This window comes from Balearica regulorum, chromosome 1, assembly GCF_011004875.1.
Source record: "Balearica regulorum gibbericeps isolate bBalReg1 chromosome 1, bBalReg1.pri, whole genome shotgun sequence".
Classification (NCBI taxonomy): Eukaryota; Metazoa; Chordata; class Aves; order Gruiformes; family Gruidae; genus Balearica; species Balearica regulorum.
The window spans coordinates 63,325,304-63,469,482 of NC_046184.1; the positions used below are offsets into that span (position 1 = coordinate 63,325,304).

Below are 144,179 nucleotides of genomic sequence, written 5' to 3' on the forward strand. Positions count from 1 at the left end.
CCATCATGTCCTTGGCCAGAATGGAGACCTTTCTTCTTGCCCTCACTCTTTTGTTTCTCCCGGAGCTTTCACACATGTAGACATTTCCATTCATGCTTCACTCTTACCAGTCTTTGCATTTCTGTGGCAAATAACGAAAATATCATGAGGTGGTTAAAAAACCGTAATAGATATAGTAGCCCTTTGTTCCATACCAAAGGTCTGGGCCTGAAAGCACATCTCTGTGGCTGAGAATTTCACTGGTATTTTGTTCATTTTTTCTCTTCTGTGCTGGGAAGCTGGAATGCCGAAACATCTGCATCCTCCTGTGATCGCACGCACACTGTCTGAGTTTCTGCAATGAAAACATAATAGTATGGATCTGGCAGCCCATATCATACATCTTGTTCAGATGCCAATAACAGCTGTAGCTGAATATTAGATATTATTAAGAAGAAGATGTAAAATAAGGCTGTGAAATAGCATATGTTGGCTGGTAGCAAATGTATTCCTGATGCTTGAAAGCATGAGATTTGGCACAGGAGTTAAACGCTTTGATAAAACTATTGCAGCATTGCTGCCAGCTCAGTGTATGTATTTCAAAACAGAAGGACTTTGGGAACCCTCACGAGAGAGATAGAAGAAAACATCCCGGTGTCTTCACTGGCCTTCACCAATGCCAACACACTTGAGTATTAAAGGTTAACATATACACTCCTAGTCAAGAGCACATAGCTATCGTAGCTCAGGTTCACTGGCCAACAGAAACTGTAGCACTAAGATGGATAGTCCTCATTGTTTTCATGGTGATGGCACCTGAATTGGCATCATCTGGCCTAAGGGAGCTGGTGGCTGAAGCACCTGGGCACTGCTCATGGCTTTGCAGGGGATGGCAAAGGTGCCTTACTTGGGCCCTGGTGCTGCAGGACCTGCACCCCAAAATTGTCAGCTAAAGTCTTCCCGGTGTTGGAATAGGGAGATCTCCCCAGCACCCTCCCTCCATCTCCCTAGGGTTGTCCCCACAAGAAAGGGTGGGCAAGCACCATCACCCATGCTGGGCAGCCCCTGTGGAAGACGTGTAGGTGCCACGGGACCAGCACAGGTCAGCACTGGGACACCCCGCCTGCAGCACCTACTTCTGAGGGGCGGAGGCAGATGGAGAGGGACCCGCCTGTGCCTAGCAAGGAGGAAACCTGACTCCTGGGAGCTGGATCCCAAACCCACAGCACGGCCAACACTGTACGAAGAAAACAACAGAAGGAAAAAAACAGTCAGCAAAGAGGAAAGGTCTGCTCCTCCGTGCCTGAGACACTGCAGAGGTAAGAAAGCTTCACTCAAAAAAAAAAAAAAAAAAAAAAAGAAAAAATATTTAATCAAGCCTTGGCTTAATAGTGGGAACATTTGATCATTTGTATGTCACGTGCAGAAGTTCTCTGACTTTATTGACAGAATTTGCAGCTGCTCTCATGCGCAGCATTGCATATTGGGTGCCCTTTGTGGCCTCACAGCCCTCTCGTGTGGCGTCCTTCCGCCGGGTCCCAGTAGTGGTTTCACTGCACTCCTGGTTGCTCCCTTTGGGTGGAGGCTCGCTATTTTCCCTGCCAGCAGCAGCTTTGTCACTGGTGTTCTTTTGGCTCACATAATTGGCATTTGGTATTTTCAGTGGAATTTACAAATAGTGGGAAACTTGTGACTTGCCTAAGAGGCATGATAGACACTAGCTACTCCATCAAGGCAAACAGGGCTGCACAGGTTTGGGATGAGCAAACCGTGGGTTCACTAGGAACCGTTAGAAGGTTTACTGAAGGGTTGCATCTAAATCTCTGTCTTTTGGACATAAATGCTGGAGCAGACCGTACAGTGCCAGGGCCTTACCTGAAGAGTGGCTTCTTGTCTGCTCATGGATGAGTGAATTTTGCTCCAGCTGCCCCAAAACCTGGGCAGAGGGGGATGCAGGTGCCTGCACAGATTTCTGGTGTTATTTGAGATGCTAAAGCAGGTATCCCACCTGCTCGCCCGCTCCTATTTGAAAGCAGTGTGGGTCTGCCATAGATGCTATCCGCCATCCTGATGCCTCTGGGGATGTCTTGGCTACTGTGGGGTGTCAGAGGTCTCACTGCACCCTTCTGCTTGAACACCTGAGCCTCTCTAGGGGTCCTGCACAGCAACTCCAGGGACCAGGCTTTTCTCCCCTTTCCTGGAAGAGCTGCAGCGCTTCCCAGAATGGTGGCACATAGCCCAGAGCAGGTGAGCACCAGTGAAACACTCCTGCACCTCTAAGCAAAAATTAGCAGAGTATCCCAGCATCAGGATGGGTGGGCAAGGGTCCAGGGCTTGATCCTTGTCCTGAGCATGCCCCAGCCTGGGCTGCCAGTACCCTGGGCTATGCCCACCACAGGCTTCAGAAGAGGGTGGCTGTTTAACCAGACACAGGCATGATCCAGCAGCTTAGGGCAGAATGTGTTTGCAGGTCCCTAATCATAAAGGAACAATAAAGGAGAAAAAACAGGTCCCCAGAGTTTATTATTGCAAAGCCCTTTACGATTCAGCCACACGGTAAAGCTTTACCTCTTCTCATGGGTTCTTCCAAGCACCATTTGCTCTTGAGCTGGTTCCACTTGGACATGGTCCCTAGCTGGTGGCCAGCATGGTCAGCTGGTGGCACCGTGTGCTGCTGACAGCTATTGCTGCCCTGGAGGACACTGCTGAGAGACAGTCGTAAGCAATATCCTATGTGTCCTCTTGGATGCCAGATTGTAATGATCCGTAACAGCAAGGTCAGTGTATGTGACCCAACCGACTAATCTGCCATTAGCCCTTAATGACCTCCTTATAACTGCACTTCAGAATAATGCTTTTAAGGTATCCAGCCTGGGAGTACTGTAATGCCGTGCTTTCCATGTTTGTGCTGCCCTCTGTCTCAGCTGGGATTTTGTATCTTTCGTTAGATGCTCTGGGTGATTAATTCCCTCAATCTCTCACCCTACTGCAGCCTTCCCGATCACTGCTGGGTGACTGTTAATGCTGCCTGGGCCAAGTCCAGCACCCCTGAAGGGAGGTAATCAAAGAGAGGGCATTGTCAAATTGAAGATGTGTTGAGCCCCCCACCCCAGTGTCTGAGCGTGCACTCAGCAGGAAAGCTTGTGGGTTAAAGCAAGTGGTGTGCTTAATCCCTGCCCTGGGATTAAGATGAGTTTTTCTGACCGGGAAAAGCAGCTGTGATCAGGCCAAGGGATCTAGCATTGGAAACCAGAAACACTGGGGGAAAAAAGCCAGCTGTCCCCTGCTGCAATCCAGAACGCATGGCTGCGTTTCTTGCTGACCTGAGAGGCTGGGGATTAGCACGGTGGGGGGTGAGCAGAGGATCAGGTTTGCAGCGGGAAGCACCATGCTGGCAAGGTGGAGGCTGGGTGAGGAGGAGTTCGGTGTCTGCCTCTCGCTAGCCGTGCCATCCCAGGGCAGCCAGGGTTAGGGGAGCAGGCTGGGCCAGGAAGGAACATCTCCCAGCAGCTGCCTGAAACAAACCCATGTCTCAGCATATCTGAATGTTTCCACTCCAGCGTGGGATACTGCTTTTGCTGATTTATTGTTCATATGGCTTTGTGACTGTCCAGAGGTTTAATAGTTAAATCCCAGCCTTAGCTGACAGTGACGGTGAACCCCAGCAAGAGCTGAAATGGCCACTGCACCGAAAGAGGCAGAAAATCCTATTGGCTTGGAGGAAATCCACGTGGAGAGACAAGAACCCCCAAAAGGTGGGTTTGTATTGGCAAGACTAGTAATTTGGGTCCTCTTTTAGCCAGGGCAGAGGGAGGGTCCCCAGTCCTGGCACTCCAGGTGCCTAAAACCTCTGTACATGGAACCACAAGCACCAGCTTCATACTGCTCCTCTCCCATCACAGCTACCAGACTGGTGGCTGCTACATATGGTGGTGGGATGAGCTGGCTGGCTTGGTTTTTCTCAGGCCTCTGCTTTGTGTAAACATTTATACCTATATTTCAATGATTCTTTCATTTGGGATAATTTATTTTTGAAAAGAAATGTGTATTCTGTTTCAAAAGCATTTAAAGTGAAAGAAAATGTAGAAAAGCATGAAACAAAAAGTTCTGCATCTAAAAAAAAAAAAAAAGAAAAGGAATTTTCTCCTGCAATTCTGCAGTAAGTTCTGTTCCATTTCAGAGGTAATGTTGACAGGTTTGAGATTACTTAGTTGGGAGATAAATGGCCTGACAGAAAAATTTATGCAGCTATGACTTTACTTAAATAAGAGCTTAAAAGTATACATACACTGAAAGCTTTCTGCCAGGTCTGTTTATAAGGCCATCGCAGCTCTGATCTTGAGATGCTTTGTTTGCTCCTGAAATGGGGGCAGAAGTCAGGAAGAAAGGTTTTAGAGATGAAACTGAGCACAGAGTCCCTGGTTGTGCTCATCTTGCAGGGCTCGGACCTGGAGCAGTCCCCAGCTCACACCACCCATGCTGGGAGCAGGGCCGTACCCCAGGGGTGCAGAGGGACTGAGCCTCACGGCAGTTTGGGCAGGGGAAGAGAGTAGACCATTGCCCAGACACTGTCCCAGCCATGGGTTTCTGAAGCAGCTGAGGTAACTCAGTACAAGGCTGTCCTTCCCCCATGCCCAGCCTGCCCTTCCCTGCTGGCTGCTGTTTCAGCAACCCCCTGACATGCCCGGCCACCAGTGTGCCCAGTGGCTGGTCAGAGGGTGCACAACTGGTAGGTGTTTCCAGCCTTTTTCCTGGTGAGGTCCCACAGTAGCATGAAAAATGCTGACATTTCATAAAGAGGTACAGTTTGACTGCTGACTTGTTTTTTTTGTATCTATCTGTCTTTCCCTTGGGTGTTCAGGGCAGAAGACATTTACAGTGGAAGAAGCTGTGGAAACCATTGGGTTTGGGAAGTTCCACATCGTGCTTTTCCTGATCATGGGCAGCACTGGGGTAGGTGTCTGCAGCCACCTGCACTGGCCTGAAAAACGCTCTTCTCATTTTCCTTATTACCACACAATAACAACCACAAGCACCATGGGCACATATTGCAGCCCATTTTTTTCACACGTACCTTCTCAAGCACAATTTCTGCTGTTGTCATCTTTGGTCAAAATCAATATTGGCCACAATTGATATCAGACCTATTTCAGGGCAAAGCTGAGCAGGTTGGCCCAGAGCATCCTGGCCTGGCCCCTGCCCTGGAGCACCGTCCCACTGGGCAGCACTGATGGGGCACGTCTTCAGTAGTGCCTGAGGGTTAGACTCAGCCTCCCCACTTCATTTTCCACACCATTCCCAGGGAACCCAAACCCTGTGCAATCTGGCTTGGGTGGACTACCCTCCTCTGACCCTTGGCTACCTGAAAAACTTCCTAACTGCCAGGATCTTGTGTTAATGGTGTATCTGGTTTGGGAACTGGGGCAAAAGCCTGAGGCCAGGCTGGGGTAAAGATGGGATAGGGGCATATCCATGAGGATCACTGCAGCTGAGGTGTAAAAGCCTCTAGCTATGTGTAAATGATAGGCTCATTTCTTAACTGAAGCCAGCTGCTGGGGCAAACAGGCAATGAAGCAATGAAGTTTTTAATCAAAAACAGTTTTAAGAGGTCATCTTTGTGTTAAATGCCCAAATTCACAGCAGGGTACCTAACCAAGCAGCTTGGTTTCCAAGATAGTTGAAGACCTTCCACTATCACAGCTGGGTAAGAGTCTCCTCTGCAAAGGATGAGTCTTTGCAGTGTTCCTAGGTACACAGTGTGCTTAGCTACCTGCTTTCTAGCTGCACCTTTCTCCCCTCCTCTCCCTGTTTCCACGTGCTCACATCTTCCAGTTCAGGCACAGGGCTCAGACCACTATGGAGGCACCATGGCTTCACAGGCCTGTTTTGACATGGTGAGACTACTGTGACTGCAGGCTTGGTAGGACTGAGGGACTTTCCCTCATGGGCTCCTCATGGCTTCCCTTCTTGCTAATGTGCACACTTGTTCCCAAAGGTGGCTGAAGCCATGGAGATCATGCTAATAGCTGTTGTGTCCCCTCTCATCCGATGTGAGTGGCAGCTTCAAGACTGGCAGGTGGCTTTAGTGACAACGGTGAGTGACTTGTGTTCCCCCCACCCAGATCATCCACAGTGTGGTCACTGTCAGGGGCACCGCCACAGGCTTTGTAAAGCGCATTTCCCAGTGGACCAAATAAATTCCTAGGGCCTCCTTGCAGGAACAGGAACAGTACCACAACTGTAGAAAACCAGATGTGAGCTGACGTGAACACACGTCTGTGCCTGGAGCTGTAATGTCAAAACAAGCCCCCACTTCCATAATCCTATTTTGAAGTCCTTGTCATCCAACCCTCAGCTTTGCGGGTTGAAGCAGTGAGTGCCTACATGGAGGAAGTCAACCCCTGAAAGCCACCTTGCTCACAGCTCTGGGCACTGCAGTTCATCCTGCTGCTCGGAAAGCATTCAACTCACCCACAGTTCGAAGAGCAGAGCTGCCTGGTGCTGCTGGCAATGAGGCCTCCACAGCGGTGTTTCAATTCCCCTTAGATGGTGTTTTTTGGCTACATGATCTTCAGCATAGTGCTCGGGCTCCTGGCTGACAGGTATGGCCGCTGGAAGGTGAGTGAGTGATGGGGGCTGCATGTCCTTTTCCTGAGCCCCGTGAGAGCCATGCACTTGGCTGAGCACATGGTTTGATGACCCTAATTTTGCCCCTTTCGCAGATTCTGCTTCTCTCATTCCTCTGGGCAGCCTATTTCTCCCTGCTGACCTCGTTTGCCCCATCCTACATCTGGTTCGTGTTCCTGCGGGCCATGGTAGGCGGTGGCGTGTCGGGCCATGCGCAAGGGTAAGGCCCACGCTTCGCGCCTCGTGACACGGGCAGCGGCAAGCCAGCCTTCACAGGGGGGTTAGTGGAGGCACCCATGGACCCGAGGGGGTGCGTTCCCAGGTTTACTGCCAGAAAGGCCCTTCAGCTCGTTTTGGCTGACCCTGGCAGAGTGCCCGGTTTCCCTGCACCATGACCTGGAGGAGACGGAGGGGAAGGGGCCTCCACAGGGGCTGGAAGTGGGAAGGGGAGCAAATTCCCACATCGCCTTAAAACAAAATGCGGTTCTGTAATTTCACTGAATCCCTGTCGATCAACCTAAATTGTAGTTCCCAAGGACTTCCAAGGCCAGGAATAGAGGGGGCAGCTGGTTTACATTAAGCCAGTGACAGAGGGATTATTAAGCACATATATTATAAAAACAATTAGACAGGTAACAGATGAGCAAAGGCTGCTTCCTCATAAAAAAGTCACAACAATTCTGCTTAAGTAGCAAATTCTTCTTGAACTGATGTAAAACGTTCCCACTTAAATGAAACTTTTTGCCCTGTTGGGGCGGGAAGGGGGATGTGGAGGGGGAGAGCAGAAATTCACAATATTAACAATCACTTCACTAGGAGCCTGGCAAATTAAATTCTTTCTTTCGACTCTCAGGGAAACAAATGCAACATTTCAGCATCTCCCATATTTCCTCGAAGCCAGGTTGCTGCCCAGGCAGGAAAGCCCAAAGCTGATTGCGTTGACCCAAGAGCACTTGGCTGAAGCGAAGGATGGGAGGGAGATAGGTGCCATCGGGAGGAGAAGGCACCATGCACTGGGGTTGTGCATCAGCTGAACTCCCAGGCCTGCCTCCCTTGCAGGAGGGCCCCCGGTCCCCGGCCTGGGGGAAATTGCACATTTTATAAGACACTTCAATAGCCGAGACAGAAGGAGCCCACGTGGGTCTCTTCCCCACGCCTCTCTCTTTCCAGCCAAGGAAACACAACTCACACCAGTGAGCTTGAGAGATGCCAGTGGCAGGTGCTCCCCTACGGGCTAGCCAACCATTTGATAAAAAGTGGAGTGGGTTGTTTTCTTAATTTAATGACAAAAAAATTCACTAAAAATTGTCCATTTCTGCAAACATACTCTGTACTTGTCCTGACACCTCAAGCACCCTGCAGGACCTCCCCGTAGGGTTTCCTAGTGCACAGACCGTAGTGTTTGCCTGCCTACAGGACACAGCCTATAGCCATGGCCTGGAGGGGATTCATGCTGTGCATCTCCCTTGCATATAACTTCGTGCCTGCCTGAGTGAAAGGCATATTGAGCAGGGATCCCCCATCTCTGGGAGCTCAGTGACTCTGTCTACAGGAAGCAATGTCCAGCACTGACTGAGCTGAACTGCTATTTGATTAGTATAGAAATTCTTTTTATTGCTGTATTTCTGTATTTTTTTCCCTTTTTCACTAGGCTTATCATAAAGACGGAATTTTTGCCCACCAAATACCGTGGATACATGTTGCCCTTATCTCAGGTAAGAAACTTTATTGTTTCTTCTAGCCCAGAGTCCCAGGAGATATGCCCTGCTGCTCTTTGGAAGCCAGGTCTCCAGCACGTCAGCCTTTCTCCCAGGGTATTTGCACTTGTCTGGGTCCGAGGGAGTGCCTGCTGCCTCCTGCACCCCAGAGCATGCCGTCCGCGTTACTAAACATGTACACAGGCAGCTGCCTGCAGAAGAGGCAGTATCTTCTCAAATGACTGGAAGCTGCAAACATTGTGTGGGGACTTTGAGTGATGGCTGGCATCTAGCCTCTCTGTTGCCCTATCAAAAACCGCGCTGCTTGCTCTAATGGGGCTGGTGACAATAAGCTGTCCGTCAGGCACCGCCGGCACCACCGGCCCCCTCCGGGCCTGGGCTCATCCCTGCCTCTCTTTGGACCCCCTGTGGCTAACAAGTGGTTAATGAGGTGATTCCCAGATGAGGTCCTAATCTGTGCCTCTCCTTATCCCTGCTCAGGGACGGTACGGGGCTTTGCACAGGACAGGGCTACCATAGATAGTCCCACATCTGGCCTGAGATGTGCTGGGCAAAGACCACAGCAAGCGTGATTGAGGTTGTTGCTTAGTCCAGATGTCTGCAGTGGGCACTTGCTGCATGTGCAAATGATCTGCGGAGGCCTCATTGAGCGAATTCATCTGGCTGTTGAACCAAAAGTGTTTGTATACAGTCTTGGTGGCAGGGATAATTTGCTTTTCATTACTGCCTGTTTGATCCCAAGACTTCATTACCAAAGTGTCATCAGAAGCAGAAAGGTTTATAAAAAAGGACAGTCTTGTTTATAAAAAAGAACAATCTTGTATTTCTCTCCAGAAATTTGTTATTTCTGCCTACAGATCACTCATGAATTTGCTGTGGCATTTATGTATTTGTTTGTGCTTTGTGTTGGCCGAGCTCCCTTGGGTGGTGCCCTGGAAAGGGATGCATCTCCTCATGGCAACAAGTGAACTTCAGGGAGGAATGTACTTGCAGATTGGGGGGGAGCAGATTCTCTGTTGGTATATCTTGGCATTGAGTCTATTGGAGACCCACCAACTTCCAGCAGTGGAAATCTGTCCTGTTTTTGTCTTTGGTGCTTGTAAATCTGCTGCTTCCCCACAGAGATTTAGACAAGAGGAAAATTCACGGGCATGAATGTTAGCAGAGAAGCAACTGAAGGGACAAAAGCAGTGGCTTTAAGTACAATGGTAGCCACAGCAAGTTATCTGTTTTCATCTGGAGCTAGTTAAGACTATCTTCAGCTACCCCTCCCCAAATCCTTGTCTGTCTTTCCCTCTTTCCTTCAACCCAAGCTCAGCTTCTCAGAGAGCCGTAGAATGACTCTGAACCGCAGTGCTCCCCAGCGCAGACCCCCACCTATCTGTAAGACCAGACCAGAAGGGAGGAAAATAAACAAATCTTCCCATGTGTTTGTGTTTTAACCCCTTCCTTTCCCTCGGAAAGGTGTTTTGGTTGGCAGGTTCCTTGTTAATCATTGGCCTGGCATCAGTGGTGAACCCAACCATTGGCTGGCGGTGGCTGATCAGAATTGCCTCCATCCCTGGCATGCTTCTCATTCTGGTGTTCAAGGTAGGAACACAAGGCCTCTGCTCCCCATCGCACCACCGACCTGGCGTCTCCCCAGGCACCAAGAGACACTGCCTTCTACCCCATGCAGCCCTGGGTTTGTCCTTTCCCCACCACAGCCCTCTCATCTGGAGTCTTGGGAAGGTCCTGATGGCCTGTGGAGGTGGCTCCAGACTACCTGCTGGGGACCATGTCACTCTGAAGGAGATGGCTTGGCTTTGCCTTGCTTTGCAAAGCCTCTGGCTTTGCTGCCCTGCTGCAGCCCTCCAGCACCCCAGGCTCCAGTGTCCAGACTGCCAGGGGTACCCAGAGACTGTGGTGGTAGGCCAGGCATCAAAAGGAAGACAGGCTAGACAGGATGTGCAAAAAATCACAGTATGTTCAGTCTAGTGCTGATCGCAGCACGTCCTCTTCAGTCTTTACATTTGCCAGGGCTGAGGAAAGAAGCCTCACTAGTGTTCACACAGCAAATGGGTGTCAGGGTCAATCGCAGCTTCCCCAGGTCTACTCATGTTTCAGAAATATCAGCCTTGGACATGAGGACCATCTTATTTGTGGGGAGTGACGTGGAAAATCCCTACTTGCAGTGCTCATGGGCACTGCAGTGCTAAGCTGTGGCTGGTGCAAGTCATGCAGATGTGAGATCCCTTTCTGCAGCTGAACGAATGCACAAGTCCATCCGGGGTGATACCTGGGCAGTCAAACACAAGATTGTTGTTACCATCGACTCATATATCTTTGATGTTTGGTTCCCCTGATTATTTTTGCCTGTAAAAATGGGAAGCAAAAGTTTTTAGTCCAGAAGAAAAAAAGACATGGGCAACATACATACCTTTAAAAAAGGAGTCTTTCATTTCTATTTCAGTGATACACATGTAATTATTTATAATTTAATAGAGCCATAATTTAATAAAAAGGTATTTTATTTTGTGGAGATCACCAGGTATGGGTGAACACTGCAAATGCTAGCAATGAGTGAGTTTGTTCCTAAATTTTAGCAATGTCTTCCTTTTTCTTAATGGCCATGTTGAGTCTTCTGAGATTTTTCACCAGGATGTGCCTTATCCCAGTTTAGAATTTCGATTAATTAAGGGTTGTTTTTTGTTAGACCTGTGTCTTTGGCTTCCCCCTCTCATGCATGCTTGCCACAGACAGCTCAGTAACAGACCCCTGAGGGCCAGTCCAAGAAATGGGTTTGCTGGGCAGGGTCAGCCCCCCACCATAGGGTATGGGGAGCTGGGACATGTAGGGGTGCCCCAGGGCATGGCTGGTGAGGAGGACAGGCAAAAGGCGGCTCCAGCTCAGGCGGTGCCCCATGCTGACCTGGCCGGGCTCCTGGGCACGATGGGAAGCTGTGGGTAGGGTTGTGTGGATGGAGGCATGCTGAAGGGCTTTCTGACACTGCTCTGCTTTCAGTTCATCCCGGAGTCGGCGCGCTACAACATCTCCATGGGAAACATGGCGGCTGCCCTGGCCACGCTGCAGAGGATAGCCAAGATGAACAGGGCAGTGATGCCTGAGGGGGTGCTGAGGGAGCCTGCCAAGGTAAGCTGAGCCCGTGGCACTGCCCGGCCCCTCCATCCTGGGCAGAACTGCCAACATCTGGGGTTCGGGGAGGGAGCAGGACCGCCAAGCACGTCTTGCTCTGCCTCTCTCCCCCTCTTGCCTGTTTTCTTTCCAAACAACTATTGAAAGTGATGATGAAGATGTATTTTGTCTTTTGGAGAGACTGTAATCTTAGCCTTCAAAGTGGAATTGAGTTTTCTGCTTTTATTTGCATTCTTTGTATTCGCTCAGAAAAATATTGTGCTGAGAAAAGATTTGCTTCCTTTACCACAAAAAGGGGTCCTGGCAAAGTGCTTTCTTCCTTAATGCCCATCTATCCCCCAGGGGTGTCCCCTGTGCTGTGAGACTTGGGACGTGCCCCTCGGGGTCCCTCTTGGGGCTGTGGCCAGTCAGGCTGCAAGGGTCCACGCCATGAGGTCAACCCACCGCTCCCAGAGGCTTCTCCCAGCCCCCGGCCAGGCTTGTCCGCTGGGTCCCAGCACCCCAGGTCCCCGGGTGTGGAGCCATGGACCAGCAGAAGAGGGTCAAACCAGGAGAGGTCATTTCTGAGCTACTGCTCTTGGCACCTGTAAGCAGCTAAGCAGCTCAGGAATTGATCACTACTGGACTGAAATGTCCAAAAGCATGTGTGGGTGTTGTAGGTGGGGCAGGAGAGGAGCTGGGGGCCAGCCTGCCCCCTCCCCTTCTCCAGGCTGCTCTCCCTTACTCCCAGTCCGGACCCTGCTGACTGCAGGGTGGGAAGACTTAGGTGGCTCCTTTGACCCTCAAGAGAGGAAAATTGAACAAAACTATTATCCAGGGCCTCAAAATTATTATCTGGCTCTTTTAAGTTATTTTCCTGGACTTCTTTGCTGCTTATTCAATTCCACAGGCGCCCAGCATTGTCCTTAGCAATTCATGCAAGATGGTGCTATTGTATTGGAATTAATTAGGATTAAAGCTTCCCTGTGGTTTAATTGAATTTATGTAATGGACCTGCATTGGCTGTGGGAAGGGTTTTTGTTAGTTGTGCACCCTCTCAGGCTTAACCAATGATGAAAATAAAAATAAAGGCAGCCCAAACCGACCCTGTGAACTCATCTCCCCTCAGCGGTGGGATACTGTGGCAGCTGCTGGCTCTTGGGGAGCAGCAAGGCAGGCAGGCTCCCCCCGTCGCAGTGCCTGCTTGTCTCTCTGCTCACTGGCATTCCAGGCCTCCCGGCAAGATGCACGTGGCCACAACCTTGTGCCAAACTTGATGCTGGGCCCCTCTCCCCAGCAAGTGGGGCAACAGGAGCTGCCAGCAGCCCTGTCCTCCTGTGGGCATCCTTTGGGAAGAGCAGCTTTCCTCTCTGGAGGGCTGAAGGGGGAGCGGCCTGGGGAGAGGGCGGGGGCTTGGGGTGCCATCTGCTGCCACAGAACACTTGCCCCTGTATAAAAGATGCCTTTTAAAAATTTCTATCAAATAATTTGCAGGAAAGGAGAGGAAGATTCAAGGACCTCATCCACCCCAAATACCTCAGAACCACTTTGCAGATATGGATCATATGGTAAAAAAAGTCTGGGTGGTTTGGTGTGGGTTTTGGTTGTTTCTTTTTTTTTTTTTTTTCTTCTTTCTCTTGCTTATCAGCTCATTCTCTCAGTTGAACACGTGCAGGGAGCAGAAGTCTCCCATTGACCCCGCCGTTACACGGCACCACTTCTGCCTCAGGAGACGGCTGCAGCTTCTTGGCAGCTGGAGGGGGAGTATGTGGGAATGGGTCACCGTAGGCTTGTGCTGATCTCAGACCGTGCCTCAGACACCCTGTGTCAGTCGGTGTTAACACAGGCAGAAGGCTGTGCATCCACGATGGTGCAGGGTGCCATGAGTCCTTCCTCTGGGCAGGGTGGCTCAGGGTAGGTGAGGTGGGAGCCAGGCGAGAGCCGTGGGAGAGAGCCCACGCCTGCCCGCAGCGTGCGCCAGCAACGTGCCCACAGCTCCACTTCCCTTCTTGGTGTAAACTTGTTCTTCCCGAGAGGAGGACAAATGCACCACCTTTGCATACCAGCCAATGTACCGGTGAATTAGGGCTGCAACAGAAATTCATTAACTATTACCAGTGCCACTGGCGAGAGAAAATTAAGATTGAAGAGACGGGTTTCATATGTAATGTTCCCGGTAGCTGTATGCAAGGGTAATATATGTTTCATTGACTTTGCTGTCTGAAATGAAAATGTATAAATAATGTGTCTATGGGAATTCATTGACTCAAAATGTTGCTGTCAGGCCTTGAAATTTTTTATGTGGGTTTTGGTTTTTTTCCCCTCAACTTGTACAAGTGTTATGAAATATCTTTTTTGTTTTTTAAATCCTGCTTTCTCTTCGCATTCCCCCAGGAGTCGCTGGCATGTTCTGGGGTTGCATTCCCACCCCCCTGTGCCCCGAGCATCCCCCGCCTCCCCAGGCAGCTCGGTTCCTAGCCCAGATTCTGCTGCTCGTTTCTGAAACTGCTGGGGGGGGGGGGGGGGCAGGGGGGAGAAAAAAGTGAAAATTATTTGTCAGCCTGTTTACGTTTAGGCATATGCTGAAATGACTTGATAATGACACAGCCAGGCTGCCATCACCAATGCTGTTTTTGACAGTGATCTGGGGTGCGAAGTGAGCCTCTCCAGCCAGTCCGTGAAAACTCCTCTTGTAAATCCCTGGGCAGAAAGCAAAGAGCTAAAAAAAACCTGGACAGTTCCTTCATGTGAGCTGCAAGCATCGGGGCCTGATGTTGGGACTCCCTGGTCCCCTGGGAAGAGGTGGTTTGGAAACTTCTCCACTTACAGCCCTCTGTGAGGAAAGGGACCGAAGGGCCACGCTCTCCCCAGCATGACCGCAGCAGGTCACCTGCTGCAGAGCAAGAACCAGCACTAAAGCACAAGCAAAAAGACGAGCTATGAACTGAAGTGGCATCCTCGAAGGAAGAGCAATGCATGGACCTGGGTGGTAGTGGTGTGCCATGTGTGGGGTGACCAGTGACCTGGTGGGCACCCGAGTCACTGCTGGGCTCAGGCTAAGGGTGTCCATTGAACAGCGTGGCAGAGCTGGTGCACTCAGCAGGGGTCCCAGGACACCCAAAACCTGCTGCATTTCAGTTTCCTCACCTTCCCTGTCGTTGCCGCCACTCAGTGCAGTGTTTCCCCTACAGGCTTGGCATAGCTTTCGCTTATTACGGTGTCATCTTGGCCAGTGCCGAGTTACTGGAGAGGGACCTGGTCTGTGGCTCTGCAGCACCCGTGCAAGACTCCAGCGATGACTCCGAGGAGAGCCGCAGCCCCTGCCACTGCCACTTGTTCGGGCCCGCCGCCTACCAGACCATGATCATCAGCACAGTCGGAGAGATCGCACGTAACCTCCGCTCCTTCCCTTCTCACAGCCAGCTAATACTTGCCGCAAAGCTTTTAGCTTTGCGCACACTTAAGTGATGTGCCAGGGGTCAAAATGTCCTCTGTGGTGCTGGCAAGTGCCAGGCACAAGCTCTTCAAATGAAGGTCTGGGACACAGGCCATGAGCTGGTGGCAAGGGGCAAGGAAGGGCATTGCTCCCCAGGTGAATAATTCAACTTCAGCACTGGTCCTTCCAATAGCAGAGCCAAAGACCTTCTTTGCAGTTAGTACATACTGAGAGCCTTGGCTAAATTCCAGGGGAAATTGCTCCTAACTTACCAGAACTGAGCCTAGCTTCCCAAATTCCTAGACATGTAGTTTTTGGAGTCATAAATAAGCAAAGATTGCAAATAGTGGGATTGATGTAACTGAATGCACCACATAAGTGCCATACTTTCAAAGAGACGGTGGCCTCAGGAGCAGGTCCTGTGTGAGCACCACAGTATAGGACAGCTAAGTGCCCAGGGCATCTGCAGCAAACCAAAATGCTTCCTCACTCCTGACTGGGAGCACTGGGGGGATAGCAGGGTGGCCCAAAGGCACCCACATGGCGAGAGAGAACCCGGCACTGTGTGTGGGTCAAGTATTGTAACACCTCTGAGAGACGAATGTTTTTGCTGGTTCATGTCTCAGCAACGAGGTACAAAGCAACCAGGTGTTGGATCCTGCAGGTGTAGCCGGGCTGGGACCAGTCCAGTGATGTGCTCAGGTGCCTGCTTGGCTCCCAGCTCGGCTCCCAGCTCATGGGGGGACTCAGCGGGGCACAGTCTGGGCCCCAGAGTGGCTGAGCTGTGGCCAGAGGGAGCAAAAGCACCCAGGCCTGTGGTGCTCACCCAGTGGGTGCCTTCCTTGCCTGTGCTACGCATGGCTCAGGACCAGTGCTGCTGTCCTACCGTAGCAGAGCACGGTAATTTCAGAGGAAGGACAAACAAAACAGAGAGGGCAAATTACAGGGTTTGGGTATAGGAAGAGAATGATAGGATTTGTGCATTTGGTAGGTGCTGGGGATGCAGAGAGGCATTTTTGAGGCACACTGCATAAAGTCTATAAAGACAAACAACAGTTAGGTCATCTAACATTTTACAGTTTTCCTTTGTGTCTCCAGTAAATCCTTTGAACATTCTTGGCATCAATTTCCTCGGAAGACGCCTGAGCCTGTGTATCACCATGGGATGTACGGCGCTATTCTTTCTTCTCCTTAACATCTGCACCTCGAGGTAGTCTTGCTCAGCATGTGGGTGTTGTTGGGGGTGTGTGCAATGCTGCGGGCAGAGGGCAGTATCTGTGGTAATCTCAGGTCACCAGTAATTCTTCTACGTCTGAAAAAAACCCTCTGACCAGTTCCCTGCACTGCCCAGGAAAGCTGTGGCAGCAGATACTGTAATGCAGGGATGTGCAGAGCAACTCACTTGTATCACTGAGCCCACACAGCTTCCCCTAAGCATGCAACTAGCTGCTTTCTACTGCAGTCTGGAAAATTAAAAATTATGTGAAGAACATCCACCAGAAAGAAGTCACATTATTCTTTCAGTCTCTTCCCCCTCCCCTCCCTTCATTTTTGGCAATGCTACATATGGTCTCCTCTAACTTGTAGAGTTGGGCACCTCAAAAGGAGCTCAAGCATCAAGGAAAGGCTGCCATGAATGTGTAATTATCAGGTTGATTTGTGAGGATGTGTAAGAAAGACACCTCTGAAGCTGGCAGAGCTTAATGGTTACCAAAAACCAGGATGGCTTCAAGTTGAAGTTTCCTCTAAAGTAGCTGACAGGTGAACACCCCTGCTGCCTGCCCCCTGGGCCACTGGCCCTGGATGTTGGCTGAAATACTTGGGAGCTGGAGAGGGAAGCTGCAAATAGTCGTTAAGCAAAATGAGCCCCTGTCAGGAAGCTTACAGTCATTTGCTAAGGCACTGGCCTCTGTGCTGCTATTATTGTTATTTTTTCAGTTTTCCCTGAAACTGAGCCTGGTCATCATATTTGCTTGCAACAGTTTCACAGAGAAACCAAAAGCAAGGGCCGGGCTGGAAGACTTGACCGTAATGCTGAAGGCGCCAGCTGAGCTACTACTGCTCTGTTCAGATCATTCCCTCCAGCCTCTAACACTGGCCTAAAGGAAACATGCAATAGCCTGTTGTCAAACATGCCTAAAGAAAGATTATATTTGTCAGCAATCAACCTTTCCTTACGCTTTCCCCTATATTAAGCTGGTACAAGCCTTAGCACAGACCATAGATTAGGTTGCATCTCTGCTGATCACTGTTCAGTGATACTCTTTGCTCCACACGGCTTTCTCTCCAGTGCAGGCATGACTGGGTTTCTCTTCATGCTGCGTGCCTTGGTTTCAGCGAACTTCAACACCATCTACATTTACACAGCAGAGGTGAGTCCTTCTGAAAGTACATTAATCTGCCCTGGGACATGAAAGCCCATTTGGCCATACCCAGCAAAGCTGCTGTATTTATTGACTAGGTAGAGCCACCTTTCTTGAACTAAGTACCTCTGGCTTCCTTGCCACCCGAGATCAGAGAAGAAATGAGATAACTAGTTGGAAGTGACAAGAGCACGTGGAAGAGGAATGCCCTACTGAGCCACATGTTGGTCAGCTACTACAAAACACTATTTTTGAAGATGTTGAGTACCACCGTCTTCCAAAATCCACAATCTTTTCCCTCCCCAACTCCTGCAAAGTTAGAAAATAGGCTATCATGGAAAGAAACCTTTGTGAGCACTTAGGGAATGATGTAGTATATGAGGTAGTATATACATATTTTCTCATTTAATAGAAATTCTTGTGTTCTGTCTGCAAATAGTTTTAGTCCTTTGGAGACCTTGTCCTCCACACAACTTTGGAGCCATGAGTTCTGTGGGTTAAGTATGCATTGTTGGGGTTTTTTTTCTGTGGGTTTTGGTTTGGTTTTTTTTTTTTTTTTAACAATTGTGTGGAGTTAAATGTATTGCCATCCAGATTGAGTAAAAGCAAACAGCAGCAGCTCCCCCTCGGTTGACCTGATATTTCTTTTAATAGCACACTATATTTAAGCATGCACCAGGCTTGATTAAATACTAACCTTTTAATACTCCTGAATTGTGTGCTCTTGATGACCATTGCTGAAACAGCCATATCACAAATCAATACTACTCACAATTTCATCACTGATCAAAACCAAACTTGGAAACCCGCTTTCCAGCCACATGCCTAGACTCTTCTCAAATTACCTTACCTCCGTTGGCTTGGCACAGTAAAGTATTTAAAGAAAGGCTTGCATGGAGTATGTTTGCTAAAATCTATTGATATTAACAGGTCTTAACTAAAGTTAAGCAAAATACATGCTTAAGTGCTTTATTGGCACAGGTGTTTGGGAGATGTGAAAAAGAAAATACACAAACCACATTCTTCTGAGCCTGGAGGTTTCTTATTGGGATCTGTTTTTCTTTTTCCTCCTTCTAAACGAAAGCCCTGTTGATACAAATAAATAGGCACTGTTGAAGGCTGCAGACAATATCCTTTCCTCCTGCTTTCCAGATACAGGGCCTGGCAATGTAAATCGAATTCTTCCTTTAGCACCCAGCCTATCTGCTGTGATTTTGATGTGAGCTGCCCAGCACAGCTGGGAGAAAGGTGGTGGTGGTAGCAAACAGCAGGAGCATCGCATTGATTGACTTGCCCTAAAACTTTACCTGGGGCAAAAAATGGCAGATTTGTAATGAGACCCAAAGAAGTCTTTATTTCTTTTCATATCTTATCCCACTAGCTGCCCTTGATAATGTAATGAGTCTAAGAAAAAAATAAAAATAAAAAAAATAAGCACACATATCACAGATCATTGTTGCACTAATCGGATTTCTCTCTGGCCTGTTTTAGGTTTATCCCACCACAATGCGAGCCCTGGGGATGGGAACAAGTGGGTCATTGTGCCGTGTTGGAGCTATGGTGGCCCCATTTATATCACAAGTAAGAGCGCACCTGATAACGTTGGCAAACATTCTGCTGATCATTGCTATCAAATATACAGAGAGATGCCCCTGAAGTTCACAAAAAAAAAAAAAAAAAAAAATTATTCAATTTCCCCCACCCTCACTCATTAGTTTTTTATCTAATGTTTATACAGAGTACTTATGTGGTCTTTGCCAGATGCAGATCTGCAAAAATCTCTTCCCGCTTGCTAGTATTTGTTCCTTTCTGAACGCTCTTAGATTCACAAGACATTGTTCTTTTATTCCCCAAGTCTCTGAGGTGTTTGTGACCCTTTGTCCACTCTTTAATTCCTAATGAACTGCCAGTCCCCCGTGCCACTGAGCTGATGTTTGAACTGTTCTGCCTGCAGGTCCTTATGAGTGCTTCTTTCATCGGGGCCCTGTGTCTCTTCTCATCTGTGTGCGTCGTGTGTGCAATCTCTGCGTTCACACTGCCCATCGAGACCAAGGGCAGGGCGCTGCAGGTCTGTATTACCACTCTAGGACCTCCTCTGTATCCAAATGCTATTTAGAAACTAGTAGGTTATGACTCGGCCAGAATCTAAACCAAACTCTCCTGAGGGTTCATAAGCCAAAATGAAGCCCGACAGGCAAGCACAGGAACTCCTGTTGCAGCAGCTTAAAGCACTGTCACCCCAGTTGCCTAAAGCTCCGTTCTCATAAAAGAACAAACCAGAAATGCCCGCCCTAGCCCCAGCTCCCTCGTGCCAGCACGTTAGCTTCAGCTAGTACGAACCCTTCTTTGCTATTATCTCCAGTCCTGACTTGAAGCTGCTGCTTCACAGGCACGTATTCTGGCCTGCCTCTGCTGCAGGGAGAGAGGATAGCAGATAAATACACCACCTTAAACTACTAAAGCCATTTCTTCATCTGGTCGAAGTCAAAAGCCCCAACTGCACCAGGCCCTTAGCTAAGCCCTCGTGGCTAGTGTTTCCTATAAAGCAATTTGCCACAACACTAAGCACAAATATTAAGGGGGAAAGTTTAAATTCAGCCTCCCATGCGCAAGTCACATTAGTGTAATCGCATCCTGCAATTCAATGATTCAGCTTCACCAGCATGGAAATTTCCACGTCACGCATCCAGCACACCCACATCACACTGCCTGTTATTCTGCAGTTTTACCTATATAAACCAGAAGACCATGGGCTAAATAATCCACATTCTTTAGCAGCCTAGAGCAAGACAGATGTTTGATCAAACCGTTTTATGTGGGCTTCCAAACCAGACTTTAAAAAAGCATATATACAAACACACACATATTACATATATATACACACGCTCTTAACAAACTTAACTTCATTGGGTCACATCTTCTAAGGTCTCCCCAAGGTGCACAGGACAGACAACCTTAGGGTTTTCAGAAAAGCAACACATTAATCATTGCCTGCTTCTTTAAGTGCTTGTCTTTTAGAAATGCTTGTTGGCTTTTTTAATGCCACTTAAAATATCTGTATGATATTGTGTAAACGACTGGGGGGAAAAATTAATCAAACTTTAAGTAAGGAAGTGGTCAAAGCAACTTATTCTTCCCTTGTGGGAAATTCAATCCCATGCACAGAGGCCAGAGAGGCACTTAGGACTTCAAATGGTTGGATTTACAATAATTACTAAGGAAAACACTTCATTAAAACTGCTTTAGACGTAAAGGAAAGCTTTGATTCAGCTACAGTTGGACTACCTTTGGTTAACAGTGGTCGAAGATAAATGGGAGTGTAATGATTCCTTAATGGGATCCCCTCTTTTCCTGGGGTCTTAACTCAAAAGCATTATTATCCTCCTTGCTACAAATAAGACTCACAAGCTCCAACTGCTGGCCTCTACATGCACATGTCAAAAGGACGGAAAAATAAAAGTCTGCAGAACTAGTTGTGTACTCAGAGAAGCCACCACTAGATCTTAAATTCACCTTGCTAATTCTTACCTCATGGTCATTTCCGAGATTACATTTGTGTACGTAGTCATTCGGGGCTTGCTGAATCATGACTGTTGAACATATTGTCCGAGGGCCTCACACAGTCCGGTCATCCAATCCACACAAGAATTTAAATACATGATGTACAAGCTCTTTTACTATGGCAATATTTAGTCCTAAGACTCCAGGCAATAGACGTGTTCCTTAAAACTAGGTCTAAATAAACCAACTAAATAAAAAATACGTAAGTAACTTTTTGTGAAATGTAGAGAGTGACATTTAAAAAGCCTATCTACTCTTGTTTCAGTTTATTAGGACAGCATCAGTCCACTCTCAAAGCAGTCGTGGCGATTGCCTATCAATCAGAGGCGAGACCTTTAGGATGTATCCAAAGGCATATTATTTTTCTCTGTATCCATTTCTGTTGGTTTTCCTGTGCATTTTATTAATTTTATGTATTATTTTTTCTTTCCCCTTTTTAGCAAGTAAAATGAAAGCAAGTGTTTGATGTTGGATTGGATAGGAAAGGAAAATAAAGCCCTTGGAATCTGTCATTTCCTGTGAGCTGCATTTGATGTTGATTGCTTCTCCATGCCATTTCCATTATAAAAAATTGCAACTGAACAGTGTAAGAGCTATGATTTGTATAGGCAAATGGCAAATTTCTCAAGGACATTCCCTTGCTTATGATTTCAATAAAAAGATGCTTTCTACCTGTCCCGTGAAGCGAGATGGAGACTCTTTACTACTAGTGCTATTAGTAATGCCATTCCACACACCAAACAAACAAACAGAAAAACAGCAAAAAAAACCCCACAAAAAATGGAAAACAGCCACCATTCAGTGGACTGAGGCAAAGCGGGGGAAAATACACAAAGTAGATACGGTCTTTGCCATAGCAGCTTGAAAGAATACGGTACTTTTCCTTAAAAGCAAAATAGCATAATCTACATTAACGTAGTTAAATTTAACATCTCTAACCTCATTGCAGTGGCAATTTGTGAATTCTTAGGGTGACATTGAAGACCACAAAATTAAAGTTGAGTCAGATATTTCCAGTGGGTTATTTAAACAGAGACATTTTCAAACAGCTTACAGCAGATAGATAAGTAACTGCACTGCAGGAGTACATCTACGCTCCTCTCCCCAGTATTTTCCAGTGGGAGAACAACTTGAGTGTGAAGCTATATAGGTGTTTAACTTCACTTCTAAATGCACTCAGCCTTCTAATAAATCTGTGCTTGCAACATCCCTCCGGAATGAAATGGGTGACCTGGTTACCCAGGATATGGCGAACGCTGGTGTACTCAATGACAACTTTGCCTCTGTCTTCACTAGCAAATCCTTGATCCCACTGCCCAGGCCACAGAAGGCCGGTCAGTCTCACGACCGTGCCTGGCAAGATAATACAGCAGACCCTCCTGGAGACTATGCTCAGGCACATGGAAAACAAGGAGGTGATTGCTGACAGCCAACACGGCTTCACTAGGGGCAAATTGTGCCTGACAAACTTGGTAGCCTTCTATGATGGGGTTACAGCGTCCGTGGATAAGGGAAGGGCAACTGATATCATCTACCTGGACTTGTGCAAGGCATTTGACACTGTCCCATGTGACATCCTTGTCTCTAAATTGGAGAGACATGGATTTGATGGATGGACCACTCAGTGGATAAGGAATTGGCTGGATGGTCACACTCAAAGAGTTGTGGTCAACGGCTCAATGTCCAAGTGGAAAACGGTGACGAGTGGCGTTCCTCAGGGGTCAGTACTGGGACCAGCACTGTTTAACATCTTTGTCAGCGACACGGACAGTGGGATCGAGTGCACCCTCAGCAAGTTTGCCAATGACACCAAGCTGCGTGGTGTGGTCGACACGCTGGAGGGGATTGCCATCCAGAGGGACCTTGACAGGCTGGAGAGCTGGGCCCATGCAAACCACATGAAGTTCAACAAGGCCAAGTGCAAGGTCCTGCACATGGGTTGGCGCAATCCCAAGCACGACTATAGGCTTGGTGAGGAATGGATTGAAAGCAGCCCCGAGGAGAAGGACTTGGGGGTATTGATTCATGAGAAGCTCAACATGAGCCGGCAGTGTGCGCTTGCAGCCCAGAAAGCCAACCGTGCCCTGGGCTGCATGAAAAGAGGTGTGACCAGTAGGTCAAGGGAGGTGATCCTGCCCCTCTACTCGGCTCTTATGAGACCCCACCTGGAGTACTGCATCCAGCTCTGGGGGCCCCAGGACAGGAGAGACAACGAGCTGTTGGAGCGAGTCCAAAGCAGGACCACGAAGCTGACTGGAGGGATGGAGCACCTCTTGTATGAGGACAGGCTGGGAGAGCTGGGATTGTTCAGCCTGGAGAAAAGGCGGCTCCGGGGAGATCTAATTGCGGCTTACCAGTACCTGAAGGGGGCCCACAGGAAAGATGGTGAGGGACTGTTTATCAGGGAGTGTAGTGACAGGACAAGGGGTAATGGGTTCAAGCTGAAAGAGGGTCGATTTAGATTAGATGTTAGAAAGAAATTCTTTACTGTTAGAGTGGTGAGGAATTGGTATTGAGGTTGTGGAGGCCCCCTCCCTGGAAGCGTTTAAGACCAGGCTGGATGGGGCTTTGGGCAATGTGGTCTAGTGGAGGCTGTCCCTGCCCGTAGCAGGGGGGTTGGAACTAGATGATCTTTGAGGTCCCTTCCAACCCAAACCATTCTATGATTCTATGATTCTAACTTACAGTCCAGAGGAACACACAGCACCTTCCTCTGGAAGGACTGTTATGCTTGGTGACAAGGTATCTAGGACTTCTAGGCATTGCTAGATCTGTAAGACTTCAAATGTTGCAATGGCAGTGCCTCTTATTTCTTAGGTGTGTGCCGCTCTCGTGTGCACTGATCACATCTGTTTTGTTAGAACGGTCTCTCTCACCATCTTGTTCTGCTCCTTTGCCTCTCTCCCTTTTTTTCTGGTACTCTGGGATGGTAAAACTCCTGCTACAAGCAACTCTCTTCAGGTAATTAAAAAAAAAAAAGAAAAATAAATAAGTGGTTACTGTGATTACTCTGGGCAGCTTAAAAACCAACTAAATCATGATGGCCTTTCAAAAACTATGTCAAAGGCCAGCTGCAAACACAATGCAATGAATGTAGTAGACGCTTCAAAAGAACAAGTGTGCAGTGCCATCCTATGACAAAGGCAGGTGGGTAGCATCTCATCTGGTGAGGAGCAAAAAAAGGCCTTTTTCTGATTGCATATGTATGTAGCAGGGAGACACAAGCAGCCCTTGTATCTTGTCTCTTCAATCATCTATCCACAGCAGTACTACATAGCAAGTCAAAAGCAGGCTTGTGTACACTCAGATTTCTTCGCAATTCCATCTGCAAAATCCTGGCACGATCAGAGCTCAATTAATCCAAAAGACTGCCTGCTCTCCTGAAAACTCAGTTTCCATTTAAGATGACATAAACGAAGAGTATAAACCAATAGCTGGAGCAACCATAAACAAGTACTTCTCTAACTCTGCAATCTCTGAGGGCAGAAACAACCATCTATATTGTTGTCAATGCTTTTGGAAAGTAGACAGAACAGAAAAAGGTAATTTCTCCTCACCTTCTGGTGATTTAAAAGGGACAAAGGGTTAAAGAGTAGTATCTTTTTCTCCGCCTCTTCAAATGTGTGTACTTCCAAGTGAATAACCGTGCTGGCTGCATTCTGACAACATATTTAGAAATTTGGAAAAACAACAAGAGACTGTGGACAGAAAGGATGCTTTTTTTCCCCTCTCCAAACATACACAAAGACTGACTGATAGTTGAAAGAAAACATTTTTCCCCTCGAGACTTTGCCATCAACTCCATTAAACAGAGGTACATCAAACTTGAGACACCTGTTAAACAAAATATTACAGGAATACCATTGCTTCTTGCTGGTGGTGAGAAAAATGGTGCAAAACAAAGTATTCTGTCCTTTACTTCCTCAGTTAAAAACTCTCAAATTCCTTTTTTTTTTTTTTTAAAATACGCTCTCCCTTACATTTTAAAATTGCCAATAACTTCTTTGGGGGCAACTACGCTTTCATTGTACCAGTCAGTATTGCAGGACAATAATATTACACCATCTGTTTTCATGGCTTGTGTTAAATACAGTACAAAGAAATCAAATTATGGCCAGCCACATGCCTTTGGTAAAATTAAGTCTGGTGAGATCACATTTCCTTCAAACTCAGAAAGCCACATGTTGAAGGCATATAATGATTTAAAGTTCAATTCTATACAAACTTCTTTTCTTCCTCGAAGTAAAGTTTAACAGCTGTAACCCCACACAAATGCCAATTTCTGTGCTGCTCCAGAAGTACGATAAAAGTTTGGAACTTCAGAGCAGCTCTCCACATGCCTTGATCTCCATTAGGTTTGTGTTTCAGACAAGGGGTAGAAAGTCTAGTAAATATTCACAAACCTACAAGTCAAAGCAGTCATGATTCTTCCCCTTTTCACAATTATCAGTGATAAATATTCTTAGTTTTTAAAAAACGTTCTGTAGTAACACATGCGGCTCATTTAAGCAACTGACGGTCTTCTCCTTTGAGGCGTTTTTTCTGGGGCTGTACAAAGTCATCATCTGAGTCATCAGTATGTTCTGGATTATTTTTTTCACTCTGGCAGTTGGGTTGTACAGGGAACTTTCTCTCAGGATAAAGGTTCCTTAGAAGTTCTTCAAAGTACTCTTCAAGTTTCATGCCGGCATCAGCCACTTCTGAATCAGGCTGTTGGGTGAATTAACAACATCAACGCATCACGAAATAGCTTTATACTTAGATCACATTAGTTTTAAATGCTCTTACAAAGTACAACATGTGGAACACAGGATCCCAAAGAGCACAAGCCTACAAAACAGAGGGCGAGGGCAGATTTTTTTGGCCAACACCCCCAATGATTTTTTTCTCTGATGGATTATCACAAAAGCCAATTGCAAAAGCCATACTGCCTGGGTTCTGAAAGCTATATAAAGAGATTCTAAAAACTCTTAAATCTTGATCAAACAACAAAAAAACCCCCAAACAAACCACAAAAAACCCAAACAAAAAACCCCACCAAAAAACCCCGAAACAAACCCCAAAGTTGGGTTATGCTGTGAAATATATAGGTAAGCCTTCAGGGTGTTGAAGTGTTTTGGAACAACTGCTTGAAATGCTAGAATTTCTCTAGCTTACAGACCTTTTTTAATTATTCTGAAATTATTACTAGGATAGATGATGACTGTAACCTAAGATTAGGCAGTCCTAAAGTCACTCATAGCCACCACAGCTGATCAGTTTCCTGAAGTGGAGGTCACCATGGCAGAAGTATTCCCAGCTATTGAGGATGACTGGATGAGAACCCCATTGAGGCCACTTAGAGAAATCTTTATTCCCGGTGGAATTCCCGCTCATTTTGTGGTCCTGCATCTCTTTTTCACCACGTGTTCCCTTATGTGCAGTGAGGGATAACAATAATCACTCATCATGCAATAAGAAATCATAAGGGTGAGTACAGAGTTTCCCTGAATGAAAATCCCACTGAATTTAAGATTTGAGGCAAGGAGGATTAAACCCATTTTTAAATCAAATGCCCATCATTAACTTCTATGAAAAACAATTGCCCTGTTCTTTACCTGTGTCCTGCCATTCAGCCAGCGTGTTTGTTACAATCCTCTTTCCTTCTATGGAAGGTTCTACACTGCACAGCCATCTAACACCACAGTAGTTTCAAGCATGATCTACGTTTTCACTGCGGTCTCATCATCAAAGTTTGTTTAATACAGTAAATTCTTGTGTTGTAAGTTCTACCCCCACTACAGTTTTCCTGAAAGCAACTAAGCCTACAAAACCAGATAAACGTATCTACTTTTCTAACCTCATTAAATTCAGCACAGTTTTGGAAAATCAGTCTGAAATCAGCCACAAAATCTTCCGGCTTTGTGTAGAATGAATTGGTCACTTCAAGTCTTTTCTTGATGGTTGACAAGTCCATAGGCTTTTTGATTATTTTGTAGTAATCAGGAACCTAAGTGGAAAATAATTTTTTTTACTGAATGCAGCTATGTTCATTACTTATTTTATAAACCTTTAGCTCTGAGGGAGGGGGCAAGATTTAGTCTCATCTTCAACATAAAATTCTAAGATAGAAAATTGTACTTTTAACATATATGCAGACAGTTTCTGGAATAACAGTGAACTGGAAAGCTAGTTTTGCTGGCTAAAATGTACTCCTCTCAATGCCTATTTTAAAATAAAAGAAAAACAAATAAAAAACTAACCTACATTGACTACATACCATAGAGCAAACAATTTGGACATTATTTTTTGATGTAGTGAAATGAGCCAACTATTAAAGTTTCACTCTCAAAACCACCATATAACAACTTTGGCAACTCACCCAGAGACGGTACACGGGTTGCTTAAAACAAATTTTGGTCATGAAATATGTCCTTGGAAATGGTGGAAAATTTCAGAGATATCAATGATTTTGGCACCTTAAACTGTAGTTGTAAGATTAAGATTTATTCTTTCTTTAGAAAGAACTAGAAATTAGAAAACAAGATATGAAATGCAATCATAATATTTTTATCGTTTTTCCTAACTAGATTCATATTTTAAGAGAAATGCTATAATACCTGAATTTAGTAATACATGACCATCATATGATTAATCAATTAATCTCGTGTCCTGTCTTATTATTAAACTCTGTGGAATGTTCTTCAAAAGAAGAATTCTTATTCAAATGAAATAAAAAGGGTACATAGGAGCATATTACTTATTGATGAATTCTTTTCCCATTGACTTGTCCTGAAGAAGTAAAAACAATGTACTTTTCACCTGATCACACTGGTAACTCTTCCATGTATCCTTGGACTCCTAATGCACCCCGGTATTATTTACTGTGTTAAAATAAATTTCAAGCTAATAATAAAAAATTCAGTTTCATGTTAGTACTATGGAGCACTTTAATTCTCAAAAACCAAGTAATTTTTTTTAAAAAAACAAACATAACTGAATTCACCTTTTTAGTGATATCACTCAGCATTGTGAAATCAGCAGTGTCAAAACTTAATTTTTGTGTCTATTATTGGAGAATTAAGTAAAATCAGTTCTTGGGGAATTTTACTAGCAAATCCCCTTCAAATCCAATGCTTCAACTTTTAATTCCCCTTCAGACAGTTTTAATAAAGTTAAACACATTTAATACACTCAAGGGCTTGGAAATTTGCCTTCTGATAATGTACCATGCATGATGGGACATAAAAACGCCATAAGAAACGTTCCAATTATGCTACTAAAATAAAATGGAAACAAGTGAAGTACATACAGTGGGAGGAACTGGATCTTGAAAAGCAAGACTCATTTCATGACAGTAGAGGTATAGCAGCAGTCTTTCACACTTCTGCGTCAAGAAAAGTAGAGAGCCAAGTAATTAGAGACTCCTACGTGATTTGTTCTAAAATAACAAACTACAGAAAATACCAAACAGATGCTGAGTACTCCCCCAGCCCCTAAGCAGGGAAGTGAGCACACAAACTGTATGTGGAAGCAAGATTAACTGTCATAGCTGGTGGCCTACAGAATTCCTTCTCTGCAACAGATACATCATTATCAACTCTCAAATGCATGCTATGAAATCTCATACAGTTACTAACAGTGTTATTCAGCATTTTCAAGCCCAGTAGACATTCCAGGGAATAAAAAAAGCATGCGTGGCTCTTGGTGCTTTACAAATACTCAGAGATAGCAGTAATATTTTTCCTGATCTGGGAATAACTGCTCTGTAACTTCAAAGCCTACAGTGCTTTTTGTTAGCAGCAGGAAGGAGTATCTTTTCTTTGTGTATCCAAATACATTAAACTGGATCTTGAGCCTTGAAAGAGATTCTAAGAACAGTTTCGTGTGATTTTCTGCTTGCTGATCCTTTGTCAGAATATTTGCAGGTCTTATAACATACATTTTTGTAACTTACATTTAAAGCAAAATACAGAGCTAGTTTTTTTTTCATTTTAGGTAGCAGCGCATGTAAATAATGGTTATACAGGTAGATTAAGACACCAAATAAAATACTAATTTCAGTGTATTTACACAAGTTGCCAACTGAAACCAAGTAAAACACTGCTGAAAGTTTCCAATACAGCTCAAAATTGCTTAAAAAAAGTTTTAAATAATAATAAAACAACTACAAAGCAATAAGAAAAATTTAAAAAAGGGAAAACACCCTCCCCAAACCCCCAAGAATCCAAAAGATTCTGTCAAGCAGTTCAACTGTCTGCTCAAAGGCACAATTTTTTTTCTTTTAACTCTGAGGTTCAAGGAAAAAAACAAAAATTGGAAATCCACTGCTTGCTTTGTAGCTTTTCCACCAGAACATTCAAAAGCTGCAAAACAGATAGCAGTTATTCCCAGAGACTAGTGTTAATGTCTGCAATATCAGTATTGCATATCTGTATATCTTCATTATGAAAGAACCACCTTAATTTTTAAAAATGATGTTGACAAAGTGCTTTAAAGACTAAAACTATCAGTTGATAATGTCAATCTATGCCAAATTTGGAACGCACAGAGAAAAAATTCTCCATGCAAGGTCACTGTGTACGAGAGCTCTGTTAGAAACAGCACTTGGTAATTCCTAGAACACAGTCCCATTTCAGAGCACCAGATCACAACCACTCCTCAGACATTCAGAATGTGTTTTTCAGCATGTTTACATGAAGGTTGCAATGATCTCAGAGCTTATGTAAAAGTTAGTTCTCCTTTTTTGCCATCACTTTTAAAAAGATGCATACATTTCAGAATACAAGCAGCAGCAAGACAGTACTTATTTTATCCTTACCCTACGGTCTATTGGCGCCAAACCCACGGTGTCTTCCAATTTTCTTTTTTCAGAGCCTTGAGCGGGTTTATCACAGTCATATTCAACTTCTGGCTTGGACAAATCTCGACAGAATGTACAAATCCACTCTCCACTAAAAATGACAGACAGACATTGACCTCAGTGATGTAGCACACTCTTGACAAAAGGCTTTCCACAAATTTCTGGATAAGTTCCTCATATGTGGGGTGGTTTTTTTCTGCATTGTGTGTTGGGTTTTTGTTGTTTTTTAAACGCTACAAAAAGTGGAGGCTGCTGGCAAAAATGCTTTATTAGAACTTTGTTTCCTTTTTAATGGTACTGGTGTCATTAAAGGTGTCTTAACAGGAAAATGGTTTGTCATAATAGACAAATGGTGTCTACCTTTGTTAGTACTGCAATTTTTCACTTGAGCTCATAGGATTTAAGCAAAGTACTATTAAAAGTTGTTTCCTAACTGCAGAGAGCCGGAATTAATCGTATAGGCCTAACAGAAGGAAAAGTGTTGGTGTTATATGGCAAGAACTATACATTCTCTCTACAAGCTTGATCTACAACATATTACCACTCTATATAGATTACCCTAGACAAGATTTTTTTGAAAACTGGAAATTCTTTACTCCCTAAAACTTTCGGATGTTCCCAAATTTCTCAGTTAGTCTACCAAAATCCTATAGATTTAAACAACAGCATAAGATTATGACAAAATTAGTTCTTGCAAGCTATGATCACTGATTTGCTAATAGAATTTGTGAACCTCGAGGTTTTGAAAAATGTATGAAGAGTCTATGTTCTTAATATAGTTCTCCACAAATGAAGAAACTTGCATGCTTGCAAATAACCACAAGAGGGCTGAATTGTACTTCTTATAAGGTAGGCAGAATTCAGCAATAACCAGTTATGAGATCTAACTGCATGTATTTACTCAGAGGTATGTTGTAATAATATCTTTGTAAATAGGAATTAGTTTCTGCAACACCTTTTAGTTCATTTCAATAGTAAGGCATATTTTCCAAGTTAAAAAAAAAATCTTGAGTGTTTTTTAGAGTAATCCAAAGATAACCACCATCTGTTAGTTGAGCATACAGCAGTAAATAATGAGCATTTTCCTTCAAAGGCACTTTTACCTTCTACTGTCTTAACTTGACCAAGTTATTTATATGACAGTGTCACCTCTGTGCCTGGACTAGCATCAGAGAAATGATGTGGTAGATACACAAAAATAGATACAGGCCATGATCTAAAGATCTTATGATACAAGTAAACAGGAAACATATGAAAGATGGAGGAATGATGCATTTAAATATCCAAGAATCAGGAATAGTGTGGTGGGTTGGAGTGAAGGAAAAAAGATGCAGTGACCCTGTGGATCTATAGGGGAAATTGTTCTATCCACCTGAAGCAAGAACAAAAAGCAATCATGAAAGTAGTAGACTGACACTGCTGACATAATAATAAAGGCATTATTTTGTTTGTTTGAAGGAACTAATGCTAAGAGACCCAAGTTTGTTCAGCAGACTGTTACAGCTGCAAAAAAAAACCCCAGACCAAAACAAAACCAAAACACAAAGAGGAAAACAAAAACCTGATACATCTGAAGCCAGGAGAAAAAATAAGCTAACCGTGGTTCTGAAGTCCAGGAACACAGTACGCTTGTGTTAATAAGCACCTTTACAAATTTGAACACTTGTCAGAAAAGTAGGTTTTGCCTCCCTTGCCCCTGGACATCATCATCTCAGTTTCCACAGAATGATCCAGTAAAAAAAAAAAGAAATTTTAAAGACTTGTTCCTGACCTTTAATTTTAATAGAAACAGAGCCTTGTGAATACATAGTTATCTACCTGCTTAAAGATGATTTTTTTCCTTGTCAGAAAGACACAAACGTTTATTAGTTTAAGTGCTTACTGTAATTTTACTGGGTTTTGCTCATGGCACAAAGCTGTAACATAGTATCACTTTGTTTAAAAAAACAAAAAACAAACTGTAATTTGAAGTTTCAAGAGGTAAAACAAACATTTTTAGGTGACATTTCTAGTGATATTTTAAAAAATAGATATGAACAAGCATACTTCTGCAAGCAGAGTAGCACAGAGATGATCAATGTACTAAACTAAGTTGCTATCCAAATGTTTTACACCAGCAAACTATGCTGATATTTAGTAAGAAAACCTAGTATTTATAAAAGCATTAAACAATGAACGTGTTATGACAGATGTTTTTATCCTTTAATACTAATAAGCTTATTGCATAGCATTTCCAAACTGGAACATTGCAAAATGCCATTTATTTTAATCAAAGACACTAATTCCAGAAGCAAATGCCAGTAATGCTTATGACAACAACCTACTTAAGACTGTATTTTTAAACTCAAGAAATTGAGGAGTTGTTTTGTAACAGTCAATCAAGAAAGCCTATTGCTTGTTTCAGTGTTGAACAAGATGTGACAAAGATGTCAATCACTACATCCCATGCTTGGAGTGTAGCCATGTTTAGCACTATAGTAAATAATATATTTAACGCTATATTAGCTTAGATTAAGTTTTTTTTATTATTATTAAAGAAGTGTAAATCTTTTATGTCATCCCTAAAACATTTTATGACAGACTGGTAATCTGTGGCCCAATTTTAATAACAGATGCCCTGGATATAAGTGATCTTGCTTAATTGTCAAATAAGTGAAGAGTTCTATTATTGTGGCTGCAAATCTGTAAAGTTAAACTGGAGGTTCAACACAAATTCAAATGTTTGCCAATTAATAAAACCTCTGGATTCAAGACTTCAAAGATGACACTGCTTCCTTCGAGGCTGAAACTTCTTGTACTGGGTTTCACAATACAAAGCTTAAGTCAATGCAAGTTTAGACGGAATTGAAGCGGTGATAATTACCTTGGAAAGCTCACCAATGTAGGGACATGACAAGAAAGATGGAATACTTTGGGACACTTCTCACAGCAAAGGAGCTCCCCTCCATTTTGACATACAGCACACCAATCTTCATTGGGATCATCCTCTTTTCTGCCCTCCCCGATGTGGGATGGGCCTATCCATCCTGTCTTCCCACCGGATGCGTTCTCCTGCAGCATCCCCGGCTGATCGTCTGTGCTGTCCGGTGCATCTGTTCTTAAGACAGCTTCATCAGAAGTGGAATTATGATTGCTATCTAACAGCAATGAAGTAAGTATGCTTCTTGAAAAGGTGGCCTGTAAGAAGAAACAAAGGAAGCCAGATTATAATATTTTTGTGAATTTACATGACTCTAACAACAAATAAACTGACCAGAATAACAAATTCATATGCAAGCAGACACACACCTTGCAACGTGCATGCAAAAATTACTATCATCTTATAGTGTCAGGCAACTAGATACAAGAAATTAGCCTGAAAAGCTATTTACTGCTCCACTAATAAAAACCTAATTTCTGATGCCCCAAAAGCCTAGCAACCTTATTTGTGTATATTAGTGCACTGTGATTAGAAACACTTCCTAGCGCCACATGAAAATTTGATGTTTGCAAGCTATTTCCTGCCTTCCCAGGTTTTCAATGGATAAAAGCAGTCTGATAGCACCAGTTAATTAATTGAATTGGCAGCAGAGCTAGTCTGATTTTGAGTATCACCTCTTCCTTTTATTTAGCATTTTAGTTTTCCCCTGAAAAAGTCCCCAACAGAACATTAGTAAATTATTTCATTCCCCATAAATGCACAATACCCTCCAGTAAAGAGAAAGGAGATCTTTATAACTGTTAATATTACATTCCGAGGCCGGGATTCCTCATCCGTTTCTTGCTTCACTATAACAATTGGGAAATCAAAGTTCTCATTTGGTGCACTTGACTCCTGTTTAATTCTGATCGGCTCCAACATAACAACCGGGACTTTGTGTGTTGAATCAGCTCCTGGTGGCCTGCTGGAGGAGCCAGAACTGTAAATGACACAAAAAGGTAGGAAAAAAAGGAAATTAAGAGTCAGAACTGGATGCTTTTTATACACTGATGCTTTCTGAGACCTCAAGATGCTAATCCATTTTGCTTCTTTGAATCCCAAGGACTACAGTATTACTTCTATAGAATACAACATCCAAGTTTATTTAATTTCATGTATATTGAAAAGGCATTACAAAAAGGGAAAATTTTAATGGCGTAGTTCCAGAACTAGAGAATTACTCATGGTTTTACTTCCCATTAGTGCAAGATTTGCAAATAATCTGTTTCTTTTAGGTCATACACAAAAAAGAACTCCCACGGCACGTTAACCCACTTTGGAGGAGATGCAGCTGTATTTTGGGGAAGGCCAGTGTTTCTCCAGAGCTGAACTGATCATTCTAAACCACACAAGTGAATAAGCCAGATAAAACACACATTTACATTATCTGTGAAGAGTTTCTTACAGCCTAGGAGCTTTACCAAAACTGGTCCCTACTTTTAGAACTAGATCTGTCTTTTTTCATTTGTTTATAGTTATAATAGGATGAGAATGGACAAACTCAAGCATTACCAGCTTATTATTGTTTTTAATAATAATGAGGAATTTTAATTCTAACAAAATTAAATCAAGCAGCAGCAGCTAGAATCACATTTTTTAAACACAAGTAAAAGACTCTTCAAACATTTAAACATTTCACAAGCATCCTTCACAGAATTTACCACGCAAATGGAAGAGAAAAGTATTCTATATTAAAAAGCATCTGCATTTCCAATTCAAGTAGGATGAATGTCATCCGATTTTTCTCTGCATGAAAAATTAATCTCATGTCAGATGTATGCTCTAATTTACTGGAACACATTAATGGGTCTGCACTCTTCAAACAACATTGTGTAAATCTATTTGTTCATTAATATTCCATCACTAAAGAATAAAAACATTTGTGTAGACTCTCAGTAGATATCTAGCGCTCACTTAACTAACTGTATTATGGCAGAAAAAATTCTCAACAATCCTCTTTGTAACATCAGTTCCTTACATCTAAACTCATTTATAGTTTCACGAGGACTTTTAATATGCAACTTTTTCCTTTAGCTGATTTTTCTGAATTTAAAACCTAATTTAGAATTGGCATTCTTCTAATACTGCCAACCTTGCCATCATTTACAGAGTTAATACATTTTTAGATGTGCTATTAATACATTTCAAACTAAATTACTACTTTTAGAATGTAAAGAGTGCAGTAATAACTATCAGGCCTGGCCTGTTAACAGAGAAGGTGAGGCAAATTAACTTCTATATGTATTAATGTGAGAAGAGACTGAGGCATGTTCTATGGAGTTGGAAGTTACATTTTCTTCTTTCCTACTCTTTCCTTACCTCTCCCTGCTCCCAACACTGGAGGCACTGGGTGAACGAATTGGAGGCTGTATGTTTGTCACACTGACTCCTCCTAGGACAGAAGAATCAGATTAGAAAAAAACACAAGTCTGCGCCGAGTCTGAGATGCAGCTCAGAGAAGCACACAGGTTTTGGGGGAAAATTCTCCTACACTGTCATTTATTTAACCCACATCTCATTTAATACAAATTCATGAGAGGGTAAGAAGCATGGGATAATAGAAAGAAGAACTAAAAAGGGGCCCATTGCATGTAAGCATGCTGATGGGTCAGTACCTTTTTGCCTGGCTGACAGCTCCACTTGATCACTGCAGTTTGTTTTGTCTTACCTTATGTGCTGGTTTTGAGTGGGGTGGAGTTAATTTTTTCCATAGTAGCTAGCATGAGGCTATGTTTTGCACTTGTGCTGAAAACAGTGTAGATAATTCAGAGATGTTTTTGTTATTACTGAGCAGTGCTTACACAGAGCCAAGGCCATTTCTGCTTCTCACACCACCCCACCAGTGAGCAGGCTGGGGGTGCACAAGAAGTTGTGTGCAAGGGACAGCTGACCCCAAGTGACCAAAGGGATATTCCATACCATATGATGTCATGCTCAGCATATAAAGCTGGGGGCAGAAGGAGGAAGGAGGCAGCAGTGTTCAGAGTGATGGCGTTTGTCTTCCAAAGTAACCATTATGTGTAACGGAGCCCTACTTTCCCGGAGATGGCCGAACACCTGCCGGCCAATGGGAAGTGGTGAATGAATTCCTCGTCTTGCTTTACTTGTGTGCGCGGCTTTTGCTTTACCTATTAAACTGTCTTTATCTCAAGCCACGAGTTTTCTCACTTTTACCTTCCCAATTCTCTCTCCCATCCTGCTGGGGGGTAGTGAGTGAACAGCTGTGTGGTGCTTAGTTGCCAGCTGGGGTTAAACCACAACAGCCCTTTTTGGCACAAAATGTAGGGCTCAAAGGGTTTGAGATAATGACAGATTTGATTGGAATGTGCTAGATCAAATTTATAGCTGTTATTGCTGTTTAGGTAGTAACTGGCAGGCTCCTGTGCTTGCCATGGGGTTTGCTTGCCTTACTGTATAGTAGAGTCCAGTGCTCGTTAGCATCTGCTTTTTGCTTTTGCTGCTCATTGTGCTGTGCTGCGCCTACGAACATTTTGATAACAGCAATGACAATGCGCCTGGGCTAGCAGATGGCCAGGGCATCGCTCCTGTACTGGACAGGCTGGAACTCCTGTGTGCACTCAAGTCGAAGAGACTGTGACCTGTGGATGAATCCACACCAAAGCAGGTACATCTCGAAGCACCTGTGGCTGTGGTTATGTCCATCCTGCAACAGGTATAGTTCTGAAGGGAACGTGGCCCAAGGGTAAGTCCACACTGGAGAAGGTACACCTCGAAGCATCTGTGGCCGTGCATGAGGTGATGCTGGAGCACCTCAAAGCACTGGCCATGGATAAGCCCATGACAGAGCAGGTACTGCCCTGGAGGGACTGCAACCATGGGTAAGGCCATGTTGGAGCAGGTTCATTCCTGAAGGGACTGTGGCTCTGAGTAAGGCCACGCTGGAGCAGACACATCTCAAAGCAACTGTGGCTGTGGATAAGTGTATGCTGCAGCAAATATACCCCTGGAGAGACTGTGGCTCATAGATAAGGCTCCACTTGGAGCAGGTACACCTCTAAGGGACTGCAGTCTGCAGATAACGTCAAGCCATAGCAGGGGAGGAGCTCATTGCAACGTTAAACCCTATAACGTGTCCCAAAGGGATCAGGGGTGGAGATTGTAATGGAAATACCGTTAACCCATGATTTGAGATGCATGTTATGGGAATTACTGTAGCAGGAATCACCTGAACCAATGGAGGACAAGCCTTACAAGAAGCAGTGCGAATGCAGCAGTTGACCTGACCTGAGCTGGCTTTGGTGCCCAGAAACTCCACGCAACAGACTACCTCTCCTGTTCTGAATGACCACCATAACAGATGGAGCCCAAAGTCATGGGCTAAATGAACTCAACAGACATTTTGTGGGCATTTTATGGACACTTTACAAGACTGGTCCATAGACCAAGGGAATGATATCTGTGTATTATATCAAAGGATGAAAACGGGAGTGGTGGTTAATAAGGATGTATTGGATAGTGTAGGACCTGAGCATGACATAAATGGTATGGAATAAGGAGTGGAGAATGTGCTGGTTTTGACTGGGAATAGAGTTAATTTTTCCATAGTAACTAGTAGGGGGCTATGTTTTGGATTTGTGCTGGAAACCGTGTTGATAATACAGAGATGTTTTTGTTACTGCTGACCACTACTTACACAGAGTCAAGGGCTTTTCTGCTTCTCACACTACCCCGATGCAAAGTGGTATATTAATTCCTTGTTTTGCTTTGTTTGTGTGCGTGGCTTTTGCTTTACTTATTAAACTGTCTTTATCTCAGCCCACGAGTTTTCTCTTTTACCTTTCCCATTCTCTCCTCCGTCCCACCATGGGGGCAGTGAGCAAGTGGCTGCATGGTGCTTAGTTGCCAGCTGGAGTTAAACCACAACACCTTATTAAATTCTAGCGGATCTCCGAGGAGATCTTCTAGGAAACTTTAAGCTGGCGAGTAGGAAGAGGTCTGGGGGCCAGATATGAAAGAGACCAAAGGTCTGGGGACCAGATAGCCAAAAGACTTGTGAAGCACATTTTTGTTGAGCATTGGTCCTGAGAAACCAGAGTGGGCTGTCCGTGCTGTCTGCGAATGCATTATCGACGCATCTCAGCTGATCTGCCCAAGTGCGTAAATGCCACACGAGTGCATGACCATTGCACCAGTGCTTATTGGGAATTCACGCTCACATAGACTCACTACAGGTCAGATCAGGAAATGGGAGTAAGAAGCAGTGGCTGATTGCCACCAGGCATGGTGACAGGAATCCCCTGGGTCCTCCAAGTCCACCACATTTAGCTATCCATAACAATAACTTCTCTGGTCAGCCTGTGTCAGTGCTGCACTACCCTTCCAGTGGAAAAGATTTCTAATATCCAGATTGAACTTCCCAACTCACCATTTGTAACCACTGTCTCCTGTTACATTGTATCTTGCTTTTTCAAATACTTGTCTCCCACCACAGCTTTAGGTTTTAATTTGATGTACCTCTAAGAGCGCCACTTTTCTATGGATTTCTATCCAATTTACTAACATCTGCTATGTTTTTCCCTCCCTGTTTTTAAGATCTCAACACTTACTTTTGTTCAACAATCATTTTGTACAATGATAAAATATTGTCTCAACTTTACCTCCTACTAGGGTTTCTACATCTTTGCCTTCATTTTCATATTTCTCATCTTTGATATAAAATAGAAGTACCTAATTCTAGTATCAGTGTTATCATTGTCAGCTTAGATTTTTCCATTACACCACTTAAAACAGAAAATTGCACCACATTCCAATTACCTGAAAGGCCTGGTGATGGTGATGGCACCGATGAATTTGGTGACTGCACAGTTCTGTTTGTAGGGGGTTTTGGCTGATTCTGCTCCGTAGTGCCATCCTTCCTTACAACATTATCCAGTGTGATGTTTCCTGAACAATCAATCTAAAGGTGGGGAAGAGAGGGGAAGCAGTTACAGTGTGTGCATGTGTGACACATGCACATACTGCCATACTGTTATTTTGAAGGTGAAGATCAAAATGCACTTCACCTAACTTCAGCCATCCAAAAAGTGAGGTGGTTACTTTAAAACAGGTCATCTTGCTTTCTCTAAAAAGAACAGAAATTGCCAAATCCAGACAGTGCTTCATTTTAAGATCAGATGATACTATAAGTGCCAATTTTTCTCCATCAGCTACAAAGAAGGCTTACATCAGACAGGTAGCTTTCACACGTTGAAGTATGAGATGAATTTTTATCTCCACACCTTTTGAAATGCTGTTATATCCTCTAAAAAAAGATAACACGAACTTGTAGATATCTGAAATCTACATTAATTCACTAGTGTTTAGCAGTACTGGAAGAACCTCAAGGGACACTCAATTCCATCTGTCCCACATACCTTCTAGGTGGGAGCCATTGAGCTGGTTTTGGCTGGGATCAAGTTAATTTTCTTCATAGTAGCTGGTATGGGGCTGTTTTGGATTTGTGCTGAAAACAGTGTTGATAATACAGAGATGCTTTGGTTATTACTAAGCAGTGCTTACACAGAGTCAAGGACTCGCATGCCACCCCACCAGTGAGTAGGCTGGGGGTGCACAAGAAGTTGGGAGGGGACACGGCTGGGACAGCTGACCCCAACTGACCAAAGGCATATTCCATACCATATGACATCATGCTCAGCATACAAAGCTGGGGGAAGGAGAAGGAAAGGGGGGGACATTTAGAGCGATAGCGTTTGCCTTCCCAAGTAACTGTTATGTGTGACGGAGCCCTGCTTTCCTGGGGATGGCTGAACCCCTGCCTGCTGATGGAAAGGGGTGAATAAATTCCTTGTTTTGCTTTGCTTGTGTGTGTGGCTTTTAGTTTACCTATTAAACTGTCTTTATCTCAACCCATGAGTTTTCTCACTTTCACTCTTCTGATTCTCTACCCAATTCCACTGAGAGGGAATGAGTGAGCGGCTGCCTGATGCTTAGCTGCTGGCTGGGGCAAAACCATGACAGCCGTGCATATTGACTCAAAATGCAAACAGCAAACCAACACTTGTTTTTTCCACCCACAGCCCAGGCCAGACAACTGAACTCTGTTTTAAGGGCTCCCAATTTACCATTCTGACTTTCTGTAAAAATTACACATTCTGGTTTGATAGAGAAATGACCTTTTGAAATGTTAGTTTTTCTGCTATACTTAAGATCACATTTGATAAGAAAATAGGTCACCTTGGTATCAGTTTTCTCAATCATCCAAACTCTTCACAAATCCACTTGTATCAACTACATTGACCACTGAAATTTCTATTTATAAGCTAGACTTAATCGAAGTGGACGCAGAAGCCTCTGCTAAGTCAGCATATTACATGGGTCATGTATCTTAATAGCATAAACTTAACCATATACAAGTAGAAGAGTTCATAATAATACTGTGCACAAAAATCAGTATGCTAAAAAGTCTCTCAGACTCAGTAGTTTTATTATCGTGTTGTGTAGTTCACCTTTCAAGCCTGACAGATACTGTGATTCTGTACTCTGTGTACTCTATTTAAAATAACACTTTTATCTGAGAGTTTATTGGTGAGAACAACAGACAGGTGGGAGAAACGGAGTAATAGCAAGTTATGACTAGAAAACCATGACATTTCAGATATCTACAAGTCTTTGGCCTCAAAAATAGCCTCAGCAGTTATTTGAAAGAATAAAGTCATCTGACTAAAACTCAATAGCTCTAATGTGGCCCTCTGACAAACACGTACCTATCAGAAGAAACTATGAAAGAAACGTTTAGAAGCTTAAGAAAAGATGATCTTATAAAGCTCCTTCTATCACCTGCTCACAGGCATGTTAGAGGATATATGAATAAAAGAAGTACCAAAAGGAAAAGATATAAGGAATATATTCAGTATAGCAACAATTAATACCTACCTAAGATAGCCCTTTCAATGAGTTAAAAATATTTTTTTAAAAATGTTAAAAATTTACCAGAAATACCATCAGCAAAGCAGTGCTATCTATGGACACTGGTAAATGAAAGCTAAGGTAAGCTAACCCATTTTTTGTTAGTAACACTGGGGGGGCGGGGGGGGGAATATGCAGCATCCAAATAAACAAGTCCAATTACAATTACAACCCACAACATTATTTTTCTTAGTTGTCCTAACAGCTGTCTCCCAGAACAGTTATGAACATTGCCAGCAACACATAGGCAATTCTGCATTGTTGTTTTCTGCAACTGTCTCATTTTGACAAACAGAGGAAGAATTTCAGTCTAAAAGGTTTCTACTTTTCACAAACATTAAGACTTACTTCAAAATAGAGTCCCTAAAACATTGCTCTTATGTTACACTTACGTCAGGAAGAGATGGCAGATTGTAGGAGCTACCCACTGGAGAATTCAAATCTATCACGGGGGGACCATATGTCTTCCCATCACATCCTACAGCACTAGTGACTGTAGGGCTGGAGGGAGTAGACGATGTGCTGCTGGCAGTTGAAAGGGCAGTTGAAGTTTGTCCACTACCGATCTGCCACTAAAAAGGAAAAACGATAATCACAATTCAGCATTATTTTCCAAGAGATCACATCTACTGGATACACTGGTTCTAACTCAGCAGTTAAACAAGCAGCTTAGTCCAGTAAGCTGAATTCAAACATAAAAACCTGATTTACTCTGAAGCTACCTAATTTCAAGAACCAATCTTACAAGATGAGGGAAGATGACAAGTAGTTGAAAACTATCAATAGAAGAAATGAATGTGAGTTCTTAAATGCAAAGCTGTATCTTAATGTTAAGTATCTATTAATATTTCACACTGCATTGACAGTGTTGTGGGAGAAATATAACAGTTTTAGTGAAAAAAAAGCATCACAGATAATAGGCTGAATGCACAACTGCTCCAGTGCTTTATTAAGTAAATAGCTATAGCGTCACTTGGACGCCATCAACTATTTGATGTTGTGCTTCCCTTAATAACTTAAAGTGATTAAGAATTTGAAATGCTGATTGGATCTCCACCCACATATACGTTTAACACCATGACATGAAATGCACGGTCAAGTCAGACTAAATTTCTTTCTCGTTCAGATATATGCAGTTTTCAATGACTTTAATGGAATTTCATGGTAACTGTAGGCAAAATTTGACTCTGCTCAGTTCCTTTTAGTCAGTCATTCTATTTACTGGTTTCTAGTTTCAGAAAGCCATTTCTAGATAATCAAAATACCTGAAAGAAAGGCTTGCAGATGGGCCAATCGTCTTTTCAGAGAAACAGAATAGAAGTGACATAGTTTTTGTTACTACGGGTTCTCTTAGATATTGGTACAGCTTTCTTCAGGTTAGTTGGAATTAGTTCTCTGACATCATAAGCGTTGCAAATATGAATGGTATTACTCCACTTCTGAGGTCACAGATCAGAGTAATTTGATTTTTCCCTGCCTACCTCTAGTGACGTGATTTTCTCCTTCCTTCCACATACACAACTACTCATGTGTTAACATGCTTCTTAATAAAAAATTATTTGCCTTCCTGAGCATCTAGAAAATATCTGAAGTGTTTGCTTCTGCCCCAGTTCAACTGCTAATTAACTAGGTATTGATCAGTCTTATTCAGCACTTTCTGAATTGTGCACTTTCTTTTTCTCTCCTCATCTGTCAAAGTTCAGATTTGGCATACTCTGGAAAATGGTGGCAGCTTTAGCTTTTAAGTCAGGCTTTTACCTGGTTCCTAGTGAAGTCACTAACCTCAAGCTGAATAGTGGGATTTTCTATTTTTAATATTTTGTCTATTCACCGATTGTAGTGTGCTGACCATGGCCACGTTACGGTTTGTGTAAGTGGTCAGAAATCACAGTAATAGCAAACAAGAGAATGGAACACCTACACAGCACACACAATGGCTCACTTCTGTAATGCTTCAACAGCTTGGAACTGTCAAAAAGAAAGAAACTTGACAGTTATCTCATTGACAAAACCGTGGGTATCTTGTCATAGAGAAAAATGCAGTTTCTGTTCTAATTGAAAAGCACTCTAGAAACATAATATAAAAGATATAAAGCACTTTTGATGTTTTATGTTTCACATGGCAAGTTTGATGTTTCACATGGCAAGTGAAAAGGGAAAGAAACTCTTACCTGTTTTATAGCTTGTTGTGCCAAGAATGCCATTTGCAATGGGTTGGGCTTTATTGCTTGCCTTGGCAGGTTCTGATTTTGGGGAAATCTCATCTGTTGTGCAGGAACTGCTGAACCATTGGACTTGGGGCTATGATTCTGAAAATGAATCAAGCGCGGAGGTGCCTGCATGAAAACAAACAATTCTGTAAGTTAGCTGGTAAAAATTTCTGGAACATTGAACAGATATCAAGTGGCCCTTTAAAACTTCTGAAACTCTTAACAAATTCGATGCAAACAAGTAGTAGCACACAATTTATCTGAATGAGCATGCAACACATTGATTTTTTTTTTTGTTAAAAACAAAACCTAGTAGATGATTTTAAATTATTCTGATATAATAAATGCAGATACATCACAAGAGTCATTGAGAGTATGTCCAACTTTGACATTTATATGGGAGAATCAAAGAGTTTTATGCAAAAAAGCCTTGGAAAAAAATTGACAGATTCACTTTTTAATCATTTGAAAAAGATACAAAATATATAGCTCTGCACTATATATAGCTGGACACCATATGATTTTATTTTTTTTTTTTAATGAATAAAAATAGGCTGAATGCTACCACACATTCTGCAACAGAAGTGTAAAATGCCCATTCAATTCTAAGTAACGAAAATATTCCCTAACCCATTTACATAGCCATGTGCTAAAGATGAAGTTATCTGAAGTTATGTATCTAGACTTAATTTCTTTCTTTTATCTTAACTTTCTTTACTTTCTCCTTCAGTGCCATGGAAAAAAAGAGAGTCTTCTCTGGAAATAGTCATAACTTACGTGATGAGAAGCAGGAGGTTGCTGCATGGCTCCTGGCATTCTTGGATTTGGTAAACCTACTGGACCTGCTCTGCGTTGAGCTTGCTGTCTCTGAGCCATGACCTGTTGCTGCATGTGCTGGAGTCGGAGCTGAGCTAAGCTTATCTGTGTTGGGAACTTAGACAGCTGGTTTGAAGGTAAGCTGCCTGGTGGCTGTAAGTTTGTTTCCATCACAGGGCTCTTGGGCATATGTGGTGGGGTTTCTTTATCTTCAATTACCAAAGAACCTGGTTTAAACAAAACAAATAAAATTACTATCACAAAATAATGCAGTTAGCAGAAATGCTATTTTTCACAATTGGATCCTTTTATATCATGCAGTCATCATTCATTATTGTAACGTAAAGAATGGATAAACATGAGATAGAGGACTCCATTTATTTTGTTTATTTCCCTGTGGAAAAAAATGGTTGCATTTTACAGCAAATTGTCTTATGCTACAGTGTCCTCTCTAAGGTGGGTTCTCCTAGGAAGATGTCCTGGCCTTTCCAGGAGAGCACAGGAGCAAAGTTTCAATGGGAAAGAGTATCCTGATCCAATCATCTGATAAAAAGATCATGAACTATATCATGAAACTTAAAGGTATTGTGATCCTCTCTGGCCTCTGAGTCAATATCATGGAATACTCAGATGATACTCAGTTGCTACACACCACCAATTCTAGGATGTGATGGACATCTCCAGGAGATGTTTTACCTCTCTCCACTGACTCGGAAGGAAATTTGACAAGACAGGTGACTTTTAGACATTAATGCTGGGTGAGAGATTGTATCTGGAGACACATAGTGTGATTAGTCTAGATGAATTCCAACTAGAACAGAGCTTGATTTGATTCAAGGGAATAGCACACTCTTTATACAGGAGAAGACAAAAACACCTTTTTTTTTTTTTTTTTGTTAAAAGAGAGTCAAGTAGAGAAAGTTATGGTCCAAGACAGAGTTAAAAACTTCCAATGATCTGTGGGAGGTTGTGCAAGAGCTTTTTAACACAAGTGTGAGATAGACACCTCATACTCCCTTCTCCCAGAGACTTAGGGCTAGTTCCCAGGATAGTTCACCTCATGACGTGGGTACACCACATGACAGTTTGACAATCCCTGCTACAGCAGAACTTGAAATCACCCTCTGCCACTTCTCTCCTCATATCCATCCACCAGTCTCTGTGGCTCCTGTGCAGTCTGACCTGGCTCATTTTGGGGTAGATTATCTGACGGATGAGGAAACTTCTTGCATTTTATATTCCTCTTTTTCATCCCAAGAGCTCTAGTCCCATATCTAGACATAGGCACAGAGGGAGTCTAGGCCAACCAACATACTGTAGTGCAGAGAAGGGCAGAAAGCTGTCATCAACAATACTATTTTCATGTTGACACTTCGTAATTTTGGTGTTGTAAACATTTCAATTATGATTCTACCACATCAGCCATTAACAAAAATATTAAATATGCTAAGCAAAATGGAAAAAACCTACCAACCTATTGCCTAATACCCTTTATTAAGCCTGTAATAGGTCTAGTCAATGTTTCCTATAAAGTGAGCAGAGAAAAACACAAAGGAATATTGTTTCCCATATATGGCTGTACGAAATATTTCACTACAGTCAGAATAGATCTGTTTTATTTTCTTTCTGTAGAAAAGGAATTACCTTGACAACAAATGGTATTGACTGTACTACAATTAACTGTCAAACTGATAACCCACTTCTATTCCGTTCTCTCCAAGTCTAATTACATTCTCAAGTCTTTCCAGACTTAACATCTGTGGTATAAAGCCACTTACCCAAAGGTACTACAGAGAATGAGTCCCTTCCATTATTCTAGAAAATCATGGGTTACAATTTGTGGAATTCAAACACTTTAAATGTATTTTATTTTCTTAAATACATTCTGAAATCCATGATAGCTATCCTATTAGTGTACAAATGTTATCACACTATCAGCAACAAGCAACCTGACTAGAATTCAAGCAACTCCCAAAGTAAATTCTTTCTTTATTCAGACTTCATTTTTCCTTTAGTGGTTCTTAAATCTGGTGTATCTACAGAAATTGAACACGTCTGATCATAAATGTAACAGCCTAAAGGTTGTGATTTCTGAAACTAGACAGATAAATATGATCTGGTTTTATCTATCACTTAAAGAGATAAACTGTTACAAGAATTCCTGTTGTGATCTACACAGGTGCCATTTCTGTTGTAGCACTTCTCAGAATTTAAGGGAACATACGTCAACACCTCATTAAATAAACAGATTTAAAAAATTGAAAAAAAAAGAAAGGCAAAAAAAAAAAGCAGCCCCAAAACCAAACACAAAAAGAGCCCCCTCTTGACAAGCATCTTCTCAGTTTAGCAGCAGTTCACAGTTCACAGTTATCACCATACATCTTGACAGTTTGTTTCTGGAAACAAGAGGTTCAGTTTTGATTCCTTTCCCAAAAAAAATGTTTACAAAAAAGGAAGTTGGAGAATTTCCCTGCTACCATCCAATGTCCTGGTGTGTGGGGAAAGGAGCTTGTTTGCCTTAAAAGCACTTTCCTTCTCTACCTTTGTAGAGAAACGTACATTTGCACCTCTCTGTATATCAGTACAGCAGACTGCACTTTCTGATGAAAGGCAGAAAAGGTCCCACAGGTGTCTCACAAAGCATTCTGCACATGACAAAAAACCCAAAATGCCCATCAAGCTAACACTGGAGAGAGAAATGAAGCATGACGGCAGTCAACATCCTAAAAAGACCTCTAAGCTTCAATTCCTGCTCCTAAGCTGCTGAGTTCCTAGGATGCTTATCTCCATTAAACTCAGGCTTTCAGGCAATCACACAAGCAGGCTACCTGCAAAGCTTCCAGGTTCTGGGATTCACCAGTATCATAAAACCCTAGCAACTTATAGCTGTAAGAAAATTTGTAAAGACCAGTTTGGAGACCAGGTAAAAATCTATTAGGATAATGAAGATGAAGTACATTTGCAACTCTGCTAAAAACATTTTCTCCTGAATTCCACCCCACAACTTCAGGAAAGACAATCCAAAATCCAGACAACTCTCAAAAAGTGGTGTTCTCTTCTCTGTTCTCCTGTTTTTCTTTGGCATTCTTCCATTCCCTTCATCTCAGTTCTCCAAGGCTTACTGTTCAGCATGACAAGGGAGCAAACGGGGGTTCTTGAACATGTTATGCTGCTGCTATGGGTTTCAGCTTGGCAAGATGGGATTGAAGGAGAAGACAGGGCTGGAAGATGCAGAATAAGGCTGACTTCTGGAATCCTTTCTTAGGATGCAAAGTACAGTTATAGATTGTGTTCCTTGTTTCAGAAGCCAAAAGGCACCTGTATTGCCCAGGAGACTCAAAGCTGCTACTTTCACCATCACACATACCATTCAAGCCAGGTAAGTTTGTTAATACTTTATCGTAAGTATTCATAAAAAATACTTTTTCCTATACAATGCACTCTAAATGTCTTCTACATGTAAGGAAACAAAGTTAACAAAGTAAACCAAAAAATGAGTAGTGTATAGGCTATTTATCTTCACAAAAAGAAAGCTGCTTTCAAAATAGGATCAAGACGGCAAAGGGCTAACAAAACTTTATCATACCTAGATTGAAAATATTTTGAGCCCAGAAGCTAGGATCACAGTGAAACTGGATGGTATTGTTAGTCACTGGTGAAGCATCACACCTTGCTCGGAGAAGATACCGTAGTCGATATGTAATCTACAACAGGAACAAAACAAGACGTTATTCACTGGGGCCAGAGCCATGTATCCGAACAGCATAAAAAGTCTTAAAAAAACAAGCCAAAGCAAAACAAAACCCCCTCCCAAAAAAACAACAACAAAAAACCCCTGAACACGCCCCTAGAGAATTGAGGTGAAAGATAGATAAATTTGTCCACGGTAGAAATGGAAGAGGTATTCTTAACATCTTTCCCTTAATCCTAAAGTAATTTTCAAAAGCAATCAACTACAACGTAAAGAAAATTAATTCTTCTCCCCTGTAGAAATACGTATCTTTCCTCAAACTTGGTCATTACATTCAATGACTTGGAACTACTTGCAAGTGAAGTACAGACTCACATAACCATAGTAGGGTTTTTTTTCTCCAAAACCTATGATAGCCCATTCATTTTTCTTTCAAAGAAAAGTATCCCATCCTTTTGGCAACAAGTATCATAACATGGAATTTTCCTTTGTAATAAATTTAAGTTTTCTTCAGAGAGCCAAAGAACAGATTTTATAAATTTTGTTTTTGAAAACTCTCAGATTCACAGATATTTTCCGACTCTTCCAACCCTTTGGTTCCAAAGGACTTGACTATCATTACACAAGCAGAATACTCTATCAAATGCTCAGTATTTATCTAGTTCCTAGAAAGAAAGTATTTTCTTGCAGTTGTTTCACTAGTAATATCTAACACTTGCAATAATTTTAGAACAACACACTGCAGATACAGAAAAAACTTAAGAGTTCAACACTTATTTTTCTTGAATAATAGATTATTTCCTGGAAAAGTTCAAGAGACATACTTGACAAAATCATCTTACCCATTTAAAATGATATTAGTTATCTTTTACATAGGAATTTTGTAAGAGCTTCCAGTTTACAAGATTTTTCTTGCAATTTTAGGCAGGTCAGTTTTAGACCAGATACAAAAAACATTTGGCAAGACTTAAGGGTTTTTTTTAATGGCAATGGAAAATATGAAATGCACTACTATTTTGAATATAGATTTCCTAGGACTTCTGTGTACACTACCTGAATCAAGTATACTACATTATAGAAATTTTAGTCTTTTGTTCTGTCACCAATACTAGTAGCTCCATATATTCCTCCTATCGTGCACAAATATATATTGTAGATAAATTCATGACTAGACTAGTTACCTCCTGCCAGTAATAGTGTAGCTACTACTGTTTTGTTCATGCTAGAGGACTAGGCTGGGAAACCTGTCTTCCTGCAAACTGTTTAGTGTGTTATTTCCCTGAAGTATAGACATTGCCTCCCAGCTGTAATTGTGCACTTAAGTCTGCTAGGCGTTCCTTCCTCCTAGTTTCAAATGGTTGGATATGCTGGACCAGAAGTCTCACATGCTCCTCTGTGCATCACTGCTCAGGAACAGATTTTCCAGATGTCCGCAGACAGGGTAGCTACTCTACTCCCAGATAACACCAACTTTCAGCAAGAAAATCAGGAGCCTAAAGCTGATCTGTTCTTTTGAAAAATATTTCTCATTTGCTGAGGCTTTATGGGCTAGAAGGTCTTTTTCTTCAACTGCGTAATGTTTGTAAGATTAAGACGCCTGCTACATAACTTGTTTTCTTACTCACATAGCAGAAGTCTTTGTGGCAACACTAAGCAATTATAAACAACATGACTCAGTTTGATGCCCTTTTTCTCTGTTCAATTAAAAAATATGACTGGCTGAGGCAGTATAAGGCAGGCCAAATGAATTTAACTACTTAAACCCAAGTAATATTCCACTATCTGCTATAACCTGCAGCATTTTAACGGATTAAAAAAACCCACACCACCAAAAACCCCAAAAGCAAACAAACAAAAAAACCCCAGTAGGTTCTCAACTAAGCAATAAGAAAATAAAACAAAAAACTTTGTGATCCCGTTATAGGAATTGGAAAAAAAGGGATCTAGCATCTTTCCTCAACATTGCCACAGATTTCTGTCATCAGGCTATTACAATCTAGTAACCTCTGGATGAATCATGGTCAGCTTTTTATCTGTTTTTTACTTCAAGTCTTTTAGGTTTTCTGTTCATCATGAGCCGTCAGCTTAGCGAGAGCACATGCACTCAGATTGTGTTATTATAGCATTGAAATGCTTAGCTTCATAACTGTTTGCATGGACAAGCAAAAGCCTCAGCTTCATTTTGATCAATTTTTGAAGACTTAGTGGAAGATGAGTCTGACAGCACAAAACAATACATTAATTTTCACATTGAAATGCTGGATATCAGACTCTGATATATAAATACCATCTTTCTCTGAACTCAGAAGCTGTAACAAGTACTGAAAAGAACCTCAATGATGATGTAGGGGACACAACATTTTCCCCAGTGGTTCATAGCCTCATGGTTTTCACTCCAGAGAAAAGGAGTTGTCCCTACTTCTGCAGATGTACAATAATTCTATGGCGGCGCAACAGAAGAGTGCTGTGACCAGCGAGCTAAATTATTAGAAACACTCTGCATTTATGTTTGAGAGAAAACCATGAAAAATCATATACAAATATTCCAATCTAGAAAGTCATTTAAAAGTCTAACTCCCTAGTGTTAGTGACAAGTATGTGCGTGTGTATCTGCCTTAACTATAGTCTCTAAGTAAATGGAAAGGGCTATCTTTCTAACCTTACCAAGCGTTTGCTGTACAGTAGTGCTGTGCTGCTCCCACTGGAAACTGCCCATTTGGAAAAATTCATGACATGTTCCAGCTGTTTAGAGAGACCCGCCACTTCCTGTTGTTGCTGCAGAAGTTTCATCCGATGCTCTTTTGCCAGAGTCTGCAAGTAGAAAAGCAGTTCCAGTCAAAGGGTTCCATTTACAGTTAACAGGCATTAGCTTTCATATTTGTAATTCACAATGATCAAGTGGTTTCACTTAGCTCTTCTAAAAAGCACCCCTGTCCCCTGACTGCAGCTATCAGAGAAGTCAGTATACATTCATTCAAGATATCAGGACTTCCTGTGCAGATTCCCATTTTCATATGTGTGTGTGTGTCTATACACACAGACTTTTTAAAACACAATTGGAGGTAATATTTTTCCAGGTATCTATTCTAGACAATTCTCTCCTCTGATTTGCTATTGGACCCGCGAATTTATGAAAAAATTCTGATGGAAAGATTTTTCATGCATGACGTATAGAATTATGACTTGCAAAAGAAAGAGAAAGAAACTTTCTTGGAGAAAAACTGGGCTCAGAGATAGCCCTGATTCACAAAGCAGTGAACACAGATAATAATTACAAACAAAACAACAATCTCCCCCCAAAAAACCCAAACCCTCCTCCCCTCCTCCACCAAAACCCCACTTGGTCAAATGGCTTGTGTGGGACATCTTTCTACTATGGAATTGCAATAGGACATGTACATGAGTCTAATGCTAGAAATGGATTTTATTTTAATGTGAATCCACTACAAAAAATATTAGGACTGACATTTTTGTTTCTTATGATAGAAATGAAATTACCTCCAACTGATGCAGCAGAGCTTTTCCCTTTTTATTTATTTCTACCATCAGTGTAAATATGGCAACTTTAATATCCTGTTCCACCTGCTTTTGATTCTGATTCACTTCAAGAATTCTGTAAGTAGACAGTATAGAAAATAATGTTCTTTAGCTCACAAGCCCACCCTGCAAATAGTATTTTAAAAAAACCCCTCTAGTCTGTTGCTGAGACTACAATATTTCTTGGTCATATGCACCAATTAATACATATACCATCAGACACAGTCAGGAAAATTACTGGGAGAAACAGAAAGAGCAAGTACCAGTGACCTATGATAAAATTAATTAACTGGTGGCAAATCCTAATGCCCTAAGTCTGTAAAATTACTGACATCTGCCACTGACAAAAATTAAATGCTCATTGTAATTGAAATTCTTGATTTTTAATTGTCTGGCACATTTCTGGAATGGTCCATGGCAATCAAAACTGTTTAAGTCTAATTTCCATCTAAGGCAGAATGGCACTCCAGAAACAAAACCAATAAATAGATTTTCTTATTTAGCTATTTCAACAATAGCGCTCAAACTTATAACAGCAAAGATAACCTTAGAGTGTGAAAACCACTACTGCTAAGATGCAAGGAGAATAACCACTTAGATGCAGCAAAAGAAGAGTGTCTGCTATTTTGTTTTTCCATCCCCACCATCCTCAAAGATGGGCAAAGAGAGAGGAAGAGTTCAAGTTGGACTCAGCATCCTGTACTGTGTTGAATCTTCCTGCTGAACTCTGCTGCAGGAGCACTTACACAGGCCTAGTGCAGCACGCATTTTACAGATTTATTTTTCTCCCTGGTTTGTGAATAAAGCCCCAGGAATAAAAGTATTACATAAATCTTCACATGTGTGTCACAAGCGTTATGAAAACATGAGTCATAACCTTTCACTTTCTAAGAGGGATCTACATTAAGAAAATAAGTGTGCTGATGGTGGGGTAGAACATAAGACTGCCTTCTACAGTCTTTATTGCATAAGTTGTTTTGTTGCACCCAAGCTGTTGCTGCCCATTAAGTCCACAGGCTGAGCAGAAGTTACCTAACACAACCAAGCACACTAAACCAGAAACAGTCACTATGACAGACTGGAGATTTTAGAATGTCTCTTTCTGGAAAGATAAAAGGAGAGAGACACAAAATGCCCTAATCTAAACATTTTGAAAAAATTACAGTGTATATACAGTTGCCCTCTGTGTTGGTTTTAACCTCAAAATCTGATACACACCTGTTTTGGATCTGCTTCCCTGTATACTTTATGTACTTAGTCTTCTCCATCAATTTGGTGATTAGTGTCTCAATGATCACCTTCTGGTTCTGAAAAGCTTCTTCTATAAACTGGTACCTGGAGTCAATAACAGTGCAAATTTACACATGCAAAAGGTGTGATATACTTGCTAAAAACCTGAGTGCCTTACAAAAGACTTCTTTAATTGAAGCAAGATGCTGCTCAAGTCCAGAATTTAACTGTCATCATGGAAGTATATGTCAGCAAATTCTGATTTTATTTATAGTATATTTCCTGTAGTTTATGTTTTAAGAATTATGATTTTCATCAATATGAAGGGATACTGCATGACCATAGCCCAATTTTAGCAAAAGAAAAATTAATGTTATGGTGTAGCCATCACTTTGTAAGTGAAAATGCATGTAAGCTATTACTTCATGCAAGATAAGGATGCAGAAACAGAACAAAGAGAGACCGCTGAGTCAGTAGAAGTCAACAACATTTTAAATGAAGGAACTGAAATCATCAACAATTTGAGGGAAAAAAGAGGTGGCACATTCCGAAAGGGATATAAATCCTAAGAGAAGAAGAAATGAAGAGTAAGACTGCAGCTCTGCAAGAGCAAGGTTTAGCCCATTCCAAGCAGCAACAGTGGCCAACGCTTCTCCACCTATTGATGTTCACCTGATCAGGCAAGCAAGTTCTCTGAGTAGTTGCATCAGGTATAGAGAGCATATTAATATTTAACATAAGAGTACATCTGTTGCAGACCATTACTGCATGCGTTAGCCAGCAAGATTATTGCCTTGTACTCAGAAGTTGTATATAATCCTGCTTTTCAGCTTCTGTGGCCAGGAAGAGATGACCAAAGAACAGCAACCCAAAGATTTGAGTGTTATAAATAATGTTATAAAAGTAAAGTATAGCCAAACTTTAGGCTTACTCTTCCTTTTGAAGGGCTCTTCACAGAAAAAAATGCCCATTTCCTCTATTCTGAAATTGTTTGGTAATGTCCCGTTATATAACCATCTTGTTGAAGGACAAATGGAGAAGTTACACATAAGCATACAGTTGCATAACACAGCCCTTGTGCTTTCTAAGGACTCCTGGAAGAGCTGCATAGCAACAAATTCTATCCAAATAACTTTACAGTAAAGGTCTTGTGCTTAAGTCACCAGATTAAAAACTAGAAGAATTAGGTTTTATTCTAAACTATCACACACTCATCAGCCACATGCTTTTGGATACAATCTGTTTATTTGTGGGCTTAATTTCTGAGCAGAAAATTTTATTTTGCACTTTCTTCACCCAACTGTATTGCATACAGCTAGAGCCACAATCGACTTCAAGCTATCTTCCTATAAGTGAGTTGCATAAAAACATACACTTTGTTCTTTGTGTTCTTTGTGTACCTGTGTTCTTTGTGTTCTAGTAACTGACAGTCTCGGCAGGTCAACTTGTCACAGGTTTCACAATACAACTTCAACTGCTCCTTTTTGTGGTAAGGACAAAACACAGGTCGCTGACTGGTCACACCAACTGCTTCTGTGGAATAAAGGAAGATGTCAGTCCAGCCTCCTGAAATGATTAAACATTTGCATTCTCCTGTTTTTCCTTACCATACTCCTCACCTAGATGCTAGAAATGTGTATCAGGCCACCTAACCAAGAATGTAACAGCTGTAAGCTCAAACTGCAATGTCTCACTCTTGATCAAGCATGGAGCTAACACCCTCTCTCATGGAAAACGTCTAGAACCTATTTTACCATAACTTACTATGGCCCCACAAAACTATTTACAAAAGGAGTAGCCAGTACTGTTGCAGTTGCAAAACACATTGCACAACCAGCAAGTTCCTTTCTGAAATGGAAATGAGGAGATTGCTGACTTAATTCGTTGCTCTGTCTTCTCAGTCAAATGGGTGAAAGGGGGTTTGAGGAGATTGAGACACAAGCATTCAAAAGTGTAAAACATACAGAATCTAATAACCAGAAGTTACTACAGTCCATTCAGGACCCCATTCTAAATGGGTGAGAGGTCTTCAGTTCCTAGTGAGCAAATACCAAAGAGCATAGGAAATACCACCAGATGATAGAAATGAAATATGTTCTTTAAGCAATTTAACCGAGGAAGCCTAATGTCTTAAGAGTTAGGTTGGACACCGAGTTCATGAGGATTATATGGCCTGTAACGAAAACTGCCTTCACACTGCAGCCTGTCCTTCACTGCAGATCAAGAAGGTGTCTCTTCCACACCCATGAAATCTGGGAGAACTTATTTTCAGATCTGCATCCTTCAGTCAAAATTCTTTGAAACTGACTATCAGACTCTCAGGACGCCTGAATGCAGAGAGAGTGTTCCTACAAACAAGTCACGTTCAGCGTAACAGACACTTTTACCTACTATTGTCCTCTCCTGAAAGTACACGCAGCACTCACTTTTGATCAACCACATCTGAAAGTGGGATATAGAATACAATGTGTGTCTCCGAAGTATCATACTGGAAGCCACCCTTTGAGCAATAAAGATTACAGAAGTGAAAGCCCACATTATATATAAAATTCACAGGACTAGATATGGTGGAATGAAAATATATAATTTATAAAAATAATTTATATATTTACAAGATAAATCACGCAAGTCCAATGGACATATTAGAACCAGTTTGTCAGCACGGTATTATGTTTATAGTTGTCCTACTATGTCACTAAAAGTCAAGACATAAGGGGCATATGCTGTGACAAAAGAGATTCTCAAAGAATAAAAGTACAACCTTTTTTTTACCAAGAGAATAGTCAAGATTTCTCAAAGGCTATACTGTACACCACGTCCATCCTTGTTGGTTCTCAAGGCCAACTGACTGCTTTAAGTAAGAGGCTGGACTAGATGGTCTCCTGAGGACTCTTCCAACCTGAATTACTATAGATCTACTGAGGAAAAACACCCAATTCATAACATACTTCCCTTTAATTTCTAAGGAAAACCATTTCAAACTTAAAATATACTTAGCTAAAACATGAATTCTGGCATGCTTTATTGCTAACTGAGCATACTTTATTATCAGAGTGCTGAAAAAAATATAATCAATTAGTGCTCCTTGTGCTGTGGTAAACAATAATCATATAAACCATTTGGTAGACCTCTAGAAAAACTAGAGGAGCTAAATGCATAAAGAAGTATTTTCTGCAGCTGATCTTTAAAGTCTAGACAATACTTTGCAATCATTCCAGGTAAAAGATGAGATCTCTGTGTATTTAACGGTTTAAAACACTTTACATAAAAATTATACGAAATACCAATCTGTAGGGTTTCTTACCACTATGCAGCATACCTGACAGAAAAACTTGACAGAAAAACAGCTGTCATACCCCCAGCCATTACAAAGTCTCCCTTTTCAGTAGCTACGTTCTAATGCATCTAATGCCTGAAATAAAGTTTTCTCTTTTGTTAGCAGGATTATTTAAGAGATCCACTTAGATGGAGAGCGACCAAAGAAACACCAGAATTTGTCCAAATGGTTGCAGCCTTCAGCAATGAAATTCAAACAAGTGACTGGGAGGCACGAAACCATTAAAATATATCTATTACCAACCAAAAAATAACATGGTTCCACTAATTCACATGCACCAAGGGGTTATATCATGACTCTGTCCTTTTATATTTACTAGGATTAAGGAATACAATTTTTTAAATTTATCTTTTTTAAAAAAAAATGTGGTAGTCTAATACAGTTTTCCAATGCAGACACAGATTCTTTGTGAAATTATAAATCAAGTGTATTACCTGGAGATACTTCCTCTTTTTGTCTTACGGTATGATCCTTTGTGAATTTAACCCTCTGGTGAGCTCTGATGCAGGTCTTGCACAACCATTCTACGCATTCCACACAAAACCCATTAGCTTCTGCATTGTCGTCACAACTTGTGCAGACCTGACACGAGGAAGAAAAGATAGCTGTCAAAATAAATATGGAATATACATGCAAGCTATGGTTCATATATCACCAGTGCACTTTTACAGTTTTCTGAAAACAGTGAAATGAGAACGGAAAACTGCCCAAGGTACTGGAACACTATAAATAATTGCATTCAAGTAATTGAACATGACTTTTCAAAGAAAGCGGTTATTTTGTTAGTGTTACTCTAAAACCTTTACCTGACGTGATAAAAGTCAAACCATCACTTTCTGCCCGACACTGCACACTTCGAAGCCACATGTTTACTATATACAGTAGGATCTCGTGAAATATTTACTAAAGACAGAACATGATGAGCACTGCTCTGATTTTAGAAGCCTCCCTCAGTTCGCACAGAAGCTTTAATTTGAGTTTCTGTTCACCGCTTAGAGTTTCAGGAAGTACACACAGTATTGAACGGGGTTCTTCTCAAGAACCTCTGCATCACCACGTAATGTTCCAGTTAAGCTTATCAGGAAAGCGACCTTAGAACAGATTTGCAACCAGTGTATAATAATTTTCAATCTGTGGCCTGTTAATTTCTGGGTCTCTTTGCACTATAGCCAAGAGAACTAGGGAAAAAAAATTAATTATGGAAAACAAACCTGACAGCAGACTAAAACCTCTCTGCACAGAGTCAATACACAAGAAAAAATTCCTATGGATCCACAATTTGAACAACATGTTGAAAACAATGAATTATGGACAACACCACTTCACATGTTCATAACATTATCTCGTTTTTAACTCCTCCTATACAATGCCTCTCCAGTCATTCAATGGGTTTTGGGTGGTAAAAACAGTGAACATGCTTATGCAGATACTTGTTTAGGTAAATACAATCCATTTCTATCAATGTTTAGCACTGCTGCAAACAAAAGCCTCAAGATGTCTGAAGATTGCTCCAATCTACAGATCACAGTGATAGAATTCTGCTAGCAGGAGCAACAAGGAGAAAATTTTAGATTTTAGTTTAGTTTTCAGTTTGATTAAAAAAAAAAATCCAACTTCTGCACCCGCACAAGATAAATATAGACTAAGTTAAAGAGGAAACAAATATTTACATCCTATGCAGATAATATTTATGTAGAACTAAGTCCCAGTTTCCCCTTCAAGAAAAAGAGGAAAATTAGCACAAAACTTGCCTTAGGCCACACAGCAAGTTATTGACAGAACTGGAATTTGAACATAGGAGTTCCAGATTCCCAATGCTGTGCTTATTCTTCTGGACCATGCTGCCTCTCAAAGCAAGTATCTTCTGAAAAATGAAGTTACAACGCAAGGGTTGTTGACCCCTGTTGTTGTCACTTCGATTTGAAGCACTCCCTTTTCATTAAAGGTGACCTGCAAAGGAGAAAAAATTGGCCTTGTGCCCCCTTTTGTGTTTCTTTACAAAAAGGAAGCCTGAAAGTTTTATTTTTAAAAATCTTCTTAAATTTTTTATCTTATGCTTGGTTTTTCTTTCTCTTCCGCCTCTTTTCTTAACAATAAAAATTCTAGTCCTATTCAGACTAGTTGACTAGGGAGAAATATCAACATCAGGACATCATAAAAAAGTCAAGAAAATGGAAGTAAAGCAATTAAAGGAAGTTAATTTTAATCAGGAAATTGAAAATTTTTACTTGTTCTTAATCCTTAAATTCAATGATATTCTGGGGAAAAAAAAGTAGGAAAAAAGTATTCTTAAGGACTCAGCACAGCTTCTTGAAAAAAAAATAAAACAGAAGCAGCAAATATCACTGAGGCATTACTTCAATGTTTTACTTTCTCTGGCTGAAACTCCCATGAAAGAAATTCCCTCCCTTCTCCTTTGCCAGTTGTTTCCTCCTCAGGTGCGCCAATGCAACCCTCGGCAAGACTGTGGTGTAAAACTGGATCGATTACACCATTGTAGCCCAAGGATCAGTTACATCAGCACTGCTGAGAAAGAAGTTTTAAAATCAGTCTTGTTGCCAGAGAGGTACAATCATGTCATGCCCCCAGATCCCCAGAGGTGGTTTTGCAAGCTGGAGAGGAGAATAAGAGACTAGATATTTGTTTTTTCTAGTGTAAAAAAACCCAACAGGTGAAGACAAAATAAGCAAAGGAAAAAACAACAAAAAAAAGTCTTTCAGGCATTCTTTAAGTCAAAGCAGCAAAGCAAAGGAAAAAAAAAAGAAAAAGGCAGGAACCCAATTAAAGGCGGGGGGGGGGGGGGGGGGGGGGGGCAGGGAGTGGGGGATGGGACCAACCAACCCACAACAGCCTTTCCAGGTCACCTTTAGCAAACTTAGGCAGATAAACTTGCTAGGTGCCAGGGCATTTAAGTATATTCAAAGCATTTCTGAAGTTACTCGTTCCTTCTAAATTCCAAGATCTTTGTCTATTTTATTTTTTCAAGATGCTTTAGTTTGGTGTTTTCCAATTGGTTTGACCTGCTACAGTTAGAATGAGATGAAGATTGTGATTCAATAACCAATAATCAGGTGCTGCCAAATGAACTGAAACTCCTCCTTTGTAGTTCCAAAACCGTGTATTTTATACTCTTCAAAGCCACCAAGTGGAAGAGAGATTTCTAAAATTTTTCATAGACATCATAACTCATGCTGTCAAAACAGCTATACCTTCTAGGTAGAAATTAGATTTGCTTCTACCCACTTCTTATTTGAAATACGCATTTTGAGATATAGCTTGCACTTTGCTAGAACTCCTAGTTATTAGAATAAGTCACATAGTTAAAGTATATTGGAGTACAGTTACTGCAAATATTTGCTATACTCTTACAAAACCTAAAACTTATTTCACTCTTGTTTTTGTGACTCATACAAGCAGTGCTTCAGTGATTTCAAAGATGACTCTTCCTAGTTAACCTGTAAGCCTTTATTCTGGTCAGACAGATATTTATTTTTAATTGAGTTTTCCTTGTAATTATGTTTAATTCAGTTACTAGTTCTAGTATTTATAACCCTGGGAAGTGTTCATTCAGCCCTCATTCAAATTTAATGAAAGTTGAAATTACTTAGTATGTTGCAGGTAAATATTATTTTTTCTGTTGTCAAAGCTTGTATATTTACGTAAAAGCAGATTTATGTGCAAGAATTGAGGTAAGAGAGCTGTCTTCTCAGCTACTGTAGTAACTAACCACTCTTTCAATTAAATATACTTTGAGTATTAAAGAGATTAAATAAGCAAGCAAAGGTTTCTGAGTTTCAAAGGAAGAAAGCAAAGTAGTCCAGAGGAATATTCAGTGAACTAATGCTTCAAACTTCACCAGTGGAAATTAGACATAATTGTTTCCCCTACTGGATCCAAAACCCACTGATGCTAATAGTTACAGGACTATCTCTTAGGTCACACAAAATCAAAGACAGCACCTGTCTTTTGGGACATTCTCACCTATACGTAACTTAAAATATGAACCACATGCTGATATCTCAAAATGCGTGAACCTTGATCAACATATCCTCTTTTACCCAACATCCCATCAACAGCTGCCTCTCTTCAAAGCAACAAAACCCTATTGCGACTCTTCTTGAGTATATTACCCACTGCCCTAAACCAGTGGCTTTCAAAGACGACGTGGCCATGGCTACAGTTTTGATAAGCTATTTAGCATGCTAGTTCTTCTTTGGAAGAATGCATAGTGGCTACTCTGACACCATGTAAAACCAGAGAAACTTTGTTCTAAATTGTTCTCATTAATTACTCTATTATGCCAGTCAGACTTGCTGTCTTAGTATCCAGATCTAGCACCAGATCTAAACTCATACCTTGTTCTGTTACTACATTCTCCATATCTCACAAAGTCCAACTGCTCTTCATTCCTACAACAACATTTAAAACTCTCTGCCCAGTAACTGGTAAAGATACAGAAAGAGTTTTCACTATCAAAAAAGTATTTTTATACATGTTTTCTTTTGGACACAGAAGCTATTCGAACTAGGACGTAGACTAAAATGCACTACAGGTTCAATATGCTGCAGCAAAACCAATGTTATCGCTAAAATCTTCTCTTCTGCATCAATCTCACACTTCTGATTTTTACTTTTATGACTTTGCAGAAGCATTAAACAATTTTCTTCTATTAAGTTTCTAAATTTCCCTCACTTGTCTACCTTAGTATTATTCAAATTTAGCATTTGCTTCAGTAACGTCTCTTGGGTTAGAAGATCCTTTCCGCTGACTCTTCTTAATCAAGTATAATTAATTTTTATTTTCAAACTTCTCTTCAGCATCCAATAATTTTGCTAAGTCTTTCAATAAATCAGAATGCAACAAAAATTTTAAAGGATTAGATCTTTCAAAGTATTTATGTCCTAGTTCCCCACAACCTATAATGACTACTTTCAGAAAGATCACAACTGCATTCCCCATCAGTCTCTTTCCTTCTGGAAAGCTTCCTATGCTACTAGCCAACACAAAATCCTTAATGCTGTCTTTAAGGCTAGCCAGGAAAGCCCTTGTGGAACATATACTAGGTAGAGTTTTACACTTTCTTTATGCTGACTTCTTTTGCTCCTGAAGTTTTCAGCAGTAATTGCTAGAAAGCACAGCTGTGTAAGAAGGGTACTGAACTGCTACAATCAGGCTCAGATAAGGTAAACATGATTTTAGATAGATGGATGGCATTTTAATGAGTTCCAGTTATTTTTCTTGCCCCACAATGCCAGGCTCCATGATATGCCATTCACTCCTACAGTTTTTATTAAATATGCTAAAAAGTATTTTAGCATTATTACGATTTTAAAACTGAAACAACCAAATTTGAATTTGAAAGTCCTTTTTTTTGCATTCTCTCTTGAATTGAAATAAACCAGTCCTTCCTCATAACACATACATACAGGCTAGTCATAGATATGGACTAGTGGTTCTAAGCCAGTATCACTTGCACAGAACCCATGGCTTGCCTCTAATTCTAATTTCTTAAATATCCTGCTAAAGGTGCCAAACTATCAAAGCCAAACTAACCATCTCAGTAGAAAATTTCTATAAAATAGCCAAAGTTTTGGACAGAATTTGGATGATCTCCCATCCAATATTTTCTGCAAGTCTCAGTCTCCTCCATTTTTATTCCTCTGATCTGTTGCCTATCTTGCTACTGGTGATTTTTCTTTCTTTTCTCTTTGCTCCTTCAAAGGCAAAACAAGACAGACTGATTAGAAGGATGCATCATCCTTAAACCTCATAATATTCCCCCTTGAACAGGACACTGATCTATTTAACTATTATTGAGTTAACTTTGCTGTTCCACAACAGATAACTTTCCAGAACAGTGTAGCTTTTTTTTATGGTTCCAATGTCAAAAGTACAAAGGAATGGCCAAAAAGCTTCATTATCATACCAAAATAAATCTATTCAAACAAAGCAGAACTGCCCATCATTCATTTCCAAGAGGTAAGGTACATGCTCACGAAACATCTAGCTCTATGTAAAAAAACAAAACAAAAGCAAAAAAAAACCCAGCAGAAAAGCACACGAATGTACTACTCTGCTGGTTTAGCAAAGTCTGCTGGTTCGCCTTCAACTGCTGCAGAAAGCATGCCAAGTTCAGCCAGGGAACTTGGCTGAAGACGACACATGCTTTCTGAACTGCAGACCTTCTAGTTTTTGTTAGGAAGAGAAAGAAATAAACATAGAATGAAAGAGTAAGATAGATGTCTGAGAAGGGAACTTAAGGAAACAAATGCTGTGAAGAACCTCCTGAAATCTGCTCACACCACTCAATAACAGATAATTACAAACCAGCTGCTGAAATATGTGGAATTTCTCTGTATGTCTCTCCAGCAGATCAAGATTGGAACGTAACAAAAAAGACATCTCGCTCAATTCCACGGAAGTGCCTGACTTATCCTGACATCACTGAGCTTGGTGGATACTCCAAGTTTTGATACCCTATGATCCATTGAAGTACACCCAATTTTACATAATTATGACCAACTTCAAGCATGTAAAGAACCCTTCTTGAATTTTCAATTCCTTATCCAGGTCTCAAAGGCCTCAATGCCCCACTTAACTTCCACAGAAAGCAGAAAAAAATTCGGGGGAAAATATAGGGGAAGAAGAAAAAAAAAAATCTGTCACTAAACCCAGGAAAAATAATTCTACTTCTATCACCACTCCTCAAAGCAATATCTTCAAGGACTTCTTATATAACTAAGCAGAGGTCATGGCACAGGCACACAAAAAAAAAATCAGTACTGCTTCTGTGTAACAAATTTATTTGTTATCTTGCTTCTACAACTAATTTTAAAGTCACTAAAAAAGTTATTATCAAATTTTCAATGCCACAGGGACTATTCATTTTCTCAATCTTAGTGGCAGAGTATTCAGAGACTTTGTGTAAATCTCACAACCACCTCCAAAACTCAGATGTTTCCCTGCAAAATCCAGAGGGGGAGCAGGGGGAAACCACAAGTAAACCAAAAAACTCCCACACACAAACACACAAAAAACCCAAACTTCAAACTATCCTCCATTAAGAGAACATTGCTCACACTTCCAGAGACTCCCAACTAAGTTTCATTTTCTGGTAAGGTCTATCATTTCTCAGAAATCCAATTGCAAAATTCCTTATAAGCTGAACACAATTTAATGGTTTTCAAGATGTAAATTAATTCCTTTTCCTCAGAGATGACAACATTTGTGCCTTTAATAGTAATTGAGTTGGTATCACAAACTTGACTAGATATTTTCATCTGTTCCTGAGAGACAAACCTATTCATATATGCAAGCACAAATTGAAGCTAAGCTTTGAAACGAGCAGACTACACAATAAAGAACCTCTAAGAAGCTGTCCCCAAAACAAATGGATCAAGAGCCAATGATACAGGTTGCTAAAACAGGAAAGTAAAAAAAAAAAAGGCATTTTCGAAACGAAAGGAGATCACCATCCAAATGTTAGGGATAAGTTAAAATGCAAGCCACATTGACATAGTAACCTTTTATACTGTTGTTATGAAGAATGCAGCAACATACAAAGAGGCTGAATTATTTACAGTAAGTTCCTGGAGTTTAATAAAAAGTTTATGAGTAGAGAGATACTTGAGATACTCTCTTACTAGCTATAAATGAAGAAATGCAATATTTTGATACCAGAGATTGCTAAACTGTGGTCCTACACAGATGTAATTATTTATTTGCCACTGCTTCCACGCTAGTACTTTCCTCCAGAAAAACCATCATGAGGAAAAAAACCCCAGTATTATTATTCTTGCAGATAAGCAGGTTCTGATTTTATGAGACGGCTATTACTTGATTGCAGAAGGAAGAAGAGGCAGCCTACATAAGAAAAACAAATGAGAAACCCCTACAATATACCATCTTCCCCAATGAGAAGTTTGAGCCTCTTGTTTGGCAACTGCACTCCAGTTATTTAGTGCCATGTTTTGTCAGTGCTGGGACAAAAAAAATAAAGTTGGTTTAACTAGAGGATTCCATTTTACACTGAGATCTCTCAACATAGTGTTGTTCAGGTCTCTGCTTCAAAAAGTGCTTCAAGTGCTCTGTCCAAAGTACAGAAATTTCCATTCTAATGCCTATTCCTTACTTTTATCTTTTGCTATCACGATGCAATTTTTGTATCAACAATTTAAAATAGTTTAGAATAAGATAACCACCTTCTTCACACGCATTGATTTTACCTGATTTTCTAGAGTAGCTATTCCATGTGATGACTAAGTACTTGAGGTCTTTTTCTGCATATGAACAGCAAAAAGGCTACACAGCAAGAAGCCAAGGATATTCATACACATCCAAAAGGTGTTAACTTGATTACATGTTCATGCACTTACCTGATTTGATTTCTCTACTGTGCTACTGGGAACCTCTGTGGTATCCTTCACAAAAAAGTTATCTATGATGTGTCTCTCTGCACATTCCTGACCACAAATTGGACAGCGGATAACACCGACTGGGGGGGGAAAAAAAAAATCTGATTATGCTTGCATAACTTAAGATATATCAAACAACTTCAAAGACAGCTTGTAAGGATGAATACTTTGAAAGGATGTTTTAGTACTTTCCTGTCATTAAGGTGTGAGTAAAAAGAAGCTAATTCTCATTTATCACTGAAGCAACCTTTACCTGTTATTCCCTGATGACGTATTCTTTCAACCAAGGTCAAGCACCTTTTTGTTTTAATTCTGTGAAGAATTTGCCTTAATCTTACAGAAAATTAATTCCTTTTCTCTAAAGGGAATGTACTCCCATTGACAATTTGTTGTTGTAGAATGGATTAAAGTAAACATTTATTAGTCTGGAGTATTAATTAGTGACATTGAACGGTATTACATACACACACATACATGCCAGCAGCGTGACATGACTGACTTACAACTATGTATTACAAGAAACTGAAATGAAATAAATTCAAAATTAATGAGGCAAGTTGTATAGAGGAAGAACAGACTTGTATTAATATCATGACTACATTGACACTAAGCAAGGGAAAGCAAGCAAGACACAGGAATAAATAAGCAAGGTCCTCTCCCTCTTGTCCTCTGCAAGACACGCTGGGGAACCATTCTAAGACAATAACATACTTAAGACTCCTGGCTGAAGAAAGAGATGAGAATCAATAACTCAGAGGGTTAAACAATTAATAATTTTCTCAAGAGAATAAAAAGGACAAAGTCAAGTTCAAAACTTGTGGCTTAACAGTGAGTAGACTAGACTGAAATGGAAAAGGACAGCAATACAATATCAACATTGTACACACCTTTCCTAGGTGCAGAAAACAGAATGTCTTGTTAGCACTGAGGCTTGTTTCTCACTCAAGAAAAATCTCCAAAATGCTAGGCATTAACATCTTGCTTTAAAAAAAAAATTGATCACAGTCATTACCACCAAAAAAAAAAAGAATCGAAACTAAGTTAGGTTGAAATAATCACTTATGACGTGGAAATCATCATGCAAAGCCTACGTAGGATAGTCACGTGAGTCCACAGTGAGGTAGATTCTAGACCTACAGCTGCCATTTGAGAAGAGATGTGATTTTAGGGCCTTAAAGAAGATCAGAGGCACTGTTTAACCCAATGAATTTAACACCAGTATATAATTCAGCACTTGCATATTTAATTAAACCAGCATGGGCTTAATTCTGTCGCTGTTTCACTTTCACAATAAAATGTGGAAGTCCAGAAACTATTAAATATTGCACTTTCTGCAGAAGAACTTAATTACTTTCTTTTCATAACATTCTTCCAATACACACCAGAGATTTAATTGGCCAACCCACTATAAAGCAGCTCTCTAATAAAAGTCCACCAGTTTTACTAAATTAGCTCTTCATTCTGAAAATTTAGCCAGCAGTTTTCCACTGGTGTGCAAGGCATTTCCACTTTCATCTGAAATGCTATAATGTTAAGCCTGGTTTTATTGTAATTGCCGTTTTGACAGTCTGCATTTCAATACATATCTGTGCAGCTTCCTTTGAGATACAAATTCTATATTTTGGCTAAAACTTTTGAAACATTTTTTTATACCATCACCATGAAGGATAATTAAGAAATCCAATTCTGGTATGTCAGGTAGTTAATAGAACTCAAAGTACTGAATTTCTCCTTTTATCAAGCAAAACAATTTAGCGCAGTCAAGAGCGAACAAGTGTCCTAATAAGCAAGCCACATACCTGCTAAAACAGACTATTTTTTACAAACCGCCCTCTATTCCATCACTGTTCATTCCCGACCCTGACAAAGCACAGTGCTCTGGGCCAGCACAAGAGACTGAGTTGATCTGCGCATGTGTTTGCGAGCCGGGTACAGACAGAGAATGAGACCAGCAAACTGATTCAGACATGGATGTATTTCTCCTGCTTCCCCAAGCTTCACCTCCAGCTCCCCAACCTGCTTCGCTGACCAAATGCACTATTACTTACACTGAAGCAACACAAGAAGCAGCACGAGGATGGGAAGGGGCTGACACCCCCACTGAAGATTAAATATGGAACCACTGTCTTTGAAACAGATCAGCTGCATTAAGCTGAGTTTATAAATCAGCTTGAATTGAAAACATGGCAGGCAAGGAAGGGGTAGGGGACAAGTTAGGAAACATAGTAACCCAAACATTTCATTTGCATTTTCACCAACAAAATATTGCCAACTACCTGTTCAAGAGATCACATAGAAATTCTAGACTGAGATGGGAGAAGGAGAGAAGGAAAACTGCCCAAACCTCTCAAAATCATCTTGAAACTTTTTCTAGAATTCCTTATGCAGTCCAACCTTCAGTCCAGGTTTTCTTCTGTAACTGTTTGCAGGTAAATCTGCTTTTATTCTAATCCTCGATCGATGACTGCTACACAAACCAGTTTTAATCCAGGTTTAATCAACTTCAAGACTGTGGATTTGAGTGAAAATACCCAATATCCCAATCTCAATGTACCTGTTACAGCCAGGGTATGCTGTTATACACACAGCTGGCAACATAGGCCTTTTGGGCACAAAATGTAAACCCCAAATTAGCCAGGCAGCATTCCTTTCAGGTCCTTATTATCTCCTATTCTTAATGTATCCAAGGCTCTTTCAGTAACGTACTGAACAACATAAACCAGGTGTGGTCTTTTCCTCTCCGCTCTCCAAGAGGAAATGGAAAGTGCAAGCAGAGTGCTCTGTACGTGGTTTTTCACGCGTGTTGCATTTGAAACAAAAGGCGTATGACAAATAACAGTACTGAACGGATTCATGCAGGTTCATTTCAGAACTTCAACCTAGACACCTCAAAGAAACACTCTCACATAGCTATGCTGCACATCAGCACTGGAATTTCTACCCATACTCCTTATCAGTAAACAAACAGTACGGTGGAGTGCACCGTATAATCACCACATGGTCCTGCAGAACATGTGAGGAGCTGGCACTTCACCAGAACCCACATAATGAAGAGAGACGCTAAGATCCTGGGAAAGAAAAATGTGGTTTACAGTGAACCCAGAATTCAGAGCTTCCTATGTGAAAACAGAGGCAGAAGAGGAAAGACAATGACTGTTTTGGAATTAACTGGAAAACATGGCTAAATACAAAACCAACACATTCAAGTTAAAAAAAGAATGCTGATTATATTCAAGTAAAGATATACACAGTAATTTAGCAAAGGTCATGGACAAACATATCTCTGTTTCAGCATTAGCATTTCTACTGGCATTATCAGCCTTACGTGTCATAATTAAGCACTAAAGTTTTATTTGGAAATTCCAAGTAAATTCTTACTTTGCAATACTAGTTACGGAATGCAGCTTTTTATATAAAATGATACACTATACATAGGCCAAAGTTTTTCAGCCATTCATCCAATACAAATTGTAGAGTTACTGTTATCACAGATCTGATGGGATTTATGTTAGTTCATGTTAGTTATGTTGCTTATAGCCCAAAACACATCAGCACAACCCTAAAAGCACACACCTGTAAACGTCAGGCTGCAGAGAGTTATAAACAAGAAATATTGGGAACAGGAAAGTTACTGGATTTGTTCTGTATTTGTTTCTGAAGATGACACATAACATCTATCTTTTCCTCATGTGCAGAGTGCTCTTTTAGAATGAGATTTGGTCCAGTAACATGGTGCACTGGGTTTACATGTCCAGGTATGGGTAACAGGGGGCAAGGGGGAGCTGCAGGGAGAGCTGTGAGATGACACCAGGGACTGCCCCTATGTCAAACAGGACCAATTCCAGCCAGCTCCAAGCTGGACCCATCAGCAATGCTGGTGGCACCTCCATGTACATGTTTAAGAAAGGGTAAAAAACGCTGCACAACAGCAGCTGGCAAAAAGAAAAATGTGAGAAACAGCCCTGCAGCCACCCAGGTCAGTGAAGGAGGGGAGGAAGTGCTCGAGTAGATTCCCCTGCAGGCCACAGAGAAGGCCATGGTGAAACAGATTGTTCCCCTACAACCTGTGGAAGGCCACTTAGAGCAGACACCCACACTGCAGCAGGTGGGCATGCCCTGAAGAAAGCTGCAGGCTGCGGAGAGCCCGCACCAGAGCAGGCTCCTGTCAGGAGCTGTGTCCCATGGAGAAGAGCCCATGCAGGAGCAGGTTTTCTGGCAGGAACTATGGGGGACCCAACCTGGAGCAGCCCATTCCTGAACGACTGTACCCCATGGAGAAGGCCCACGCTGGAACAGGTCTTGAAGAAATACCCCACGCTGGAGCAGGTCTTGAAGGACAGTATCCCATGAGAGGGACCCCACACTGGAGCAAGGAACAAGTGGGTGGAGGATGGAGCGGCAGAGAGGAACTGCTATGAACTGACCACAACTCCTATTCTTCACCCCTGCTCCACCACTCAAGAGGGAAAGAGGTAAAGTCAGGAATGAAAGAGTAAAGAGGGGCGTGAGGGGGAAGGTTTTGTTGTTTTGAGGTTTTTTATTATTGTTTTTGTGTTTATTTCCCACCATCCAAATCTGTTTAATTGGCAATAAATTAACCTTCCTCACATTGAATCTGTTTTGCCCATGATGGTAATTGATAAATGATCTCTCTGTCTTTACCTGTCCTGTTGAGGAGGAGGAGGAGAGAGAGCGAGCAGCTTGGTGGGCATCTGGCAGCCAGTCAAGGTTAACCCACCCCAAATGGTCTTAGAGACAGACCTTAATGGTTTTCAGATGTGAGGTTTTTTGGTTTGGTTTTTTTTTTAAAAAAAGCTAAATGCTTTAAATTAGAAAGCTGTCTTAGTTGATAAGAGAAATGAAGTGGATCTAAAAGAGGTGCTGGTTTATTTCATATGGAGAAGACAGTGCTCTGTCAATACTGCAACCCCAGAGAGATGTGGAAAATACATAACCTCCTGCCAATTACAATATCTGTACCACTTTGGATGTCTAATCCAGTTTAGAATATTGCTAACCATAGGAATCTTCTTCCTTTTCCCAAATAAAAAGGAAATGGATGAGCACTGAGACAGTGTCATTCTCCTCAAACTAGTCTAGTAAATGACACCATATACAACAGTAGCTTAAGAGAAATTTTATTTAAAAAGACATGAGGAAAACTTGGATAGACGCATGCTAGAGTCAAGCCTTTTGGTATAACAATAAAAATGGAAACAGCATACAATAAATATCAGCATATTAATTACTTTGACAGTTTTAACAGATTATTCCTACTATCTCAAATCATATGATTTATAATATATTCTGTATGTATAGTGATGACTTGATAAAGGAATTGCAGACATGGTTTGAAACCCCTTTTTTCCTCATCCAGTTTTCCAGTACAAAGGCTTAACGCAGATGATGGATAAGTATCCCCTCTGAGGTCCTGCAGCGGTAACAACACACAACAATGCACACTAAGGATTACGGCTCTCACCAGCCTACTAATAGACCTGATAGAGTACTTTGACTTTTTTGGTGCTTGTCCTGGTTTCAGCTGAGAGGATTGATTTTTCTTCATAGTAGCTAGTGTGGGGATACGTTTTGGATTTGTGGTGGAGACAGCATTGATAATATAGAGATGTTTTTGTTCTATGGACTTATTGTTGAGCAGTGTTTACACGAGGCCAAGGCCTTTTCTGCTTCTTGCACTGCCCTGCCAGCAGGATGGCTGGGGGTGGACAAGAAGTTGGGAGGAGACACAGACAGGACAGGTGACCCAAACTGACCAAAGGGATATTCCATACTATATGACGTCATGCTCAGTTTATAAGGAGCTTGGAGGAAGAGAGGGGGGGGGCGGCGGCATTCGGAGCAATGGCGTTTGTCTTCCCAAGTAACCGTTACGCATGATAGAGCCCTGCTTTCCTGGAGATGGCTGAACACCTGCCTGCCCATGGGAAGTGGTGAATGAATTCTTTGCTTTGCTTTGCTTGTGCACGCGGCTTTTGCTTTACCTATTAAACTGTCTTTATCTCAACCCACGAGTTTTCTCACTTTAACTCTTCCAATTCTCTTTCCCATCCCGATGGGGGGGAGTGAACGAGCGGCTGCGTGGTACTCAGCTGCCGGCTGGGGTAAAACCACGACAGAGCTTCAGAGTCAGGCTGGTTTAAAAGTCCTAACTGACCACTAGTATTAAGACAGATAGCTGAAACAAACATAGGAGCACTCATACAAGCTTTTTGCTAACAAGCCAACAGGTGCTGTAGCAAGCAATTAACTCTTACCTTTTTTTGAACAACCAGAAATACATAATATTTTCCAAAGACATTTCTGCTTGCATTTCATCAAAGAGTTACAATAACATACAGGAAGAAGGAATGCAATACAAAGGCATCAGTATAGCCCCAGTATTTTCTTACTACATTCCATGTATGTATTTGCTTTTAATGTTCATTCGTACACCTTTTTTTCCCCCCTCATAAACATTTAATTACATTTTAAACGGCTCCTTAAGCATGTATAGAATGTAATTCCTAAACTAACCTCTGAATTAAGATTTCCTCCATCAAGTCCCCCTGCAAGACACTTTCCTACTGCTACAATGAATCAAACTTTGCTTCCAAACCTTAATACTAAAAAAACCAAGAAATATCATGCAATAGCTCTCTAACTATGTTTCGTCTTATTGCCAACACTTCCTTCCTCTTGTTTCAAGACACCTGCTTCCTGAATTGTGCCACAATTTACTTCAGTGCATTCAAGACTGGGAACCCTAGCTATTATACTATGGTCTGTTCAAGAAGATTCAAGTTTTGAATAGCAAGATATTAAAAGCCATTTAGGTGATGTCTTTATAGAAATTGGTACGGAAAATAATTCATCCCCTAATGAATCTGTATGAGAAGCATGTTATGTCATCAAAACATGAACTACATTACTGCTTTAAAGGGGAAACAAAAAAATCCCCAAAATATTTTGCTCTGCATTCCCTGCCCCCCCCAACAATATCCACAGTTCTGATAAAAGTAATGAGGGCAAAAGAGAAGAAAAATCTGGAAAGCTGCAGCACAGAACATTATTAACCCATACATTGTGGGATAACATAATGAAATTTCACTAATCCAAAAATAATTTCTGCAATTGATATTTGCTGTACCAAATATATATTCTTCAAGTACATTACCAAGTCAGCCCAAACCTAGTATTTTCACAAAAGACAAAACCCCAGTATCTTTAAATAAACATTGTCAGAGCAATAACAACACAGCAGCATCAGAAACAGCATCAGAATCAGGTTAGTATTTTGGCTGTTCTGGTTAAGCACATTCCTGGATGGTGAGGCTCTACTGTTTATCCTGATTAAACTGGGGGTAAGGAGGACCTCTAATTCCACATTAATGTTCTGATGCTCAACTAATTCTTGACCTAATCAACTCTAAAGAGCTTTGAGGTATTTGTGTGTGAGTTGAACAATATAGTTAGGAGGCTTCCAAGACCAAGTTATTTTTTAGTGAACAAAGTAATTTTCCTTCCTGAAGATTCTGTGAAAGAAGACTTGCTACGATAGCACATTGCCAGAAATAAAGGGTTGACACTTGGTATTTTTAATGTAATTTCCTTTCAGAATGCCTGATGTTGCACTACACCCTAGAGACCCAGAGAATATCCGAGAAAAACAGATTTAGCATTACTTGGAAGAGGAAAAAAAAGTTGAGATCAAGCTACCTTTCCTATTACTCCTTGGGGGGGTGAGGGGGGTGGTGGAGGGAAACTGGGCAAGGGTGGCCTCACATTTTCCTAAAATTGCCTGAAGTAGCATCACCTACATCCTGCAGTTTAAAGGAAACAAACACCAAGAGGATCCAGCAGTAACTCCAGCACACCAGAGCAGCTACAGGAGTAGGTAACTTCAGCCAGAGTTGTTCCATTTTCAGCTGGACCTACCCTTCCCAATTGCCTATTTGTTTCAAACCCTCTTTTTCCCTCTGAACCTCTTGTCAAGCATCAGCCAGTTGTCAGCTGATTTGCCATCCTTCCTTCCAATTTAGAATATTCACTCCTACACAGCCTCGTTTTCTCTAGTGGCAACAAAAAACTTGTTTTCTGGTTCTAACTGTTTATCCATATTATTCACATCGAATGCAATCTCCTGCTTCTAGCTCTGTAGTGCCCATTACAATGGGGCAAATGCAGGGCAGGGAAAGAAAGCCAACACACAGGATTCATCTGTGAAATAATTGAAAATTTCAATGCGTTTGGGGCTGAAGCACTGCAAGGTTTAGTAATAAAACAAAAAAGGAAAAACATATGAGAAGTAGAGAGCACACAAAAAATCCCATGTATGGTTAGAAATAGGTTAAGGTTCTTCTATATGGTTAGAAATAAGTTAAGGTTCTTCTGTAGTTGTAACACTTATTGAACCTTCAAAAAGACAACACTGCAAGGGATAAGATAACATGCAGTAGAAAGCCTTTCCCTGAGAACAGTCCCATTTTACATGGGCTTAAATTTTCAAATTTAAGAAACCTAACAAGAATTGCATAGTTTGCTCTCTTAATAACAGATTATTACATAAGCATCTTCATTCAAGGGTATAAAGCAAACCAAAGAAATCCATTGTCTATCAAGGAGGAAACAGGGGCTTGAAACTGTTTCTCCTCCTGTCTCTGATGCAAGCCAAGGCAGAACCTAAGTCTAGGTAGGCAGTTCTCTCAGCTTTGAGAGTAGGTGACTATTTCCAATGTGCAAATTTGTAGCTGTTAGCATCCAACATTAAATCATTGCAGGAAATAAGATTTTTAAAGCATACTTACCTGTTTGTTCTTGCTCAGAACAGTGAAGTTCAAGTGTCAGGATTTAATTTGTCAAAATAATCCTGTAAGATTTTTATTTTTTTTAAATGGAACAAGCATTTCCAGAGTGCTCCAGTGGGCAGGTAAAAACTTACTACTTAACTTGAGAGAAGTCCTATAATCACCATCACGATTATCATGAGGATGGTAAGGCAACATTAAGTGATATGATCCCATATTTTCATCTACTCCTCTGTGCCAGCGTAGTTTTTACGAAGCTGTATAGTGAGTTGGATCAAGAGCAGGTGGCTCTTGAGTAGGAGACGTAGAGGGGAAAACCTATACCCTTTGTAGCAGCAACATCCATTAATACAAAAATCAAGCAACTGTGGAACCTTACATTTTCAGACCTTATTTGAACCAGGCCCAGACACCACATCGCTAACAAGAGTAACAAAGCTGGCTCTCCTGCCCATTCATTTCTATCCCATACCAACCCCAAGATTTGTGCTGCCCTGCAGAGCTGGATTAGGGAATATGATGTGGATTAAATGGGGCTGTGCAAGGAAGGAAGAGTTCGTTTCCACCATAGTGGTTCTCACTGGCTACAGGCTCACAATGTGTGTGCCTCTTCAAGGAATGCTAAGCTCCATTTTAGACATGTAGGGGAAACCACATTCTTACTCTTCCTCACAAGTTACACACTGCACCACAGCAATGCCATCTCAAGCCATTCAGCAGAATGGATTTACGGCACATACTGAATTATTTCCAACTCAGTTCTCCATTTCCTGGGAGTACATTCCAGCCTGCTGAAGCATCCCTGACACAATAGGAGGTGACTGCTCTGGTCTGCCCCAGTTTTGGCTCATTTGCGTCTTCACTGTAGCGAACAGGTTTCGGAGCCAGTTTAATAAATCCAGTGGATCATCGTTTGTAGATCCAAAAAGGTATTTTTGTTTGTAGATGCAAAGTGTTTCACTAAAGAAGGAGGGCTTAAGGGTTCCCTTTCTTCAATACAGATCAGTCAGAAAAATACTAGTTTTGTGAGAAAGCTCTCTTTAGTTGCTTCAAGCACTCTATTAACTAATTTTCCCAAAAGTGACAGTCATTACAGAATAAATTAATTAGGCTTGCATAAGGCAATCTTCCTCAGTTTTACAGAAGTCTTGTTTGAAGCGTTACCTATACATACTATAACATGGAAGATAGTAACAGCAAGTCACATATACAGTTAAAATTTTTTAAAAATGGACAGGCTAGTTAACATTAATAGAAGGTATGTTAGAGACTGAAGACAGTGCCAGCTATAAGATTTTTAGCATAACTACACAGCAAATCAGGGCATTTCAGTTGTGACCTACAGACCTTTTCTCCTCTCGCTGTGTATACAGACACCATTAATATTTGCAAGGTTTTTCATTAAAATGCACTGGGTTGAGGGTAAACTGGTTATATTTACACAGGTCATGTTTTTCTGTTAAAAATAAACACTTAGAAAACTTAATTCGAGAGATGATATCATGTGCAATAACATCTCAATTTTAAAAATAATCACTGCTTTCCTCTTGTTTCTCATTAAGCCAATACTGCAAAATTGGCAACTTCAAACCAGTTTGTTCCAGAAAAAGCTGCTCCTATCTAGTTCTGACAGCCTGCTGCTGCTAGTGGAGGGGAGATAGGTTAAACCAACAAGCAAAGCATATCTCAAGGGGAAACTAGCATCTACTGCCAAAATATAAATATTCAAAGCAACCACAAACCTACTGGGTAAGTTTATTAAAATCTGAATGCTTTATTTACCACCCTTTAAAATGTAAATAGATGAAAACCAGACAAAGACTAGTAGCTGTAATCCCCCCTCTGGAAGAGTGTTACAGGCCAGTTTTTATGCTGCAGTGCATTGACTTTCTTGGAAAGCACTGCAGAGCTGAATTAAAATATTTCAGCTGCTCTGTGAAACGGTTGTTTTTGCTATATATGCCCAATCTTCAAACATTTCAAACACTGCATATTAGACCTCATAAATTGTAAATTTTGCAAGGGCTTACTCTCCAGCCACTTTTGAATACCTTAAGTAATTTTGAAGAGAGAGTTGGGTTCACATCCAAGGCTGTCCAATGCATTTTCTTCAACAACACAGTTATAAGAAGTGTCATAATGGTAACAAAGGGAAATACTGCTATTGTGGGATAGACAATATTTAAGTACAAGATGATGAATAAAAATCCTCACTGCCTTGCAATGAACGTGCTTAAACAACGATGCAGAAGCTGCCAACAATTATGCCAATTGTCACTGCTGACTGTGATGAGCATTTCTTTCATCACAATTAAAATACATTCTTTCAAGTCTTAAAATTGTCAAGTATTTCCAACTTATATGTAATGAATTCAAGCATACAAGATGCAAGGATTTTTAAGATTCAGTGACATTCTTGCTTCGTTTTCTGAGCAGCCTAGTATTTAATTCTTCAAGTTGCTAACATTTTGAAAGTGGGTTTAATGCTGTCTAGATTCATATATTCTACTGAAATACCATTTTGCAGACACTGTAGGATCCTGCCAAGAGTGCTCAAGTCCATTGTATCCATGTGCTTCTAGAAGAAGGAAATTAATACCTTTCTCCCTGAATAGCAACATGTTAGCATGTTGTTATTACTATTTTAAAAAGAGATCACAGGGTAAAAAATTTGTGTTGCCAGAAACTCTGGTAGGGAGAGGGACCCCACCTTAGAGTTGTCAGCACAACACAGCTAGCCATCATTTCTTTGTAGGAAGAAATTCCATAGTCTGGTCTTCATCTTTTAGAGTTCTCATCTACTACCAGCTGACAGTTCAACAGTCGCAGTACAAGGCATCTATTACCAGATATGATAGTTACAAAAAAAGTAGGTAAGCTGATTATCGTTTGGGCAGTTGGAACGAGTCACAAGCCCAAGAACCAAGCTTTTCTGGAAGGCACTGACGGAGTTGATTCTTTTTAACCCTTTGTTGGAGAGATGAAAACTATACTTAACATGTGACACTCTTCACCATTTCACCCACTTGCTCCGTTTAGCCCCAGATACCGTAATGTTCCCATCAGCACTGAGCAGATGTGAAGGTTAAAAAGCCTCGAAAAATAACTTCTAAGGACCTGAACCACATTAAGGGAATCAAGTTGGACGCAGTAGTGGGAACAACAGTAGGTACCAGACTTTAGTCAGAGTATTTCAGAAGAAACGTCACCCAAAACAGGAACGCTAATGCAATTCAAGGCCTTTGGCTAGCTCGTGTTACTTCCTCTCTTCTTTTAGCACTCGGATGCACTCTTGTGATCTGTTCTTACACAAGTCTCCTCCCATTCTCAATACAATCAGCGTTCAGTAACTGGAAACTACCTATCAGGACTTGGTAACCTAGCCTCTTGGCCCTCGTTTTTTCAAGGCACTAGCCTCAGGGGAGCAATTCAGGTGCCTAAACATACGTACCTAATTTGAGGAGGATATTGCGCCTAGCTTCCAGCTACTATTCCAGAAGGAAACAGGTCTCCTGCAGATTGTGCAGTACATCTGCCAGCCCTTTTTTGAGTATCACAGGCATTCTAGAAACTCAGAAGTGGCAGAAGATATTCCAGTGCGGACAGGTGAATCTCAATTTACCGGTCTACTCTATTCCATCTATCACTGCTATTGTGATTTCAAATTCCTGGTGGAAAATACAACTGAGAAGCACGTAGAAGATCTCTTATACAGTACCTAAACAAACTGCAGTCCATTGCTCCAAGGAAAAACTTGGTTAAAATCACTTAAAAGCTAGCAAGTTGCTAACTGCAGTGTTTTCTGCATCCATCTGTATTCTGCTATATAAGGTATCTATTTTAAAGTTCTCCTCGAGGACAAACTTAGAGTTCAGAAGTCATCAATACCTCTGTTATGTTTCCTTCAAACTATCTCAAAATACAGATTACAGGGATGTAACAAATCTAATGGAAGATTTCAACTTTGTTGTAAGTCATATATGCAGGGAATGGATGTTGAAAAGTATAGAAATAACATGCTAATTTAGAATAATACATTCTGCCTTTGTTTAGGTCATTTTGTTTGGTGAGGGGGTGGAGAGAAGAAAAAGAAAGGGCAGGCTGATATTAAAAAAAACATTTTTTGCTAATTAGTATCTCTTCAATATATTCTTTGATGACAATATGATAATAGCACATTTACCTCACAGTGCCCAACAGTGAGAAAGAGGAATTTAATATGTATTTATCAATCATTTCCTGAATATTTATAAAGGTACACTTTTAATCTGTGCTTAAATTAAGTCTGTTATATAACAAACACTTTCATTATTAACCTGGTACGGTTTTTAAAGCTTGCTGTTGACAGGGACAATGAAAGGCACAAACAATATTTGATGAAAATTCCCGCTCTGATAAATGTAGTCAATAAGACAAAATATACAGATACTTCTTATTTCCTGCAGTTTCCATCAGATAGGTCTGAGTGCTCTGCAAAACATTATTATTATTGCAATAAAAAAAGTAATGATTCAAGCAATTTAATTTTTTTGAGCAAAACAAGCCAAAGATTTCCAGATCCAGTCTCTTCTGACTGCTTGTTATGTTCAAAAGCTGTTTAACACTAAAGCTTGTCACATGCAGAACTTTTGCACCTAGGAAAAAGTAACTCTTAATGGTAGCACAGAAATAATACTGATTTACTATGCTAACGTGACTCCATATAGTTAAACTTCGCACTTGAAAGATGGATGAAGTTTCTTTGCAGTATTGCCAAATTTTAATACCTTTGGTGGGATTCATCTAAGTCTTGATTTACATGAAGTTCCCTTCATAGTCAATGTTGACCTAAGTAATATAGTTAGGTCATGAGTCATCTCATCCTAAAAGCAGATGTCTACACTTGGTCAGATGAATAGTACCTTACAAACATCCACTTCTTTCCAGTAAGTATGCTAATACCCTAATACCCTTATCCACTATTAGGCATCCAGTTCAATTGCAAGAATCTCACCAATATTCTAAAACCAGTAATTAGAGAGAAGAATACCCTCCAAGTTATCCACAAGTTACAAGCATTGCACTTGCGGGTATAGATGTACAGGAATAAAAAGCCAACTTTCTTTATATTCCTCTGTGATATGTGCCCTGCATCCCACAGCACTGCTGTAAGGATTCAAAAAGCAAGGTGGCCAGCTTTTTCCAGTTCCATGTAACTTTCTTTAAGACTACAAAGATGGAGCAATATATTTATTTATATATAAATTTGCTTGAGCAAAGCTGGAGCATTGCGAGATCCACACAGACTATACAGCTTCCAAGAACCAGCATTAATAAAGAAACAGTATTTAAATTTAAAAAAAAAATATAAATATATTTTATATATTATAGAATTTTTAAATTTTTAATTTAAATTTAATCAAGAAGCAACGTTGTTCCTTCTACTTTGGCACTGCATTAATATGAAGATTACTGCATGTAATGAATAAAGCGTATTCCTTCTGGGTTGAAGTGATGCACTGATTGATCAAGCAAGAACAACGGTGATTTCAAATAGCTGCCCTACAGCTCTCAGAAAACAGCAGGTTTCAGAGGCAGCAATTATACTACTTGTGTTCTCACTGCCTATTTCCTGATAGTCTCTCTTCTGAACCATGAACTAGATCCTGTTGGTTGATGTGAACATCCACATCTGCTGAAGAAATCTAGTCTTCCTATGGTTTCCTCCATTCTCCCAAAACCAGAGAAGAGTTCCTTCAAAGGCACTTTCCCAGCATGACACACTCTGTACCACAAATGAAGCTTAGGGAAATGAATCTTCTACCAAAACTGGTCTTCATAAATCCCATTTCCCTGTCCTTTAGATTCACTTGATCTATTTCCATGGTCTGTGCCATACTGCCTAAAAGGATTCATCACATTAGTAGTTTAGATAAAGTTCCGGAAACATTACACTTTGCCTCCAATACCAGTCTGGGAATGAACTAGGATTATATTTCTATTCCTACTTTTATTTTTAAGGAATAGTCACAAGCATTCAACCATGGCATTGTGGTTCTTAACCTACTCGGCTGGCATAATGACAAATGAAAAAGAAAAAACAACCACAACTTCAAGGCAGAACAACAGCTATTCTGGCAAAGGTTTGAAGTCAGACCGCCTGAAGCTCATAGCACCTATACTATATTCTCAATAATTGAGATCAGTCAAAAGGCAGCCAAAGAAAACCTTATTAAATCTGATCTCATCCCAATGGAACTGGAAGCAGGGAAGAAGAAAAAAAACCCAAACCACACAATAAATACAATCCGATTGGAACACAATATAATAATACTGTTGCTAAATGGATTTTAAAAGGATGCAAGATTAGCATTAGCTTCTTAAAGAATACAGACTACATTCAGCTCTTACACAAAGGGTGGAATGGAGGGAACAGGACTGTCAGTACGATCTTTTTGGGATGCCTATATATAAAGTCTTCTTCATTTTGCCAAAAACAGCTTCTGGAGTGAATATTTTGAGAAGAGATCTTTGGCCTTGTTGAATTTAAACAGCAATGATAACCTAGAAGACATAATGAGCTACCAGAAACTGTCGCTTTGTTTCTAAGTTGTATCTGGTCCCACTTATAAGGCCATTTCAAAGAAGAAGAGGCAACAGAGGACTGTCTCCCGATCTGCAGTTGAATCTGCTCAGTCCATCAAGATACAGAGAATTTTATTGATGGTGCCAGTCCCAACAGCTGATACAACAAATACTTATTTATGAGCAGTAAGAGCAATTCTGACAGGTCATTCTTGTGATACAGAATAAGACCCTATTGCTAGGGGTCTTTTTTCATCTGATCTTCACTGCAAGAAGATATGGAAAGACCACAGGCCCTCTCATATATTCCAACCCAGGCTCTTCTGAACACTCTTTCACAACATTGGACTCTGCCTTTGCTATGAAGCAGGGAATAAAGATTTTATTTTACAGCTTGGAGTGTAATATTCAAAGAAAGGGGTGCTAGGATCTCTGGACTCACATTCCGACAGACTGTGACAGACAAACTACACCTATGTTTATCCCAGGAAAGAATTCTATGCACCTACATTTTGAGATAATACTTATTCAGGCAAGGTTTAAAGCATGAGCTCTGAATCCAAATTTGAGTTTCTTGAAGAGAGAAGGGACTGAGGAAAAGTTAAGCAGAGCTTCTAAAAGGAGATCAAATTTCCATAGCATTTGATTAAACTGAACAATCAAAGTCTTCTAAATTATTTTGGAGGTTTCAAAGAAAGACTTGCTAGGCAGCAGGTTATACCCTCATAGTCCTGGAACTATTGAAGGCCAAGTAGCCTGTAGACGCTAAGCTCAACAATTCAAAGGCTAAAACAACTCAAAATGATAGCTGCTAATGTGTGATGAAAGACCCCTAGAGAAGAAAAGAGCAAGAAAGGAACAGAACTACAGAGAACTGAGGGCTGACAACCAACTGCTTAAATAAGCAAAGGTACTACTGGAACTGTGAAGCTACAAGCACTCAGAGAGAGCTAAATCTAACCCTGAAGTATGCTACCTCCAAGATTTAAATGTTCTCAGGACATCTAGCCATTACTGAGGTCCTGCTATCAGACACTGCATATCATTACACGGCTCTGTATTCAACAAAGCTTGTCTGCTAAATGGACTGTCTTTATCTCAGCTTCTGACTGATCAATGCCCACTACCCTATTTATCACTTTGGGGTTCTGGAGTGCCGTGAATTTCAACTTTTACTTGAAAACTATTGAAACAATAGTTACACGTCACAGAGGTTTTCCAAAAGGCAAAGATGATTCAAAGCTACTTCCACTTTAAGCCAACCGACTAGGAAGGCAGGTAATTTATATTCCTACATTACTTCAGCAAGTAGTTTACTCATTGCAAAGCAGAGTCCAGGTTGGAAAAAAAAAAAAAAAGCATGTTTCAATTCACATTTTTGCTGTTCAGGCCAATCTTGCAGACTACTCATTTCTTGTAACAGGCCTGTTGGTGCTGAGCTGTTCTACCAAGGCAGCATACCTTGCATTTAAAATTAGAATCTTGTTCCACTTAAAAAATGTCTTATTCCCCAGCCAAGTGCTGCATCTCTCTACCTCTCTTTCTTCCCACCTACTCATTCCCTGCACACCGCCAGCGTTCCCTCCCCTCACCAGCGTCTGCGTTACAAGTATCCTGATGTAGCAAATACAGCAGCAGCCTAAGCCTAACACAAACTTCTGTTAGGCTGGCCTATAGCATTAGTTCAACAAACTTCAACTCTGCACATCCTTAACCATGTTGTGACTCTATTAAGATGCCTAGAAATGAATAAAGTGGATTAAGTGAACTTTTAAGTTTATTACATGCTTTCTGAACTCAAGCAGACATCCTAGAAAAATAAATGGGGTTTTCCCAAGTCAACATTTACATAAAAATAGTCCCGTTTCTTTTTTACTATGTACAGTACAGACAGATATGTCAGCTCACTGGGAAAACATACAGTCACTTTTCAAATTAGGTAATCATTTTAGTTCAACGGGTATTTCGGCTACAGTCTTGTTTTATTCAAATTGCACTATATTCACTTCAGGGACTATAGTAGAAAGGGGAACTTGCCACTTTAAAAAAAGCTGCCACAGGCAACTTAATCAGAAGCAGGAATCTTTCTACAGTCAGAAAGCAAATGGCTCAGTTCTCTTGTCCATGTACTCCCACTTATGGAGTGTTTAGCACTGGAGTTGCAGATTTCTTTTCTGAAATGAAGATGTCCACATGACCCAAATCCACTTTAGAAACAAGGGCCCCCAAAACCCATAAGAGCAGTTCAAACAGCTGAGCCTTGCTGTCTTCCTTTTTTCCATAGCCCATTGATAAACATCAAAAATAACTAGAAAGTTTGTTTAACCTAAGTCCTCTATCATAAATTAGTAATGTATGCAAGGTAATACACAATCTTCTCCCACATAAAAGCTTCAAATAAGCATTTACTTGAAGCACTGGAGACAGTACCAAATAATTAAGAACATTCTTCTGCTCAACCTTTGGTTTCATACCTGACTTTACAAGACTGTTTCTTGTTAAGAATGGTGTAATTTTCTTAGTTACTTCACACAACTGTTTTATGCTTTCTTTGATGGTAAACATTTATGTTTTTATGCATTGTCTCTGGCCACTAGGGAAAAAAAGTAGATATTTAGTCAATTCAGCTATGATACTGACATCTTCAAAGCACATTTGAGCTGCAAGTACATAGTTTAAACAGTAAATGACTCTATAGCTACCTAATTGCTGTTAAAATCTACCTCAGCACCACTGGAATTCTTCCGTTAAAACAATTTTTCTGGACCTTTAAATTAGCCAAACAAAAAAGAATGCATCGTGAAACCGTTACGGCAGATAAAAGTTAAATAAGAGATAGGAAGCCCAGTAGGAAATTTTGCTCCTATTCACAGTTCAGCTGGATCATCTGCATGGGTCCACAGTGCAAGCTACAGGGCCATAGCCACCTGAACAACCTTGTCTGACCAACACATTATTGTGAGGAAATCAGCAAAAACTACTGTATTCAAGTATTTCATCTTATTGTAAAAATCAGACTTTTAAAAGAACTTCCAGTTTCAGAAAGAATAGATTTTTCATAAACAGTTATTCATAGTGAAATACAGTCATGGTAAAATTCACTTTACATTATTTTTGGTTTTCCCCTATCTTGTTGTTTAGATTAGATATAATGGGCAAAATACCAGCTTCACAAGTTTACTGTCACTGGGAAATTCCACTAAATAATATGGAAATTCCACACAAACCTCGCACAACCCTGGCATAAAACTTTTCCTGTACAAAAGACCAGCTTCTTTAACAACACTACATTCAGGATCAAGAGTTTCAACAAAATTCCTTTCTTAAATTAACTAACTGGGTAAAGTTGAGTGAACACAGCCACTTGGTAGCACTCATGTAAGTCAGCAAGCCAACCTAAAAGCCTGCTACATGGCCTGCTAGCTCTTCAGTACATTTCTCCTATGAACAAGCACACTTCTTCCTCAACTTGCCTCTTAGTGAGCAGATGCACCATTATTTTCCCTTGCTCTTCAGCAAGTCATTTTCTTAAGAGGTTTCTCTATCATATGCATTAAAACAACCCAATAGACTTTCAACTAGATACACATCCAAGTATTTTTAATACATCAGTATGTATTTCCTCTCCTGTTACCTTATGATCTAGGATTCCTTTCCATTATTGAAAGTACTAATTGCTTAGTAGAGACATAAGCCAATTTCATATCAGAACAGAGCTAGGTTGGCTTCTGAGGATTTAAATCTTTGCTTAACAAAAAACAAACAAACAAAAAACCTTTCACACAACAGTTCAGCTATTTTGATAACTTCTACAGCCTAACTTCTAAAAGGCTTCCAATTCAGAATAACCTGCCCACGCCACTACAGTTGTTTTAACACTCATCTGATGTTTCTGATGGCTTCAGTTTTTCCATCTCCAACTATTAGTGAAAGAAGCAAGACTGCAAATGTACCTAACTTACCCTCAAAATACTGTTCTGTAGACACACATAAGATAATAAGTATATATTATATGTTTATATTAATCATGTGTCAGAGCAAGCATGACTAAAGCTTCTTTCAGCATCACGTAGTTGTCCGCCTTGATAAAGACTGCATATGTATGTCTACCGATTTTTGTGGAATTCCTGGTAGAAGAGAATGCAGGAATTTATATATCCTCTATTTCTAATTACACTAGTACAAGTAGTATCATATTCCATCATACATATCTTGAGAGCATAGCTTTTTTCCAAAAAGAAGGGCACGATAATTAGAAAAATAAGAATGTTCTCTAGATAGTTTACTGATTAATATTTTTAAGTTTTTACTAGTTTCATGACTTTTTAGCTGAGATTTGTCCATTACAGGCTATTTCACCTGTAACAATGCTAAATGCTTTTCACATATACAATCTCTGGGGCTCAGGAAGTTTTCAATTCAAAGTAACCACAAATCAAAAAAGTGTGAAAACTAGGCATATATTTCCTCTACATATTCCTAAAACTTATATGATTTTCAGATATCAGCACTCCCAAATCTCCTTAAGTTTGTTACAGTTAAACAATTTAGTTCTTGATGGCACCGCAGCAGAACTAAGACTTGTAAAAGGATGCATACATTCGACCACATATTTGCAAGTGCGAGCATATACCCACACAAATAAAACATGGACTCTTTGTAACAGTGAAAAATGGAGAGAATGCACTTTAAACAAGTGGCAATATTAAAGATTAAATGGAAATAATCATGTAGTAAGCAGATTAAAACAAACAAAAAATCTTAAGTCCTCTTAGACTAACAAGACCTGGAAAAAAAAAAACTAATCTTCACCATAAGAGAGCTCAAATGAAACTACTATATGATTCTGCCCCTCTAGTCTGCTCTGGTGAGTCCCCACCTAGAGTACTGCATCCAGCTCTGGGGTCCCCAGTACAAGAAAGACCTGGATCTGCTGAGGTGAGCCCAGAGGAGGGCCACAAAGATGATCAGAGGGCTGGAGCACCTCTCCTATGAGGACAGGCTGAGAGAGTTGGGGTTGTTCAGCCTGGAGAAGAGAAGGCTCCAGGGAAACACTGCAGCCTTTCAGTACTCTAAAGCGGCTTATGAGAAAGATGGGGACAAACATTTTAGCAGGGCCTGTTGCAACAGGACAAGGGGTAATTGTTTTAAACTAAAAGAGGGTAGATTCAGACTAGATATAAGGAAGAAATTTTATATGATGAGGGTGGTGAAGCACTGGAACAGGCTGCCCAAACAGGTGGCAGATGCCCCATCCCTGGAAAGATTCAAGGTCGGGTTGGACGCGTCTCTGAGCAACCTGCTCTAGCTGAAGATGCCCCTGCTCACTGTAGGTGCATTGGATTAGATGGCCTTTAAAGGTCCCTTCCAACCCAAACCATTCTATGATTCTACCAGTTATCAAAATGAAAGAGGGAAGGAGCACATTACATACAGAGAAATAAGAAAATTTAATTTCAAAAGCTGTATTTTCAAGGTCAAATGAAGTGATGACATCAGAAAGTCCAGATATCAAGATCAGATGAGAGTCAGAAAGAGTTTAAAGGTATCTGGATAAGGACTGACTGTGGGACATAAAACAACAGATGCCATTCACGTTCATGAGGAGATACGAAGGGTTAGGTCTTCATTCCATGCCTTATAGGCCTCCAAATTGTATTGGTAAACAAATATTTCTTGGCATTAATAAGCTGAAATATGAAACATCACTGAAATCCTTCTTCAGTAACGCAAGTATTTATTACTTTAATTAACAGCAAGTATTGAACATATTTGAGTTGTTAGTCTGGAGACTCCCCAGGAATTTAAATCCTGGGAGTGTCCAAACATTACATGCTTTTAAAAGCTTCATACAGATTTGTTTGCTAGGAGGTTTGTCTACAGGTAAAATAAAGATAATAAGAATTCTCTCTACTATTTTTGGTATTGACACTAGTAAGATTTAATCACGATACCTACGTGAAGTTTTGCTATGCATTTCCATTCATAAGTTTTTCACCAGACCTGTTCACAATCTATTTGGTGCGGAGATTGATAATAAAAATCAAACAAGGATGTTTACAATTTAAATAGTTTTGAAAAGGAATAGAATCTCAATCTGTAACTTTGTGATTTTCATATACCTCTTTCACATTTAAAAATTCCACAGGAGTACTGTGATGTCCAGATGCTCCCCATATTATGAACGCTGTCCTTTAATTAAGTATAGACTACTACTCAACTAGTCATTGAAGCACCACCCAGCACAAAATTTGGGCAAATGGCAGATTTCTAATAACAGCCTTCTTTTATGCACCAGTTAGAACTTGCACAATCCAATAGTAAAGAATGGCCATTTGAGAAACAGAAAGAAAACACACATGGAGTTAGCCAATTTATTTAGTAGCCGTGTCTGTACACGCTTGCACACAGGCTAGTATCACATTTACAGACCCCCTCTTGCAGCATTCCCCCTAGTTCATAACATTCTGTGCCTGGCAACCCATTTTTTGGCAATGCCACAACAAAGATATCACCTACATCAAATAAGTTTACCATTGGACATTAAGAAAACAAGCAGTGAGTCCTCCAGTGCGAAGACCATTGAAATCTGACAGATGGCTGATTCTGCAACAACTTTAACTTCAGTAACAGTATGGAGATCATAAACTCCAAGCTTGTTTTTTCCTATAGAAATGATTTTATTTCAAAACTGAATGTTGTGGCAATATAGAGTATATCCATGCCAAATGGCCTTGCCACCAGCCTACCTTTGTAGGAGAAATACTGATTAACATCCACCACAGGAAACTCCTTCGCATGTCTTGACACCTGTCTTTGCCATTACCCATGCTGAACCTTGTATTCAAGTGAGCAACACTAAAATTCTTAATTCACTCTAGATCCTTAAGTTTGAGTATTTTTCCCCCCCCACAGTAATCCTTTATTAGTTGTTAGTATCTTTACAGAAAGCAAGCCAATGTTCTCCCAAGTAAACCTGTCTGTATGTTGGAAGCTGAAAGCACGCATTATTCTAGTAAAGCAAAGGACTGTTTCTGCTTGGAAGGAGTTTACTGAAGACAAAAGGCATATGCAGATTATACTTGAAATGCAGTTCCTCTTTAGCTACCTGTTTCTCAACTAATTTGGATGTTAGCACAACACTCCATCTCAAGGCTGGCTCAGTGAAGCACTTTTCAAATCATATCCTCTCCTTTGCTCAAAACAAGACTCCCTTCTACCAGCCTTTCTTCAGGCTTCTTTTTGTGCAACACCTTACTGCTCAGCACACGTGCATAAGCTGTCTGCTTATCTTTCTATTATAGTTTGTAATTCTATTGTGTTCCTTACCTAGGACATTCCTTCCAGCACAAATAGCTTCCTTGCTGATTATTTCTTCAGTTTAGTCACAGTAATCTCATAATTTACAGCATGAAAAGAATTTACTATCCAACTTTCAAAGCTTATACTCTTGTTTATTTCTTCAGGTCACCCCTCAAACATTTTGCACAACATATTGTATTACCCGAAGAGGTGACCGATTTGCACTGTTTTGCCCTTCCTTCCATCTTCTGATAATTCAAGAACTCCTCTAACCACAACATTTTTCCTCAATATAATCGGCTTTAGACACTGATGTGTTGTTTTTTTTTTTTTTTTCCCAATACAAACTTAAGTGTACAACTTTTTATCAGCTGGAAAACAGAAAGTAGCCAGCGCACATTATCAAGTCAGGCCTAGTATGCAGCCATTGTCATTTTAACTGGGCCAAAACCGTGACAAGATGTAAAGAATGCGTCAAAGTGTGAGATCTATACAAGTTTTTTTTTCCCATTAGACATGGAAGCATGAAAATAATGTGAAAGAAAAATTGAGAGGGTAAAAATGTCACCAAAAAATAGTATGTCCGTGAATTTGTAGAACAAGGAAGAATATATAAGATACTGTGTAATTTATTCATATAGAACCAACCCGCATAGTCAAAAGGAAGGAATAGAGCTACATAGAAGTTTACCATTGCTAAGATTCATTATCTGTCGTTTGTACTCTCAAGCAAATGTTTGAATACCACTAATCTTTTCATTCTTATGACGCATCTCATTTCTTACTCAACTACACACCCCTGTCTCTGCTATATTTAAATAGAACATTGGGAGTTTAGCTGTGCTGTTCATGACCTCAAAACTCAGAAGATGATCTTCCACGATGATTATATTCTCAGCCTATGTTGCAACCCCTGAACTAGCTGCATCTCTGCACCCTTTCTCATTTCCAAGTATGTCATCTTGAAGTATCTCATCATACACCAGTTTGTGCTTTTTTCTGTTCCTCCCATGCAGAACTGTACAGTTCAACTCGTAGATGTATGAGCAATAGCATTTCCTTGATGAACCAAGCTGAAATATACTGGCTTTCGGTCTCACAGATTTTCCCATTCTGGAACTTCTGACCAGGTAGTCTGACTACTACATAAATTACAAGCTAAAATTGAAGACTGGATGAATACACTAACACAGACATCAATGTAGATTAAGAGGCTCAGCATATCCTGTTATTAACATACTCAGGACTTTCTCAGGCATTCTGAGCAAGGCTGTCTGTCCAATTGTCCCAAATAATCCTTTCTCCAAGACGATGTTCCTTTATAAATTGCTGCAAACATTTTGCATCTTCAAGTTGTAATCTTTCTGGTCAGAACTGCTGGCAGAATGGCAAAGATTTCCTAAATGTACTTAAAGGACAATCGTTAATGCTTGCTTAAGAATGGCCAATCTGGAGTTGCTACTTCTTTCTTCACGTACAATTTTTCACATGAGCACCCACTACACGTCCCAATAAGCACAACCTCCGCTAATAATACCTACAGAGAAGCTCAATTCCTATCACACCTTCTCTTTTCTCTTCAAGTTTCTCCAGGATCTTCACCCATTTTCACTACAGGATGCTTGTTTGCACCTTTTTCTAACATGAAGTTGCCTTTAACAAAGTTAAGTGACCCACTAGACCTGAGAGGGCTTGGAAAAAAGTAAAATATTGGGGAAGTACGTTCAGATTGTAGGAGTTTTTACACATCTTCTACAGCAAGATGTATTTTCAAACACCTTGACATAAGCTACTACTATGTCAGTACATAAGCTTACCAAAACTTCCTCGCAGCATTCTCCCTTCAGCACGACAATTAAACAAGTAAGTTTTACATTAATGCATTACCAGATCCATCCAGGCTGCCTATCAGGTGGACAAGCCTTAGTGCTTGTCCGCACTTGTTACCGCCCAGGAGCTGGGACCCTCCCCGGCTGAACGCCGCCGAAAGAGGATGACAACCACAGGGCTTCCCTCCAGGTGAGCTCCGAACTGCCCGCCTAGAAACATTACTCAAAACAAGTCTGTTTTCTCGCTACGTTTTTCTGCCTTCATATCACTCCGTATTACGGTTTTCCCCCTGCATAAGGCAAAAGCAAACCCTTCTGGACGCAAAGCCCCCCCACCCCGGCGCCCACCGAGGGAGCTGCCCAGGCCGGCCGCGGGCCCCGAGATGCGCCCGGCCCCGCACCCACGGCCCGGCGGGGGGAGGAGGGGGACGGCTCCCGCCGCTCCTCTCTATCCGCACAGAGAGCTCCCGGGAAAGTACAATTACTGGCTTCCCTTCCGAGGTGGGAAATTTTAAAAATAATAACAATAATTACCAAAAAAAAAAAAGCCCCACCCACCACCAACGCACACACAATCTCCCCGCCAGCCTCGGCGCTGGCGAGCAGCGAGCACAGCCCGCCCCGAGCCCGCCCTGACAGGTCCGTGCCCCCGGGAGACCCGCGGCCGGGCACCTGCACCCCGCCCACGGCACCCGGTGCTTCCCAAGTTCCCGTCGCGACAGCTCCCCGCCCCCCCCCCCCACGTCTGTCGCGATACACAGACCTCCGGGGAAAAGGGGGAAGGTGAGCGCGGGGTGGAAGGGGTTGCACCCCCAACCACGGGGCCGTGGGCCAGGCGGAGGGAAGAGGTCGGCGGCAGAAGGGCCACTTACCGGGCGTGCAGTGCAGGGGTGAGGCCGGCGAAGAGACAGGCGAGGAGGGGGGCGCCGGCGGCTGCGGCTCCTTGGGGGTGCCGGCGGCCGAGGAGGGTATGGCGGGGGGCAGCATGAGGTAGCGGTCGGGCTGCGGCAGGCAGCGGAGGCAGACCGAGTGGAGGCAGGGCAGCAGCTTGGGCCGCCGGCTCTGGATGGGCTGCCCGCACACGCCGCAAGTGTCCAACAGGTTGAGCGGGGCCACCTCCCCACCGCGCTCCGCCGGGCCCTGCCGGCTCTCGGCCTCGTTCTCCCCGCTCAGCGCCGCCGCTCCCGTTCGATCCGCCGGGCAGGGCCCCCCCGCCGCCGCCGCTGCTACTCCCGCCGCCGCTACTCCCGCCGCTGCCGCCTCTTCCATTGTCCTGCGCCGGCCGCCGCCGGAGCGCCGAAGGGAGGCGGGGCGGCCCCGCTGCCCCCGCCGCTTCCCGCCCGCCCGCGCCGCCGCCGCGCCGACCCCCACCCCGCGCGGCCCGCGGTGTTTGTGTGCCTGCCCCGGGAGGAGGCTGCCCCGCCGCGCGACACGGCCAACGGCCGCCCGCGCCCCGCCCCTCGCCACGCTGCGCCCCGCCCCTCCCCCCGCCGCGCCGCCAGCCCCGCCCGCCGTCCCAGCCCCGCTGCCTCTCCCCGCCCCGCCGCGCCACTCCCCCTTCGGGGCCACGCCCCCATCGCTACGTGCGGCGAGCGCTTCTGCCGCCCCGCCCTCACAGGAACCAGCCCGACCGCCGGAGGAAGCCCCGCTCCCAGAGGCCCCGCCCCGAGCAGCCCCGCCCCACGCCGCCTTCTGCCCGGGCGGTTGGCGGGGCCTTTCCCGCCGCTGCCCCCCTCGGCGGCCCGGGGGCGGCTGGGGGGCGAACCCTGGCGCCGGTGCCCATGGCGCCGGTCACCCAGAGGCACTCACCCGTCACCTCCCCGGGTCCTGCGCCCCACCAGCACACACGCTGCGTTAAATGCCCATGGTCCCCTCAGCCCCTGCCCAAATGGCCGCCCTCTCGCCTGGGTAGGAGGCCAGGCCCGCGGCTGGCAGCGTGTGGGCAGCCTGGCACTGGCTAGGTGAGAGGCCTTCACCCCTTTGAGAGGTTTTTGAAGAGGTTGTCCTTCTCCCCCGCTGTATGTGCAGGTGTCGGTAAACTTTGGCCCGTGTTCGGTTTGGCGGATCACATCTACACTGCCGCGTGCAGGCATGTCACCTCACTGAAGCTAATTGGCGATCAGTAAAAAAAGTATGATGGAAAACTACCATTCTGGTTTGGACGTGACATTTTACTGAATCAAATGCTTCGACTTAAGCACCCGTGCAGACATGAAGCGCTGCTTACGCATTGGTTGCAAGTCAGTCATAAACCGATCCAAGCTCCTCACAATATTCCAGATGTCAGCGCTTAAAATCCCAGAGCAGCCAGCACGCTTCCCGCTTCCTTGCAATCCCATCAAGACCCTAATGTCAGACACATAATAAATAAGAGCATAAAAAACCCATACATGACAACAGATAAATTTCTTCAGCGCATAGAACAACTGCGTACAGGAGCATTGTCATGATTCAGCATGTCTCACATCCGTAATTTACCACGATATCAGGAGAACAATATACAGGTTGTTTTGGGGGGTGGGGGGGCAGAAGTCAGATTTGGCTTTACAATGAGGAACTGTTAAGAGATAGATGTCATTCCCTGCTTAAGAGTATCAACAGAGGGGTCAAGCCATACTTTCTCAACTCTCGACTTGCCAACACGTAGGGAAGAAATGTCACCAGCAGCAGTTTCTTGAAGCACATCTTCTGCTTCCCAGTCCAGCTCTCTCCCTTTGCTGAGACTCAACAAGTGGTAGGGTAGAGCCCCGTCACCCTCTTTCTCTGATCCCACACACAGTGGCTTGGTTATCCAATATCGTACAATGATGTTCTAACAATTCCTTGTGATAGGAGCCAACATGCTGAAAGTGTGTAAGTGTTAATATGAAACAGACTGGGGAATTAGGATGATGGTACAGGTTCCGTAAGGTGAAAAAGTATCAAAAATGCCATTAGAATGCGTCTGTCGGGAAGCAGGCGATAACTGAAGTATGTTTGATCAGTTTTAATAGCAAACATGATTGGAAAGTTAATGAGTAATATACTTGTGAGGGATGATAGCAAGTCATAAGATCATCAGACTGGATGGGTTCTCTAACTAGTATAAGCTGTTTCTCCAATCTCTCCCAGAGATTAGTAAAATGATACAATTATGTTTTTTGCAAAGTTTGTTTGCTCGAGATGTTTGCAAAGCTCACATGAACTGCGCTGTAAAATCTGTAGTAGCATGGCATCTGAACAGCATCTGATTTAAAATAAATGTTTGAACTTGTATGATTTGAATTTGAATGTGGAGTCCCGCTCTCCTTCCTGTTAGTGGTGGCATTGTATTCGGAGTACTCAGGACGTGAGCAAAAAGCATTAGGAAGGAACAGAAATAACCATCCCAACATAACCAGCCCTGCAGTATAGGAAGATGAGAGTGAATGAAAAAGCTTTTAAGTGTAACTGCGTTGCTCAGACAAAACATGGAAACAAGTAATGAAAGATGCTGCACCCCATTATACTCACCTGGAATGTGTATATATAGACAATTTTGGATCACAGCTACCCTGCATCTGGCCAACAGGGACCCCAGGCAGAGCTGGCTTGGGGCGGCTTGTAAAAGGCGATGTAGACAAACCCACCATGGGGCAATATGTGCTGTACTGTCTTCAGTCTGAAAATAGCTGCCAGTTTTGTCTAGTTTCTGTCAGAAGCAGGGTATGACTTGTTGGGTTCTCCAGTGTTTCACTGGGATGAGACAAACCAATGGAGAAAAAATGAAGATGGTGTCAAGCTGGTAGAGTCAGCTTAGAAAGCATGGAAATCATGTCGACTAGCTGCAGAAAACAACAAGAAGCTGAGATTACTTTGTCTGTCCTTCCCTCTTCCATGCTTACAGGAGAGCTTAAGAGCTTGCTATGCTACTTGTTACTTGTGTTCACAGTATGTGAGTTTTCGTAAATGCTCTGCTTCTTCTGCACATCCCAGTTAAAGCAAATTCCAGAAGCAGTATTATTGCTCTAGCATTTTGCCTTCTGTTTAGATACACACTTTGTGACCACAGTCTAGACCTTTGCCATTTGTCATCTAAATTCCTGCAACATACTCCACAAAAAGTTACCAGTCAAAACTTCAGCTACAGGAGGAAATGGCAGCTGACTGCCAGCAGAACTTCTCAATTGAGGGCTCATAACTAGGAGCTCCTTGCTCGCAGAATTTACTTGCTGGCTCTGATTTCTTCCTTTTGCCTTTGCTTCAATTTGTCTCTTCCCTGTATTTCTAGATTTTCTAGCAGTCAGTCACTCGTCCTTACAAAATGCAACCCTTCCCAGATTACCCCTAAACATTGGCATGTACATTTCCTCTTCCTCGGACAGCCATGTGACACCAAACAGTCTCTTTCCAAAGTTTTTTTGTAGACCAAAATAAAGCCACGGGGCTTGGAGTGTGATCTGGACAGCTCAGTTTTATCCTTTATGTGGCAACAGTGAAGGAAGTGGCAGAGGAGACTCAGCGCTCCATCTGTATCATTAAAAAATGCTTTTGCCACTGTGGTCATCCAAGAGGTGGATATAGCAGCTTTTTGGCCAGACTCCACTACCAGCCCCATGAAACAGTCACTGGGAGGATCTGCCCCAGAATATACAGCATTTTCTAATCTGGCTTCTCTTGACAAATGAATGTCTTAATATATGGTTCGTCTTGCTGTTGAATGAAATCCATAAAATATAAAAGATGTTCACTGGGGACAAGATGAGTGCATTAGAAATTCACAGTTAGGGAGATGTAATATATTAACCTTTCCAGCAACAGTGAAGAAGGAGAACTTTACATACTAGAACAGCTGGAATAAGCAGCGAATGAACATAGTCCCTCCCTAGCTATGATGGCTGAATTAGGAATTAATCTAAAATACGGCTTAGGCCTGTAGGCTGCCTTTTTGAACTCTGCAATCAAGAACACATAAAGCTATAGTAAAAAAAGCTGTATAGCTACTTGTCCTCTCAGCCAGGAGAGAGTGAGAAAAACCTGGTTCAGGTAATTTTCTTAGGATTTTCAAATTTCTGTTTTCTATACTTCACTCACTCAAAATATACACACAAATAAAAAAATCTTTTCTTCCAAATTGAGGGATGGTTTCTCAGAAACATTCTTTGTGTCCTATTATATATGCTATTTACCCAAGTCAAATATTTCTTCAGCACCTGGCAAATAACCACTGGCACTCTTCTTTCATAACCAAGAAGAGATTCACTTGACCAGCTTGGTCTTATCTGGAAGCTCACCACAGATGAGGCTGGGTCTAACACCCTGGCGTGGGCCAGCCACCTTGTAATGTTTCCAGTGCTCCACCCAACATACCTCCACTGTAAACTATGGAATAACACCCCCACTGCACAGCTTCCCATTAGTTTCATGTTCAGAGAAGTCACCGTGCTTTTCTGAATTAACCCTGGGGTCATCCCATTAGGTTCCCTTTCATGGAAAAGGGGCTTGCCTAAGGCGAGAGGCAATACACCAGTTCTGAACGCCCAGTGTTAGATAAAAATTGCTGAAAATGACCATGGTATTCACAAACCTTTTTTCTTCCAAAATATATTTTTAGGGTTAACCTTCACTTCCATAGAAAATTCCACAAACACATGGAATCAACATGGCTGAACGTGAACACATCCCAGTTACTGTCCCCTAACAATGCTCTATCCACTTATTTTCTCAAACAGTTACAGGTCCCATCTCTAATCCCCAATGGACCTTTGGAGACGTACATCTCTCCTAGGGATGCACAAGATGCTAGGGCTGCCCGTGCAGAGATGCTGTGGTTCAAAACTGAATCTCTTCCCCCTTCCAAGTCCCTGCGCTCCCTGGCTGCGCAGCCTCAGTGGAAGTGGGGCATCCCAGGGCTGCAAGTACAGACCAGCCCAGCAATAATTTAAGAGTGCAGTTGCAAGCTAACCCCTGATGAGTTAAACTCAGACATTCATCTAAATAATCAGGCCAACAGACCATATTCCTAAATTATCACAGGGCAGCTCCAAATCCGTCACATCCAGTTTCTTTTCTGACACGTAAAAGGCCAGAAATAGCTTTCTGCAGCAGCACAAGTAACCCTGTTGGGTATTAGACTCATTTCAAGGAACTCGGGAATTATCCAGTGGGGGCCACAGCTTCTGTTGATAAATCTCAGTAATCTCAGGAATTATAAGGTAGGGGGTATAGCCGTAGCACCTGTGGATTCGAAATTCAGTAATAATTGAGTGCTTAGCTCCCTACCTGCCTAAGGACTTCTCTTACCCCTGTCTCTTTATCTGATGAGGGTTTCCTACTCGGGTTCTTATTAGCGTTAGCGCTGTTGTTAGAAAAAACGAAGCATTGCAAACACCTCTTAATGTATGCTTCTGGGAAATTCCCTTTGGACCTGCAGAACCGTGTTTCTCAAGTCACCTGGCTCCACTGGGACACTGTAACCCACCAGGATGAGATTCTGCCCTGACTTCATTCCTAAAAAAGGGACTTCCTAAACTTCTTTTTTCTTTTTTAGGGAGGGTGGGGGAGGAAAAAAATGTTGCTTTGTCACTTTCAGCATCGGGAGCGATGGTAGTAGATGAATGCACATGGAAAGGAAGCCCCGTATGACATCTTTTTTTACTTCCCTGGTGTGAGCCTTTAGCTGTAAGGAGAATCAAAATTTCATTTAACAGAAGATTCCCAGGTTTCAGAATGTGCTTCCATTCAGATTAGGAAAACACTTACCCAGTTTTAAAATACTTTGTAAAGAAAAACTTTTGAGGCATTGTCTGGATTTGATTAAAAACGATGTTTTCAATAAAAATACATTGTTTGGATTTTGGTCTTTCATTTATTACTATACTAAATAAATGTCATACTGCAACATAAAGTATTTGGAATCTTTTTTTTTTTCCCCAAAAAACATCTAAAAGACATTTACCAAATTACCAGAACTTTTACTCCAACTTCACAATTGTCTGAGGCATTTTTATTAAAAAAAACAAAATCTCAAAAAATAATAACAATAAAAAAATCCCCAAACCTCTGCAGACTGCAAAGGAAAATGGTCATTATCTCATTACTGGTATTCCTACAGTCACCTCACTTGCTGACCCCACCTGGTTTTCAGTAACGCCTTCACGGGCTGTGCCATTTTTTGCCCATAGATCTTTGGCTGAATACCCACAGTAAGGAACATTTTGTTCTCTTCTTATTGGATGTCAGAGGTTTGTTTTCCCTCTTGTTGACAACAGATCACATTAAATTACTGAGAGCAGCCCAGGACCAAAAATACATTCATTTTCACTTCTGTTCTGAAAAGTAACTGTAAAATGGAGTTATGTAATCACATATTTATTTGCCCAATGATTTTGAGGTCAAATATGCTCAGTTTACATGTAGAAGCTGTTTTTCTAAAGTATTCATCTATCTGTTAAGCTACCACAACTTGCAATCTAAAGGTCATGATACTCCTTCATGATCAACGATACTGCTAATGAACCCTTCCTTTTGACCAGAAGGTCCCTTTCTTTCAACTTAAGCTTTCAGAGGCATCTATATGAATCACATTAAGGAATCAGCTGGGAAGAATAGAATCTCTCTCTTTCACTTCATTTTAAATGTTGTGTACGTTCAGAAATGCCCTACTTTGCACACAGGCATTACATCTGTATGAGGGATTTGCATCAGTGTGACTAAATTGATTTTGCTGCATCATTGCACATTTGCTTAATGTAAACAAGGCCTTTACTGTTGGCTATGCTGAACTAACAAGAGAAAAAAATAGCAGCGAAAACTTTCTCTAAGGTTGTTTGGAGATAGGATTCTGAATACATATAGAGGGAAAATAAGAAGGGTTGGTTTGCTTTTACATGTTGCTACTTTTACAGAGTTGGTTATCAGTGAAGCAAAGCTTATTAGAAAATTCAGAATCCATCAATTTAAGCCAAAGAAGCATGCTACAAATTTCCTAGCAGAAAGATATAACTGACCTTATCTTGGCTACTGAAAATTTCATTTGCAGTAGCAATTAGCTAGTAAATAAATAGTTCACCTCCTAAAAAGCCTCTGAGCTATTTAGAGTTTCTCTCTCATTGCGTCCCAAGTCTCATCCACACAACTAAACCAAACCCACAGTGGACAACAGGCACCAGGACCAGCTGGAGCCAAACCAACTCCTCTGTTTTATTATGCAACCTCTCTGAACAGCCCTGAATAGAGGGTGGGACAGTGAAATAGGGGATAAACAAGTCACAGTCCTGGCTAAAAGCCACAGTGGATAGACACAGGACTGCATTACCTGGAATAACACCTTCCAAGCCCTCTGGACATCTGTGTCTGGACAGACATCAAGACCGTTGTGCACAAAGTTCAAGGCCCTAACCTGGCCTCTTGGCTCTGAAAGCCTTCTTTGCGATGGGAGACACGGCAGTCTGACTCATTTAAGCCCCAAGATTTAAGGGATGAGATGTCCCCAGCCTCTCTCCAATTTTTTTCATTCTGTCATCACTATTTATGGTCTTAATTCTTAGGGATTATATGATAATGAAGTTAAAGGGAATATATATTATATATAGGAATTTTAGATAGACAATATGTAAACCCCACACATTTTACTCTCAATTAGCACAAGGCATTTACAGATCAGGGCAAATACTGAAGAGCATTTCCTACTCGGTCTTTGGTTAGCATCTGGGGGAGAAGGGTGGGAGACAGGCAAAGTTTGTTTTGCCTTTTGGTTTTCCACATGCGATTTCCAGCTGTAGAGAAATTCCTTCCTGAGGTTACGATTTGACATACATACAGTTCTTTTGGCAATAGTGCCAGTGATAAAACAGTGCCACCTTAGCTGCTCAAATGTTCAGTCATAGCCTACAAGAACATAGCACTGCTAAATGACAAATAAGACATTTTTTGTGTTCCATTTTTTTGGCGGGGTTATATCCTTCTGTTGACTGCTGTAAAGAAACTCTTTATAAGTCAGTGACTGTGCCAGTGGCAACTCTAGTGTCCCATCACAGCAGAGTTACAGAGCGCAGGTGATACCCTGATGCCCATGTTTCACCTTCCCAGGCATGCTCTCCTCTGGCTTTAAAATAATGGGGTGATGCTTAATCACATTTATGATCAGAAACAGTATTTCACAAACTAAAAAAAGAATACATAAGGTGACAGAAATATTCTCTAATTCTTATGAGTTGAGGTGCACACCCGTGGCTGCTGGTTCCATCCAGTCTCTCATTAACCGCCCCAACAGGGTGACAATTGCCAGAGGGACCCTGCAGCGTCCCACCCAACTCCTTCAGTACCGACCAGCTAAAGAAGGATTAGCCGTAAGTTACGTGACTTCGGGGCAGGCCATTTTATGTCCCTCTGGCAGATTTAAAGGGTAAGTTTACATGCTAAACATTTCACTTTCTTCTCCTTTACACCAGTGCAGTGAACAGTAGGACTGGAGGTTTGCATAATCCAAAATACTGCGTGCCGGCGTACAGGCAAAATTGAAGAGGTTAAGACTCATACCAACTTTTGTATCTCTTGACTTGCTTTATTTAAAATTCATAGTATTAATAGAGGAGTCGGAACGAGGCTTTCACTGCGTTTGGTATGAACCTGCAGAAGTACCGGTAAGGAGAGAAAAACAGCCGAAACCGTGCAAGCGCTGTTACACCTCTTTGAAATGTTCCTACCAAACCTGTCATATTCTGCCCCTCTTAGATAGCACCGTAGTACATATTTTTGTTTATATTTGGAGCAGTGTCAGCACTGTGCAGCCAGACAATACGGTGGCAAAACCTGCTCCTTCACTCACATGTGTATTTCCATCCTAAATCAAACGTGAGTAAAGCAAGCAGAGTTTGACCCTAAATTGGAGAGCTTCGTAAGCAGAAACTATGTATTACAGTCACAGAAATCTGACCTCCAGATCTGTGGAGCTGCATATTTATGATTTTCCGATGCTTGAATAGATTTTAAAATAAACCAGTCTGTAAATACAAGGGAAAATCTAACTGCAGCATTATGAAGTTGTGCAATGCAGCACTCCAGATTTGTTTTCTTCACAACTCTGTAGAACTGTGGGCAACATGGAACTAGCTAAATGCCTAATTTATTTCTTTTACTTCTTTCCAAACAAGCCATACCCCAAAGGAATATCTTAGTTATTTACAGTATCATGAATTTTAATGTATGTTTTGAAGGTATCATTTCACTTTTCAGCTAGGATCAAGGGTTATGGTTCATCCATTAGAGACATTCTCTGGGATTAAAGACAACTGGATTGACTTTAATATATATATATATCACATACTTCCCTGGGAAAATTAGTGAGTCTGTTGCTCTGTTTGCATTTGCACAAAACCAGCATTTTCCTGTCTCGCGGGCATGTTGTGAGGGACCTCAAAGACTGAGATGTCTCACATATTATTGTAATTGGAAGTCATATAAAACGTGCAGCAGGCAGATATCCTAAATGTTAAAATGAAGTTAGAGCTCAGAAGTAATTTCTAATTTGCCATTATTACCATCCACTAAAAGATTAAAATAAGAGTATTGTACTTTTTTTTTTGGTCTCAAGTAATGACTGGGTGCATTTTGCTCCATCTTGGGACACAACTCACAGCTAATGACATAATTTCAATTTCAGATATGGAACAAACCAAAGTTATTCCAAGTTATTACTCTTACTGAGATTATGCTGTATTAAAAAGAACATAACAAGGATGCCCAATATTGAGATTATCAACAAATACGGTTCAGCATAACTCCACCGAAGAAGCTAGAACTGGACCAGACTGGACTTCCTGGCAATCTCCCCTACTGTCCCTACTCACAGTTTTGCAGTGACTGAAATGTTAGTTCAGCTTTACATAATTTTATTTTTTAGCTTCTACTTGATTAATCACAGGTGAGCAACAAAGTGAGAAGGTTTAATCTAAAAAAATGGACTTGAATAGTATCAGTATCATGCGATGAACATTACAACTCTTTTTTCCCTTGAGAAAATTAAACAACCAAAGTAGGAGTGGTTAAAAAAAATGTACATTAGCTTAAAAGAAACACCATTTTCTGCTAAAAGGAGATAGCTGTGATAAAACTATATAACAGCATAGTCAGTTGTCCACTGAATTGTAGAAGACAAGATAGTAGTTGCTTTACATTATTTATGGTTATCCAATATACCAGTGCAGAATTTTTCCATTCCGTAATTTTCTACAGATTTGCCCAGATACGAATGCTAAACAGCTCAAGTTAACGATTCCCACTGTTGCAACTGGACTGTGATGCCATAGTCCAACATCTTTCACAGTTGTGGGTGCATTTGTTAATGTTTTCCTTTCATTTTCCGACCTAATTTTTCCTACACACAGTCTCCTCTATCAAGAAAAAAATAAATAAAGCATTCTTTTCTCATTGTCAATATCTGCATTTCCAGTGTCTGCAGACAGTAGGAGTCTTCACCCTCCAATATTTTTTCCTGAATGTATTTACGGTTAATATTCCCTTCCATTTCAGTCTTTCCATGCCTTTGCTCACATTTTGCCACACTTGACTGCCTTCTTCCCAATTTTGCTGCATTTCTGTTGCAGCCTTTACGCTTTCCTGCCAGTGCTGTGCCAGCTCTGTGCTGACTGCAATATAGCAATCGCGTCCCAACAGCGTTACCACAAGATTGTGTCAGATCAGAGTCATGCAGTAGTCAAGTGAGATATACCGCACTCTTCCTATACGATTACCTATAATGTGCTGTAGCCAAGGCACAGGGTTATATTAAGAAAAACGCCTAAGGACTTTCAGAGGAAATATAGGGAGCTGAAGAAAAACAATGTTTGAAATAAAAAGGAAGAGCCTCTTCCACTTCAACAAGGTAGTGGAAGAAAGAAACTCTGTTGGTGATACTGCAAGCCAGTAAAAATTGAGTGATTCAGACTTAAAAGCAACCAGTGATTACCTCTCATACACTGGTCTTGATAAAAGCAGTATTTCAGTCTTTCCCTCTTCAGGCTGTGGTCCTGTGGCCATCACCAGCTTGGCGGAGCCTGGAAATGCTGTAATCGGGCAGTGTGAGGGAAACGAGGCAGATGTGCAGCCATGCTTTGGGTACCATAAGAGCTGGTGTGTTGGAACCTGAGAATACTGAGAGCTTTCGGGCTCTCTCTGTAAGCTGCTCAGCCAAGGATGCCGCTGTATGTCGGGTTACAAGCCCCCTTCCTTCAAGAGCCCGACCTCTCGACGGTTTAGATCAATGGGGAGAACAGGAAAAGAAAATAATCGCCCAGGTAGAAACATCTCAATCTGGCCAGACCAGGAGCCTGGAGATCAAAAGGGTTGGACACGTATCAAGCAGATTTCACTGAAAGAGGGAAAGAACTGGTTTATGGTTTGAGGTAATGAGCTCTCTTGCCCAGATTCTAATGTTTAACACGAAATGGGGAAGAGGTTTTAAAAAAATAAATAAATAAAAGCAAAGCCTTATTTGACCAACCTTTAATTCTTTTCCAATGGACTTACAATGTCTAGGTGAAAAGAGGTATCCCCCAGCTAGCCTTCCATAGCATGAATATGGAAATAAATATCATTTTCCTATAGCAGTTCACTCCAGCATATCCTTAAACAACTGATTTCTCTGTTTTGCTTGTTAATAAGTATACGTAAATATAAAAAATAAAACAAAGACACACCAAAATCTGCACACAAGAGTATATAGCAAGAGGGAAGAGGAAACCATGTTGATTGGAGAATACAGAGTAATTAGAAAACAGGATGCTTCCATAATTTCTCTTATTTGCAGTCATATGGGAAACCTTTCAAACACAGAAGATACTCTGTCTTTTAGCTTTTTGTTCCAGAGCTTGTCATTACAGAACAGTTTCTCAAGTGTCAAGTAAAAATAAGCTAAAAAAAAAAAAGGGTTACTTCATGATATCCATGCAAGAATTTTGCTTAATATGATGAGAGTAGGCTGCCATCCCCTTACATAAAAATACTACCTAAGCCAAAGAAAAAGAATGTTGGTAGACATAGTAGTTAATACATTGTCTACTATTGTGATACTCACCGAGCATCCCATAGAAATTAAGCACATTTCTGTAAAGCCATCAGAATTTCTTTTTCCATTCAGCTGCACTAGTGCTAACTGGCATGTTAGGGTGGGAGTTGATTATGTGGCTTAGGAGGTGAATTGGTTTGTATCCAGACATAAAATGAGTTGTCTTGCAGAATGATATAAGGGGATTTAACTTTGCTGAGTCAAATTTCAGTAAATTAAATAGACCTAGAGGGTCAAATGTATTAAGGGTACTGTGTCACTGTAAGAAAACTATATTGCTAAACATGTTTTGGGATAGGGTTTGAGGTTTCAAATGCATAAATCTCAGCTTGCTTATTCTTGTGGCAACATGAACCACACCAAATCTTGCAAACCCTTTATTAAAGATAGAAAAAATAAGGGGAAAAAAGAATAAAAATATTTGGAATGCAGAAAAGTAAGGCTTTCATTTTCAAAATCTCCAATTTCCATTCGCTATTAAGAATCCGTATGAGGAAAACACCATTGTTTTACAGGCTTAAAGAGATAGTAAGAAAGACAATTTATTGTTTTTTCTACTTTAGAAAAGAGAGTTATTCAGTTCACTGGGACGGGCTGGAACTGCTACAGGAGCTGTTGTCAGAGCCCAGTCCTTCCCTGGAGAGGCAGGCAATACGAATAGGGGACAAAGGCGGCAGAAGAGCTGCAGGGGAAGGGGACTCAGCCGCTCACTCTGGTGTTGGCTCTGAATAACGAGTTCATTGCTAGAAAAACTCCAGCACAGCTTATTGTCTGGTGGTCACACGGAAACATGGAAATTGCAGCAGTGCCCTGCTGTCTCTAACACAGCTTTTTGGAAACTGTCTGTTAACAACATTGCAACAGATCTCCAAAGGACACAGCTTTAACATCTCAAGCAGACTCTTCTTAAACAGAGAAAAAAGGGAAACACGCACGAAAAATGAAAGAACAGGGGAGGGAAGGAAAAGCACAAACCAGGGGGCTATGACAGTCTCATTCCAGGTGTTGTTCAGGATTTAGCCAGTGCAAGCGGAGGTGTGAGGCCACCTGGATTCCTCCTACCACCCCAGTCTTGTCTGTACAGCTTTCATGTTGATAATAAATGCCCAGTGCAAAGGAGCCGTGGTGGACTGGCTGCAGGGGATGGGGCAAATGACTGCAACTGTGCTGGGCTGTGCTCCCGCTGTCTACCCGTCTTCCTGCAGTATGGGTCAAATGAAGCATCCTTGCAGCTGACTCACCAGGTTAGGGGCACCAGACAAGCAGAATAGCCCATCCACTCATGATTTTGCTCATCAGTGAGTCTTACTCTACAGTATATCAATTTTGTCCCACTAAATCTAGTCTCATACTTTTCTTCTTTACTGGACATGATTTCGGCATAGTCCTTGGGGCTTATCACTGGGTCTTTTTTCTTGAAAAGACTGACATTTTGTCTTTAATTTTTACTGACCTTTGCAAATTATTTTATATAACAGGCTGAGCTGTACACTGGTCACCTTGAACTATTTAGAGCGTAGGCCTTGGCACAGCAGGATCTAATTTTTCTTGTTTGCAAGGACATTTCTTATCTTCTCAAAGGAATGAAAGTCTGTATAGTGGTCATTAAAGATATTAGAATGCTTTTTATGAGATTAAATGTATCAACCCCGTTGTCCTATCTAAACAATACAAAATTGTATAATTCAAGACTTCTTACTTGACATACATTCTCAAGGGGAACTAGTGTAAAACAATTCAGACATGTCTGACATGTCTGACAGGCTGTAGGGGAAAATGTGCTGTGCTTAAAAATTCTGGTGTCTTCTGTGACAAAGCCTACATCTCGCAAGTTTGGTGCAAGGACTTAAAATCTGACAGAAGATTTGTGTCAGGGGCGTGCTGTTTTTATCCTTGTGAAATAAGTGTATGAAAAGTCACGGTGTACATTTAATAAAGATGACTTAAGTTTTAACAGCAAACGTTCCTAAAGGTCCCATGTGCTATGGATAGGTATCTGCTACCGTGAGCTGTAAGAGGTCTAGGCACCCAAATGGAAAGAGGGGGCCCTGCCTTCCTCTGGTCCCAGCAGCCCGGTGGCTCAAATCAAGAGCACAGAGGATGGAGTTGTTCAAATGCACCATCGAGAAAATTTCAGACAGGTATACTGGATCCCAGAGCTGTGCTAGATGAGGAATGGGGTCAGGAGGAGGGATTGGGGAGTTAGAGCAGTCCAGCCAAGTAGACTGGGAGCAAAGAATGTCATGCTGGGAGTGAGCAGAGAGCTAACCAGATCGGGAGATCAGGAGCTGAGATCCACTGTGACTTGCTGTATGAGGAGACCGGGTCTGGGATGGAGCAGGGAAGGCAAAGGACAAGGATGATGAGAGGCTAGAGGAGACGCGGCAGGTGAGCTTACATCTGGAGTATACACCTACCCGATTACTTGTCACCCCAGCCGAGAAGAAAATCCTTGGTTCATGTTTTTCACCAGTGCCCATCAGCAACTCTCTTCTGGGAGTGCTTTACTCAGAAGATGACAACCCATGACTGGTGGTGGCACTCCATTAGCTCATGTAGCAGAAGTCTGTGCTAATTCTGCAGTGCTCATTCTTCTGAGGAAAATGAGGTATCGTCATGGAGTTCATCTCTTTCCAGCTTGTTTTGATTTTTTCTCTTTCTTCTGTTTAAGAAAATAAATAAAAATTTTGTTAAAGAGCATTACCAAGATTGCTATGTCAAGCAATTGAAATAGGAAATAGCAGAATCAAATAAATTATGTTTATTCTGTTTAATTAATTTTTCCTAATGTGATATTACGAGCTTATCTCCCCCTCTTATCCCTGTGTGGCTTGATAAGTAATTAGCCCAAACTCATTGACAGCAGAGAATATGCTAATGCAACATAAATTTTTCTTCCAGTATGTCTTTTTTCATATGTCTTTGCTACACAGGCTTATTTTGTGCTCTCCGTGAGTTAGTACAGTGGAAAAACAAGAATGCAACTATGCAGTCATCCTGATTTATCTGTTTTGTACATTGTGCCTGCTGCCCTCGTATTTAATCTCGGTTGTTTCTAGGCTGTGCGCTCTGGTCACAGACTGTCTTTCCATCTCTGCATGGTATCTAGAACATTTTGAAAGTGACTTATGGAACAATAATGCCAAGGTAATTTCCCCAAATATCTACAAAATATAAAGGACCCTTTGCTCACTCAGGGGAGTAGCCTAACGCTGCCTAAGAGGAAAATGAAAAGCTAATCATATTTTTCAAAGGAAAATAGGGGCCCATGTTTGTGCCTTGGCTCACATTCTCTCTTAGAAACAAGCCTTAATGTTCCAGCTTATGTGAGCTATGGCTGAACCTGCCAGATCAGCCTAGAGAGACAAGGTCTTGTATCAAAAGTCATTGTTTTCACAGAGACGAAATTAATCCAATATCAATCCAAGAAAATGACTGAAATTTTTGAAGGGGCTTAGCTGTTCCTAAGGCTTGCAGCTGCTCCACCCAACCGATAGCCCGCATGAGAGCAGAGCTGCAGCGGGAATCTGAAGGAGGAATCATTTATTAGCAGATAATCACAAAAAGCGTACGTCGCCCTGTTGTTCTCTGCCACGGGAGCTCTCAGTGCGGAGCCGGCTGTCGTGGCCATAGGACCAAGGCATGGGAGCTGGCAGGGCAGGCAGGGCAGGCAAGCATGCCACTTGTTTAATTTTGTCCCCAGTCAGTGCCGGGAGCTTATCTCCACCTCTTATCACTGCCCGGCCTGTTAGGGAATTAACCCAACCTCATTTACAGCAGAGAATATTCTACTACGGCGTAAGTATGTCTTCCAGTCTATAATTGAATGCTCTAATTATATAACAAAATTGAATGTCATAACGTAGATATTGCTTCGTCACAGCTGTGTTCTGGGACCCACAGCCTTCATCTTGATGCTTCCACTGCATAAAGGCAGGATACTTTACAGCATGATCTCACCTGAGGAACTGTTGTGTGATTACATGCAATGTGTGCAATGTGTGCTTACGTTACTGGTGACGCAAGTGTGAGCTACAGTTTATATCCCCTCGCTGCTGTCAGCCTTGCAAGCAGCAAGTGATCCAGGCAGTGACATGTCAGTCAAGGTTCTGATTCCAGACAACAAGCCAGTTCTCCAATGCACCCCCATTCAGAAAAGTGTGTAAACGCACACCAAACTTATCTTCAGTAGGTGCTTAAAAAGAAGGCACACATTTAAGAGCCTCTCCTGAAAAAGGCTCTTTACTTCAACTGCTATATACATATAAATACATATGGGCTTTGGTGGGCAGACTCCCAAATTAAAAAAAAATATATATATTTAGTTGTTTAACTTGGAGAACAAGAACAACCTCATTTTGGAAATGAGGTTAAGCCTCTGTGAAAATAGTGAATAAATTCTCATTATGAATGCATGTAAGAAACACTGATGCTCCTTTATGGAGGCAGATATCTAAAATAACAGCAGTCTGTGCTCAAAACACAGACACACGCTGCTGCTCAGGACATAGGAATATATATAGCACAAGAAGGTGGAAAAATTTCACCAGATACCATTGAGAAATCTGGGCTATGTGTGGGTCTGATTTTATGAGAAAAGTAGAAGAAAGCTGAGAACAGACTGCAGAGTTTTACTTTTTTAAAAAAAGGATAGAAATAGTGGGCTTGTGTTAAAATTTGGCTAAGAAAATGGCTGGGAATTGTAGCAGAGACGATACATCCTGAACGTATTCAATGTAACAGGAGTCTGCGTGCCCTCTTGTATCAACAGCAAAAAAAGCACGCTCAGATCTAAGTTCAAACTTAACAACCCAAAGCTGAGACAACTTGGTTTATCACTCAAAAAAGGACTACTTATTTTATAGATATTAGTAACCTTGCAGATCAACACCAGATTGCACACCCAAATATTTATGGTTAAACAGCGGAACTGTCTCTAATGCAACACAGTTTGATTAAAGATCTCTCATTCAGACTAGGTAATAAAAAATAAACCATCATTGCTTATGATGCCAGTAGGCTCCAGATACCTTTGAAGATACATGAAAGGCCAAACCCTTTTAATCAGGGATCATGTAATTTGCACTGTGGCATGACTACCCGAGTCCCACACCTGCCAGCTCTTCTTGGCATGGACTTTGTCCCCAGTCTGTCGTGACTGCAGCAGTCACACGGCGCTGCCTTGGCAGCAGGCTCCTGGCTCCTTGAAGCATTTGGCAGAGTGCTTTAGTCTGGACATCAGCTACTCTCTGCATCTCTGGAGCAAGAGCTTTATTTTCCTCCCCTTCAGTAAGGTTCACGACTATTACCTCCAGCGGCAGCTAATAAAACAAGCTAGCTAATGCAAGCTTTGCTTCACAGAGAAACCAAAGCAATTCTGGGGAATATATTGGATTCTCTATTAGCCCTTACGTTAGTCTTACTGTCTTCTTCCTATAGCAAGGCTATTCCACATGCAGTGGAATTTAGTGTCTTCCGTTCCTCTCTGTCACTCATTGGCGTTTCTAGTGGACACGGTTGAGATTGATCACTGTCATTCTGTGAGGTGGGTCTTCTTAAGATCTCTAATGAGCGTCCTCTTCTTCAGATGTGCTGGTCTCCACTTTTTGTGGGTGATTCTTGGGGGATTGCCATTCAGAGAACCCACACCAAGTGCATCCTGTGCTCCTTGCTGACTGGTGAAAGATGAACTGGTGGGCTGTTCAACTCTATGCTGAGGATAGAGTCCAATGTTCAGACTTTCTTTCAAGGCATCTAGTTTTCTAGTGCCTTTGATGTCTCTACTTTCCAGGGTCTATTTTAGCATTGCAATTACATGCAAATAATAATTTTAAAAATCTTGTTTTCATTCTGGGACTGAATATCTTGGATTTCCATATGTTGAAAGTAGTGTCAATGGTGGAAGACTCTCCTATCCTTTCTGTCAGTTCCCTCCTAATTACTCAGGAGTGGCATATGAACAGGATAGGCAACCTGTTCTGCTTTCCCAGAATTTATGTTTTCTAACATGACTTTGATGCTTAGTATTAAGCTTTCAGGGATGCTTGCTTTGATAGCTGATTCTGAATCCTGTTTGGCTTACTTTTTTTGCTAGGTTATGTATCTTCACAGCTTTTTTCAGGTCTACAGCTCAGTAACACAATGCTACTAGCACAATTTACGCTTCCAAGATATGTGTAATCCACCCCATGGTATGCTGCTACTTGTGCTGCCTACACAGTAGCTATGTACGATAATGCAAAACAGCAACAGAAAGCAAGCATACCCTTGTTTTACACCAGTCTTCAAGGGAAACCTGTCTGCTACTAAGAAGTGCTCCCAGATGCGGCCATCCATCCTTCTCTGCAAGGCCGTGATGATGGAGGATGAGCTGAGTGCTGTAGTTCCACAAGCGTTCCCCAGGCCGTTGTCAAGTAACCTTAAAAAAAAAAAAAATCAATGAAACTGGTGATGAGCAAAGGCAGTCATTGCATGTATTCTTTCAGGATGCTCTTTGGTATGAATATCCAGTTTTCTGGGCCTGAGTCCAGAGGCTGTTCTCCAATTCTGCATCCATCATCTGTGTCATCTTGTGCAGCATTCCCCTGCAAATGACCTCCCCTATAGCGTAGGGCAGAGAGGTGCTTTCCTAGTCTCATTTTTAAATATTTTAACAACTACATGTTCCCCCGCATTAAAAGTTTGGGGGTTTCTTCAGATTTTATTCAACAACTTTTTAAATTTTACTTCTGCAGTGACATCGTGGGCTCTTAGCATTTTTGCTACAATCAAAACATCTTTCATTGCATTGTTGCTGCTACCTACTGGACTACAACTTGCTTTTCTGATACCACTACTGAGTCAGTGGCAATCTCCTGTTGTTTGAAGTCACAGCATCTTGTGTCACAGAATCTCCTGTCAAGGTAGGGCTGAGTTTTTGCTGCTGACTTCTTTAAAATGCTTAGCCCATCTATTTTATCTCTGTTGTACGCATTTCCCTATCTTTGCTTCTGTTTCCTGTTTAAACTAGCCACACAGGATTTTTGTAACTCGGTAAACAAGATTTGTGGTTTCCCACCATAGCAGAAGCTTCAGTTTCAAGTGTTAGGTCTTTAATATATCTATGTTCATCTTTCCTTGAACATTATTTTTCATTGATTTGTCTGCTTTCATGTTCCTTTTTGTAATTCCACACTTTTCATCAGTCAGCATTAAAGAATTCTTATTTCTGAGTTTTTATTTTCTTTATGATGAATCCTTTTTGGGCTTACCCAATTTGTCATTATGCCTGTATTGAAGCTGCTGCAGATATATCACATTGTTTCATGATGCAGCAAGGCAAATTTAATGGCTCACTCCCACTGAGAGGGCCCTGCCCAACCTTAACTCCTTCCAATCTTAACCACACATTCCCACCTCCTCCTCGTGCTGCAGTGCTCATCTGTCTCTTAGTGAAATAGTTCAGCCAACTAAATCAGCAGAAATCCAACCAGTTTAAAAAAACTAATCAGCTTCTGCCAGGTCGGTGAGCTGAAACAGCTCACAGAGATGTTGGACAAGGGCCAGCGCTAGCTCGAGAGAGAGACTAGGAACACCAGGACAGGACCTGGAGAGAGGTGGGATCACCTTACACAGATGGCAGCAGCGAAGTTTTACAGAGTCTCAGCCACACTGGGACATGGCACACCGAGCATTCTCCCTCTGTAACACCATTTCTCCACCTCACCTACCCTTGGCCTCAACAGCGACTTAAATCACAGAGTCACCAAACCATCCAAGCTGGAAGGGGACTCAGAAGGTCCCTAGTCCATCCACCCCACTCAAAGCAGGGTCGATGCTGAGCTCGGACCAGGCTGCTCAGGGTTTTGTCCAGTCATATCTGGAAAACCTCTGAGGATGGAGACTGCCAAACCTCTCTGGGCAACCTGTGCCAGTGATTAATTATCCTCACAGGCAATTTTTTTTCCTTATACATCTGTGTATGGTCAATCAGAATATCATGCAGCACTGTTTTGTTTTCAGCTTCATATCACTGATTTCTACATCGCTTTCCCTTTGAAGTCCATCCTTCCCAGACTTTTCTGCTTGGCGTTACAAACACCATCACTGATACCACCAGTTATATAGCACATCTGACCCCAGGTAGTGTTAATATCTATTCCTCCGAGTCTTTTTTGCTGTCTGGCAAAGTCCACATTTTTAACCCAGTAAGGTGTTTAGAAATATGTCAGACAACAAGCACAGATCAGTCTCTCTCTCACCATTTTGATAGATCTTTCACACACTCTTACTATTTTAACACAAGGCCTAGGTCGGCCATGTGACCCCAGCTCTGCTTTACTAAAAAAAAAAAGGTTGCTAAGCTATGAGTGACAGCACATAAACTTAAGCCAAGCAAGATATACATAAAAAAAACCCCAAGCAGAAACGAGGACAAAAGTAAAATTGTTGAGTCACTAGCAGTCACTGAAGGAAAAAACATTAACTCAAAAAGCTCTAAAACCCTGAGAAAAAAAAGTCAAAATAGAAGACAGCAACCCAGCAAAACTGACAATCAGCCTATTGCAAGAAGCAATGGAGACTAGACCTTCCCCGTGTGATTACCATCTGCCTGACCAGCAGAAACCCAGTGAAGAAACCTCGTGGGTACCTGCATCAGATGTGGTGAGGACATTAGTGCTAATAGCATGTTAGTCCCAGCCATTTATTGCGTGTACAATCCAACAAATAGCATAATTGTTGCATACTCATAAATTGTGTTTGTGATCCTGCTTTTAAGCCTCCATGCACAGGAAAAGACACACAAATAAAAGCAACCAAAAATGCTGTGAGGGTTACACTACACCACTGCTCTATCCATTTCTTGATTGTTATATTCACCTTTGGTGTTGAAGTGGTAAAGAAATAGGCTGAGTTTGGGTATTTCTTTAATTCCTATTTTGAAGGCCATTTTGGAAATGCATGCTTGTGCTCTTCTCTGCATTTCTCTGTCATAGCACAGCATTGTGCAATATCCATTTTGGCATGTGGGGTGCAATGCATTGCTCAGATCACCTGTTTTGCTGGCACACTTCCTCCTTCTCCATCCTAATTGCCAGATGACAGTCTACCTTCCTGGGGTGACTCAGCCTGCAGGCTGGCTGGCTCACCCATCGTTGCCCCCGTCATCCGCACACGGATGTGTGTCAAGGCAGGATATGGGTGGAGATGGAAGCACAGCCCAATTACAGAACCAAAAATGCAAGAGAGATGTATGAAATTAATATTGGTAGAGTGCAAACACTGGCTTTCTTCCTAAAATCTTAAACTCTACCCACCTTTTAGGATAGTTTCCAGCAGAGCCAAAGAATTGGGCTGGTGTTGCAATCTAGGGAAATAGTATTCACAGACATGTAATAAATTCAGGCAATTCACTGTATCATCCGTTAGCTAAAGAAGCTAGCCACCAAAGCTGAAAAAAAAGAAAAGAAAAAAAAAAACCTATGAACAAATGTAAAGAAAAGTTATTTTTTGAAGTTTTTGAAATAAACTATCAGTTTATTTCAGATAAGCGATTATTTAAAAAAAATTGAACAGTGGTGGGAACGTCAAGGTTTAGGAGAAGATGCTGGAGAAGGTGGAAGGATGAGAAAAAGGTGAGAATTTGCCTTATGAAGCCATATACTATCCCATAGCGAGGTCCCACAGACTCATCAAGGAGACAGTTGTCTTGAGTTTAGGGAAGGAAGGAAGGGTGAGTCTGCCGTCCTGTACATTTTTGCTGTGCGAGAGGCTGGTAATCGGAGCAGTATCCCTCAACAACGGGCCAGCACCTGGTGGTCTGCCCAGCAACAGGACCCCGGCAGCTGGCCAGCAGTTGGCGATTCAGTCCAACCGCAGCTCTGAAAAATTTATTTTTCCATTGGCACGTGCGCAGTTGTTTGTCAAGACACGCAAGCATGCAGCGCCGCTATCGCCTCAAGTCGGCAGAGTTAATTTTAACATACACTAAAGTTTCCTGGAAGCCAAAGGAAATTGAGTTCCAACTGAAAAGTAGGCATACGCATACATGTCTGCCAAATTGCGGCCTGCATATGCGACCTGATGCATGGTGTTCCATGTTTTCTGGTTTAAAAATGTTAAAAAACTCCTTCAGATCTAAAACTACCCGAACTCCCTCGTAACACAAACGAGACCTTTTTCTTCTCAGATGTAAAGAAAAACATTTGAAAGAAAATGCACGTGTTATGAATAAGTGACTACATATAGCCTTTCAGAATTCCAAAAAGATGACTTTTCCATGCTCATAATTAGCCTTAATTAACCTCATTAATTCCCATCACTAATCATTCATGCAAATGAGCAGCTGCCTAGAGGAAAGCGAGACCCAAATGACTGTCAGAGCTGAGGGAATGGTGGGTGCAACTCATGTTCTTCTGCAGCCCAAGAACTGCATGGGTGCCAAGCAGCTAACACTGTCCCACCGGCCAGGAAGCCCATGGGCAGCCCAGAAAACCTACTGTTTCTCCTGCCAAACTGGTTGGAGCTTGAGAAGGAGCTGGGGCTACCAGAAGGATGTTGTAGACACAGGGCATGAACCCAAGGAAACCATACTCCAATGGTTCCAACACTCCACCAAGAATGAATCTATTAACTGCCAGTTGAATCACCTGATGGGAGCATATCAAATCTATATTTAAGAAGCAGAAATAATATAATTACTAGCAAGCTAGTGAATCCTACTGGCATCATAGGTGGAGTAGTTTTAGAACACATTTTGAAGGAAGTAATGATTGATAGCTGGATAAATAGGAAAAGGGATTAAAATGCATTGATTACTTGAAAAGAATACATTATGCTAGAAATCATTTTCTTCGATAAAAATGGAGACAAACATACTTTCAGGTTGCTGAAAAAAAATAGCATTTGGCATAAATCAAGCCTCAAGGAAAGCGTTAAGTGACACTTGTATAAATATGCCACATTGGACATGCTGTGCACGCAATACACACTATGGTGATATGCAACACCATTTAGGAATGCATAACATAGATAATCAGCAAAAAATAGAGCAGTGAGTAAGGCTGACCATGACCCCTCTTCCTGCTTAGACCCCGTCAGTCTTTAGGACACATTGTCTGAGTATGATAAGTTTTACAGTTACATTTCGCAGCCAAATTGTGATTAGAGCGTGTGATATATAAAGTTGCATGTGATGGGACTTCGTAAGCCTGTGAAAAATATGGGGCCCGTTAAATTGAGAACTGTGGAGAGAGAACACTTGAGACGTTAGGATATGAACCCAGGAAGTGAGTGAAAGACATGAAAGAGAAGACCAGAATGTTCCTACTAAAGGAATTGGAAAGGGAATTCCAAGATGAGAAGAGCCAGATGTTGCAGGCCTGAGCAGGTCCTCAGCAGCAAGGACATCACCTCTGGTACAGCATCACCACAGCGCTAGGTATTAACGTGGCAGTTCAAAGTGACTTGTCACTAAACGGTGGCAATTGTCACTCAGTTGCACGCTGCTGACTTGTATGTCAGGGGAGGGGGTGTTACATCCTTTGGTAAGAGCAGAAAAACTTGTGGTTTGTGCAGCACACCCCAATTTCAGAGAGGTTGAGCGAAAACTGAAAACAAAGTCCTTTCAGCCCTAAGAGATTACCAATGTAGGAAGACACATTTACCCATTTTCCTCGACAACTATCCCCAGACTTCCTCCTCCTACATCCTTTTCTCAAACTTCCAAAATGCCAGGAAATGCAATGCAGATTCAGTGCATTGTATTCCTTCTTCTGAACAATGCTGGCCCATCTGGTTACGTGCTTTTATAGGTGAGACTCTAATGGCTGCCACGGTACTTTCTGGGATTACACAGCTGGGTTTTTCCACATTGCTTCTGTCACCTCATACCCTTCTTTTGAGGAAAAATTTCTAGATTTAGGTTAAACCATAGTGATGCAAATGAACAGTTGCCCCCAGCACGGTTCTGTGGACTGAATAGGCTGAATTGAGACAAGTTTTCTTCGTAAGAGTATATCACTGCAGTAAGAGCATCTCTTTAGGAAGCGTTAATTAGAGAGGAAATAGATACAGAAAGCCTAAGCGAAATGGGAGAAAATAGAAAAAGAGAAGGAGGTGTCTGGGGAAGGGAAGTAGCTACGAAAGAGGAAGAAACATGAGCTAATCAAGGGGAAAGAGTATAATTTTCATTATTTGATACAACATCGTTTCCAAAATATGTCAATATCAGTTGTTTACATTTGCACAGGCTCCTGGCTGGATCTGTGGCAACCCCGTAGCTGCTCCTTTCCCGCTGATGGCGAGGGAGCCACAATGTGCAGCCAGCTTCTTTACACCCGCCTGGCGAGGAGCAGCATCGTGGGGCCCTTGTTGAAGTCCTAGAGCAGTTTAAGCAGCTTAAGCTGCTTTATAAGCTTAAAGTGTCTAAGTCTTCAAAGCTGCTTAAAGCTATTTAAGCTGCTTAAGACACTTTAGGCTGTTGGCGTGTGCCGTGGGGCTGTACGCAACATCCTCGCCTACAAAGCAAACAGTCCACCTTCGGGTTTAGGGGTCCCAGCAACAAAACCACCTCACCTGGGCTGCCCTAAGCAAGCTCAGCGGAGCTGAGATTTATTCACTTGTGTCTAATCATCCCTTTGCACTTTGGGATTAAGGCTATCCTTAACACCTGGTAGGTTTGTCCCGGGATTTTTGAACTTCTGCAGCTTTTTACTGTTGTTCAACAAGGGTAGGGTGTCTACTGGTAGACCAGAAGCTAGCCAGATTCATTAGGTCAATATTCATCCATTTGCACGGCAAAATTCACAAGCTCCAGTGTTTGTTTATAAGATAGAAAGTTCTCATGCAGTAAGAAATCATTATTCTGGTGTCTAAAAGTCACATAGATTTTTAAAAGAACAAAAGGACCAGCAGACATTCACTGAAGTATGGCCTAATCAATAAACACCAAATGTAAATATTTCTGAATTTCTGGAAAGTAATATTTGATCCAGACCCTGATCTTATCTTTGAGGCTTATGACCATCTTTTACTAGACTAAAATAACAATGGTGACTGCAAACACTTCCAGTGTTTATGGTCATATTTGGGTCCACACCATGGTGCACTCTGATGAACTCTAGAAAACATTTTTGAGATAGGTTTTTTTGTAATATTAAGTAGTGACTAGAGTTTGTCAGAAGTTTTACACAGGTTTGAATTTCTAACAAAGAGCACCTTTTCTGAAAAACTTAGTTTTGTTCAGTTTTCCTTTGGGAATACAATTTTAAAAATATTTATTTTGAGCTAACGCAAAAAAATTCATTGCAGAATGCTACTTTATTTGCACTATAATTCTGGTTGGCATTGTCCTGTGTATACTAGGGTCCCTGGAGGACTGCAGCTCCTCTAACATTCCTTGTGCTCCCCTAAGATACATATGTGGTAGACTATGACTGCAACATTTTGATTTTTGAATGTTGAAATGTTCAGTTGTAGTTCAAGCCCTCCAACCTTTCCAAAACACATTTTTTTTCTAATTCCCATCTCCCATTCCCGTCATTTTCCAATTTAGAAAAAAATCCTAAAATTTTGAATAAAAACACTTGCTAAAATTCAGAATTTCTCACAGATTGAGAAGTCCTGATTTGTTAAATTTACTGAGGTCTGCATCTGTGCTGTTGTTTTGCAGACCTACTGGCATGAAAACAAGATTTTGTCCTTTTCGACTGGCAAAGATGATTTGATTGGTGTTTATTTTGGATATGCTTGTTTAATTCCTCATTTGAGCACTATCATAAATGATTAGGTCATTACTGCCCTGGGAAAAGAACTAGTTTAATGATTAACTTGTGCTTGCAAAGCTCTTCAACAACTCAGAAAAAATACTGTAGGTTGCACATGAATCATAGAAATGTAGACTTGGATGGGATCTCAAGGGGTTATGTAGTTTGTTATTCCTCAATATTTTTAATCAAAGCTGTACCCAAGCTTCCTGAGGTAAATTAAAAAAAAAAAAACAACAAAAAAACAACCAAACCACAACATAAAATCAAAAGAAAACAAGTTAAAAAAAAAAAAAGGTCTAGAGAACAACTTGTGCAATCTTCCATAATGGCTAATGAATATGCCCAGGACCACGCATGGAATTTTCAAATGCTTTCTTAGTGAAAACCTGTTATGGATTACCTTGTAATAACTTTTACGCTCTGTCACGGTTCCAGGGATCTCAGCCACTCACTACAAAACATTCATCAGAAAGACCACAATTGTCTTGATAATTGTAAAAGGCAGTCCATCTGATTTGTGTCTAAAAAAATTAATGACAGGGATTATACAACCTTCTTGGGTAATATATTCCAGTGATAATCTTTTCTTCTAGTTACAACATGTTGCTGTAATACCTGTTATAGTATAGTGAAAAAAGTTTCCTTCGCATTTTGCCCATATCTTTAGTGGGCACGAAAAAACATATCACTACCCTCTTTATAATAACCTCTTACGTACTTGAAGACTGTTGAACCCCATATGGTCTTACATTTTCTAGATTAAAACAAAAGCAAAACTTGCAACCTTGCTTTATGGATCTGATTTTCCACACTTCTTGTCCTTGTTGATCTTCTCTGGATTGATTTTTTCCCAGCTTATCTACATCTTTCTTAAATTACGGTGCTTCAGAGTAAAATACAGTATTTTAGCTGAGGCCTCACCAGTGCCGAGAAGAGCATGCTAATTATCTCGTCTTACACATACTGTTGTGAGCAGACAATTCAAGAGAATCTAGAATTACATTTATCTCTTTTCCTCAACAGCATCACACTGTTGACTCATTCATGGCCCTCATTAATCACTAGATCTTTATCTGCAGTGGCATTCTGTGGTTGTGCTTTTGATTTCGTCCTCTGCGATTGTCTTTGTTCAAATTTTTAATGTTGGATTTCAGAACCTTTCAGAACATATAGAGATACTTTCGAATTCTAATTCTGTCCTTAAGTACATTTTGCAAATCGTTACATGGTGTCATCTACCCAGCTGATAAGTATATAATTATTACTAATTCTGTCCTCTAAGTCTTTACTGAAACGTTGAACAGAAGCCTATCCATTAGGAGCTGTGCAAGACTCCTCTTCAATATCATCCTAGTGCAGCTATCAACAATCCTGTGCTAGGTTTACATTTAACAGTGGATGGAATTAGGAGTGATTTCAAATGGGACATTTATGAGCACACAGGACAGTGTCAAAAGCCTTACTTAGGTAAAGATACATCTTGGGTCAATATATGGTCATTTCTACTTCTTTTCCTTATCTATTGGACCAGTTGCCTTGTTCAAGAAGGAAATTAATTAGTTTGAGAAATCCACGTTGGCTGTTTCTTATCACTTTATTCTCATGGCATGTATGCATTTACTTCTCAATAATTTGTCCCACTATCTTTCTTGGTATTGAAGTTAAGCAGAGTACACTCTTAATTCCCTAGGTTCTTCATTTCCCATTTTTAAAAGCAGAAATGGTTATAACCCTGCAAACCAGGGCCGCAGCTAACAACTTCTTAATAGTGCCCAAATCTGAGTCTGCTGTGAATGCCACGTTTAAGAAACCTTATTAAATTCTTCTTTTCTTTTCTTTTTTAGACTGTGTGCCATGATGGCAAGCATTAAGGAAGAGCAAGTCTTTAAACTGACTGGGTGTTTTATTTAAAATAATTTGCAAAACGTATATTGTAATGTCATATCTCTGATCATTACCAAAAATTGGAAGTGTGATCCTGACTGTATTTCTATCTTAGGCTACGTAGTTGCTGCAGGCCCCAGTGACATATCCACTCTTCCATGAACTCAGAGATAAGTTGAGAGCACAGTATGTATTAAGTGAATTTTAGCAAGCTCTAGGGACTTTCAGCCATCTGATTTATTCAAACACTATTTTACGTGGTTTTTCACTATTCTGGCATATGTCCTTCCCCTTGTTAAAACCAAGTGTTGTTAAGTACCTATCATTAATGTTTATGTGCATGTGAAGAACGTAGCAAAAAATAAGTAATAAAACATTTCACTCTACTCTGGGTATCTGTTATTTGTGCCCCTGCCCTTCTCTTCCTCTAACTTCTTGGTATTTATAGAACCTCTTTTTCTTCCATCTTATGTTCCAGGAAAGGTGTAACTCTTTTTGTGACTTAGTCTTCCTCAGTTTATCCCTAGATCTTTATGCTACTGCTTTATTACTCATCTCACTTACATGCCCTTGCTTTCACTCTTTGTAGGATTTCCTTTTCGATATTCAGGTCACTGGAGAATTCCTGATGCAACTATACTGGTCTCTTACTACTTATCTGTCTTCCATATCAGGATGGTTTGCTGGTGCACCTACAGCACTGTTTCATTTACTCCTAGGTTTATTTTCCTTATATTTCTTCACATGGGACAATTCCTAGCAGCACCCTGAATTGCTGTGGTATATAGTGGTCATTTTTTTAAACCAGCTTCCTTTAAAAACAAAACTGGTATGTTTCATCTGACATTTTTCGCATGAGAAAAATACCATGTTTAAAATAGATAATATGCGGCTCTAAGCAACTTAATTATATCCCATTTTAAAGAACTACTTTGCCAATAAAAAAAGGCATGTCAGGATTTCAGCGCAATGATTTATGATTCTGTCATAGTGACAGATGTTCTTCATGTATCTCTGACATTGTAATCTAGAATCAATGTGCTTTTTTTCATGCTTGCTGGTAAAAAGAAATGCACTATATAAATACGTTGTTATTTGTCTTCAAGGCCTTGCCTTGCATTAGCTTGGAAAACTAATCTGTTTTTGAGATGAGTTCTGTAGTAAAACCGCTTTAGTGGTGATACTGCACCACAAAACCAGCACTGCAGACCCAGTTAGGCCCCTCTTACTGGACACTTACCAGGCCGATACGCTCAAATCTGGCACGCTGCTGCGCTCCTCTGAATCTTGGCAGACTTCAGCCATCGTCTCCGTCTTCAGCTTCTCGGTTCATCCCGCGGGCTGAGATTCCTGATCTTACGCACCCCTTGTCTGCATTCGGGATTTATTACCTGTACCTCTTGGCTGCTGAGATGCAGAATTTAAGCCTAGTGGGAGAGAGAATCACTGACGCATGAACAGAGAAAGGCATCGACTCATGGGGGAAGAGAGGCATCAAACTGTACCAATCAGGAGATTCTTTCTGCCACTCACTGCCTCACTCACCGCAGTTCAACAGCCCTCCATCTTTAGCCCTTTCTTAGGTACAAGTATTGTTCTTGGCACCCATATTTCTGCTTAAAGAACTGCTGAGAGAAGCTGAAGGGCTAAGGCTTTAGTTCAATGAAGTGTTGGAGTGACACAGACACATGAATATCTATGTACATCCTTCCTGAAGTTTTGCTGCTGCGGTGGAATTACACTAAAGGTTTCTACCAGCACAGCTCTATCACCCAGGGATTGCATTTCTTCACAGCACGGCCGCGTTGGTGACAGCTTGTGGGATAAACATAGATAAGGTTTAAAGGTTCCCCAAAACACCTCTCATCTTGCTGTAGCAGGGAGCTCCCTAACAAAACTTCTGCTCCTACCAGTTTGTTAGTACGAGGGTATTGCTCTGCAGTCCAGATCTCTGCAACAGTTACGTTTAACTGGTTAGTCTTGTTCAGCTCTGAGTTCTCAGAAAAAGGTGCAGAGAACCGTCATACCACAAAAGGAAGAAGCTATAGGAAAACCACTTTTGCCACATGCAACTTTATAACCCATCTTCACTAGGAAAAAAAAAGTGCGACCAGCTATAGATTCACCCATTAAAATGTAGTGAAATATCGCCAACAATGAATATTTTTTCACAGTGAACCCTCCAGACTGACTTTATTTTTTATGAACATTTTGATAAGCTAGGCTTATCATTTTGATAAACTAGGCTAGGGTAAGTGTCGTGGTTTAGCCCCAGCCAGCAGCTGAGCACCACACAGCCACTTGCTCATTCCTCCCTGCCCCAGTGGGATGGGGAGAAGAATAGGAAGAAAACAGTAAAACTCATGGGTTGGGATAAGGACAGTTTACTGGGACAGCAAAGAGAGAGGAAAATAACAACAACAGTACTTAGAATATACAAAGTGGGTGATACACAATGCAATTTGCTCACTGCCTGCAGCCTGATGCCCAGCCTGTCCTGAGCAGCAATCCCTCCTCCCTGGCCAGCCCCCTTTATATACTAGGCATGATGTCATACGGTATGGAATAGCCCTTTGGCTAATTTGGGTCAGCTGTCCCGACTGTGTCCCCTCCCAGCTTCTTGTGTAAGTTAACTCTATCCCAGACAAAAACCAGGAGAGTAAGATTCAAATAAAGAGAACGGTTCTGCACTGATGGAGCAGAAGATGTTAATGCATCTTTCTCATCTCTAATTTCTATGAATGAGCTGGTAAATAGGCACAATCATCAACAGGCAATACAAATTCTGAATGTAAAGACTGATTTCTTGATTATTATCAACAGAGGATGATGTTGCTGCTTTCCTGAACACTGCATCACAGGTCGAATTAAGTCTGCTCTGCTTATTTCTACCGCATGAGTAACAGTAAGATGCCTAATAAGTAAAAGAAGATCTTCTACTGTAGATGTCTGAAACCTTCATGAAGATGAAGTTTCATTAACAAAAGGCACAGCTACGTGGATAGGGGACCAATGGAAACAAACTCCACTGTGTGTGCTGAGGGCTGCAGAGATTCAGACCAGTTTGGGAGCTAGAGAGGCACAAGAGTGGATCTCCACTGCTGCTGATAAACCCTGACCCTCATCTAAAACAGTCACATGGCTTCCAGACCGCAGCTGGTGCACAGGACGCAGGTGCAGAGGAAGGGTGGAGAAGTTTGGTTCTAGCCATAACTGCCCACGTGGCCATGGTTCGAGATACTCAACCACAAGCTAAATTTAGCAAAACTAGAACATAAAAGAAAATTACGTATATGAAAGCTACAAAAGGGCTTATTTTCAAGATGGTAGAGCTTATCAACGTCAGTTTTGCAGTTCAGACATCCGCAAAGTTGAAGGCTCAGATTCTATTCTTTAGGGTTTAGGACATCAACAGAAGTTAACCTTTAGACAATAGGCATGCAAATAATTCACTATTGGGGTGCAAATACAGAAATCAAGTTTCACGGATGGTTACTATTTCCTCCCTTCCTGAGCGCTGCAGATCTTTCAATTTATTTGGTCTTAAAAAAAAAATGCAAGTGACATTGTTCAAAGATTTATACTTGCAAAATCAATATATCTGTCAGCTACTACACAAACTTATTTGGGTTTGAAATATTTACAACATGGCAGAAAAACAAAGTATGAGTGGAGTTCTTTGCATTATCGCAAAGCTGTCCTGTTCAGAAAATGTTCCTTTGAGTTTTCTCTGGTTTGCAGAAAGCCAGAAACAATAGCAGTAATTACAGTTTCTTTTTAAACATATAGCTTTAAATAGAAACCTTAAGCAAAAATAATAATAATACAGCATCTGATAAAAATTCTTGATCATGGTCATGAACAGACATATTCACATACGTTTAAGTCACAACCATTGTGCCTACCTTAGTAATTTGGTTCATAGCAATAGGGTAGCTTTGACAGCAAATCCCCATGCTGTCCCCACTTGTCACATGTTAGTTGGTTTCCCAAAGCGGTGCTGGTGTGCACAAAATAGATTTGTGTTGGGTGAAACCAAACCAGAAACTCTGCTCTACAGCACTCCAACACTCAATGGAGTAATGGGTCCTAAATCCTTGTGTGGACTTTCCATTACAAGGACCTCCAGCATGTAGCTAAGGCACATGCATTCCCAGAGGGCTCTCAGACCAGGAAGAGTCGCCTCAAAGCCTGAAGGAGGTTGCAGAGTCAAGTACTGCATATATCTTCCTATTTGCTGTCAACTTCCAGTCCTCAACCGTTTTACTGGTGTCTGTCTATCTGCTGCTTTATCTTTATTCATCCAGACTTCAGATCTGAAACGTTTCCCTTCTCATTTTTCCTGCCTTCTGTTGGTGAACCCCCTTGCTGAACCCATCTTTCATTATCCTCCTTTTTGTATTATCTCCTCTCCACACTTCTACTCTCCTCTACCACAGTGGAAGCTCCCTCTTCCACCAGCCAAAAAATTCAGATAACTGCAGCCTGCAGCCTTGAAGATATGACATTTCCCATGAACCTGCACCATGAGAGAAAGAGGAGCTTCTCAAGGGGCAAGATAACCCAGTGACAATGTCAGAAGGTTGGGAAACTCCCACCCGCTGTCTACCTACAACAGAAGTGGTAAACAAGGCTGGCTTAAAAAGTCAAAGATGAAGATAGCCTTCTTGCAGGTCAGTAACTATAATCAGCAGTCAGTCCTGTGCCCAGTACAGGGTGCATGCAACTGAGCCAGCTTCTACTGTGGACTTCCACACCATCAAAGTGTCCCCATGTAGGAGACTCTGGAGGGCTGTGAGCCCTTGGACATCACACTTGGCACCCTGGCCTCGAGTCCCACAGCAGACTCCTGGGAGGGCACATCCAGGGATTTCTCCAGCCTCCTCTCCTACAGACCAGATGCCAGCCACCTCCTCTGCCATCAGCCCCAGTCTAGACCCCAGCAGGCGTGTACCCCTTTTCTACAATGTCTCTGAAGTAGAAGGATGGGGATAGGGAAGCTGTAAGATTTCCAGCAGGATTACAGCACTGGTCTCAAAGCTGTGGAGGAGGGATGGATTTTGCCAGACTTGCCCATGGGGACTATTGCATTTTGAAATGCCCTGGAGCCATAAGCTGTAGGAAAAGTGTCCTGCAGAGGAATTGCATGAATCAGAAACTTTATGCTCCAGCCCCATGCCATACAAGTATCTGGCTCGTTGCTGGGGCCTGGCTGAGCTGCCCATGGGGACATGTCATGATACCGCTGTTACCTGAGGCCGGACAGTGAGCCCCTGCAGCTCCTCCTCCTTGCTGAGCAGAGCCAGCTGTAGGCTTGTGACAGTCACACGTTTTGTCATTTGAATGCTGCTGCCAGTCTGCTTCTGTTAGCTGCACCTCTTCTCATACCTGTCCTGGGCCTTTCCTTCAAACCTTGCCCAATGTCTACTTTGCACCTGTCCCCCTTGGGCAGGGGCATGGCAGGAGCAGGGCCCATGGGTGCCGATGGCCCATTGCAAGGGGGGAGCAGGGAGCAGGAGAGAAGCTCTTGCCCCCCACTAAGGAAACAGGGGGAAGGAAGATTACCTTGCTGAAGGACTCCTTTCCGTTCCTCCAGGACCTAATCAGCCCAGCCTCCTGTTCCCTTATCAAGCATAGTTCTGCCTTCACAGCCTTTATTGACCTTCCCCACCCCTACTGCTTTTTCTCCCCACTGCTTCTTGCAGATCTGTTCTGGCAAACACTCCTCCACCCCATCACCCTTCCTGCTGGACTGTGGCTGCTGCCTGGCTCTCCCCAGCGTGGGATGCTTGCGGCAGTGATGGCACAGAAGGCAGCACGATAACTTCCTGAGAGCCACAGAGGTCCACGCCACCAGAGGAGAGGCAAAAAGGGTAGAGAACGTCAGAGACTACATAATAAGAGTAAACTAAAGGCATGGTGGGTTGCATGTCCCTAAGGAGTGAGTGGATGAAGCAGGTCAGCCTTATGTGGTACACCAGGGTGTGAAGAAACTCTCCGTCTCTTCTCCCAGAAGAGGGAAAGATGACATGTCAACATCTCAGAAAGCTTTTCTTTTTTAGTGCTCTCATTACAGGCATTGCACGAATGCATTGCTGTTTAATCACCCCGCTTCATTCTGCTCCATGTGCCCCCATGTACAGTGCAGAGAGCGTCCCCAGTGCCCACAGAAAGGAGGAGGGGGCCATGCAGGCAACCACCAGGAAAGTGGTCCCCATTGGTCAACCTAGATGGAAGGGCTCACCTGCATCCCCACGGAGTTTGTGCAAGGCTTAGAAAACACCCATAACTGGAGATTGTTGGGAGTGCTGGAGCCAAGTCTGTGTGCTGTGCAAAGCTCATCATCCGGTAGCAAGATAAATGAAAGCTCATCCTACTTCCAGCCTACACGCAGAAAAGGCATAGTTGAACCTTGCAGGTGCACTCTTGTTGTCAGAGTAAGGCCTTATGATCAAACGACATAGGGTAGCTGGCATTTCCCACAAAACCTAAACACCATGAACCTTTCCCTTCTTAGAATGGAGGTAGCCATAACCCCACCAAACCCAATGCTGAAGTTGTTGAAAATGCCACATCACCAGTCCTTGCACCAAAATCTGCTGAGAAATCCATAAATTTCCTTTAGAGGTTGAGCAAAACCTTACAGTGTATGTAGTTGTAGTGGGCTGGGAACAGAAGGAGAATATGAATCTTGTCAAAGCCTCCCTCTCAATTTAGGAAGTTATGGAGACCAAAGGGTTGGAGAGCTTCTCAGATGTCACCCACAGCACTGCTGGAATAAAGAAGGTTTTGAGGATGTAATCTCCATAACCTCTTTGCCTGTGTTGGACCTGCCGACCCCAAAAGGGATTAGTGACCAAGAAGTAATGGTTGGAGGCTGTGACACTCTAAAGGATGGCAGCCACTCATTTGGGCATGGCTGTCTCATGTGAGAATGGTGAAAGTATGGCACCAACTCACAGAAGAGAGCCTTGATGATGCCCTTCATCATCCAAGTCTTGCACCCACCACTGGTTATCCTATCTGCCATGGTCAACATAGTCCCATTCACTAAATTTATTTTAAGATTCATATCCTGTATTCAGAAAACACTGCAGTATTTGAGCCTCAACAATGTATTATGGAAGGACAGTGGCATTTTTCTACTCTTCCAGACTGAGGATATCCAACTGCTCAAACAAGGTCTTTTCAGTGGATTGCAAACTCTCCTAGAAAATCAGAGCTTAAAACATTGCTATTACAATACTGGGTCAGACCCTTGACTGATCTAGTCCAATAGGTAATCTCAGGTGGAGAGTAATACCAAATATCCATGAGTAAGTCTTGTGATTCAACGGCTACTTGAGTAATTGGAGGTGGATGAATATACATTATTGGAAATTTGTCAGGCAGCGATAATCTTTTAGCACATCTCCATAAAGTTGTTGGCTCTGACACAATTAAAAATGTTAACCATGTTACGTCAAATCATTCTTTCAACTACAACAGCTCAAATGTGTTACTTCGCTGAAGTCCTGCTGTCTTCCTTTTTAATCACGTTTAACCTATCAACAACTTACTGATAACAAAACCTGAGAAAATGGCTAAAAATAATTTATTTTTTATTCTTTTTATCTTTTGAACTCAGAGGATGGTAACTTAAGAAGATAGCAGCCAGCAGCTTACCTACCATCTTCTTTGATCACTTCTGTGTTTGCTTGTTGTCTGGAGAAGTGGATGTAAACACTCACGGGAAATGCTGTAAACACTCACTGGAAATGCTGCAGACTACTCCAGTCCTGCTCTAAGAGAATCTTCCGGTGTGACTTTGCTACAAATGCAAAGAACCCAGATAAAAGACGTGTAACTGTGAGGCAATACTGTGATTTTCGTTTCACTATGGATTGATATGAAGTTAGGTGCCTTTTATTTCCAGTTAGATCTAAAGCTGAGATATGGGAAAAGGCAAAAGAGTTGTTACAATTTCTGTCATTTTAAGAATATTAATATGGGCCTCGGCTCTCTTTTTCTCACCTTCATAATTTTGTGATTGTGAAGAATAGCTCGTTGTATACTAGTAGAAATATAAACACTTCATTCTGAGATAATTGGTGTCACTTTCCAGACTGGCCTCCTTTTCAGGTCTCTTTGTTCCCCCATTAGCCACAGCCAGCCTCTGCGCATCCCGTGCCCCTCATCAAAATGCAATTTTTTTCTGCCTACAACCCTGCCCCTCCAGCACATTCGCCCTTCGGTCGGGGTATTACGCATTGCCTCAGCAACCTCTTCTGTATGCGCTGCCCATATCTGCGCAGAGTCCGCCGCTCCCTCTGTACCCTTTTCTTTCTCATCTTTTGTTGAAGCCTGCATTTATTTTCAAAGGCTCCTCTACTCAGCCTTTCATGTGCCGTGCTTTAAACCCTTTTGTCCCCCTGAGCATTCCCAGCTATCCATTCTTTCCCTGAGAGGGAGGTGGATCTTCCTTGAAGTCATTATTCAGGGAAAGGAGACTGGGGCCCATTATTTGAGAGTCTCTGATTTCGCAAGTCATTTAAATGAATGGTACGTATTCACAACTAGCAAATGCTTGTTAAAATGGTTAATTTGATCATTTCTTTTCAGTGATAGTGGGAGAACATAAAAATCACAAAATAAGTAACTGAGAAAAATGGCAAGAATTATGTTTTGTCCTGCTTTCTTTGAAATAATATTAAATGACAACATAAATCCTATAGAAATACTTATGAGGTATTACTATATCTACCAAGAGTTCATTATGTCTTACATTATTAGAATGAAAGGCAAAGACACGAGTGATTAGATTATGATGTTAAAGCTGCACCATTTTTATTTAAGCAATTGCATTACTGGCAGTGTAGCGTGCCAGAAAAATGACTGGTTCAGTGACAGATCTCTTTTTCTATTACAAAGCCCCTTTCAAAATAATTAGCAACAGGACAGAAAGTAACATACAAAGTATATTTAAATGCAGGAAAACCAAGAAATTATTCTGATGATCTAAATTAGCCTAAAGCGCTTGCTTGTATGACAAAATTACTGCAATAATTTGTCTAACTTAGTGGTCTTCACATTAAATAGATAGTGGTTAGGACAAGAAGGGCAGTGACATAGCTCTTCAGACAAAATCTTGCCACTATCTGCCTCACTTACACATTGCTTCAGTCAATACCAGAAATTTTGTACTTTACTGAGGGGAAAAAAAAAGAAAAAAAAAGTTTTTTCTTAAAAATAAAACTGTCTACCATCAACTTATTAAAAACATAAGCAGCAACTTTCTGATTAGAGTTCAATTAAAAGACTTTGAAAAATGCTACATTGGTTTAAAGTTAACAGCAGGCTAAAGCTGCTGTTGCCAAACATTTGGGTATGATTTCCACTGGCTTTATAAGGAATTGCACCTGTAATCATTTAATGGAGAGAAAAATATGGCCATGGAAATAAAATCTCTAAAGTCATGTCTGGCAGTGTCTCCAAATAAGTCTGTGACAACTGCTGGAGGTACGGTTGGAAACCACACCACCAAATTTTGCCAAGCATGTGTACTGATGACAGGCATCGTATGCTTGGAGACCTCATTTAGGCATAAACATATTCCTTAACAGCGGAGCCTTAGTCTTAATGCTGTAATTTCCTACAGGCTCAGCATTTGTTATCCTCCAGCCCTAGTCCCAAGGTTGCCTCCCTTCACCCAAATAGAGGAAAGGGGCAGCAGTAACTCACCACTTCTCCCTGGCCAAGGACTTCTCTCCAGCACATCCCCAGAAGCATCACAGCCAGCGCCGTGCTGAACCCTTTGCCATCACCTTTCGCAGCTCCTGTCCTAGGGGTGTCTCAGGGACAGCTTCTGTGCAGAAATCCCCAGCTGCCAAAAGACCCCTAGAAGCCACGGGCAGAAGGTACAACGTTAATTTAAGGACTAAATTAAAACGTTTCTGATTGCAATTGGCCACCGGACTAAATTGCAATAAGGCACTCTCCCTTTACTAGCGTAAGCTTGGTTCTGAAGAGGGACTGTTTCTCCTTGGTGGTTAATCCTTCAATAGTGTATTCTCTATGTCAATAACTTTATTATACTCTTAACAAGAACGGAATCACATTTCGTGCATCTCTTTCAAGCAGTGATTGGGAAGCACCATGAAACTGGGTATTATTAAGCCTGCCTGTGTTCATTTGCAACAGCGCCCATTTGCTAACACTTTCCAGACCAAAAAGCAATGACCCTTTGTTCCATGTTAAATTTTGAGCTTGTCAAAATTATGGCAGTGGGTCCACCTTTATCAGACATGTGCTTGTTTCTTGGTTGCAATTCCTTATTTTTTTCTAAAGTGAGCTGGACATGATGTCTGAAATGAAAGGTCACTCTTACCGAAGTCTATGCAAAGCAGTGATTCCAGAAAAAGTATTCTTCAGGGTGTATAGCACCTTCCATACACTGAAAAACACCAGTCTCTCATATGCATGCAGAGATATGCTTGCATAACTTGTATTATTTATGCTCTAGACTTCATCAGTTTTCCATATTAAAATGTGATAATTTCATATTCACTTTATGGTAGCATATGCTGATCATCCTGGAAAATATTAATCATTTTCCTACCAATTCAATTCTACAGAGTCATTGTTCTGCCATATCTATCTTCGCACTGGATGAAGGCTTACCCACTGGTGTCATTGTAAGATGATAGACTGTTCCCAAGTCCTTACTAGAGGCATAAAGCATGTGTTTAAAGAATTAAGTTAATAAAGAAATAGGAACTCAGTGGCAGGAAATAGCATTATAGACTTTAGAACACCAGGAGCATAATTAGTACTGTGGCATAATGATGAAAAAAGGCAATAAAATAATTTTACTTCATTCTGTAATTCTTAGAGCAATGCAAATTAGTTTGTCAGCAGGGAAGAGTTGGTTTCTTTTCTTTAAATTTCATCTGTATGCTGTCTTAATGCTATTTTCTTTTAAAAAGATTTTGCAGAGCACACTGAATACCATACAACTGAATTTTGAATTCACATGGTACATGAATGAGTGTACTTTTTTGGGTTGAGAATCTCATCTACAGCACAAATAGTGAGTTTCTAGTGGCTGGAGAATCAATGGTTCTCTGGTCCCAGGAAATAAATGCAGGATATGAACATTGGTCTGTGATCTCTGCAAAGCTGTGAGGCTCAGGAGGGCAGAGCTGATAGCATTGCCATAGTCAGCCTTCTTCAAAGCAGAGAGAAATCATGATAGTGGCAGTATGAAAAATTCAGTGATGAGAACCACCAACATGCTTGATGTCCTGGGTTTTGGCTCAGCTGTCGGCTAGGGCTAAACCACATCAGTCCTTTTTGGCCCCCAACGTGGGGCACAAAGGGTTGAGATGAGGACAGATCTGACCAGAGCATGTCAAAACAAATTTGTTATATGCATTTATTATATTAGTTAAATAGTTGCTGGTCACAATGGTGTTTTGTTTGTTCACATGGTTGTGTTATGTAAATCCTTACTTGTGTTCCCTGCGGCGCTGTTTATCACCTCTAGGAGAGAGGTGAGAATTCTCATTTTGCTGTACTGTGTAACATCGACTTAGGACACGATAACAGCACTGGCCATGAGGTTAAGCTGGTATTTGTATGTGGCATTGCTGTCATGCCTGTACCTCGGACGACATCTCTCAGAATTTGTTAATAATTGCACCCAATCCATGGGCAAGACCGGAGTGGGGGGATACTTTCTGCCATTCTTTCGCCTCCCCTTTTTCCTTCAGGCTGGTTACAGCAGCTTTTGAAAATTTTGAATATCCTTGGAATGTTCAAGCCAGCATGCTCCTGTTGCTATGTCTCCTGAATGTGCTGCAGCTCTCGTTTAGGGTAACAAAGAATTGTTTTAAGAATACCACCCAGAGATCTGCCCCAAGGCTGGATAGTTGTGGGTGGCATGGCATGTGGGAGGATATGGGCAGTATATAGAGACCTTCTCACCTCCAGTGGTTTGGAACTTCACTCCTGAATAACTACAGGACCCTGATGATAGAATATTTGAAAGGAAAATGCTGTGACTATTCCAGAGAGGCACAACTTACCACACTGTGCTGGGCCCTGGCCAGTATCTACCAAACGCTGCTCAATATTGGGCGGCGCCATCAGGGGGAGGAGAGGGAAAACAGAGCGACAGGCACTGTGGCTACTCAAACCCCAGTGACAGGCACCGCAACTAAAAAAACCAACCTGTGCTGATATCAGTCGCCCCTACACAGAAGAAGAAATAAACACACAAAATCAGAGGGATGGCCCATAGACTAAGGGAATAATATCTGCTTGTGTGTATATATATGTATCAAAGACAGGAGAAGTGGTTGTGATTAATTGGACAGTATAGGGTCTGAGCAGGACATAGACAGCACAGAATAAGGGGTGAATGAAAAAGGACTGTTGTGGTTTAGTCCCAGCTGGCAGCTGAGCACCACGCAGCCATTCGCTCACTTGTCCCCACCCCAGTGGGATGGGGAGGAGAATCGGAAGACAAAGGTAAAACTTGTGTGTTGGGATAAGGACAGTTTACTGGGACAGCAAAGGAAGAGAAAAACAACGACAGTACTAATACAAGAATATACAAAGCAGGTGATATGCAATGCAGTTTGCTCACCACCCGGGAACCGACGGCCAGCCTGTCCCAGAGCAGCAACTCCTCCTCCCCAGTCAGCTGTCCCCTATACTGAGCATGAGTCATGGTATGGAATATCCCTTTGGCTAGTTTTGGCCACCTGTCCTGGCTGTGTCCCCTCCCAGCTTCTTGTGAACATTAACTCTATCCCAGCCAAAAACCAGGACACTTGATTATTTACATTTTATGGAAAACAAACCCAAAGATTGTCTCATGAAATAAAGATGGAGAAAAGTTGTAAAGCAATAAACCACTAAACCAATTGGAGTAAAAGCATATTAGAAGCAGAAACACAAGAAAAATTACACCAAGTGCCATCTCTGCTTCCTACTGCTGCCCATGTTAAAACTTTCCCTGCACTACTTGTTATTTCTACCATATATTAAAAATTGATTATTTACAGTACTGATCAGAGATCCTTGTGCCACTGTTTTATTGCAAATCCTTACATTTTTTTGTTTCACAGACAGAACATGTTGGGCCAAATTCAGCTGGCACATGTTAAACAACTGCAAAGCCACTGAAATCAATGCTCTTCCAGTGTCAGTACTGCATTTGCTCTGTTACCATTTTACTGCTGGATATTAATTTCCTTTTGACTGTATTTATAATACATTTGCAATACAAAATTGAAACATATGTATTTGCTTTTTATTTCTGGATGATAATTGAATGTGATCAGATTCTCTGCTTTTTATTTACCTTTACTATTTTCAGCAGGGTACTGGAACTCAGATTTCTTTAGAAAGAGAACAGTCAGTCTGAGTTTCCATATATAGTAAGCCAGTTTACTGCTATTTCATTAAAACCTAATTTGGACTGAACTAAACACTTCTCTGAACTAATTAATGTGACATGGAAAACTGCAGAATACTAAATCATTAATGGTCCTGTTTTACATTAATAAATGTAAGCAGATGTATTGACATCTTATCCATTCATGTCTATATGGTATAAAAACACAGAAGAAAACAGAAGGAAAGGCAAGACCTGACAGGAACTTAAGTCTAAAATGGAGCCAAGGTTGGTCAAGAAATGGGACTGGGCTCTTTTATGAGAAAGGTGGACAGGAATTATAGGCCCAGAAGACAGGGTTTGACAATGGGATTTAAGGCAACTCAGGAAGTCATTTAGTCTGTTCCAGATGGTGAAGGCAGCATGGGAGAAGGAGCTCACTGCCAGCTGTGGCGAGACAAGCAGAGGAAACACAATATTTAAATGATTTCTATTGAATTACATAAAAAACCTACATTCAAAGAGTGTTAGGGTTGCAAAGTTGGGTACTCAGAGGATAGTAAATGCCTGATTTAAAGTTTCCCAGACAAATTAAACTTGTAACTCTTATACGCACTGTAAAATCTTTAATTACAGGATAGCATACACCTTTTTACACAGGACCTTTGGTCTTTCTGTGCACATGGAGGGCATATGTTTAATAAGCAGCTATTCATTAGCTTGTTTTGTCCTCATTGTTAGGTGCATGGCCTCATGCCTTATTTACTATATCCCTTCAAACTCTGCCCTGAATACACAATTAGTAATATCCTCATAGGATCTCCCATGTAATTTATTGTTACAGTACTTAGTGCTTCACAAACATTAATTAATGTCTCCAACCTCCTTGTAAGGACAGGTCATTTTTTCTTATTTTTATGGTTGGGAACAGTGTGAGATGACAGACGCCTGATTTTTTTTTTTCAGGAAACCTGCATCCCTATGTCTCTCCTTGAAGAAACGACCGATTACCATTTTCTTTTTCCATCCTGGTGTGAAGCTGGGGCCCCTTCCCCTCCTCCTGCAGAGGAACCAGCCATCTGACAAGCCAGTGAATCTCTGCACTTGATTGTTTTGGGGCAAGCCTATCCCATCGGGCCATCTGCAGCCTGAACTCTGACCAGAAGTTTCCTTGGGCAGCAGGGGAAGAAAGCGAACAACCTCCTGCCGAAACCTACTGCTTGAAGATGAAAACACTACTGTGTAACCAGAGTCAGGGAAGTGGTCCTTCAGAACAAAGCAGCAGCCCTGCAGGAGATGCTGCTCCCACAGCTGCTCATGCGTTAGTGCCGTGGGTGTACGATGAGGGTTTAGATGGCTGCTCCACGTGGCCGCAGCACACAAGAGGGGAGCAATGCCACTGGCCAGAGCCAGCAGGCTGCCACCAGGAAGTGCCTAACTCCCTACCTTGCCCAATGCAATGACAGCAGTACAGCCGTCATATAAAGATCCAGCACTTCCAGCCTGTCATGCTGTGGTCTAGCCTGCACGGAGCATACAGCCATCCCATGCAGCCAACCTGGTATTCCTGCTCCTCCCATAGCCATAGCTGTGGCATCCCATTGGGTCCTGCCTCCTTGCTGGTAGGGAGAGACCCTCTCCTCTGTGCTGGCCAAAACTTGTCCCTTGAGCAGAGCCTGTTTACTGGAGCTTTCCTGGGTTCATAGCCCATCACTGATCTCCTGACAAAGTGAGTTCCCCCACTGATACACTCACTGGGACATTGCTCCTGGCCTGGGGGAGATACAGGTGGTCCAGCTGATTCTCCCACACTTCTAGAAAGATGGCTAGCTGTATAGCAGGCAAAGTCTGACCTCGTCCATGTCTCCCTCCTTAATACCCATGGCTACCCCAGTGCCTATAGACACTAGCTCGTGGGAGTTATAAAGCTGCCCTGGATTTTACAGAATTGTGCACCTCTATAGTTGCTCAGGTGGATGCCTCGATACCAATCCCAGGGAGATCGCCCTAAAAGAGACAGGTGTACTGAACTTCTCTTGCATGGTCCTGCACATTCATATGAGATACCTTTAATTTTAGAAGTTTGTATTTGCATTTCATTGCGCAGCTGAAATAAGCCTGAGTTACTGTCATAGCCAGCAAGAAATTTTTCCAGTAGAAAATGGCATCAAGCACATTCCTCAGTCCTCTGCCTTCCCAGCCCCATTAGATCTCAGCCTAGCAGAAGTGCTACACATACTTCTGTGAAGAGCTGTAGTAGAAATGTCAGCCTTGGTATGGATGGAGCATGAGTGGGAATGTCTGGGTGTGGGAGAACAGGAAGAAGAAGAAGACAAAGGGATGAAAGAATGTGTTAATGGCACCTAAGTTAGTAGGTCATTGAGTCCCCAAGCACAACTATCAGCAGTTTCTCTAAACACCTAGATTGAAGAAAACAAAGGGCAACCTAAATACAACAGCCTACACCCAGAAAGAGAGACAAAAGAAAAATGAGTTAATCAGCAATTTTGCCTAATGACTCATAGAGGTGGGACGGCTAGAGAGACAAACCATTCACAGTCACTGTCAACTTTTAAAAGGTGCAAAAGACACATTCAAAAACCAATAAAGTGGTTGCCAGTAATAAGAACAATCCAGAAGATGGGATGAGAACTATATAACTAACTTCCCTTATCCTTTGTCACCGCCAGTAATCCTGGACAGACCACGTGCAGACACACCTTCAAGCTTCTGAGTACGAAAGACTGATCAAGTAAGATCTATGAGAGAATGGAGCATGCATGAGTGAAACCTGGTTTGCACAAAATAAATTATCCTTTCCTTCTTATGCTGCCTCTTGTTGAGGTTTGCTCCATTAGCTGAGCTTTGCAGAACTCTGGATGCTGGACACTGCTCCACAGCCCCCCTCCCACCAGGTGGGTGAAGCCACTCCTGCCAGGACTCTGCGTTGGCTTGGCCTTGACGTGCACGTCGGCTGTGCTGGCTACACAGCAGCACATGCTCCCAGGTGTGATTTCCTGGTGGAAATCAGGCTTGAGCCCCAGGTCAGGTGATGAGGGAGAACATGGCATAGGGCTTCGGGTGGGCACAGGCACATGGCTCTGGCGCAGGGACGGAGCGTACTCTGCTTCCTGCGAGCCAGCATCTGAGCCGGCATGCTGCACAGATTGCAAAAGAGGATCTCACCCATCCACCATCAGTCTCTGGCCCTTCCGTAGGTCCTCCCTAACCGCTGACAGGTTGTGTCAGAGTCACTTTTACTGTGTGCAGAAAGGTGACATCCATCTCCACACCCAGACGCCTGCCTATTGCAATAGTTTTAGGTCACCAGTCACTAAACCCACTAAACTTCACAGGTCGGGAAGGGGATCTTAGATACCAAAGCCTACATAGCATTTACAAGCAAGTCACTCCTCCCTTGCCTATTAATGGTTTTGCAAACTCCTGTAGCAAGTAGCTAGAGTACACATCTTTAAATGTTTTACGAGCATGTGATAGTCACACATTCATCATTTATGGTTAATATTTTGCAGGCAACTGTATCTAACACTGGAAAGTGTTAATAAATATCAGTTATATAGTGAGAATTACAACTTTCTTACATATAAGAAAGCTGTAATTCTTGTGACATCAGCATAATTAGCACTTTAATTTTCAAAGCGCTTTAAACAAGGATGAATCCATATAGGATCTTCTTGTCAGAGTTATTCGCTGAAGAGAAATTCAAACTATTAATTTCCATGCAGCACTGGGAATGTGAGGTTGGGTTACAGTCTTATGCCATCAGGGCTAGAAGCTCTGTTTGCATGTGAGTGAGTAGCACATATTGTACCTGTATTTTTTTGTCTACAGTACTCTGCTTTCCTTAAAGGTGAGCTTTTAGTTTAGGGTCCATGAAGTTACTGTTAACAGGCAGCATTCAGGCACGGCAGCATTTTGCTTATTGCCAGGCAAAATAAACTGCTTCAGTGCATGGCTATCTACAAATATCATGCTTGGTCATAGCCAACATTCACATAGAATTAAGTTACTTTCTATATCTAAGAGCTAATCCTTTATTGTAAGACAGATCCATGCCATCGTAAGCAAACAAAGTAACAGTAAAGTAAATAACGAAGGACTAGTTTATTTTCTCTGCATTACTTCAGCAGCGCAAAAGGACTCCAGTGAAAGTGATAATGGTGGCCAAAGCCATTATACAACACGGCTGTAAAATCAGTCTTAACAGTCTGAGGCAACGACTACACATTAGGTTCAGCACTCCTTAAATAGTTATTTTCCAGCCCGATCAACTGCCTGATCTGGGTTGTTGCACAAACAACCGTGCTGGCACAGAGGGCAGAAAAAAGCAGCGCCAAAGAAGGTGGGAAAAGAGCTGTAGGGTAAAGCACTTCTTAAGCCTTCACTGCCGGCAGGTGAAGATACTCGGAGCAGCAGCCTTACAGAAACAGTCCCATGGAGGTCATCTGTCTGTAGCAGTTTATGGTGTCCTTCCTCGTGGCCATTAGGATGCAATATTTTTAGAATTAAGCAGTCAGGGGACTGTGTTAGTACGTTCAGGAGAAAGTCCAGTCTTATGAAATGGTTGACAATGTAAACATTAGGTGACAGCTGATCAAATAAGTCTATGCAATCTAGCAGCAATTTAGCTGTGGTGTGATAAAATAATACAGAAACAGCTTTATAGCAGTATATAGCTACAGCCATCAACTAATTTCTGCAGATGTATAATAAATGCATACAAACCCCTCAAACTGCTCATGTTACTCAGACTTGAAGTGAAAAGTCAGATCTGTTTTTTCCATCTTGGATGTGGCTATAGTAACAATGACTTCAAAAAGCAGTTTGGTCTGATCAGGTATTGCAAAATGGTGACTATCATTTTCCCAGACAGAATTTCAGTCTGGCTACAAGGGAGAAAATGATCCTCTTTGTTTCCAAAAGCAGCTGAAACCTAGTTCAGGTTTTCTTAGAGTTTGGGACTCACCAACCTGATGATTCCTGGCTAAGTTTAATATTAAACAGTTGTGACCGTTCACTCAATTCCTGCTCAGATTTTGGCTAACACAGCTCACGCTGCTAAGGCCTGATGTGTATTGGGAGCAGCACCATTAGGTCAAAGAAAGAGCACTGTGTAGACAGGACAGGAGGAGATGAAGCACCATTATCACCTGCAGATTGCCATCTCCTGCAGCCATCACCTTTGCACGTTGGTTGTCTGGCAGTTTCAGCACCCACTAACTCATGGATCCCTACACAGTGCAGGCAGGGTGAGACACAAATCCTGGCCAGGCACATCGGTGCCAACAGACACAGACATGGATCTGTGGCTTGAACCTTGGCGGTCTGCTGTGCACCCAGTCCACCTTGAGGTGGATGAAGAGTGTTGTTAGGCCTGGCGAAGTTAGACAGCCAAGGAAATGGCAGCTAACATGGCCCTTCTCCCCGGCCAAGGGATGGAGCCGCTGCTGCACGGAGGTGATTGCTCACACAGAAGATGCCGGGGATGGCAACCACGCTGTTTGCAGGCACGATGCCTGGTCGCACATAAACGGAGCTGAAGAAATATGGCAAGAGAAAACTAAACAGAAGGTCTGTCACATGACTTGTAATAATAAATATCGTGCTGCATGACCCCATCCCACGTCTCCTTATTGTGGGCAACAGAAGCAAATAGTCACTGGCAAGGTAAGGCAGATACAAAGAGGCAGACACATCAAAGAGGGAGCAGAAGCGGCTCCCCATCTATAGCTAGTAATGACCTTTTTTCCCTGGAGGGACAAGAAGCAAATCTGTGCATATTCACACACACATGCATATTTCCATGCCCACATTCTTACAATGCTCCACCTCTGAAAACACCTTTGTTGTTGTGCAGACTTTTGTTTAAAATGAGCAGAAAGGGAAACCCAGATGCAGCCTGCTGATGAAGCACACACGGTCTTGTTTTAGATAGGACGTGCCACGCCACTTGCCAAGAGCAGCACTCAGAGATGGGACCTAGAGGTTTCCCAGCACCACCATGGCACAGACTGGCCAACACTTGTCTTCACATGCTTCTTATGTAGTGTTTCCTGCTCTGCAGGATAATGTAAAATCTCCCTTAATTTAGCAACATTTTTATAGAGGTTCTGCTACTAAATTTCCTGCCTGTGAGGGTTTGGCTATTTTTGTACTTCCAAGACAGCAAGTTAACAGCCAGTGTTGCCTCGTCACACAAAAGTCACTCACTAGACATCTCTAGCTCTCAGTTGCTGTTGTGTTTTTGCTTGGACTGTAATATCCTTTCCTCTGTTGCAGCATTTATTATTACATTCTCCACTATAGATACCTTATATATCCCTAGCAGCCAAAAATCAAAGGAGGCATTTTCCAGATAGGTGGTAGGTCTTGTGCATCTGTTGAGACTGACTCCATTCCTCACCAGAGAAGATCAGTCCCAGTTTATGTTCTTTGAGAAGAGTCTCACATCACCGTAAAATCCCAGAGCAATTTGTCTAACAACTGTCTGCTACATTCAGCTTTTATTACTGGCAGGCTTGCAACCCTCAAAGGAAGAGGTTTCTGAAACATGTAGTGGGAGGGCTCTTTCCACATCCCCCAGGCAACACAAAACCTCTGCCACAAACTCAGCTGCGGCCTCTTTCTCTGCAGTGGGTCTCTGGCACCTCAGGGGCCAGAATTTACTGACCAGTGAAAGCTTGTGTCATGGTTCCACCTAATTTCAGCTCTAATCTGCGTGCAGTCCTGGTCAAAATGTCCCAGCTTCCAAAATTTCCCACTGCCCAAAGCATTTTCAAATTTCATGTAATCCTCAGTAATCCCTGTAAAACCTTGATCAGGGCATTGCACTGATTCTTCTAACCAAAACAGCTGCACAACTCATCCAAACACCCTGGTTGCGGAGAAGCACCCACTGCCGTTCCCATGAAAGCCCCCTGCACCCAGCTGGCACTTTCCCTACCTCCTGCAGCCTTTTAATTGCATTCATCCATCCCTCCTTGCGTTGCCGCTCCTGAGCTCCCCAGCTCAGGATCTGCCACTTTCCAACTATGGATTTGTTCTGATTGACATCCAGCACAACGCTCCGCACTGCTGATATGCAGGCAGCCCCACGTAGCCGGGGGGCTCAGCCAGCCCATTCCGTATGGCTGTTTATATCCCTGGACAGGCTTTTGCTGCTAATCAGGCTGACCTGATTCCCGTAGTCTCTGCTTCTCCAGTGGTGCTTCTGCCTAAGGCTGGGAGAGCTCACGCTGCAGCGCCAGTGCTCCCATCAGGGCACTCTAATCCACTGGTAGCAGACAGGCACGCACAAGCCCCAAATCCCTCCCTTTGAGGGGCAATAGCCCAGTATCTGCCTTTCCCCTTTCAGACAAGACTCCTCCTTGCAGCTTAATAATGGTGCATTATCTAGGAGATTTTACTCCCTCAACCATTAAAAGCATTCCACGTGTAGAAAGCAAGCTCTTCCATCCACAGACCTCGTAGCAGGTCAGCACACGAGGATACAGGCCTGTGCTCAGCCCGGGATGCAGACAGCGCTGCTGAAAGTGCAAGCAAAGGCAGCTGAGGCAGCCGACTCCCAGAGACACTATCTTTCTCCTAGTGTGAAGTGTTTTCCTGGGCCTGGGCAAAGAGTGAGTCCTGAGCTCTTTCTAGCTGTGGGAGCCCTCATCTGTCAAATCTGAAGTCTACAGAAGTAGCCAAGTGGAAATAAGCATTTTCAAAGAAAATAAGAAAGTAAGAGGGTTTTAATGACCTAAGATCCCAGGAGGTAACTTGTTGCCTGGCTCACTGTTTTTTTGCCCTCTTTCAACATCATCCCAATTGCTTTGAATCAAAAGTTCAAAGATTCTTTGGGAATTTGGCTTTTAAAGATGCCTAAGAAACCTGCAACAGGTTGTTCTGTAAGAGGATCTGCAAGAGGTGGCTCTGCTAGTCCATCTTTGTCCTGGACATAAACACAGACAGAAGGAAATTGCCATAAAAAACCCCAAAACACGAAAAGCCATGAAGAATGTAGCTACACCCAAAATGCATCAGAGATGAAGCAACTTCTAGGTTTGTTAAGCTAAAGAGGAAGATTTCATCCAACCAAAAGCCTGCTGTACTTGGCCAAGTGACCAAGTTCAGAGAGGTCTAGCTGCCCCAGGCCCACCACATGGGACAACCCATCCTGGCCCCCTTCCTCTTCAGCCAAGCCACCAGGGAGGGTCCCAGCCACCAGGCACAAGTAGAGGCCCTCAGTCCAGTGGGAGGTTTCACCCCTGGCAGCAGCGAGGGTTCAGAGGTGGGCTCTCAGTGTCACATCAGTACCCAGTGGTGGCCACCAGAATGACATGTCAGCCATGACTCATATTTCAGCTGCCTCTGAGAACAGCAGTGCAACCAGAAATATGATTGGTGGGTACAATCTCCCCGTTAGGAGGAAAGCATTAGCCATAGAAATGAGCCTATAAAAGAATCTCGCTATCGAGGGACCCATCTGGCTCTCACCAGCAAGCATTTGCATGGCTCCCAAGCATTTAAAAGTAGAATTAATAAGAATCTTTTTCTTTCATCAGTTCTAGGCAGTAGGAGGAACAGTTGATTAGTTTGCTTGTTAAAGTACTACTTACATACCATACTGTAGTTTTCAAACAATCAGACTTTGATTAATTTTGGTCATGTAAATAAAATTCTTACAAGAATTATTTTCAAGCCTATTTAACTCTATATATAAATGCAGCATTATTTTCAAACCTCAACTTCCCTTGCCCCAACAAACTAAAGAGTATATTTTCATGTACATGGCACAGGAAATGAAGAGCTTTTATGGGAATATTTAAAACTCACTTTTGCAGACAAAGCAGATTTAGAAAACCTCATTCAAAAAGGTCATCTTTTCAAGGTTGGGAGGGGCAAATTATGAGCCTTGGAAACAGCATTCACCCTCCAAAAATTATTTCATTTTAATCACACTGTTTACTGGATACTTATAATATACAGAAGATTAAAGGTGGATGGATGGAAGGATATCAGTTGTGCAGAGCTTGGGAAATAACCCCAGATTCCAGCTTTGAAGAGAAGTTCATTGGAAATTCTTGGTGAGAACTCTTATTTCCATAATAAAACCAGAAAACAGACATCTTCCAAATGCACTGGATGCACTACAGTGGCCTATGCCCACAAGTACATGTACTTTGGGAAAAGCCCAGATTACCAAGCTTCTGGGCCAAGGAACAACAAACAGCAACAGAAACGTTTCTGGGCAGAGATGGAATCTTGCCTGGAGGACTGTGGGCTTCCCTGGCAGAGCCAAGCATCCTCAAGGCAAGATGTGTTTCAAGAGCACGCAACATGCCAATCTAAACATACATCTTTGATTCATCTCTCCTTGCAGTTTCACACTTCTGCTTTAGCTGAATGTTCCTTAATCAAAAGGGAAAGGTTTTGTTGGTTGGGTTTTTTTTGGGGGGGTTTGTTTTGGTTTGGGTTGGGTTTTTTTGGCGGGGGGGGGGGGGCGGAATAGAAAAAGCAGCATATTTTCCAAAGTTAAATCAAAGCAAGTGTACAAGGAAAGTGTATTGACAGCAACATCCAGTCTGCAAAGGCACGGAATTTGCCTCGGTGCCTGTTAGCCTGTAACTGTATTGCAGAATAAGCAGGGAGAGCCAAGGCACAGCTAATGAAGGATCTGAACAGTGACACAGAGCAAATGGCAGGAACTTTTAGATCATCGGGGAACAAAATTGAAATGTTCTTCCATCAGAAAAAACAAAGTCAAAAACCCCCTGTAAAAGTAGGAGAATATCTCACTGACAGGGCAGGAAGAAAATTCAAGAATCACATCAATAGCAAAAGGAAAAGATCTGGGGGATGTTTTTCCACAAGCAGTGAATTTGACAAAAAAATGGAAACAAAGAGTAAATTCAGGTTGAATTCAGCTAAATTCTTGGCTGAAAGGAGAGTACAGGAATGGATTTTTGAACATGGCAAATCCTTCCATTCCAATGGTTTGCAAATAAAATTTTGCAACTTATTTGATCAAAGTGTCATTCAATTTAAAAAAAAGACAAGAATAATCAGAGCACAAAACATTCAATTTTGGTGGAATGAAACATTTTGGTTCATTCAAGGTTTTGGCATGATGAGTTATTTGGTTTCATTTTGCCAAAGAAAACTTTTTCTGACCTAAGACATTTTTTCTCCTGCTTTTTTGGTTTGGCCTCTGAACACCACACACCACCACCCCACCCCAAGCAGTAGTTGCCCAGATCTATTAGTGTCATTGAATGAAATGATGCCAAGGTAACATCATTTTATCATAGCAAAATGAAGATGCTAAAGCATGAGATTGATCCAAAGTAGCTGTGTGCTCTTCAATGCTTGCTGACTGCTCAGGGAAATACGAAGGGAACGATGCAATGCTACATGTGATGAATTCTGCAATATGATCTATGTGTCCAGAAGCCAAAGATGGTGGAGGTTTTCTCTCCCTCTGTCCCCCCCCACCTAGGCTTCTGGTCACATATACCAATGATATACCACTAGTGAGGCAGACAGGTTCTCCCTAAAACTTTTTTTTTAAATGGACTTCGCTGACAAACAGTGGCTGCCTTTTGCTAGCGTAAGTATGGTCTTGGCCTTCACAGGTTATTTATTGGTGCAGTGCTGCAACATACTTCATTTCAGAAGACATAAGTCATTTTAAGCTGTAAAGTTATCTGAAGTCCTTTCAATTTTTGTGTGCCCTCACTTTTAATGCTGAATGTTTTCTGGTAGGCGAGACGTGATGGTTCATGAGACAGGAGCAGCCTCCTGCTGCTCTCTCTGCTCCCATTTGTGCAGCTCCTATGGCTGTTCCCACTACCACTGAGGCCACCGCTGGGATCACTGAACTGCTGCCAGGATCAGGAAGAGCAGCATGAGTGGAAACACGTTTCAGTCCCTTTCATGTGTATTTGGCAAACCTAAGTTTTTAGAGTTCATTTCTCAGACGAAAAAAAATAAATTAAAAAATCCCATATTGTCTTCACCAGAAAATATATGCACACAAAGCACAGATAAAGAATAATGAGTGGGAGCTAACAGAGCAGTTGCTATTGCAGGAGGAGAACTCTCAGCACTCTGCTTCCAGCAGCAATGATCTGTCCCCGTCTTGATGATGGTCCGTGTCTGGGGCTTTAGGGACTGAGAGCAGCGTTCGCTGCTGGGTAAAGAGCTATTTCATGCTCCCTGCTATGGCTCCATCAGAGAATGGCTCTATCTTATGTAGAAATAAATCAATTAATAAAGTAAGCAGCAATAAGAGATCTCTTTGAAAAGCACCCAAACCTGCCAGTTAAGTGTTTCATTTCAGTAAAATGCAGTGCTTACTACAGCCAAAACAGAAACAGTCTTCCTGATGCAACAGTAAACAAGAGAAGCAATGGAGCAATAACAGAAATGACAAATTGAAGACAGGGAGCATAGCATTTTGATACTCATGCAAGAGCTTAAGAACATTATTTTTGTACTGGCATGAAAACTGTAAGTAGAGTCATATAATAAGGTGCGATATTTTCAGTGGTTATTAACCCGTTGGATGGCACGTGTGACAGCCAAACCCTCTCACAATGATATTAAGACTTGCTTGAGACCACCTGAGAGGAGATAAAGTGATTTAGAACAACATTTTATCGTCTGGCGAAGCTCAAATTAGCGTGCTACAGTTTACTAGAAAGGTCCAAAGATGAAGCAGGGAGAAAGAGGACCTAATAGTGAAACGTCTACTTTTTCATATTTAGGATCATGGCAGAATAACGGCCAGATGTGCAATGGTACATATTGTAAATCTATGCTTAGTTATATTTTATAAAAATATTCCACATGGTACATAGTAAGGAACTATTAAAGCAGAAATACTCCTGTGAAAAGGCAAAATCACTGTAGTCATTGGCTAAAACGCGGATAGAGGACGAAAAGTTACCAGAAAGAAGATTTTACAGGAAGCCAGGTAACGCGGACACGCACTGGCAGCCTTGCTCCCATTCGCACAACGCTGTAAGCAGTTGTTCCCCAAAAGAACAAGTTTAGATTTAGAAACATGATGTTAGCTCAATTTATTATTCAGCACACGGCAGACACAACAGGTGAGGGTTTCACTTCACGTATTTCAGGTTTATAATGAAAGCATAAGTCAAAACTGTATACCCAGGCTGTATCACGTATTCACCCGCTGTGGGCCTGGTGCCACGGGCAGCTGCTTTGCAACAAATCCTAAATACAGGATAGAAAACTATTTTCATATTTATCGAACTTTGCTCTTTTGCAACTGAGCAGTCACAGATAACATCCTTGATGGGGTATTGAAAGAGGAAGACAGTTTCACTTGTTCAGAGAACATAAAATCTGAACATCAGTTTGTGAAGACACTTACATTCTCTGGTAATGAACATAGATTGAAGTCTTAAGGGCCCTCTCACCAGCACTAGCATCTATTCCCACTGTTGCCACGACCGAAACAGGAGGAGAGCCGAGTTTGGAGACCATGCCTTTAGACAGTGGGCTTGCTAAGACTGAAATACCTCTGTGCCTTTCAATCTGGAATCAAAGTTTTTTGTCTCCCAGATACACTTGTGTCCATGGTGTTTGTTCCGCATAACTGACACGATGCCACTGCAATGGCAGGGCCGCTGTCTACTGCACAGAAGATGCACCTTCACCCCAGGGACTTGCCTCCTTACCTGACTATGCTTGCTATGAGGAGCCTGTTTTGAAGTGCTACGACAATGGGCTGCATTTAAACTGCTGCTTACAGAAGTACTGAAAATAGGCACTAAGGCAATTTATATTCCCATTCGTGTTACTGGTTACTTGTCTCAGGCAGACCAGACTGCCGAGGGGTCTCCTCGCTGCATCCCATAAAGGCAGGTGAGACCTGCAGGCTTGGTCTTAATTTAGGCAGGCAAGAGGTCAAGCATGCATTACTGGAGCTATAAGGTGACGTGGCCTTCAAGGCACTGCATGACCAGCCTACCAGGTACAGAGCAGATGTCACCTCAGTTAAGCATGTGAGTTGGTATCTGCAGTACTAAGACTAGATTTTAAGCACTTTAGTCCAGGAAGAACATCTTCCCCTTTGTAGAGCTGAGATAAAAAAGCTACAACTTCCAAACATGACAAAAATCTCTACTATAAATTATGTATTAGCTTTCTGTGCAAAGTCTTTCAGGTGACAGAGAAGCAGATGGTTTTTGAGTCATGTGTACATATATTACTCAGCGCAAGAGGTTCCTGTGGAAGCTTCTAGCCACAAAGAACACAGAAAAGATCAGATAAAATCCTTTCAAAGAGGAAGAGGAAAAGATGACAGTCCAATGACAACTTAAAGAAAAAAATAATCAAATACTGAAAAAGATACTTCAGCATAGATTTAAAGCTAAGTGCAAGTTTCCTGGATTTAGACACAAACAAATATATGAGGGTTTGTGTCTTTTTTTCTTTTCAGTGGTTTTTGAGCAGGTTGTCACAGGGGCCCCTGAGAATACACCCATAGGATGACAGCAGAGGCCTTGAAAGTACAGGCACAGGATGACCGCAGAGGTAAAAGCACAAATATAAATGGTCAAGGATGGTCAGCAAAGGAATGCAACCCTGAGAGCTGGGCAGGGCTTGCTTTAGGCTATAATGAAGAAACCTTAAAAAAGGGAACAAAGAACTTATATTGGATAGATGTAAAACATCTCCTATATGGTGAAAATGCAAAGGAGGAAAAAAGGATGAATAAAAAAGCCGCTCTGCAAGATAGGGAATGCAGGAAGAGCAGAGCAAGAGGCAGTGCCCCCGCTCTGTGCCATCCCCTCACCCAGGCAGCAACAGCAGCGTGCCCAGCCAGCGCTGATCCACAGCGGGTATTC

General features: G+C 41.8%; 2 protein-coding genes and 1 long non-coding RNA gene across 3 annotated transcripts; 1 reads left to right on the top strand and 2 right to left on the bottom strand.

Annotated features, from left to right (window-relative positions):
- The first annotated feature begins 6,525 nt into the window (after nt 1-6,525).
- SVOPL (SVOP like) lies at nt 6,526-19,353 on the top strand. Its single transcript, XM_075768673.1, has 11 exons — nt 6,526-6,597; nt 6,702-6,826; nt 8,258-8,321; nt 9,789-9,914; nt 11,328-11,456; nt 12,933-13,006; nt 14,630-14,829; nt 15,973-16,084; nt 17,165-17,246; nt 18,729-18,818; nt 19,192-19,353. Exons 1-11 carry the CDS (start codon nt 6,526-6,528, stop codon nt 19,351-19,353), a joined length of 1,236 nt encoding a protein of 411 aa, XP_075624788.1.
- Nucleotides 19,354-21,704: 2,351 nt separating this feature from the next.
- Nucleotides 21,705-89,597, bottom strand: TRIM24 (tripartite motif containing 24). Its single transcript, XM_075755269.1, has 20 exons — nt 89,132-89,597; nt 63,722-63,840; nt 55,781-55,928; nt 53,410-53,542; nt 51,998-52,114; nt 50,741-50,855; nt 49,907-50,053; nt 47,138-47,255; nt 43,513-43,778; nt 42,697-42,861; nt 40,918-41,097; nt 38,375-38,516; nt 34,919-34,991; nt 33,371-33,539; nt 32,504-32,817; nt 29,599-29,731; nt 28,090-28,164; nt 26,638-26,787; nt 23,484-25,508; nt 21,705-22,008 (listed from the first exon to the last, which is right to left on the bottom strand). The coding sequence occupies exons 1-19, from the start codon at nt 89,526-89,528 to the stop codon at nt 25,299-25,301; spliced, it is 3,171 nt and encodes a 1,056-aa protein (XP_075611384.1). The 5' UTR covers nt 89,529-89,597; the 3' UTR covers nt 21,705-22,008; nt 23,484-25,298.
- Nucleotides 89,598-103,463: 13,866 nt separating this feature from the next.
- LOC142600064 (uncharacterized) lies at nt 103,464-115,553 on the bottom strand. Its single transcript, XR_012833525.1, has 4 exons — nt 115,432-115,553; nt 110,580-110,713; nt 107,579-107,701; nt 103,464-103,945 (listed from the first exon to the last, which is right to left on the bottom strand). It is a non-coding gene; the product is annotated as an uncharacterized LOC142600064 (long non-coding RNA).
- Nucleotides 115,554-144,179: the final 28,626 nt, after the last annotated feature.

Bases quoted from the DNA above. Each gene is read 5' to 3' on its own strand.
- TRIM24 (XM_075755269.1), bottom strand. From the start codon at position 89,528: ATGGAAGAGGCGGCAGCGGCGGGAGTAGCGGCGGCGGGAGTAGCAGCG. The intron at 34,992-38,374 runs GTAATTGGAATG...CTTCTGTCCTAG, and splicing joins ACCATCACCAGGCCTTTCAG to GAGGAGTCAGTGTGACAAAC. The intron at 28,165-29,598 runs GTAAGGATAAAA...TTCTTGACGCAG, and splicing joins TGGCGCCAATAGACCGTAGG to AAGTGTGAAAGACTGCTGCT.
- SVOPL (XM_075768673.1), top strand. From the start codon at position 6,526: ATGGTGTTTTTTGGCTACATGATCTTCAGCATAGTGCTCGGGCTCCTG. The intron at 6,827-8,257 runs GTAAGGCCCACG...CTTTTTCACTAG, and splicing joins GTGTCGGGCCATGCGCAAGG to GCTTATCATAAAGACGGAAT. The intron at 8,322-9,788 runs GTAAGAAACTTT...TCCCTCGGAAAG, and splicing joins ACATGTTGCCCTTATCTCAG to GTGTTTTGGTTGGCAGGTTC.